At 43.3% G+C, this 143290-nt stretch overlaps 6 protein-coding genes across 7 annotated transcripts; 4 read left to right on the forward strand and 2 right to left on the reverse strand.

Moving 5' to 3' along the window:
- Nucleotides 1-36095: 36095 nt before the first annotated feature.
- On the reverse strand, nt 36096-41914 carry hscb (HscB mitochondrial iron-sulfur cluster cochaperone). The gene is made up of 6 exons (XM_068605411.1): nt 41376-41914; nt 41168-41264; nt 37721-37810; nt 37391-37535; nt 36342-36389; nt 36096-36197 (listed from the first exon to the last, which is right to left on the reverse strand). Exons 1-6 carry the CDS (start codon nt 41906-41908, stop codon nt 36103-36105), a joined length of 1008 nt encoding a protein of 335 aa, XP_068461512.1. The 5' UTR covers nt 41909-41914; the 3' UTR covers nt 36096-36102.
- A 71-nt stretch (nt 41915-41985) lies between these two features.
- Nucleotides 41986-51167, forward strand: LOC137778893 (volume-regulated anion channel subunit LRRC8A). Its single transcript, XM_068566253.1, has 4 exons — nt 41986-42071; nt 42765-42858; nt 44478-46596; nt 46736-51167. Exons 3-4 carry the CDS (start codon nt 44485-44487, stop codon nt 47009-47011), a joined length of 2388 nt encoding a protein of 795 aa, XP_068422354.1. The 5' UTR covers nt 41986-42071; nt 42765-42858; nt 44478-44484; the 3' UTR covers nt 47012-51167.
- Nucleotides 51168-51674: 507 nt separating this feature from the next.
- On the forward strand, nt 51675-53640 carry ppil3 (peptidylprolyl isomerase (cyclophilin)-like 3). 2 transcript variants are annotated; one of them, XM_068566560.1, is made up of 6 exons: nt 51675-51730; nt 51996-52070; nt 52518-52611; nt 52717-52784; nt 52900-53018; nt 53135-53640. In XM_068566560.1, exons 1-6 carry the CDS (start codon nt 51728-51730, stop codon nt 53259-53261), a joined length of 486 nt encoding a protein of 161 aa, XP_068422661.1. In that variant the 5' UTR covers nt 51675-51727; the 3' UTR covers nt 53262-53640. The 2 variants fall into 2 exon arrangements, with proteins under 2 accessions (XP_068422661.1, XP_068422660.1); XM_068566559.1 differs by having other exon boundaries at nt 52541-52611.
- Nucleotides 53641-53846: 206 nt separating this feature from the next.
- Nucleotides 53847-57174, forward strand: zgc:101858 (uncharacterized protein LOC449555 homolog). The gene is made up of 8 exons (XM_068566272.1): nt 53847-53940; nt 54031-54201; nt 54574-54752; nt 56050-56143; nt 56228-56297; nt 56394-56430; nt 56579-56642; nt 56785-57174. The coding sequence occupies exons 1-8, from the start codon at nt 53917-53919 to the stop codon at nt 56941-56943; spliced, it is 798 nt and encodes a 265-aa protein (XP_068422373.1). The 5' UTR covers nt 53847-53916; the 3' UTR covers nt 56944-57174.
- A 192-nt stretch (nt 57175-57366) lies between these two features.
- LOC137805397 (3-oxoacyl-[acyl-carrier-protein] reductase FabG-like) lies at nt 57367-61515 on the forward strand. The gene is made up of 9 exons (XM_068605301.1): nt 57367-57529; nt 57666-57836; nt 58769-58947; nt 59925-60018; nt 60118-60187; nt 60294-60330; nt 60451-60514; nt 60677-60831; nt 61023-61515. Exons 1-9 carry the CDS (start codon nt 57506-57508, stop codon nt 61024-61026), a joined length of 798 nt encoding a protein of 265 aa, XP_068461402.1. The 5' UTR covers nt 57367-57505; the 3' UTR covers nt 61027-61515.
- Nucleotides 61516-61597: 82 nt separating this feature from the next.
- On the reverse strand, nt 61598-120333 carry col27a1b (collagen, type XXVII, alpha 1b). The gene is made up of 62 exons (XM_068604968.1): nt 119972-120333; nt 117977-118041; nt 112944-113980; nt 109132-109185; nt 104524-104577; nt 101652-101705; nt 101510-101563; nt 96208-96252; nt 92737-92790; nt 90064-90108; nt 89053-89106; nt 88517-88561; nt 86613-86666; nt 85767-85811; nt 85383-85436; nt 85093-85137; nt 84821-84874; nt 84576-84629; nt 84180-84233; nt 84028-84081; nt 83887-83940; nt 83739-83783; nt 82806-82859; nt 82532-82576; nt 82325-82378; nt 81923-81976; nt 81635-81688; nt 80881-80934; nt 78793-78846; nt 78297-78341; nt 77496-77540; nt 77218-77327; nt 76655-76796; nt 76357-76410; nt 76208-76261; nt 75847-75900; nt 75562-75615; nt 73935-74042; nt 73783-73836; nt 73434-73541; nt 73271-73324; nt 71768-71821; nt 70673-70729; nt 70529-70582; nt 70358-70411; nt 70197-70250; nt 70029-70082; nt 69806-69913; nt 69596-69703; nt 68871-68978; nt 68724-68777; nt 66991-67053; nt 66766-66819; nt 66629-66664; nt 66137-66154; nt 65945-65980; nt 65232-65258; nt 64487-64552; nt 64216-64384; nt 63978-64087; nt 63231-63449; nt 61598-63043 (listed from the first exon to the last, which is right to left on the reverse strand). Exons 1-62 carry the CDS (start codon nt 120022-120024, stop codon nt 62897-62899), a joined length of 5028 nt encoding a protein of 1675 aa, XP_068461069.1. The 5' UTR covers nt 120025-120333; the 3' UTR covers nt 61598-62896.
- Nucleotides 120334-143290: the final 22957 nt, after the last annotated feature.

The raw sequence follows: 143290 nt of genomic DNA on the forward strand, positions 1-143290 counted from the left end.
TTTAGTTTTTGCCTTTTTTTTTTTGCCTTGTCAAAATTTAGCCGAACTTTAGAGTGTTTTTTGGCCCCCTTTCATTCTTTTCTTTTTAATATTGTAAATTATTGCTACAAATTGTTCAAATCACCATAAATTGGCCAAATGTTTGAGCTAACAAAGAACAAAGCTACCATATGCCTTTGCGTTACCTCTGAGAATGTCCAGCTAGTTTCCTGCTTCCTCACAGAAGGGATGCTGCCAGTCTAACAGCAATTATCAGAAGCAGGCGTGTTGCATCTGGAAGGTGCACTGACGAAGCACCCATGGGAGTTCTAGTTGGTGAGTTAGATTTCCCAGTTTCTAGGTTTTACACATGCTGTGTCGCATGAAAGCAGACAGAGTAATTGAGAACTTCGGGAAGATAAAGAATCACCGTATTTTTCCTTAATCTAAAAGTCACAATCTACATATTTTACTGGATATGTTCCTCTTAATAAGTGGCATGTTGCTGAAACGGTCTTACTGTGTATCTGTGTGTGTGTGTGTGTGTGTGTGTGTGTGTGTGTGTGTGTGTTTGTGTGTGAGAGATAGATGGAGAAATCACAGGTGTGGATGCTGGGAGTGAAAGGAATCCAGACTGATAATGGGTTGAGAATGACACCTCAACTCTCCAGAGAGTCTGCCACTATGGTCATTTTATACTCAGACTTTCCACACACACACACACACACACACACACACACACACACACACACACACACACACACACACACACACACACACACAAACAGACACACACGCTGTTACCCTTGCTCACTGCCAATATATTGAGCACTGGAAGGGAGTCATTAAAATGGCAATCAGTGCTTCTTAATTACTAGGCAATGCAGAAAGATATTTGGTCTGGGGGGGCCAAGGGACAATTCTTAAACGCTCAGCTGCTCTCTAGTCCATTATGCGGGTCGGGTGTTAAAGATTTGCTCTCCATTTCCATTCTGTTTAAAAACAGACTTAATGAAAATGCCCAAGTATCCCAAAGCCAGGGCCTCGTTAGGAGTCCAAATGCAATCAACAATAGACACCAACTTAAATTTGTGTCAGGCCTTTTGTTTAATCGCCTCCAACTAAATTGCCATCCAGACTAGTCCAGCGCTCCAAACCAATATACGCACTCGCTTTGAAAAGAGCTCACTGTGAATGCAGGTAAATACATTGCAAGTCGTACAAGGGTACAGATACACCTGCACACAACAACTGTCGCATTTTCGCAAAAGGAGAGAAATCATTTTTTGACTTCACAGGCAATTCAATGAGCCAGTTTGATGAAATATGGCCCGAGGGATAGTTGCATATTTAGCAGACATGGCTTAGAAATGGGGAGACTGCAGTGTTCCCTCCGTTTCACCCCTCACAAGTACACAAGTACAGAGCGTTTTCATCCACATGGCCACACAAAGCAGCACACATGTGCTCACAGGGGCCTCATGCAAAGCTGGTCAAGGGCACGTTCACATAGAAACTGGGTCCGCGTCGCTGTATCACATTCTCACACTCGGCCTGAATCAACAGGCACAGCGGGAAGTGTGCCCATCCACACAGGGCCTGTATCCTGATTAGTGTTGGCAGTTTCTGTGAGTGCCAGAGAAGACAGCTTGGAGGGCTTGTTTGGAATGAATGCTCCACTCCGGGTCCAGAGGTTAAAAACCCATTTGGATAGTCACAAATATTTTTGTTGTGACAGAGACTTGGAGCACCCCGTTCTCCAGCCTCAGCCGTGTGGGAGGCATGGGTGACCTCGTCAGTGAAAGAATCTTCATTTTCAGAGCCAATCAGGTCGTTTTAAAAGCAGTCAGTGTTTTTAGCTTTCGTAAAAAAAAAAACAACCTTAACACAGGTCTATGAACCGATATCAATATTGTGATGCAAATGACCCCGTACAGCTATGTACTCACATCAACATTGTAATGTCATCATGTGGAGAATTTGTGCATGTGTACTGTTACAAGCCGGCTCAAAGGCCGCAACATGAATGGGAGACCAAGACGAGATAAAAATAATGAATAAGCACATTTATTTCAAGAATATTTTAATGAATTTTTTAAAATTGGATATTATTAATATTGTTAATTATGCAAAAGAAGATTTTCTAACGAGCTCTTCAATGACTTTTTGGTTAAATTTGCTCTATTGGAATGCAAGAAGCTGGAGAGTTCAACTATTATTTCAGTCATTCATTTCATCCGTTGAGCTGCTCTGCAATCTGCACCCTGTGGCAACAGTAGAGGCACCTCTACAGGTACAGAGACCCCTGCTTAGGAATCACTGCTTCACACTACCATAGCTGTTGAGAAAAAAAATTGATTTATTGAGAGAAAAGGTCACACTTTTAGAGAAAAACTGGACCAAAGGAGACCTCAAACAGCTTCGCACCTCTGAGTTCGGCCCATTGGATTCTGTTTCGGTGATGTTGTGTTTTGAGTTGTGTAGTTAGAGGTAGAACGTTGTCTCTTTGGGCTTTTTCCTGTCAGCTTGTTTACCCTCTTTTTTTGGCAGCTTTGGGTCAGATGAGAACCAGCCGGCCTCTTTCTGTTCCCAGCGCAAAGTCTTTCTCACAAAACTCCCGGCGTCTCAGCATCTGAACTCCTCTCGAGATGAATACATGAATGTCCAAACACATGAATGTCCAAACACATGAATATCCAAACACCCTGCTCCAATATTTCTGGGAGTCAGCTCTGTTTTCTTGCACATTAGACAAGGTCAAGGTGGCGTCTCGTGAGGAGAGGATGAATTCCAGACCTTTATGAAGCTCAACACTAACGCTAATAAGGCCAGAGTTCAACCCAAGGAGACTAAGGGCTTCTTAAAAAAAACTGATAAACGCCTATCAAGATGTTGCTGAATTATTTATCACCTCTGGTCTGCTGTCAATTTGTTCCTGCCATTTGGTTAAGCTGTACATGAAACCTTTTTGAGACACAGATGGAATCCAGACGAATCGCCCGCAATAAAAGAAGAGGGGGATTATGCCTTGCTTCAGTTCGACTGGGAGTTTGTGCGACACTAGCAAAGCCCCTCGGCAAACAGAATCTTCTCCCAACGAGCAATTGGCAAACAGCATAGGCTTTGCGAGATCTAATTACGTCTAATTGTATCCATTTCCGTGTGGTCCCATCAATCAGTCTGAGCCGTTTTCAGCCTCTTGTGCATATTTATGTAGACGGAATACTCGTACGAGAGGATGGTAGGGGAAAGAGAAGAATCGTGGCTTATACAAGATGTTGCGTCTTATACTCTTGACATATGAAGGCAGTCCTGGCGTTGGGTGAGTGCACCATTGATGTTGTTGTGTTTGATCAGTCGCTGCCATCTCCAGGATTCGGTGTGATGCAACCACCGAGAAAGCGTATGGCGTTCCAGCCGGTAGCTTAAAGAATGGCACACCACCGACAACAAATGTCACGGCTTCTGCCCTCCAGACTCTTATCTGGAAACCTGTCTCACAGACTCTGCCCTCCACGAGCTTCTGTGTCATCTGTGACCGCCTGTAAATGATGTCCCCTTAGACTGAGCCCCTGACCAAAGGATTAGTTCCACCTTCTCTCACTCCCTGAAGTGTTGCTCTGAGATGCTTGAGCTGCTTTATCTCCCTTGTGTTCGTGATATACCGGTGTATATTTGTGATATTTTGGGAAGTGTTGACCTTTTCTGCATTTAAATCTTACCAGGGTTGAAGAATCTCCAGCATGTTGTCATCCTCGATGATGGATCAACAACAAACGGCTGCTAAAGTGGCACTAATAAATGTAAGATCCGTGACAAATAAGACTTTTATTCTACATGATTTTACAGTCTTTCAGAGGCTTGACATGCTGCTTTTGACTGAGACTAATACTTTTAACTTAGCTCAATCCTGGTGAGACCTGTCAACTCACTCAACTGTGGGGGAAAATGGTGCCCCACTCCCAGCCAGAACAGTTTATTTATTTATTTATTTTTTTTAGCTCGATGGCTTGGGAGCCTTTATGTGGTTCTTGCTGTCAATTATGTTATTTTATTTTTTTGTAATTGCTCCCTTGCAAATAGGCAACCAATTATTCATTACAGATAAAACTATGGAATTTCTTTGAGGAGTCAATTAATGATTTCGGGTTATGAAAAGTTAGAGAATAAAAAACATCCGTCTTAAGTTCCCAGACACTTGAGGGGATCACCAAAGTTCATACTCAAGTGTACCAATTATATTGTATGGTTCTCCATCCAATTTACCCTTCAAAGAGTCCCGCACCTCAAAAACAGACCAATAATAGCGCAGGATAGATAGCTACAAACAGGGTCTCATGAATATATATATATATATATATATATATATATATATATATATATATATATATATATATATATATATATATATATATATTGTGTTTAATCTGTTTCTGTTTGTTCTGATTCATTAAATCTTGACTTAGTCTCTCCTGCTTGTCTTACAGTGGAGGCCTCGGCTCCTGGTAAGACGTCTCCTTATGGCTTGTCTTGCCCCCTGTGAGCATGTTTCAGTTTATTACACCCTCCGCAAACCAACAAACAATTACAGACATGCAGGCTGCTCAGCTCCCCATCAACCCTGTGTTAACTGTACTCAACATTGTGTATCATAATGAATGGAGTTGTCATTCCTTCATCTTTTTTTTTTGCCTCAAAATGAAATGTGTTTTTTTACAGCATTGTTTCAACTTCAATCCTGTTGTCGTAATAAATGTCCTGCTGTCACGTCAGCCCATTTCTTGTGGAGGTGGCATGTCAAATGTACTACTTTCCTGAGTACAGCAGCAGTACTTGTCATTGGCCCCTTGAGCTGCTCTCGCAGTCTCTTGATACTGGCATACTTATAGTCCGAGTTACTGACATTACAAAAAGAGACGGCCGAGTATTTTCGGAGACAACTTCTGCTGCCATTACTTTCATATTCCATGTGCGGGAGGGGGGAGGGGGGAGCGAGATGATCTGCGATGGAAACTGATGGCCAGCGTGATATTTCAAAAGGTTACGCTGCATCTTGCTCAGCGATTGTTTTCCCCGGATTTATATTTGTTTAAAGGGGTGTTGCGGGTGTCAGCAATAACAAATGCACTGACAAATAACTGGGCAGTGGGCCATTTTGGAATTCATTTACCAAGACAAGGTAGAGATAAAGGCGCCACCCCGACTCTCCGCCAGCGACACTTCGTAAATCAGAGAACGGCGAGGATGAATTACGCTGGTGAGAAAGTCTCTCTTCTGAAGGACAACCGCACTATGTCTATTTACAAGCAGCTGCCCGACACCATAGGTCAGCACTCACTCCTCCTCCCTCTGTCCTTTTCAAAATGTTACAGCAGGCCGACATGCAGGGAGCCATAAAAGAGGGAATACCAATTCAGAGTGTCACTTTAGCGTCTTTAAGATCAACGTAAAGGCAGTGTTTTGGCGTCTTTGTCTTGAGTCATTTGCCAGATCTCTTGAATTAGACCGGCAATAAAATAACTGTCTATCTCTAAGAGATGGATACCTGCTAGAAATCTAATTAATATGTGTTATGTGCGAGGGAGTTATATGACACCTTCTTGTTGTAAAAAAAAAATGAATTGCAGTGTTGGTGGTATTGTTTTACAACCGTGATATGGATGACTAATTGTGAATCGTAAACCCATTCGAAGAATCACATTAAGGCGAGAAGACGGTGAGATTCAAATCTGTATTCTGCATTGGTGGGTTTGTTTTTAAGGAGGCGACAATATGGGGAAATGGAAACGAAAAAGTAGTTTTTTCCATTACGAGAGAAAACAAACAGCTTGTTTTGACATGAAGCTAATTTTTTCATAAATCGCTCTGCAGCTTTGATTTTGTGGTGAATACAAAACATGTTTAAAAGCCTTTTTATAAAATAATGGGCCATGAATAATGCAAGCCACTATATGCAAATTGGGAATGTTTTCAGGGCCAAGTAGCAAACACTCATCAAACCGAGCGCAGTGCACATAGATACAATGAGGACTCTCCTGCTCACTGAGCAAACATGATCATGATGGGAGAAGCGCCTTCCGGTGACGGAGCAAACTTTAATTTGATGCGCTTGGGTCAACGTCGTCTGAGCCAAACGCTCTGTCATTAAATTATGTGATTTCGGTCAATTTTGTTGGACCATGAGTGGTAATGCTGGTCCACATCATTTCATTTAGGTTATCTTTTGACAGAATTCTGTCGAAAACTGTCAGGGGGCCAAAAAAACAGAGTCGTAATATAGTAGAAGCTTGGTCAACAAGCCTAGGAGGGGAAACAAAGCTGTTGGGTGATTTCGCAGAAATTAAAGACAATATGTGCATCACTTCTATGTGATTGCATCCGTCAAATTATTCTGCTGGCATAAGTTTTTGTTCGTTTGAAAAATGAGACACTTCTAAAGAAATGTGGTGCTGCTCAGCGTCCGCGGGTCAGATCCACCGTGGAAGGTGTATCAGGTTTTTTTATACGACCACAAATCCAACTCTTATTCATCGATTCATCATTCCTTTCCTTCAGCACAATATGGAGTTCAGCTTTACATTTGGAGGGATTTGTTGGGAGATACGGGGTTATTATGATACTGAAATTAAATGAAACAGCGAAAAATATTGTTAGTGAACTGAAAGTAAATGAAAACAATGCCCTTTAAAAAAACTATAAAAGTAGATATTCCCTGGATGTATTACTGCCTGGTAAAAAATCTAATGAAAATAAAATAAAACTGAAGATAAAAGTATTTCAGTTTGAATATTTTTAGCTGTATCAGCACAGAAAACGTCAACTCTTTCAAAAAGACTTTCGAACAGTAAAGCAGCCGCAAAGATGAAACGATAAACATTGCGGCCACTCCGGTTCAGTTCTCCAAACATAAAATAATTCTGAAACATTAAACCTGACTAACAAAACACAAACTAACAACAAAGACAAACAAAACGCCTCTGAAAACTGAAACTAAAGTAAAACTAAGAAACCCGCGATGTAATTAAAAACAAATGAAATCAAAAAGACAGAGCAAGAAAAGAGAAGAAAACCGAACCTTAAAACTCGTAAAACATGGTTCTCTGTTCTGTATATTCTATATTCTCATTAAACACATGTACTGCTGCGATGATCTCATCAGTCCGTCGTGTTCGTAGCCGTTGGAAGATGTCGTCCCAATTTCTCAATCCTGTAATTGGCCGTGTGATGTCAGAGGGCCTCACACCGCTTGAATAACTGACCACATGTGGGGTTTGTTATTTGGCAGTCTAGTTTCAGGCTCATAAAAATGCTCCTCCACTTCCACAGTGCAATATGCGTAACATTGAGTCGAACAATTCTTCCATTTTTTTGTATCGACAGACTTCAAAAACAAAATATGTACATATATATAATATAATAGCCAGACATATTTACTACTGCAGCGCTGATAGTGGTCGTGACATTGATTTTGACTGTTCGGTTGAAAATATAACTTCAACTGACGCAAGCTCAGATAAAATATGCAGGTTATCGTTCTCAGAGGTATTCGGTTCCATAGGCAGACAATCTGTCAGCTGTAAAAAGCAGCGAGAGAGTGAATTCAGACTGATCCATATTTCTCTTCCCTGTGTGTCTACATTATGCATGCAGAGTATAATATTTAACCATGCCAAAAGCTGAAATGTGCTGAGATACGCAGAAAACTGCAGAGCAGCTTGTAACATTTGTGGCACCGTTTATATAAAAAGATTTCTTTTAGAAAAGAGAAAAAAAACAGCATTTCTTTGTTTTATCCATAAGAAAAATGTTAGTGTGATGGAGATTTCTCATTTTTCTGCCACTTCGGACCCATCTAGTTAGTGGCCAGAGGAAGGTCAAGGTCACCATGGCCTTGACAGGTCACAGAAGCTGATTCAGTGTGAGGGTAACACAAATGATTTAGTCTTAAAAGAGATGTTTCATTGTTGTTGTTCTTCTCCTTGATAATTGCTGGCAAGTTCCCAGAAAGGAAGCGTTCAATGTGCTCATTAGAAACCTTGTAATTTGGTGTGAAAAATCATTAACAAAAGATTGGGGTCAGACTGCCGACGGACAAAGACGTAAATTTAGCGGTGAGGTCCCAAAGGATAAGGCCGGTATTACCATGTGTTTTTCATGAATCGACCTAAACCAACAAAGTGTTCCTGCTTTCTGTAACCTGTGCCCCCAGCCCAAGCTTAAGCTGGTTTAGTTTCACTTTTAAAAGAGACGATGTCACTATCTGAGAGGCATTGTAGTTTTTAATCAAGCACTACTCCTCCAGGAGTACTGGTATTTCATTGGGGCTTTCTTCAGGATTTATACACATCTGGCATGCTGGTGAGACTTTGGGAGTAGGATTTACTCAGAATAAACTACAACGCCTCTTCTTAATGAAAGATGTCAACCAGCGCAACAATGTGGCTCATTGATAAGCAATTAGGGGGATTTTAGAGAACAATGGAGGACTGTATCGCAAAGGATTGAACTGTCCTAGGCTTGGATACACAGGCAATACTTCTTCTTAAGATCAATTCATTGACTAGACTTACTTGCACGTTTTGACTCTGCATCCCAGTCAGACAAAGCAAGAGGCTTCATGTCGCAAACTACAGTGAAAACCCCAAGAGGGCCGCATATTCCAAATGCACTGTGGACCGTGTACATGTCCAAAGAATGCTCTTGAAACCTGAATAATATCGGCATTTCCCAGCTGTCTTTTCTTAGCATTTCTTGACACAGAAAAAACGTACTTAAACCAACTCATCCTTTAGAAAAGCTCTGCAGCTGAACAAGAGGGTCATTGAGGGTCCTCGTCGAAACATGGAAAAACAAAAGCATGAAACATGCAGGAAATAGACAACTTGTAAAACATACATGAGTTCAAGGAAATGAGGCCAAAAGGACCACATTTTTTTCATTCATGAAGAATATTGCACACGTGGAAATAACAACATCTTTTAGAATCAGGTCATGAAGTCAGTTTATGACAACAGACTCTCTGAAGGTTACCCTAAGTATTTCATGTAGGGCAGGGAAAGTGCCCGGCTTTATTTCCTGAGCTGAGTGGCAGATAGAGTACGACGCTTCACTGGGCTCAGAGCACTTTACTCTGGGCCCAAGCATGTGGCCTTGATTTAGGTGAACGAGCACATCCCATTTATATTCAAGCAATCAACAATCGCTCACACACACACACACACACGCACACACACACACACACAATAGAATATCTCTCACTCTCTCAGTCTTGCTCTCTCGGCTAGCAGTGCTCATTACGCAGTTGAGACGAGTGAGAGAAAGAAAAGCAGAGACGTCGGTCACAGGGGAGATCTGCTCCCACACCGGGCTGTTCACTCCACGCCAGCAGTCGGCGAGTCAGTGATCCTGGCACCAGCTGCTCCGCTCGTCCTGTTCCCTCTCGCCTCTCTGCCACGGCGGTCTGGACTGACGGGCCTCCCCTCCCCCCCACGACTCGAGACCTCCGAGCCCCCCACCAGGCCACCGTTGCTCGTGCAGTTCAGACCAGGATGGGGGCGGTACCAGCAGTGAAAGTTATAGCTATTTTTAATTGTTTTTTTCACAAATACACTTCATGTATTATAATTATTTTGTGCGCCGGTGCCCAGCTGATGGACTCAGACAGTACTGAAGGCGCAGGTAGGAAATCCACGGGCCGCCACTGGGTTTCAAGCTTCTCGGGCCGCAGCACCACCTCTACATATCCACCCCTCGACCTCTGAAATAAAAATAAAGAGGATACAAAGAGAAAAACTGAGTTCTGACAATTGATTGGCTCTGCTTCCCTTTGTGCATTTCAGTTTCCTGTATGCTTCACCTGTGAGCCGGCGTGGTCACCAGGACCGGGGGAAATGGCGCACCTGCAGCCATCAGTCATGTCCTCACACACCACGCCCCCAGGCAACACCGTCAGGTGCCAAAGTCAACACTGCGGGTCATGTAGTAAAGGCTACTGATGTCTATACGTTTACACATATATGATCAGTCTAATAAACGGCTTTACTCCGAGCTTAAAGTGGGCCGGTATTCACCGTAACACAGTATTGACACTTTGACATTTACGTAACGTGACTTTTTCTTTGCGCATCTAGACGACCGCTATTACTGCGGTTAAAACGCAACATTTTCTGGTTTTGCTGCGTCAAAATGAAAGCTTTAATTAAGACATAACAGGGGACTTTTTGAGGAATTCAAAGGAATATGTGTTTTTATCGCCGAACTACCTGAGCTTTGCTTGCTGATATTCTTCAAGAAAAGAAGTCCACGAGTAAAGAGGAAGGGAGGAAGAGCAAGCGGCAAAAACAACAGACTTTACAGGAACTACAGCCGCTCCTTTAACCACAAAATATATGTGTACGCGTGGACACACAGCTGAGCTCCAATCTAAATAATAATCCTGAGGATCTATGGATCATCTCTGCTTTATATTTTGGGGCCAGACGTGCTTTACAAAAGCAGGCAGCAGGGAGTCACTGGAGAGACGCCAGGATGATTTGAGGAGCATGAGCTCTGCAGTCAGAATGACTAAACAACGGTTTGTCCTAAATTTGACTAAATGTGACAGATCGAAAAAGAGCAAAAGTTCATTTCAGAATCATTGGCAAACTTAATTGTTTTCTTAGTCTCAAACGTGCATAATGCATCATGATTGTCACGTCATAATATCTTAAACGTAAGATCATATTATTTTAAACATATTGTCTTGAACATAAGACGGTGCATGGTTTCAGACCCAAAGCTCATCTTGTTTACGCTTCATCTGACGGGACTCGGCGAGTGTGCACGTTCTGGGCGTGTCAGCCGGGGTTGAATCCCCAAAGTCAAAGCCTGCACCTATTTTTCTCCTCCAAGAACCACCAACTTAACGTGGTGGAGGAGTTTGAGTGGCTCAGTGATCCTGAGGGGAGAGCCCCTCAGGATCCCCGCATATATATATATATATATATATATATATATATATATATATATATATATATATATATATATATATATATGCTGCTTTCATTTCTCTACTACATGTGTTTTTATGTTCCATAATGTGTTGTAAATGTATTTTATCGGGCTCTTTGGTTGCCTAACCTCAGGTTGCAATGCATTGTGGGTAATTCCCTCAGGGCAAAGTCGGCGTCTGATGTTGACTTACGGAAAGGGATCATCAAGGGCTCAAAATGTCGGCCACAGAGCCCTCAGGCGCTCCACCGTGTGACGATGGGACCTTCCTAAACCCTCGAGGACTTCGCGGGAGCGCGCCTCAAAGTCCGTGAGTCCGTGAGGGTGGAGATTGGGATTGGGCCCTAGTCTCCACCCTCACGGACTCACAGACATTGAGGCGTGAGTCCGTGAGGGTGGAGATTGGGATTGGGCCCCAGCCTCCACCCTCACGGACCCACAGACTTTGAGGCGCGCTCCCGCTAACTCCGTGAGGGTTTATTTCTGTCACATCGTGGAGCGCTTGAGGGCTCTCTGGCAGACATTTTGAGCTCTTTATGATCCCTTTCCGTAAGTCAGCATTAGATGCCGACTTTGCTCAAGGGATTTAACCACAATTCATAGCAACGTGACGTTAAACACGCGGTTCCCAGAAGAATGGAGACGTAAAAAAAAAAGGGTAAACAAAGATGAATGTGGGTTTAAGCCCGACAAATAACATTAAGGATAAAAGATAGAACATAAAAACACATGAAATTAGAGGAATGCAAGCTATAATTTTATATATATTTTATTTTTTACACAGATTTATTCATCAAACATTTCGTTTTGAATGAGTAAATAGATTATTTGAAATGACGTCTCATCTCGTGAGGAAAGAGGGTGGAAGACGTTCAAATCAATGAATAAAAAGTATTAAATACACACCCACAATTGTCCAAGAATATTTATTTTATGGTGTCATGGTCACGTGATATGTTGCAGCAAAGGGCCTTCTCATTCATATTCACAGCAGTTCAAGCCCTCACAGCCTCTCACACTCAATCACTCACCAGCTGACGTCAGTAAGCCTCTGAGGGTTCAGAGTTTGAGGGTTTAGGGGGACATTGGGACCCCCGTCTGTTAAAATCATTATTCTCTACGCCAAAAATATATCTAAAAAATTACCATCCATTCAAAAATCCTTTGAAGAGAGTTATTTAATAAATGTTCAATTACATATAAGTGCAAGTTCATGAAGATAATGGTGTACTGTTAAATCAGACACTGGTGGCACAGCGCTGTGTATTACATCTTTTTTTCAACCAAAAAATGATTGAATTTCCCACTGGTTGGGTTACTTGGGTGTATCGCTGAAAGGTTGAGAACCACTGCTCTAATGAACGCAAATGCTGCTGTGGTTCTGCTGGGCCTTGTGTTCCCACTTTGTTCCCACTCCCGAGTGGCCAAAACATCTGTTAGTGCAGGTTTAAATCTGCACTCTTGTTCTACTTCTAGACAAAAAAGGTGTATCATTTTGGTGTAAAAGTTCCATCTCGAGCTTGGAAACAGCAGGTGGACTTTGAGTTTACATGTGCTTTGAGGTATTTCATTACTTCATTTGGAAAAACATTTTTAGCTCTGTTTTGGTGCCATGCCGAGGCAAAGTGCCTGTTGTGTGTGTGCTTCTCTTCCCTCCCTTGGTTTCTCTTCAGGTGCTAACAATATGATTGGTTTCCACCTGTGCAGTCCGGTCATGTTGTTCTTTGGTTTTCTCAGACTTCAAGCTGGCCAATCGTCCTTCGGGACTCTCAGTAAAAGGAGCACGCCTTCAGACTTCTCTCTCTTTTTGTTCTCTGAGCTGTTGACGGCCCATTTGAGCCAACTTGTTACCGAAGTATTTTGCTGGAAAGATGGGGTTTTCCTAAAACAGTCTATTTGGTAGGAAAGCATGCGTGTTTTTTTAAGTAGCGCTCCAAGATACTAGATGAAACAGAGATAATGGGCTGTGGTATTTAGTTGAACTCAAAAGGTAGAAAACCTACATTTCCCAGAATGCACTGGGCTTGTTTGTCCCCCCCCCCCATTCCCACTCCCATTCCATGTTTAAAAAAAGGGAACGTAACAGCCTCCATTATCTGGCTGTGCACCTGCTAGATGTTTGACTTTAGTCACTAGTTTTCCTGCCATTCGATGAAGCCGCTGAAGGACATTATTTGCTGCGTGCTGCCTGCTAGAAATGGGGTTGATAAGAGTCGAGCCTGAGGGTCATAAAACCAAAATCAGCTGGCTAAAAGCAGTCTAAAAAAAACAACTCACAAGTGCTGCAGAGCGAGAGGACCTTCTGGTCAGTGCTGGTTCATCACCATGTTTGCCTCCAATAAGAGTAGCAATGTAATCCTTTGAGTACAGAGACAAATTATTAGAGAAGCTTAAAGATACAAATAATCTAATATAATGGTGTTGTATTGTACAGTAGGAGGCAGACACGTGCACCAACTCGAGTGGTAGTCAACACCTCTTCAACAATGACAATGTAAGCTTCCCACAGGTGCTAATTATTGCACTGCTGCGGCAGTAAATTGCACTAAACTGAGCAGGTTTGGCCAGATGTTGTGAGTCTTGTGGTTCACAGTCGAGATGTTGCAAAATATGGCTGTAAAGCAGCTCTTTGGACAAGCGTGCCATGCTTGTGGTATTTTAACACGAGTAGGGAAGGCAGACACACGTGTCAAATTAACTCTGTTGGAAAAGAGTCATGGCTGTAATTATTTTTGAGGTAAAATTTGATGGCGGCAGAATTAAAAGCCAATCTTTTGTTTCTTTTATTATTATTTTTTTTTTGGAGCAAAACTCGCTCCAATTCCTGCAGCTGTCTCTCAAGATATGCACTTCACTCGATTATTATAGGGAGCTGTCAGCGTGGAGGATTATGTTAACATCTTAATTAGACGATTGCTTTGCTTTGCCGTTTTGATAATAGTCGGTGTGCGTATGTAATTGTGGCCAATGATCAATTAAATCATCTATTATGTTGAGAAATTGAATTACACTCACCAATCTTTATTTGTTGGAAATGATTATACTTCCAATCGCAGGTGTGTTAAACTGATATCATTCATATCACATCAGATTTGATTGACTCCATTACATGCCCTAATTTTCAGAAAAAGTAACGCAATACAGATGTTGCAGGATTTACAGACAGGCGGGGAGGAAGAGACGATAAGCCCAACATTGAGTGCCGCGTGTAAAGCTCCATCTCGCCTCGTAGTCGCATGTAACCATCAATCTGTGTTTGTCCACGCTGACATACCGATAACACAGCAGCACCATACCTGACACCAGAGCAGTAAATAATGAACGACGCACTAAATGAACAGCGGCCCAGTGTGTGTGGTGTGATGCTCCCAGTGAGCAACACATTTCAGCTGAAAATACAACGTGTGTGATTCTTCGGCTATTAATAGCTCTCTCTCTCTCTCTCTCTCTCTCTCTCTCTCTCTCTCTCTCTCTCTCTCTCTCTCTCTCTCTCTCGCGGTTGCAACAGAGAGGTTCAATTATTTCATTTGAAATGCCCAAACTGGGGACAGTAAGGTCATTTGCTGTTGACAAACTAGATTAAAAATGAGCTGCAACAGATAGCAGTCGATTTCAATAAGTGCACTTGATTGCATGAACAGATTATTTTCATTTCCATTGACTTGGATGGCTGTCATCAGTGAGGCACAGAATGACCCCCCATCTGCACTATTACAAATGAATTATGAAGACCGGTGAGCGTAGATCGATTAAGGCGGAGAGGACGAGTATTGCACCATAAGACCACAAATACATCCTGTAAAAGAAACGCTCTCATCTTTGTAGAAAACATGTATCGAAGACCTATATATCCACCACACAATTGGGCCCCTGCGGTGTCCCTGCTGTGGCTTATACAGGCATACTGGAGATGTCTGGAATCCCACAGAGGAAATAGATGGGAGAAAATGACACTTCCTGTCAACACAGTAACAGATCTCACAGTGTCAGTAAAGGATGTCCACAGTCTCAGGGTGCTCTGAGGAGTGTCTGAGGAATTGCAAAATATTGCCATGTATTTTCTCACTCTTTGCATGCCTTCACAACCAGCAGCGCTGTTATTTTGCTCATCCAGATAATAAAGCTGTAAAAGAGACAGTTTTTTTTCCCCACTCCCATGCAGGAGCCTTCTTAAATGGTAATAAGTCTCATTTGGAGACTGCATGTGTGTGTTATTCGTTTGGGCCTGGAAAGTTCACGCAGGGTTTTGGAGAAACTTTCCCCCAAAAGCTTCAGAACCGAAGAGCTGAAACTCTAATCTGCATTGTCACATCGATGTACAGCCTGGAGCTGCTCCATTAACTATGATAACAGGGAGGAACAAACTCTTTTCTCGTGTTTCTGTCTCTGGCAGACAGCCCTCACTGTTCACTAATACGGGCTGAACTCTCCTAGGGCAACGAGATGACACATTTCAAACCTTAATACAGTGGTTTCCCTCTCTCTATTCCCACCACCTCTTAAGGCTCTCACACTTTCAATATGGAATAGTATTATTATAAAACAAGGCCCAGATTTCCACGGGAAGTAATTCAAGTATTTTTTTTCCGTAACTCTTTAATGAGCATGATTCAAAGTAAACTCTCATACCCGGCGAGACTCACTGGGAGCTTCCACAGTGAGATTGGGTATCTAATGTTCATTGAAATGTGCTGTCCCAGTGGCTCCTTCCCTCCTTGCGCTCTCCTAATTTATTGTGTCTATACCATCGTAGGAAAGAGTTACTAGTCCTTTTTGTTTTGTTTCTGTTTGATTATTAACTGCAAGTGAATAAACTTTATATATATATATATATATATATATATATATATATATATATATATATATATATATATATATATATATTTTAAATCTATAAATGATAAATCCTCACATGTGTGAAGACCAACACTGAATGTATAAGAATCATGTCTTTCATCTTTAAACCCTCTCAATGTGTGGGTGTTTTTCCCTTTCCTCTGTCTAGCTCCATCCCGACAGTCTCCATCCTCTTTGCCCTACATCTATCTCTCTTCCGGCTTGTTGTGCTGTTTCCCACCGCTCAAGCCTGCTCTCTCTTTGCCTCCCTCCGTCTCTCTTTCCTCTCTTATCTCCCACTGTCTCCTCCCCTTTTTCACTTCATCCCTCCCTCCCTCCCTCTTTAAGTCTTAAGCAAAAAAAATCCTGGCTCCCATCTTATCTCCAGCCTCCATAGCGACGCCAACCATGACCAAAAAACACAGCGAGGACTTACATTTCCTTGGCTGGCTGCCGTCTTCTCCGCCTCCCTCCTTTTCCTGCGGCTTCGGCGGGGTCATGTATCTGCCTGCCAGCTAGCGGAGAGTTGCCGGAGGGATGCATGAAAAAAAAAAAAACGAAAACCGGCAAATGGTGCGCTTTGCTTTCGCCTTGAGTTGGCAGATTAGCACCTTCAACACCTTATCTCGGCTGAAAGTTTAAGCAGACGGCTCAGCTATCACGCATGTGTACGTGTCTGTGTACAGTGTGTGAAGATTTGGATAGAAGTGGAAAACTCAGTTTTTGAGGGACCTGAGGACAGAATCCCCAAAAAGTATTTTATGTGACCCTCAAGAGTTCTTCAAAGTAGCACTAAAACATTAAAAAGATACATATTTCTCTGAGCACTGCTTTTATGCAATATGGTCCGAGTGAGCGGTTGATGGGGGGGTCAGTGTGAGGAGTGGGATTCATCACAAGAGATGCAGTGGTGGACATGTAATGGTGCCATGTCTAATAGGAGTCTACAGCTACACTCACGGCTCGCTTAATGCAGGGGTATGCACAAATACGACAAGTCTGTGTGTCGTTTAATCCAAAGGTGTTGCACTAGGCTGCACATATGCAAAGTGACAGTAGTAATTGTGTGAAAAATGAAAAATAAATCAAACCCTGACTGCCTGCACCAAACAACACCTCAACAATCACTCCGTGCAGTGTGAACGCAGCGCCCCAGTTGAGATTTTTCAGTCAAAACCCAAAATGTGTACCTCACACATCACCGAAGTCGTTAAGATTCATCCTCCGGGCGCCGTTAATGCCTGCACAGAATATCAACGCAATGCATTCAGTAACTAGAGTTCAGTCGGGACCGACCAACTCACATTACCATCCCTAAAGCCACGTCGATAACCCCAAAAAATGCTAATTGAACTTAGCAAATAAATACAAATGATGGGCGGAATAGCTAGAAATATAAACATTTGCATTTCTTCATTTGACTGGTGTTTTTAAAATACAACATTGTATGAAATAGTAATTAGTTCCCAGCAACAGTCATGATCAATATCACATCAATATCACAGAGGCCTGGCGCCAGGCACGGGTTTGAAGGGGGCCTTACATCGCTTTGGGAGGGAGGCAGAAATGTTCTATTTTAACAGAATACAGCTGAGAGCTCAGCGGGTACTACTTATGTGAGAGGCTAAGAACTTCAGTCAAGGTTGCGCATTCATGAAATGACACCGCCGAACTGCATGCTGGGTAAAGCTCGCCCACTTATCACGATCCATCATGGAATTTCACAGGACGACCCAGTATGCAGTTCGGCGGTGTAATTTTATAAATGTGAAACCGTGACTGAATTTCTTACCCCTGACACTGGTATCATGTTATGAGCAAACGCATAAGTGACTGACAGGCTAGTCTGTCCAGGGCGGGCTCAACACCCCACAGTGCTCGGCCTGATTTCAAAAACCAAGCCGAGCATAAACCGACTGAATTTCGTTGAAATCGACTCCCAGTAGTTGAGCTAATGTAATCTTTTACGAATTTCACCAAAAAATAACGAAATAAAAGTTCTGAGAAAGACTGAAAGCTAACACAAAGCCTCTTAACTCCTGATGTGAAACACCGGTTCTTACGAAGGTTTAGAGCTTTTTAAGCAAACGTCTACCGGCGGCAGAGGCGAGAGAAAAATACCACAAGACCTTTACAACCGCAAGTTTAGAGACATCATTAGAGATGTATTTGGGTTACTTTGTCACCGTAGTAATTCATCTTGTCATGAATTTTGCGTCGGCCTCAGTTTCACCTGATGTGTGCAAGCCGTAAAATGAGTTTTAGTGGATACACGGGACGTCCCTGCAGTGCTGTTATGTTGGGAGTGGGGGGGTCACGGACGGGACACATTTGCATCGCTGCTAGCCTGCTTCCATTTAACAAGCCTGCTCACTACGGCGGAGCAGCATGTTCGCTATATTACAAATATTTAATCTTCCTAAATATTTGATGAAGATGGGATTTTCGTTTGTGAGGGAATGACAAAACCACAATTCGAGACTGAAATGTGTTCTAATGGATTCATGCGAGCGTTCATGAATGACTGTTGATTAAGAAATCTCTGCACGGCTCTTTCGCAGACTGAAAAAGAACAAAATACCTCTCCAGTTTAATAGATTGTCGCTACTTTGCTTTGAGTCACTGCAGCATTCCTAAATCACTCCTACGCTGAGACGCCTTGCAAGTTTTTTTTTTTCTTTTTAGGCAATCTCATGAGGTTTTTGCAATATTGCCACCAAAAGAAAATAATGAATGAATCCTATCATGTTCATATTGGTGAGAAAGATGTTTTTTTTAGAAAGTATCGTGTTGCCTGAAGATCCATGATCGATAAATGCATTTATTATGGATTCATTTTAACATAGATAGCGAGTCTCTTTCCAAAGCAACACAGACTGGACTTTTCTCACTGAGGAAGAAAAACTGAATTGAACTGGAAAACATGAAAAGCACTTATTGCTTTTGTATGAAGTGAATCAATTGCTGGTCTTTAACATCTTTAAGGTAAGCAACAGACTGAACATGGACCAAAGAAGGAGTGGTTTGTCCCTCACAGGGACCCTTACTACTGAACAGTACTTGTTCAGAAAAAAAGGAAAACATATTTATAAACTATATATGTATGTTTGGTAACTTGCTGTTGCTCCAGAGGGCTGTTATATTGTTCTGATAACATTTACTTTAAAATAAAAGCGTGCAATACACTAGTTTTTACTTCATTATTGAATTTGGCGCTTTTAATCACAGAAAAATCATGCAATTAATCAGTACATTTTTTTTCAACTTTGTTTGGGTTGCATGAATGAAGAAAGCAAAATGACTTGACACCATGTTGGACTGTGGCAACAAGTTGCATGAAACATTGACAGATATCCGTTCCAGACCACAGACAGTATTAAAAAAAATCCTGTTATTGGTGAAATGATGCGGTCTGCAGACGCCGGCTATCAGTGCCAAGACACAAGGCAAACAAATGTCTGACTCGGCAGCACTGGGTACTGCAACACACGGCCAATACCTTCTTCTTTTTTTCCTGTGTGTTTGTGGCAGAACATAATTATGACACCCACGCAGTGACATTATTGCTACCCGGCTTTCTATTCTACCCAAACATTGTGAGCCTCAGCATAATAAATAATAAACAAAACTGTGAGGAAAAAAGAAGGAGGCATAGAAAAGCCAAACCATATTTGCACTGGAAATGATGAATAATTGAATCTGGGAGGCATACACACAGATGCGGACGCGCTTGCGTTCACACAGACTGACACACCCACACACAAACACACACACACATGCCTTCACATGTGCACAAGCTCCAATGACACACACACACACACACACACACACACACAGAGGAAAGGAGTCCACTGGGTCTCCAGTGCCATCTAGAGTTGGTTTGCAGAGATGTGCATAATACATGCTAATAGAAGGGTAATGATTTCATGAGGTTTTGTACTCATGGTGGCTCAAAGCTAGAAAGGAGGCGTTGGGAGGTTTTGCAGCGTTCGTGGGGTTTTTCCCTCAATCGATCACGCTGATGAACTGATATCACTCTGAAAAGTAAACACTTGAATATCTCTTTTGCGCATGAAAGCCTGGAGTCAAGCAGAGCCTGCACTGGTCCCCTTTTTTTTGTCGTATTTTGATCAGCTTGTCGACACCAGCAGAGTGATTATCCCTCAGCGCATCGCCTGCATTTTTCTTTTTTTGAGGATGTTAACAGCTTCATCCACCATCAGTTGACGCTGCCTGCAGGGGTTCTCCTGCCTGTCTCTCACTTCTCTGTGCAAAAAGATGCGTTTGTCTCGTCAAAAGGGATTAGTGACATGTTCTAGTTTCTCTGAACATGTACTTCAAATGTTGTTTCATTGTAAGATAATACAGATCACGTTCTGTGAGTTTTTGAATTGCCTACGACAGTTAAAAATAACAACCCTTTCTCCTCTAAAATGTTGTTCCTATTCAACTAAACTGCACTCTCAATGACGTTTCGAGGGAAACAATTTCACTGCGAGATTAAGGTCGTGGTTTGAAGCGGTTTGAAACACGTGCTTAACGTTGTATACAGTCGTCCCTCGCTATAACGCGGTTCACCTTTCGCGGACCTCGTAGATCATTAAAATGAAATTTGTTAAACATGTTCGGGCTTATTTTTTTAAATCCGCGAAACTTTGAGAGTGTTTAAAAAAAGAGAGAAATGTGAGAAAATGTTAATGCCTGTCTGAGAAAAGTGTATCAAAGTGTGTGGTTAGGGGTTTTACGGCCTTAAAACATGTATAATAATGGTAAAAATAAAGCTCACGACTTTGCGGATTTCGTCTACCGCAGGTTATTTTTGGAACGTATCCCCCGCGACAAACGAGGGAGCACAGTATTGGAAAAATACTCAGACTCTTTTATTTATAATGTTATATTTATTAAAAATCCAATGCTGAAATAGATTAATAAAAACGTTTTTTAGGGACTATTCTGCATGCAGGACTTTTACTTGTAGTGGAGCACACACAGGTCCATATCCACCTCTGTTGCTCACACTGTTAGTTTTGGTTGCCAGTAGGCAATAGGAGCACACACAAACACATAAATTACAGGAACTTTAAGAAACATCACATCGGCCAACCTTTTTCCCCGCGGGCGCTGGCACGAGAACACACAACACATACGCATCGTCGTTCTATCCGCCGCTTTAGACGTTAATGTCGAGTCTCCCATTGGCAGCACTTTGGATGCCACTGGCAGGACCTGTGCTTTGCAGCTGGCACCGGCCCAGAGGCTTTCCATCCCATCGCCATTTAGTGGCTCCACCTGCACTCGCACGTTGGGGTCATTTTTCTCTCTCAGAAAGTCCTGGAAAAAGGCACGGCAAGGCAATTTGAGTTAGTTATAAAAGTTTAAAAAAATCCCAGATGCTGTGCTTTGGACGCTCTCCTCTTCTCTTTTTTTTGCGCTGTACATTGAAACTGAGAAAAATAACAGCCAAACTGAGAGGCAAAGGGCTTGAAAGGAAACTTTTAATTGGCTGCACAGCTGTGTTTTGTTGTCCCTTCACAAAATTCCATTTGTCAGAAGTGCAGAGCCCTGTAATAGGAAGGCGGCACCTGCAACTAATACTTACTGTAAACAACGGTGACAGGATTTACAGAAGGGCGGCCCTCTTCCAGATTCATCCATCCCATTCCCCGCGTAGGCTAACTAACCAATACGAAGCGGAAACGCTTATTCACACTCTAAACCGTTGCATTAAGTCAAAATGACAGGGGATGTGTAACGACTGAATGTTTGAAGGAGGCATGCGTCTGACCCAAAATATCTGCACAGGCAGCGATCCAGTGTAACATTTACTTTGTTATGTTTAATTCATTCTCCTTGACTCCAGAGAGGGGAGGCGTTGTTGGGAATCAGACCGTGCTTCCAATCAACGGCGGCGTCGCCTCATTTTACTAATCATCATTCAAATGAGATTGATTTGCTTCCCCACCCCTGCGCCGTCTCAGTGTAAAGCAGTTTACAGCGGAGGGATTTGTATCGTGCCGCCTCCCTCTGCTGAATTGCAGCTGAATGGTCCCCAAGTTCCCAACAATAAGCTCATGAATACTGGAGTAGTATTTTATTTTGCTCCGCCTGGCTCCATCCTTTTCACTGTCACAAAAGAAAAGAAATCCACTTGGAAAAGGAGGCGTTTTGGATCATTTGCATGCAAACTCGGCCCAGTAATGGAATGAAATATGACACACCAATTTAATTACTCCTTTGGAATCGTCTCGCCTCACAGTATAAATATTGATTCAGGCTCCTCTTTCTCTCTCCTCGGATCCCCTTTCACTTCTTCATCCGCTGCTTCCATCGTTCCTCATAAAGTATTCCGATCTCTCTCTCTCTCTCTCCTTCTAAAGCACTCCCTCCCCTTCTCTCTGTGACACACACTCAGCACTGCTGCTGCTGCTGCTGCTGCTGCCTCCTCCTCAATTTTTCTCCTTTTAGTCCATCCACCTCTCATCCGCCTCCCCCTGCTGCTGCCCACTCCTCGGTCTGCCCATTCCCTATTCCGTGAGCGTCCGTTGATGCATGTCAGGGTTGTATGGGCGAAGACTGGCAAAGGAGCGACGAATATGCGATTCTGCCCCCCCGGTGCTCTTCCGCCCCAGTGTGATGATAGCGGCGCTCTATATGCATGCCTGCACTCTCACCGTTAACAGCCCCTGAAATTACACACAATTTTCACAGCAATGGGCTTTATAGAAGGAAGATGGTTCGCCCGAGGAGGGAGAGGGGGGGGGGGGGGGGGGGGGCGACCACGCCTTCACAGAGCAGTGGGAAGAGAAGACGCCGCGTATCGAAGCACAGAGGAGACATCTCCCGTGTGGACTTGTATAAACTCTTTGGCCCATACCTCCTCTCCTGGAGTGTGTGCGTGATGGGTCGGCCCCCGCGGCAAACCGCAGCTCTTCGCGGGAGGCATAGCAGCCCAGAGACGTGGCCCTGGCTGTGAATTCGTTAGCAGTGTTGTGGCGGTCTGCCCGGCCAGCCACCGCCACGAGGCAGCAGGAGAGAGAGAGAGAGAGAGAGAGAGGTAGCAAAACGCCGGAAGAGTCAAACCAACAGAACAAGCTGTAAGGGATTAGACACGTTAAGTTAAAGATGCCCTTTTTCAAGCATTTAAATGGAGAAGATCAGAGCGCGGCGCTCTGAGCTCCATGGACTGTTTTTTTTCACCCCCATGAAGCTTTTCTGAGTCAAAGGGGGTAAAAAAAAAAAAAAAAATCATGCAGAATCCATAAAAGCCCAGGCGTTTTGTAAACAACAGATCCGTCCTCTCAAGGACTAAGTGTTTCTCATGTTTTCACAGAGCTCTTAACAGGCTGAATGCCTAACAGGGGTGTCTGAACAAGAGATGGAGAATTGAATCTCTTGTCAGAGGCTTTTTTATCCACGAAAAAGCAAAGCATCCTCCGAACAGCTTTTGTCTCATTTGTGTTAAATGGATTACATTTTTACGAGTCCCACAAGACATGAACTTTTTAATAAGTTTTAATGAAGCCGAGAAACAATTAAGAAGATGGATCTGTCAAAGTGTCTGCCTCGCACACAGAGATGCTGTGTGGGCTATTAGGCCGCCTGCCTTTCAGAAAGGCTGCACTTTCAACCCACTCGCTCTCCTCTTCACAGGGTCATGAAAACATGCAATTTCTTAATGGCTCAGTCATGTGAATCATCGCGATGTAGCCTCAGGAAATGGTGACAGTCAGTGCTGGCCGAGCTGACGCATCGTTAACACTGTGTAGCCGGAGCAAAAAAGGAAGGCAGAGACATGACCTGCCGGCAGATTAATCCACCAAACAATGAATATGAGGTCAGCGCAGCGGCCACGGACACCAGCGCGAGACAGCAGTAATCACCAACGCTGCGAGGCGGACAAAAATAATGTGACTGAACTTTATCAGTCATGTGAAATTGCGAATGCAAGCGGTGCGGGAACAGAGAGAAGGCCGCGGAGGGAACATATAGATGCCCTGTTTTCCTCCCAGGATGCACGGATCTCGCCAGCGACGATGCGGGCTCAACCCTTCGTCGAACCCTCTTCATCGATCTTCCAACTTCCCAAGCACTACCAGTCCGAATAGGGCCTCCGGTGTGATACAGCAAAAAGAAGAAGCACTTATTGCAAGTAAATTGTTCATGTTTATTACTCTATTCCACAATAAATATGAACATAAACCATGAGTATGACTCGGAGGGACTCAAGAGTGACTCGGGAGGATTGCCATACAGTTTTGGGATCCTTAGAGTCTACTGAAACCAACCTCCTCGCACTCCAGGACGAGTGTCTGAATGAAGCCGCTTCCAGTGCTCGTTCAGGTGGACCGGCAACCAGTTGGATTCTGCTACGGCCGGGCGGCAGTGAGGTCGGGCGGAGCTTCTCCGAGACGATTGGCTTTCGCAACTCAGCATCAGCGCTGAATTTTTTTTGCCAAAGTTGAAACATTCCAACTCTGGCAAAAAGGCGAAAAGGCGATTATTGGCAACGCTTCTTCGCGTCGTCCGCACTGCCCGGCGAAAAATGCACTTTTTTTGCAACCACTCGCGTCTGTGCATTGACTTTACACGTAATCTACTCGCGCGAATATTTCGCAATGCTTTCGGTGTGAACACACCATAGAAGTCTGATCAATTGCCAACGTCCGATTAAAAATAACTTGCACCCAAGTTATGCCTATTAATGTACCGGAATTTGTAGCATTTGTTTTCAATGTTAGTATTAAAACATGAACATCTCTCAGCCAACGACATTGGGGATGGACAGAAAAGACTTCACGCTCACGTGAAAACAGGGCGACTCATAAGAGACCCCAACTATCCCTTAGAGGGGCAATAACCATGTGTTTACTGCCCCACAGCACAAAACGACCATAATATATCTGCAGAGCAATGATAGGGTTATGCTTTAAAAACTCCTTTTCTCCCTCATAGTCGCTTCTAAACAACTTAAAATCCCCCCCAAAGTCCACTGGCATTTCCAGACACTGAAGACGTTATGAAGTTCGTTCTTTATCTTGTTGCTGTCAATGACAAGGCACTATTTATGTTAGTTATGAATGCAATTTCCATTAGGATATTTTACAACTTCATGTGAGGTTTCTGTGGGATCTCTGCTTTAATTACCTGCCTTACTTATCTATAATGAGAAATGTGACTTCATTGTTTTTCTAGTCCAGCCCTGTCTCTGAAAAATGATGTTCCCAACAACAAAATGACATTTTGGGGGAAACTTTTTGACGTATCGCAAATAAGTTTCAGTCGGGAGGTCAGCGAGGTGGCTGTGTCCTTCCATCACCATCCATATCCCCTTACACTTACATTTAATGCAGGGGAGACCCTACTGTCTTGTGTATCGAGCAAATATTAAGTATACCCCCTGGAGTGCCTTGTTGTACCCCCTTTTGAGAACCACTGGGGTAGGGGCTAACCGCTAGCATGAGTTTGCACGTTCTCCCCGTGTCAGCGCCGGTTCCCTCCGGGTTCTCCAGCTTCCTCCCTCAGTCTGAAGATATGCAGCTTTGGTTAATTGGACTCAAAATGTCTCCGAGGTGTGAACGCAAGCTTTAACGGTTGTCTGTCCGTGTCCTGCAATGGACACTCCCAGCTGGGCTCGGCCCAGCGACCCTGCATACAAGCGGTTCAGATAATGAAATGGAATAATCAAGTAGTTGTAGTTGCGTTGCCTATTTATTACCAATAAATACTTTGGTTGCTTTTGGATTTGTTTCAATGTCGTAGTTATTTTTAAGCCAAACCATGATGTGTTTTTTTTTTTTTTTTTACTAAACCGAATGAAATAGTTGTTCTTTCTCAACATAACACAGTCGTTTTTGTAGTGTTTTGTTTAAATGTTCAATGTGAACCACATGTCTCAAACTGTTGATCAACCACCAGCCGGGAGAAAATGTGTTCCTCTCAAAAGATAATCGAGAATGCAGTTTTGGTTGTATGAGCAAGTCATTTTGGAGGAGACAGGGTTGCTGTTGCAGAGGACTGTCCCTCCAGAGTTTGGGATGGGTTGAGGGTGCGGTGTGCTGCAGAGATTCACCAGTGATGCTGAAACTCCTCCTGCTCGTCTCCAGAGGTGGATTATGGTTCATTTCATCGAGGGCAAGATGCCCCAGTTGTCGAAATGGCTTTCGGGGTGTGATGAAACCGTGTTTGGAACAGGAAGCTAATCAAATCAACACGCAACTGTGCTATTAACACTTGTTCTGCGTGTGCAAGCACAGATTGAGAGAGTTTGTTACATATGCTGCCCCAGAGATCTCGTCAATCTCTCTGCGTGAGGAAATGTCGAAAATTTAACTGAACCATTAGATTGTGCCCCAAAACACACAGAAACAGGGGCTTTGTAAATCTCCTGGCCAGCGATTAGTCCGGCCATTAGAAATGGTTGGGCGGCCCCTGTGCATATACTGCACTCTATAATGTGAGTTGTTACAGAACAACCTAAATGAAGGCAATTATATGATAATTGAAGGTGTCTAATTGTGCAATAAAATTGAAGGTCTCTGCCCATTTGCTGAGAGAGAATCTGAGTGTGTGTGCTTCCCATACATATGAAAGTCCATTGGGATGAAATTAATAAAAATATGTTTGATCATTTGAGTCTTAATAGAGCGTAGGTGGGAGCTTGCATCATTTTGTTTACAGTCCCAGAGGAGCTGAAAGAGCCTAGACCAAATACTTTCAGTCCATAGACTGGAGCAAATTTAATTCCCTCGCATTCTCACATTGAGACACACGGCCCCTTAACCTTGATAAATATTTTATTTTTCTATTCAGATATATTGGCGAACCTGGTGAGCTACAGCTTGCCCTTGCGTGGTTGCAAAATATAGAAAACAAGGGTTTGGGAAAAGAGAAAGGAACAGTTGCATCAGTATTTTCATATGCACTCTGATGATTATGCTGCAAAATTGAACAACTCGTAGGTGGAATTAGCAATAAGTTACCTGGGTGGTTGAAGTCACTTTATACAGAACGGAAATAAATCTTGCAGTATCCGGAATATCGGGTCATTTTATACATATCTTAAGATCTACTCGGCATGTTTTAAAGAACTGGACTGAATGAAGACGGAGCGACCGTTCCACTTGAGGAGAAATATAGGGCACGTTGTACAAGTATTACATAATTCATTAAAAGTCACAGTTTTGACTTTGCGGCCCATTTCTCAGTTGGGGGACATGTTGTATGGATGTATTCATGCCTCCATTTTTTGGAATCCCAACATATCGTGTTTGAGAAAGTTTTACTTTCTATTCCAAGTGACCAAAGCTTCAATTTATTGGAAACCCTGTTAGGTGCCGTGAAGTAGTGGCTGTTTTTTAAATGTATTTTTTCAACCCAGTTTGTCACATTTTGCAGGTCAACTTCGTTTTCACACCTGGACAAACCAACTCTCTAGCTCCATCCCTTTTTTTTTTTTGAAATACGCGTGGGCAATGGCCAGAAAAGATATTTTGGCCGGCGACTCAGAAAGCTTGTCTGGGACATAATGAAGCAGGCAACATCCTTAAGCCTCCCAGTTACCAGTGCAGAGCGTTGCTCTCTATCTGAGCAGCATGTTGTCCAAAGCAGGCTAATGTCAACTCAGCTGTTACATCTGCCTGGGCTCTCCAAATCTCCTCCTTAATTCCTCCAGCAGGCAGCTGGAATCAGCCGAGGGGACACGCCAGAGATGGAGAAACACAAGCAGGTGGCAGCTGTTCACAACTCTCTTATATCTTTATATTTTCAAAAATGTACCAGTCTGGAAAAAAACAACAACCTTTTCTGTCATTTCTTTTTATATTTATCAAGTGTTCTCTTCAGAGCAGTCGTGTATAACAGGTTGCTATCAGTGATTTCAACGGTTATGCAAGAGAGTGTGAATGATATGCCTGCACTTGGCTCTGCCAGGGGACCCGGCTCTGTTAGGAAGTGGAACATTTCAGAGATTTCAGGCCGAGCTGTGAAGATAAGTATAATGGCTTTAATAGTAACCAAATCTTAATTACAGCTATTCTATTACATTAAATTACAGAATTCCCCTTCAATAAGGTATTATCACGGGAGGGGGTTACGGCGAGGCCGGGTTCCCATGGCTACGGTCCCACAGACACCCACAGATGAATTAAATATCAAGTGGAAGAGAACACCCACGCACAGCGCGCGGCTTCAAGAGTTCGAAAGATTTCCCCTGTCAGCTGGCAAGGTATTTGTCAGGCGGAGAAAAGCAGATGGAGTCACACCAGACAAAGCCCACAGAGCCAGTTCATGTAATTGATGGATACGTGAAGGGTGACATCTGTCCCAAACGGGTGGGCAGCTAATGTACAGGTAAGATAGAAGGAACGAGCGCGCATCTTTCCTCGAGATGTGGTGGTTGGAGGGAAGACTGCAGCGAGAGCGAGAGCTGGGAAGAGATCCATACTGATAAGCCAGATGAGACCATCTGCTGGGGGAAATCATATTTCCCATGACCAGCACTGTCAAAAGATGCTACTGAGATGGCACATTGGACCCAATGGAATGACGCTGACAAACAAGTCCGACAGCTCGACCGCTCACCTCGAGAACAGCATTGTTTTGTTCATTCCCTGTGACATGTATGACTCCCATTCAGCACTGTCTGCGTGTCCAGACCGAAACAACCCCGCCACACTGCTCTTTGAGACCAATTAAACCAGACAGTTTGCTAACATTGAACAAGTCACATTATTCAATTGAACAAGTGGCCCATTGAGGGTTGGTTTTGTCATAATTATTCATGTGTTTGTTTTTAAATCTGTATTTGAGACAGAAATTATGTCCGAAAACAAAAACTAAATGTAATTTCGGAATAGCAATTAAAAGCCGTGATTGTTGGCAATTTTTCATCTCGACATTTGGCTGAATTAAAATAACAAGACAGTGACTCTCAGAATCAAGATTCCACTGTTCCCGCTAATGGATTCAATTGGGTGGAAGATAACAGTCATTAATTTCCATTTAGCTCGGTGGAAAAGGTGTTTGTGTGGGAATCTGTGCAAAAGACCAAAACCCGGGAAAGCGTGACTGCCTTCTAAGCTGTCAAATGAAAAAGAGTAAGATATCCTCGGAGTGTTGTTTACCTCTCAGGCAAGCCCCTCGAGAGGCCTTGAAGTAAACATCAAGTTTGTCCAAAAAAACAAATCAAGAGGAGGTGGCAATGTGCCGAACGACACCTGCTGAATAAGCTCTTTTCTTTTTTTTTTTTTTGGCCGCTGCTGGTTTGACAAAATATCGTGATGTCGTCTTTTCCCGGCTGAGACCTTTTTTGGATGCTCGCTGGAATGAACTTTGTTAGCTTGAGATGTGTCAACAGTTTTGCTTAAGCAGCATGAAGCTGATCTGACGACGCGGTGAGCCGGCGTCGGCAAACAATCTTCAGTGCTGCTCGGTAACGAGCCTGAAGTCAGCTGCAACTTCCTGACAACACTGCGGATGCAGGCAGGAACCCTCACCCCCCACACAAACAGACACACACACACACACACACACACAAACACACAAACACACGCTGATGCTGACACCTCAGAATACGGGTTCTCACTCAAACGATAAGTCAAGAATATCATCACACTTAGTAGTGTGTCGCTACATGGTTGTTGTTTTTTTACACGGGTCTAATCACTGTGAGGATTGGGGTCCACGGAATTACAGGATACAAGCATCATCAATCTGTCACTGTCTCTGAACTCGTGCTCTCCTGGCAGAGATTCAGGCAGTGAATTAATCAAAGCAACCGTTATTGCCAAATTACTGACATGGGTTCAAAGATAAATGTCTCCTGGCTGACGCCAAGTGACAGCCCAGAGAGTGATTAATTTCTCTCCACGCTGGTGATTGGCAAGAGACTCAAACTGAGGACGGTGCATCCTAATCGGGCCTCGCATCGCCCCCCCCCCATGTCCAGTCTGGATTACGGGGCACCGTTACTTTGAAGAAGGGCTGTGTTGAGGTGGACAACATTGTCTTTCTTTCTTTTTTTTTTTTGTTGAAGAGGCACTGAGTGAAGCCCGGGGGTCAGTGGCACAGCACTTTCTCAAAGGCCTCAATTTGAGCTGGAGACAGGATTGAGTTACGTGGTCCCTGTCCTGTCAAATGCAATAAGGAAAGCGAGTCAGAAAAAAGCCCACGGTTAGCTTCCTCGCAACCGGAGCTTCATATAAACACACTCGGAGCCAATAGCTGCTGCCGGCAATGATGCAGCCATGTTTTTATAATATGGAAAGGCAGGTCTGCAACTGTTATTAGCACCGGATCAAATGTTCCCTCCCAGCAAAAGGGCCTCGTCGTAATACAAACTCAGTACAATATGCTAGTTTAGGAAATCCAGTCTTAATTCCAACAAAGAAATATTCAACTGTGACTTGTTTGTGAGTGGTGTTAAACTATTATCACCTTTTTGATCTTTGCCTGTTAGCCTAAACACTCCCTATCAGTCTTGATATCATCCCGTGGCGAGAAGCAAGATGAATCAAATCCCTTTTTTTTCCGTCTCTTGTGTTTATCGCGCTTTAAAGTTGCAGCAGGGGCTCGCGTTGTCATAGAAACAGCTGCAGTAGAAAAAGGTTAGCTTGTTGTTGAACTTGGTAGGATGCATAGAGTAACGAATCATCATTATGTGAGATATCGGCAGCACAAGCGAGAAGGGGAATGCTTCTTTTTGTTTTCTTCTTTTGCCTGAAAAGCAAGGCCTTATAACTTAATGAAAGAAGCAGACGGATATGGAGAGGCTCACAGGCCATGCGGAGTAAAATACTGCCACAGGTGCAGGGATCTGGCTGAATTCCTGCGTCGTAATAAATCTCAATGATAGAATTTAGTTGTGAGAGCTCCGAATTGGTTTGTCCTCGCGCCACAATGCAATCATCTCGTCCGGTCTTCCTTCAGAAATGAATCCTGTCTGGCCCACCTGCAGCGGAGCCGAGGCACGGCGCGATATCTCTTTACTTCAAGATTGCACATTAGCATTCTCGTCTGGTGGTGAGTTTGCTGAGCGTCGCCAACACAGCTGACAATCCCGAAGACGTTGGTCCGTTTGTAACCATTGTTTTGCGCTTCGATTGAATTTCACAAAGATGTGCCGGCAGGAGGGTTCTGCGATGCCACGAGCCGCTACCACTCATGGAAAACACATTATCGCCTGCTACGTTCATCCAGGTAGGGGAGGACATTTTGTATCCGATGCCAAATCATTCCAAGTTCTGCTTTCCACACGAGTTTCGTAAAGTAAATGGACAGTTTGCTTAAAGTAAGGGGAGGAGAATGGTCAACTGATTCCTTTTAGCTCTAGAAATATGAAGCGTCTTTCACTGATGGCACTTTCAGTCAAAGCAAGCGCTAAGTGTCAGTGACATTGCACATAGAAAAGCATCGGGACGACCACGAAATATTCCACGATGTCGGGGACAACGTGACGAAAGGCTCTCTGTTTCTTCCGTCTGAATCACAGTTTGCGCTTGGTGGTGGCGAAGGCTGTTGATCCCGCCAATTGGTATCTGGCATTGCGGCCAATTCTACTGCCAATCATTGTTGTAGGTTATTCCCCAAACACCTGCATAGCCATTACAACATACAATGATTTAACTGACGTCATTTGGGACTCCGCCAACATTAACCCGATGGCTCTGGTGTTCGCCTTCATTTGGGAGTATAATGAAAGGTCGGAGTGCTTCAAGTTTCTGAGAGCCACAATGTCAGACTGGGATTCGATGCTGTGCAAGATATTCAGATGAGATGTGAAACAAGGCCAGATCTGAACCGTGGACAATGAGATGGCAGCGGGGAGTATCATCAGCACAGAGGAGGAGATAAGGTGAGGAGCGCCATCTCACCAGAGGCAAGTGGTTTGCACGTAACTGAGCTGAAAGTGAATGACTGATCTGCTTCCACACGCATACACCTTGTTTAAAACCACTGGTTTTCCCCCTTCAAAGGCTTTCCAAACTCAAGAACCACAAAGGAGCCTTTTGAAGCAATCTCTCCTGGTGTTTCAAGGGGACAGCCGAGCGCCCCAAAAAACCTCTCTTAACTCAGAGATCCACCCGTAACCTGCTGCTTCAGAGATGTTTAATTTAAACTGAACTTTTTCTGTGGGGATTAAGCTCCCCAGAACTTGTTGTAAACAATTTAGATGTATGACATTATGCTTTTAAGGGCTATTTCACGTTTTAGATGCAAAAGAACATATTCATTTGCATTCATCGGGTCTGCTATCTTTGCATATCGCCACACCTCTTGGTGAAAGAACTGCAGCTGTAAAATATGTCTGAACAAGCACTGGAATACAAAATCTGTTTGAACACTTTGCCATCCTTACAAGTTCAGGGGAGACAGTTTGAGTCACATCAGCGACCCAATTATGAGGAATGTATGCCACAGAAAAACATACAAGCAATGTCGCTCTTTGCTCAACCATAATCTGTGGACCTTGGATTTAATAAATGCTTGCAAGAGGAAACCTCCAGTATATGCATGCTTCTGCACGAATTTGACTGTTCTGAGCTATGAAAAGAGATGACATAAAAACCTGCAACCTTCTGTAATACACGGCAACATGACGCGGGCTACTAGACATGATTGCTGCACAACAGAAAATGTGTTGGATTACAGCAGCGTACCAGATCAAATTCACCATAATTTGGAGCTACGCGTGTGACAAGAGCTTCAGGAAAAGACGATTGATACGGTGATTACGTGACAACTGCGTCCGTCTCTCGAATTCTGGTGTGTGCAAACACATACGACACACTTGTGCACAAACACACAAACGTGGCGCGTTTTAAATGAGCCGGCCTTTTGCCTCATACTGCTGCAGAGAGCAGAGATTCCTCCAGAAATCTCCCCGCATAGCCTATATCAAAAGCTGAGAGGAGAGCCTCGCCTGCTGCAGCGAGGATCACCTCGGGGAATTCTCCCCACAAACATGCAGCCGGGAAGTAAGGCGGTTATTGTCAAAGCGTGTTCTGATTTGACTCATAATTACATTCAATTAGGATAAAACAAAACAAATCTGGAGTGGGTGAGATATCACATCTACACTTTCAATGAACTGATCCCACACTACGTTGGAGATAAGACGGAGAGAATATTCAGAGAAAATTAATACTCACCTGCATGTTTGAAGCGCGGAAAATGGGATTTTAATTTTTTTTTTTATTTTAGGATTTTAGCTTCTACTTTCCAGTTTGTTCACAGTATAATGTGACATTGGAAGACATGCCGGGTGTTGTGTTGCTGCCACCGATAGCAGACAGTGTAAATTGCAGATTGCTACATTGCTCTTGATCTTTGCGAGTACTGTCACATCCGTCTGTCGACACAAATCAGTGTCAGAAAGTTCCAACGAGTTGGTTCAGACTAAAAAAAAAAAAAAAATCACAAAAAAAATGTGCACACTCAAAAGGAAATCCTGGGAGCATATTTTGTGTGCAGTTACACGTTTCAAAGTAGGCTGTAGGTTCAGCAGCTTTGTCAGGAGGCAGAGACACAGCTTGCTGGAGAGATGGGGCCAACAAACAAAACAACACAGATTAAAGGGCGGGAAGGGAGCCTAATAGTGGAAGATTATAATGGCATTACTACCCGGTGAGACACAAGCACACACACACAGCAGGCTCGAGGTATCTGTGAGTCGATGGGGCGACACTCAGCGGCTGAGTCACATGACAGCCGCGTCACGGGGTGAGGATCATGAAGACGGAGAAAGAGCTCAGTGAGTCATCCCTCGCGGCTTTCGACTCGTGTCAATCAGGCCTTTCGTTAGCTCCTGTTCTCATCCATAGTTGAAGGTTCCCCTACAGTTCAGTCGTGTTTGCACTTCATCATCGTAAGTCCAAACGGTCTGTAATGAGGTATTTTTCCCATTAGGTTTCTGTCAGGAGTACTGCAATTGAGTTACAGTGGCCCACCAACATTTCAGTCTTAATGCGATTAAGAGAACATTATGATTAAGACACGGGTCACGAGAACACATTAATCTTATTATGATATTTACGTTAAGGCCATACTGAGATGATTAATACTGCAATTAGGACGTGCACTGCGACGATGTGCACGTTGTCGGAGGCTTATATTTAGGCGCCATAATCCATGCAGGTGAAATTGGTCTCCAGTGATTTTCCAAGTTACAGCAATTGTGGCCGGGATCATTTTTCACAGACGGCACACGTGGCGACATGCAGTCATGAAATGAGACTCCATTAGGAAAAGGACGTCCCGAATACAACGGTTCTATGGCGGTATGAAAACTGGAAAGCCAAATTAGCCTCACTTATTATATCATTCCAAATTGATGAGAGGACATATTTTGGTATTAATGCATGTAGACAGACTCATTATTACTTTCACAGTGTTAAAGGAACCGTTTGATATTTTGGGAAACTGAAGGTTATACAAGAACATTGATACCAATCTCCTCTGTGCTTGAATACTGAGCTACTGCTGGTTAGCTTAGCATAGCATTACGACTGAAAACAAGGGGACACGGCTAGCTTGTGTCTGTCCAAAGGTAATCAGTCACAGTGCAATAGCTAAGAAAACGTTACAGCACAAAACCCTCCCAGATAAGTGCAAATCGTTGTATTTGCACTTTTACACGGATTAAACCAATGAGATGTAAGATGCTGGTGAGCTAATTTAAATGCTAAGATATAACCAGCAGCAGCAGTTTGATATTAATTTGGACAGATGTAAGATTGCCACACACGTTTTCATCTATTAAAATATTTAATATGTAATTTCCCAAAATGTCAAATTGGTGCAATCAGAGGAATTCCATTAACTGGGTCATGCCGGCCTTTGCAGAATGTTTGACTCGACCCAGTGCACCATGACCAGCGCATGGTGATTACATGTAGCTAGTTCATCTTGCCGTCCAATTCAATTTCACAGCCCAGCTGTAGTGGGGTTGTTGTCCCCACCCTCCCCCACCCCCCTTTCGCTTCTTTCAAACTCCATTTGAAAGAGTTCTGGGAGACAGCCGTGGCCTCAGTGTTGGTCGATCCCATTTTCTCATTAAATTCAAAAGGTGCCGTGGATGCCTTTCCGATTACGACATGAATAATAAATAGGCCTGTTGTGTCCTCGCGGTGGGTCCTGTTTAATTCAATGTCCATCCATGTGTATTAAGGAAACTGACTCTGCATGGTTAAAAAAAGAAAGAAACCGCCTCCGACAAATGACATTGTTGTTCCGGACTTAATAAACAACCAGTCAGGACGTGTTACAGTGGGATGTTCCAGTGGGGGTGTGTGGCACAGAAAACCTCCGTCAGTGTAAAGCCACTAATACATTTTTTTTTAAAATGGTTTAGGTTGTCACGCTAGCGTGTCTCAAATACCATTTTTCATGCGAAATGTGATCTGATGCTTCACTCTGTGCCATCAGATTAAGGGACGACCCCACTATTTTCAGTGTGATTGCACCTGGATCAGTTTCTCGGATCAAAAGCCTCGTTGTGACTGGAGCTCCCAATTTGCAAAGCAATTACAGATTATGAATCCGTGGCGTTGAAATCAAAACAAGCGAAATGAGGGAGAAGGTGGATTCATTTACATTCTGGTGCACCTGTCCGTGTGCTGCAGGCATAGGCGTGCAGGGTCAATGTACATCAATTTATGAGCTAGAACTTTCCACAGATCACAGATCTTTGGCTCGTCAAGTCATCGCCATTCAGTGGGGTCTGTCATGATCATAGCATTAATGCGAAAGCCACCATGAATAATTCAATAGGTTGTCTGCGCCAATAAAGGACTTCCTTCTGGTCTCATATCCAGTTTGTATAACATGTACTGCACCTCTGCATTATGATTGTCAAGGTGTTATGTCTCCACCTAAAGGCACCCTGAGGAACTGCATCTGCACGCTGGACTGATAGGCAGGATAATCATATAAACACTGAGCAGCACATTTAATCAGCGCCAATTATAGATCTCTGTCATATTTAATGATGCATTAGGTACAAGTGGATATGATTAGGCTCGTGAAATTGGTGGGTTTCAAAACGAGATACTGAATGCATTTAATTACACCGTATCTGTCCAGTTTTTAATAAAGAAAATGAAAGATTAAGCACAAATCACAATTAATTCAGTTGTGAATGATGCATTACAATACATTTTATTATTCAACTTTAACAATATATGTACATACTCCCAAGATAAATGTCCAATAATTTGTGTGCTTCTGTACAAAACTTTTTTTTTTTACTAACTAAAAATATTAAATAATGTGACACTATATGGGGGGGAGGGGGGGGGGGGATTACATGAATTCAGAAAGTTTTTCCTTCACTTTCTCTTCAATGTTTGCGTAGTATTTCATTTGGGCAAGCAGGGCTTTGGCGGCTTGAAGCTCTCCTGATTAAAAAAAGAAAAGAAAAGAGTGCACAAGGTAGTTCAATCTCTGACTCACTCAGTTGACTTAAAGCAAAGCTTCGGCAGAGATTTCAAAACAAACAAAGGAATGAGTGGGAGCAACTACAAAATGTCTGTATATAATACCTTCAAGAAGGGCAGCGTCTATCGCCTCCGTCAAGACTGCCAGTTTCTCTGCAAGTGAGGAGGAGACGAGCTTCAGTTCTGCACGCGTTAACAAGACATGGCACATACAGGGCTTTTTATAGAAGCTCCAAAGCACACTCGCCTCTGAGAGTAGCTGCTTGATTTGAAGTTACACAAAACACATGAAAGAAACATCCACACAATGAATTATTTTAGTTTACAAAATGGGACACAAATCATGTCATGTATGCATCATTCATTAATCTGACTTTTTATTTTATTTTTTTGTGCATTGCATATTAACTGCATTTTTTTTTAATGACTTAACCATTCAGTGGTTCTTGAATTATCTTTTCTATTTGGTGGTTTGCATCTTGAGTGGCGGAGTCCGCCTTTGCTGGCCGAGAATCATATTTCTCCGCATGCATTAACGCTGCACACAATATATATATATCAGCTTATTCAATAAACACATTGCGAAAGCCTGCGATATTGCACTCAAGGGTTTCTATAGTTAGTTGGAAGAGAGTATCATCAGAAAATGGCAAAAAAAACACCAATTTTAATAATAAATCATTTAATAATTTCCTTTCAATTTGTTGTATTTATCAGCAGACCGACAGCAGCAGAAAGGTAGAACTCAGTACACCTTAATATGTGTTTTTATCACAAGCAATATCGTTAATGCGATATTCAGCAATGTCATCAACCGTTCCAGGAGTGCTCGCTGTCGCGCTAAACCACAATCCCTGTTAGCATGGCAATTACAGATGTCAAATTTTTTGACAGAGTCAAAAAAATTTCAACTCGCGCATCAAACGCATCATTCGCTCCACCCGGCGGTACATTTTTCCCAATCTATTGCGTCTGTGCAGTGACTTTGGAGGTAAAACGAGTCTGGAATATTGAATATCTGGTATCTAGAGTCAGCGACAATGATCCAGGTGTATATATGTTCTCCTCCAACTGTTCTAATTCATGACCAACACTTGTCTCAAATAGATCCACTGGACTTTCACTCGACAAATCGAACGGGCATATTTATTCACCTTTTGTGTCTTGGCTGATCTTATTGGCGTCCTCTGGGGTCCGAGCTTCATCGAGGGCCTCGTTGATCTCCATCAGCTCCATTAGGAACCCAGAGTCGGCCGCAGAGTTGGTGCCCTCTTCAGTACGCACCCCCTCCAGCTCCAGCTGAAATATAGGACGGGAGTTCACCAAACTCAACTGCACCTTCTTTTTTTTTAAATGCATGTTACTACTTTTGACTGACAGATGGTGGAGATGGCTCTGGGGAACAAGCCATGAGACAGACAAGAGCTTGCAGTTATGAAAATAAACTATTCATTAGAAGCAAAGTCAAGAGATTTCAAACTCACCATATAAAGGCCACGACTCAAAGGCTTAAGCAGAGTGCGATACGCTTTGTTCACGAGAGCCGAGTGGCTTTCTGAATACTGCTGTTCTTTCTGCAAAAGAGGGATCTGTTATGTTTGCTTCTAATGATGTTCAGTCCATATTCATTCATTTAAAAAAAAGAAAAAGGGAAGGAAGCGAGTGTTATTGTGAATTTTAACCAACATGCTTTGCATCTGGATAGAATTACACCCGAGCTACTTTACACCTTGTCATCCCAATCTATACCCCTGTCAGATTTTCAAACGGCAACTCCTCTGCGATACAGACGATACGATGTATGACATATAGCTCCTCTTTTTGTAGTCGAGCAGTTTGGGACCCTTCAAGGGATCCAGGTGGAAGTTTGACACGACAGACGCGCGGAAACCAGGCAGGGGTGGATGGGGCGGGGGTGATATCTTGGAAACAGTCGGCAGATCTCAGTGCAGTTTGCAGCCATCAGGTCTGTCAGCTCTTGTGAAAATCAATAATTTTAAAGCTCCGGCCCATGGGCCTGTCGCGTGGAGCCGTTTCTCTAATAACAACCAGTGCAGGAGGTGGCTGCCTTGTAGCCTTGTATAAGTAATGAGATTTCTATATATGATGAAGACCCCCGAGGCGGGAAGATGTCTAATTAAGAAAGAATGGCTAGAGGTGCTGATAAATAAAACAAGAGTCAGGACAATATTGGACAGGTCGTTTGTGAGGAAACCATTTAGGCTTCCTCTCCTCTCTTGCATGCTGTTGGATATGAGCGAGGCTTTCATATCGCATCACGACAAAATTCTGCATTGTGCTTTTGCACCCGGGCGTACCAAATAAATTACGTGCGATGCATCACCCCTCCTCCCCTCCTTAGAACGCATAGTGCTTATTCTTGCAAACTGCCTGGCAATTTTTTTTTTAATGATCCACGAGGGTGTAACGAGTCAGCTGTTGACTACTTTATAAAATACCTTTAAACTGCTCGGACGCATTTTAATCAAATTTCTTTCTATGGAATGCATTCATCGCTGCACTAATCATGGTTTTTATGTAAAATATAGGACTACTTTTTCTCGACAGCCAGACTGTACTTTGGGTTTCATGTAATTTACCTAGTTAGCGCGGCAAACTTTTTTTCCTCTCAATATCCTGATGTGAGAGAAGATACACCTGTCTGCTTGCAAGAAGTGACAAATCAAGAGTGAAGAGGGAGAGGATTTAATTTGTTTGCTAAACAGCAATGAGTGATTGCTCCATCCACCAGAATTAGACCTCTTTCCCGTCTTTTCCCTTTAGTGTCTGTCAGGGTAAAGCATCACACCGAGTTTGCTTTGTGCCTGTTGTTGTTGTTCACCATAATTACTTACTGAGATACCCTTACTTTTAGTCCCTAGTATTGGTCAAGCGTTCAGAACACTGCACCCTATATTTCCCATGATGCAACTTGAACAGCCATGTCTTCAAACGACACTCCCTGGTTTGTAACACAGGCTTTCTGCTATAGATATGTAGTTCCATAGCCTAAGATGAGATAACCCTGATGACATCATTGTGGCACAGTCGTGGTAACTTCATTCCACTTGACAAGTTTAAGACGTTAAGAGAACAGTACTTGTAACTGATCTCTGAAGTGCAAATCAGTGGAGTGGCTCTTTTTAAAATTACAGTTCAGCTGACAACTGCCTTCTAAAAAATATTTATGTGTGCTATTTGTCTTTGTCATGACAGTAAATTTGATATGTTTGTGTTTTGGACCGTTGACCATATGAAACAAGCGATTTGAATGTCACCTTATATAATGGGCTTTCTTCTTTTTTTCTGGCCTTTTTTAAAATGAAATGATACGTCTCTAAATGAAAAGGTCCAATACAATATTCAGAGCCTCAATATAGCAGCAAACAAGCATTTTCTATGTAACGTCTCTGTCGTAATCTCAGCTGGCACCGTCCTGACCAACAGCTTCAATGCAAGAGCATCGGGCCCACACTCGATTGCCTAGTAGGCAAACACTGTTAGCGCTCTCAGCGGTGTTAGCTGCATGCTGCCAACTCTATGTTTTATTTAGCAACAAAAAAGTTCTTATTTCTGCCACAAAATATTTGACCATTTCCCATATACACAATAACTTCTAAGAGATAATAAATCACATTCAAGTAGTTATTTTGGGGTTGATTTTTTTCCTCCACCAAATGAATAAAAACCGTTAAAAGGAATTCAACAATTAACACCACAGGTCGACTCAAGCAGGAGTTATTAAATATATGAATAGGGAGGTGTTCACATATCAGACAATTGACTTCTTTTGATTAACTTTCTCTTATTCATCATTTACTTTATTTGTAAAGATTCTTAAACTCTTAAAACGTAGCATTCAATTTGTTTTGAAAAGATAGTTTGCCTTAAATCCTCTGACTTTTATGTGTTTTTACAACTAATTATAACTTAGATCATACTTTCTTAATTGAAATTGAAATAGAGGTCATCCTTTCATTTTGTAATTTACAAAGAGAGATGTCTTTCTATATCTAATTGTGCTTAATCTATAAATAAATAAAAATGACACACCATCAGGTTGAGGCATATGTGTTGTGTCACTGATAGCTAGCTGACTTTCATTCGGATGCAGTGACACAAAATGGATTGTTTTTTTAATTAAAAAGTGATGCTGGATAAATCCCTGCCCTCAGGCCAACAGAGTCCCCTGTGCAAAGAAAAACATTGTAAGAAAATTGTGTTGTTCCCTGTTGCCATAAAATATCTTAATCAGTAAGGACATCCACTTATTGAAGCCAGCTTGCTACCTAAGCACAAAGCTTGTTTGTATATTTATTCAGTCCCCTTCATCAAGCACTTGGTGCTCCTAATATATTATATGGACCGGTTCTTTTCTGTGTTGTTATTTATGTCAATGTGTCTTAATGTGTCCTGTCTGAATGAAACACGTTCTAATGCATCTTTTTTTAAGCCCCAAAATGCTCACTGATGACCGTTTTGCACGCAAAAAGTAGACAAAAGTACTTTTCTATTCTTCTACTTGTTCTCTTTCTTAAAATTCCGATTTAAAATTATTATTTTTTAGTTCGGACCATTTTCATAGTGGACTAACTGGTATTTCTGTTATATGTTTCTCTTTTATTTCTTAAAGCAATGCGCTCATCTTCTGAGTTGTTTCATTTTTGAATCCTTGAACTCGCATGCCTGGCAGCAAAATATAGGGAAAGCTGCCTCACGATGACCTACATTTGTCAACATCTTATAAGCAGCTCATCATCAACTTGTTCCAGACCAAAGTACACATTGTACAGTCATGTGGCCTAATAGGGGCAAAAGGGCAAACCCGATTCCCCCCTGTCACAACTGCACCAAAAGATAAGGCAGCTTTAGCTGACTCATGAACCATGTTACTAAACGGACCTATATTCCGGTTCACCCCCCCTGCCTACCCCAGATTTCTGGCTGAAGTTGTCCGGATGCAGAGACCGTTGGAGATGCAAGTATCTTTTCTGCAGCTTGTGTATGTCCAGCGTGAATGTGACGTCACTGTAAAGAGGCAACACATCCGACATGTTTCGCTCACAGACTGACTTGATGAATAACATAGCAACTGACAGATGAGAGTGGGGGAGATTATAAACACGACATGATGCTTACCAATCCATAATTTTAAAGTAGGACGCGTCTTCTTCCGGGGGCTGGATCACTTTGCATGACGTACAGAAGAATGCAGGAGTTGCATCAAGAGGCCGATTGCAACTCCAGCAATTCAGTTTGACTTGACCTGCACAGTAACTCCTGTTGGAGCTGGCTCCATTGGTGGAGTAAATACGTATTCTTTCTTTCGCCGGTGCTTTGAGGTCCATGCAGCCGTGCCAGGTGTCCTTCATGGGGAAGCTGGTGGACGTACAACGTGCCCAACATGTAACAGCTTTATAAACAGACTGTCGGTTCGCTGTAAGCCAGCTGTGGTGCAGTAAAGCCCGGTATGAGCGCAGCATCCGCAAAGTGCTCAATGGCAACATGTTAAACAAAAAAAAACTACTCGGGGCTGTAATGTAGACTATAAAAAAAACACTCGACCTTTTTTTCCTCACTGTCAAAACATAAACATCTCTCTTACAGAAAACCAAACGAGAGGAAGTGCGTTCTTCCTCTCCGTCTCGTCCACAGCGCCACACCGCCCTCATGGCGGCGGAGCCGGGGAACCGTCTCTGAGGGGTGCTGGGAAAAAAACAAAACACCAGCTAGCTAGCTAGCGGAGCTACTAGCAAGTAGCAACAGCCGGCGCAGTTCTTTAGCAACTATTTATATGAATGCAGCGTTGGATTTGATCGCAGCACACCACACGTAGTAAGTTTGAACGGCATGGCATCTTTAAGATACGCTGACAATTTATCGCTTTGATGTTAACGACAACGTTTGAGGGGACGTAAACTTCCTAAGACACAGAGGGAGACAGAGAGAGAGAGAGGGGGAGAGAGAGCCCGGTGAGGAGTGTGTCCCTGGGTTAGCTCGCGAGCTAACAGCAGCCTAGCTTAGTTTGCTAATGTGTTTTTAACTTTTTGTGGCCGGTGCGGATAAGTAGCTTGTTGTAAGATACAATGGGCCGCTTCCTCAAAGATATATTTTGCGACAGTGTTATGGCATTTATGGAAATAAAAACACTCGGCTTTAACTTTTGCGTTGAGAAGTGCTTGCTCAGCTAACCGACCGAGCCCGGATGACAAAGACGCCCCATGCTAACGTGACCAGCCGGTTGGTAGCCTGACGTGTTGCCTATCTGACTACACACGCGTGTCTGGCACAATATATTACATTATCGCTATGACGAGCAAAAGCCCGTACAGCCACAGACCTTTTTTTATTTTCAATAGTTGGTGTTTAAACATATTTTGGATCTGTTGACGTTATACGCATGTACGCTTTTTGTTGTTGTTAAAGAATGTCTCTCTAAAGTGTGTGGGGAACACAGCTTGAACCTCATTAACGTCTCCCACTGTCTTGTTTGTGTCTCCTATTCAACCCCCCATGGCGATGACAAAGGCGATGGTCGATGAAGGGATTTGGTTACACACAGAGTGGCTTGTCCACCGGGGTCTTCATCAAACGCTGGAACCCAGATAACACCTCCAAACCGGTGAGTACTATGTTTACTGAGAGGGCTTGTTGTGCTGCAACACCGCCTGCCCTCCATACCAGGCTGCAGCTCTTGAAGAGTACATGTATGCAGGGGTTTCTCTGATCTGGGGCCAGTGTAAATATGGCTTGGCGTCTTCAATCCTCGTTTTTACAGCTTCCGAACAAAGGACAAGCTTTGGTGAATGCCAAGTCCTGTGTATGTGCGTGTGTCCGTGGGTGTGAGTGTGTTGGGGTTGATGGGAGTGCAAAAAGTGAAGGTGGAGTATTCCAGAGAGACACTGGTTGGAGACAGCAGTTTTCTGCAAGGTAAACAGGATCCTGTCCTGAAGGTCGAGGGAGGTGCTTCTCAAGGCCCCCGCAGACAATACTCTGGGTCTTATTAACGGAAATGGCTAAGAATAGAGAGCAAGGGAGCTAGGTGGCTCCTCTGGCGGTCATGTTGTTTGGGTTAAACGAGCCAAAACGGAACATCATCTTTAGAAGAGTGATTCCTCCAGCTTACAAGCTGGGTGGGTCACACTCGCACAAGGCTGAAAGGTTGATTTGCAGAGCTTTATCCTGCTCTCATGTGCAGCAGCAAAGGAGTGGATGTGGGATCGCTCTTCACTGCTTATGTATGGAGTTGTTGTGCCTAACCTTTCGGATTTGTAAGTAGAACCATTTTCAAGTGTGTTTGAGAAGTTTGTCTGTATTAACAACTTGAAACAATAATAACTTAAAGCGGTCTTGCTACCTGTTTGCTAGGTGTAGATGTTGAGTACTGTGATAGATTCATAAAATACTTCCCAATTAGGGATGGGCAATACAGAACAAATCCTCTATTACAGTACATGCTATTTTTTTTCAAGTGATGTTATAATGTCATACTTTTTTTTTTAAACATGAATTACAATGTGTTAAAAGATAAAACATTTTCATTGCAGACCTATAGTTATTAGTGGTTCATCTATACGTTACAAGATTTTAATTTTTCATTGTACAACAGAGAAATGTAGATTTTAGGCCCATCTTGCTACATAGGAAAAAAACACACAAAACAACCTAATGTATCTTGAGGGTGGAGGATGAGATAAGAGTCTCACAGCCAGAAGAAAATGAGCTGTTTTGAAGTCTGGCCGTGCAGCAGCTACTACTGTTGCATCTCTTTCCAGACTGCAGCAGGGTGAACAGGTTGTGGTTGGGTTTTGTTTTCAATATCCCCTTACGGTAAGGGACTTGCCTCTTCATAGGCTCCTCTTCCCACCAATATCACTGACGCTCTGTTTTATGTTTTTGGTGGTTTTAATCATGCGCAGTAGAGCCCTTCTGTCCTCTGCCGTGCACATCCCATGTCCGTTTGTAATGTCTGCAGTCAGGAGGTTTTCTATTGGACCTTTTGTAAAAGTTGGAAAAAATAATCAGCACACAGGATATTAGCCAGTAATTACTTTTTTTTGTTCGCAATATATTATTGATTTTGGGGCTTGGTTTTGTGGTTTAGGTGAAGGCTGGAATTTGTCTTTTTAAGTTTAGAAGAAAGCCTTATCTGTAGTATTTTGATGTTTAGCAAAGCTGTATAATTCTGTACACCACTGTGCTCTGTCATGAATGTGTCCTCATCTCAATTTCCCCCCACAGATAAACCATGATCCCCATCACTGAGCTGCGGTACTTTGTGGACACACAGCCGGCGTACCGCATCCTGAAACCATGGTGGGACGTCTTCACCGACTACATCTCCATTGTCATGCTCATGATCTCTGTGTTTGGCGGAACACTGCAGGTCACTCAGGACAAGATGATCTGCCTGCCCTGCAAATGGGTGGTCAACAATACCTGCAAGAAGGACTTCAATGCCACCCTCTCTGCATCGTTTTTCTTGGAGCCCAAAGGGATCCAGTACGATCTGGACCGCCACCAGTACAACTATGTGGATGCTGTGTGCTATGAGAATAGATTGCACTGGTTTGCCAAGTATTTTCCTTACTTAGTATTACTTCACACCCTTATTTTCCTAGCTTGTAGCAACTTTTGGTTTAAGTTCCCACGGACTAGTTCAAAACTTGAGCACTTTGTTTCCATCCTGCTGAAATGCTTTGACTCCCCATGGACAACTCGGGCGCTGTCCGAGACGGTGGTTGAAGAGAGCGACCCAAAACCAATGAAAATGAACGGCTCAATGGACCACAAGGCGTCCGTTATCAGTGAGGATGTTGAAGCAAGTGTTCCGATGCTCCAAAGGACAAAGACCCGCTTCGAGCAGGGCATCGTAGATAGAACAGAAACGGGGGTTTTGGACAAGAAGGAGGGCGAGCAGGCAAAAGCCCTGTTTGAAAAGGTCAAGAAGTTCCGCATACATGTTGAAGAAGGAGACATTGTCTACAGACTGTACATTCGTCAGACTATTATCAAAGTCATCAAGTTTATTTTCATCATCTGCTATACTGGGTATTACGTGCATGATATCAAATTCAGTGTTGACTGTTCGGTGGATATAGAGAGCCTGACGGGTTACAGCGTGTACCGCTGTGCTCACCCGCTGGCTACACTTTTTAAAATCTTAGCCTGTTTCTACATAAGCTTGGTAGTGGTGTATGGTTTGATTTGCATGTACACACTTTGCTGGATGCTCCGGCGCTCGTTGAAGAAGTACTCCTTCGAGTCGATACGGGAGGAGAGCAGCTACAGCGACATACCCGACGTAAAGAATGACTTTGCGTTCATGATGCACATGATCGATCAGTATGACCCTCTGTACTCCAAACGCTTCGCCGTGTTCCTGTCGGAAGTGAGCGAAAATAAGCTGAGGCAGCTCAACCTCAACAATGAGTGGACACTGGACAAGCTCCGGCAGAGGATTACCAAGAACTCTCAGGAGAAGTTGGAGTTGCACCTGTTCATGCTGAGCGGCATTCCAGACACAGTGTTTGACCTGGTGGAGCTGGAGGTTCTTAAACTGGAGCTTATCCCCGATATCACCATCCCGCCGATCATCGCCCAGCTGGTCAACCTGCGAGAGATGTGGCTTTACCACACGCCGGCCAAAATCGAAGCCCCCGCATTGGCTTTTTTGAGAGAGAACTTGAAGTCTCTGCACATCAAGTTCACAGACATCAAAGAGATTCCCTTGTGGATCTACAGCCTGAAGAATCTGAGTGAGCTCCATCTCACGGGGAACCTCAGTGCCGAGAACAACCGCTACATTGTCATCGACGGGCTCCGGGAGCTCAAGAGGCTCAAAGTTCTTCGCCTGAAGAGCAATCTCACCAAGCTACCTCAGGTGGTGACCGATGTGGGCATGCACCTCCAGAAGCTTTCCGTCAATAATGAAGGCACCAAGCTGATGGTGCTCAACAGCCTGAAGAAGATGGTGAACCTGACTGAGCTGGAGCTCATTCGCTGTGATCTAGAACGCATACCGCACTCAATCTTCAGCTTGCACAACTTGCAGGAGATCGATCTGAAGGACAACAACCTGAAGACCATCGAGGAGATCATCAGCTTCCAGCACCTTCATCGGCTGGTCTGCCTTAAGCTCTGGTACAACCAGATAGCCTATATTCCCATCCAGATCGGCACACTGACCAACCTGGAGAAACTGTACCTGAACAGAAACAAGATCGAGAAGATCCCCAGCCAGTTGTTTTATTGCCGCAAGCTGCGCTTCCTGGATCTGAGCCATAACAACCTGACCTGTATTCCTACAGACATTGGCTTCCTACAGAATCTTCAGTACCTGGCAGTTACAGCCAACAGGGTGAGTAGTATGCTTAATGTACACTGGCTTTAAAATCATTTTATGGTATGTTTGCAACAATTTAATGTTCAAGTTTCACATTCTAACGCCGCTCTGTTTCCCTCCCGTCATATGACACCCTCCCCGTCTTGAAATGCAGATCGAGAGCCTGCCCAACGAGCTGTTCCAGTGCAAGAAGCTTCGCACTTTGAACTTGGGCAACAATTGCCTGCAGTCTCTGCCATCGCGCTTCGGAGAGCTGACCGGGCTCACGCAGCTAGAGCTGAGAGGAAACCGTCTGGAGTGTCTGCCGGTGGAGCTGGGCGAGTGCCGACAGCTGAAGAGAACCGGTCTCGTGGTGGAGGAGGACCTCTTCAACACCCTGCCCTCAGAGGTCAAGGAACAGTTGTGGAAAACGGACAAAGAACAGGTGTGAAGAGATCTGTGGTCCTGAGTGAAAACAGATACTGATCAACAGGAGGCTCCGGCACAGGAGGAATGCTACACTCTCCCACAGGGCGAAGCAGGCAGTGTACTGCCAGTAAGGTTGGGTATCGAGAACCAGTGCCAGTTGGGCAGAACCAAATTACTCATCGTTTCTGGTTGCTCTTTCCGTTCTTAACTGTGCAGTTGACTGTCCATTCTTTTGCAAACAACTCCTCAGGCCTTTCGAGTACAACTTTGTAATGATGCTTTTTTTTTCTTTTTCTTTTTCAATAATGTAGCAGTGCCATTGTGATGAGCAGCATTTGTTCTTATACTACGCTTCTCAGTTGCGGTAGAGAAGGTGTAAGAATGCAAAACTGTGAGCCAACTTGGCTCAAGACAGGAAAATAACTTGAACACGCTTTCTTGTCATCAAGACGGAAATAATCTATTGAAATAATCTGTCCAGCATTGTTAGATTTACAAATGGGATAGCAAGCTGATCATCAAGATCTCTTCCTCATACCATGCAACATAACTAATCATAAATCATGACAGGCTAGAGACTGTAACTCTTGTCCTTTTCTTGAGGAAAAATAATGCACACGCTCACACTAATTGACAAGTCATCTGATAAGATCACAAGTCAATATATTGATATGTTTTCTAATAATGATGATGATCACTAGCAAACAATTTAAGTTTGCAATCCTATACATTTCAGTCAGATAAGTCGTAGTCCATGCTTTATAATCTAATACCCACAACTGACCTCACCTAAATTCTGGTCTGTGCTGGCCATTGTTTTTCAGACCCTCAAATACCTTAATTTGTGCTTAGTTTGAAACAAATAACAAAAATATTAATGAATCGGGGGATAACAAACGATGAGTCATGTCCAAGAAAGGCCATGTAATATGAGATCCTTGTTTGAGAGGATGTTGTCAAAGGCGGAGGCTCTTTGTGGTGCTGTGGAGACGGATGAGTTGTTGTTGGTCGGCCGGAGTCTTGGTAGCAGCACAGCATGTGGTGTTAGACGAGGGAGTGGAGGCGCGGAAGGCTTCTTTCTGGGGGATGTGTATTTCTAACTGCGTGCTTGAAAAAGCAATTATTGTACTGAATGCTACCCAGTGGACGACTATTCCCAAAATATTACCCGCAAACAATGGAGTCAGTGGAGCATCTTTTCAGCGAGCAGATACCCAACCCTTACTGCCAGTACACACTATCGCGCGAACAACTGTGTCTTGGTCATGTATGTAATGAATTGCACAAAACAGATTGAATTCTGGGGGATTGGGATGCTGTAAAGGTTTTGAATGAAATGAGTCATGTCAGCATCAAAAGCATTAAGTTGCTACCTGTGGACCCTGATAGTCCTCAGAACACCTGGCCTCAGTTCATTTGTGTTTTTTTTTATTTTTTTAGTTTAAATCATGCTGAACTGCATTAGTCAAGATATGGTGCAATGTTCAGTGTCGATTGTGCATGAGATCACAGCCACTTTTCTTTGTAGTCTAGTTAATAGCTGTATTGGAGTCATTAAGATGACAGCAATTTGGAACTTAATCCAAGTTATTTTTTATAGAGAAAGAACAATGCAATAAGGTTGAATATTTCTGAAACGCCATCGTAAAAGACTAGCTACATTCCACCTGTAATGTACTCACAAATAGTAATTCCTGAAAATAATTTTCCTCATTGACAAGAGAGATTGAGAGGCGGTCTGATTCGTTGCCTTAATTTTAATTCCCTCCTGCATTGTGTCTCTTTTCTGTCACTTTTGTTGTGGAATATAAGGTGAAAACAAACGATTGTTTTCTTGACCACATTTGGATGCAGATAATTGTCTTTAAAGCTGAACCAGACGACCCATGCCCAATCGATAATGGGAGATAATGTTTTGCTGTTTTTGTTTTTATGTTTTGCTTCTAATGTTTTATCCATAACTTCCTGTGGACTCTTTACAAGCACACTTGACACAGTAATAAATTAGTGCAAATAAAAGATACATGTGGTATCTCAACAGTGATTATTGGCATTGTTTTGTGTCACATTGACTGTGCTGACTTTATTAATTAACATACAGTGGAACAGTCAGAAGGGCATTAGCATGAATATTTGAATTATCCAGTCACTTGTTAGATCACTTTAATAAGTCAAAGTGATCTAGAAATGTTGAAGTTGGGACAAATTATTTGTTTAATTACTGAAGTGACATTTTTGGAAAATGTTTGATGTTTATAGTATTAGGGTTTCTTTTTGGCCAGATATACTCGCCTCTTAAGTAAATTCATTCCTGCTGTTATTTGATTATCATTTCATCACAAAGTCAAAATTACAAAAGTAAAATATTTTAATTTAGTTTCACTAAATTGGATTTGTCACCTCATAGAAGGCAGGTTAAGGGTTCATGCACACAGAAGTGAAAAAGTCTTAGTTTCTCAGTAGTTGTGCATTGGGGTCATGTGTTATTGATTTTATTTTTTCCTGATTGTGGGAAATATTTATTTTCACCAATTTAGTTTTTTCCATAAATGGGCCTCCATATTTTTCCAGTCATGTCTTCTAATTGTCAATGTATTTCTGTAGTTCTAAATGTGTGTTTCTTTGTAGAGAAAGTGTAATACTTCTTGCCTGAGAGTGACTGTTCAGCACTTGTGTTTTGCCGCCGTAAGCAGCGCCGTGCTAAAAGTAGATAGTTCTAAATCAATGCACAGCTCTGACACAGCACAGCTCATAACGGTGGTTCTTGTGTTTACCCAGAGAACAAGGGCGTCAGTTTATGTTTTCATAAACCTAACTGCAAAGAAAACTTTAGACGGTAGAAAAAGCCGTACAGTGTCTAGGTTGAAAAGCGTATGAATAGTTTTAAGCTATGTATCTTTTTATTTCAGTAACATGTTTAACTATGCTACATTGTGCAATATTGCCTTTATTACCACTAGGTAAAGGTCATTTGTGAGGTAGTTTTCCAATGTGCACTGGCATTCTTTTTGTTGCATTCGTTGGACGTTGAGAGGATGCTTTTGCACTACAGCACCTGTCCCACAAGTTACATTTCGGTAAATGCAAATAATAATAGGATTTCATGAATAAGACAAATGTTTTGTATGCACTCGGCATGGGAAGCTGCCAGCTGTGAGATTAAATTAGATAGCAGGTGTTCAATAAGTATTTGTTGTTTTTCTTTTTTGGGGGGCATCTGCTTCATAGGAAAACACATTATTTACCTTTTTTAAGTCCCAAGTGGAGCGTTTTAAAGGGCGTCCAGAACAGCTCAGCAATACACCACAGATTAAGACAATCAACTATTCTAAATAAGACTGGCAGCAGACAAGCTTACATGTAAAGTGTTTCAGCAAGTAGTATGACATAGATCAGCTTTTGAGCTCCTCGTTATCATTAATCTTTTTTGTTCTTTTTTATAATTATGACTTGTATCTTTTTTTTTTTTATTTTGACAGCACTTGGTATTACTACAATATAACTAAATTTCTCAGGAAACCAGCTAGTACTCACTTCTTGTTTGAGTTGATTGCCTTTTCTCTTTTTTTTTTTACACCTGTAATTTTTGGATTAATTTAAACAATTGTTTTATAAAGTTACAGTTTTATATGCATTTCTATACATTATTTTCTAGTTTGGTGTATTTAACATCGACTGCTGGTTTAAAATGAAAATGTGTTTTCTGTTTTTAAAGAAACCACTTGGTTTAACATTGATTCTTTGTTTTCCTCAATGACTGTACAATATAAACTGTATTGTTTCATAACTGTTGTCTTCATTGGGATTAGCACAGATGGTGTGTGTGTGTGTGTGTGTGTGTGTGTGTGTGTGTGTGTGTGTGTGTGTGTGAGAGAGAGAGAGAGTGTCATCTGTGTGTATGTTGGCACGATGAGACTCGCATGTGACGTCCCATCGTTGTTCTTTCTCTTAAAATCATTTTTGGGTACAAAATCCTTATTTTCAATGTTTCCCAAATGACATCCAATCATAAATTGAGTAAAATTTTGGCTTCATCCAATGTTGGTTTGTAAAATTGTTTTCATTAATAAGAAATTCATCAGTGTGTTTGTTTTAAAATGAATTATGTGAGAGTCAGTATTCTGTTTTAAACCTGTCTTTTCCTGCACATCTGTTCACTAGAGATAAAATAAACTTGGTTGACCTAATTTGTCTCGTGGAGTAAGTGTTTTAAAGTTGTATCTTGGTGTTTGGTAGAGAAGCTGTCAACTGACCAGCTCTGTGTTTGGTATTATTAACCAAAGCAGAAAATAAGCTGGCATGAGGCTAAAAGGTGCATCCTGTGGGACTACCCCATGTTGAGGCCCTGATTTTAACAAGGTCCCTGCAACGAAATCTAATGCAATCATCCCACTTGTGTGCCTATAGGACAATATAATACAGAAGCGGAGAAACCAAAGAAAAACGGTAAACATTTCACAGAAATTGATGGGTGGCTAATATGACCCCACAATTTATGTCCAGGGGCTACATAGCATGGTGATTTGACCACGTCTTAACAGCATCACAGGTGTTAACCACCTGCAGAGACTGGGTAGTTATGGTTGTTTACATTGAGCTTCAACAGATCCGTGCAGACGTGAATATTCCCTTCCATTTCGCCACACTGTAAATTCCACGCGGAACCATTTGTCGCTGGCCACTGCACCTACACGGACATGTTTTTCCGACGAACTTGTTCAAAGACGCACCGTTTAAAATGGTAAATTGAATTGTGGACATTTCCAGCAGATATCTGTGAACATATAAGTAACATAACAGTTTGATAAGCTATCAACTAATATGGTGTTTTAAGGCGCATTCGTTTGTTAGAAGTCAGGCGAAAAACTTTGTTTTTGGAAGGAGAACGTGCTTATATGGTGCGGTCCAGCTAACAGGCTAAGCTAGCTAGCAAACAGTAATGAATGATGGCTCCTATAAAGTTAACCTTTTTGGGGTTAATGATGTTTCTTTCCTTAATATTACAGGCTGTCACCCTTCAAACAGACCTGGGAGAAATTAAAATCGAATTGTTTTGTGAGCGGGCACCGAAAACATGCGAGGTAAGTGAACATAACTAACTTTGGCTTCAGCTCACCTTAAGAGTGTTGACGCTGCGTCACACACTGCAGCTCTTTAACTGCTGCTCCCATTCAGGTATTGGGATTAAAAAAAAGTACCCATTATGAAAAAGTGCCAATATCAGAATAATCATGTATACAATATTCCAGTCTACTTTATGTGATCAAAATTGAAATACCCCGGTAAAAGTACCGAAGATTGTTCATGAGTGCAACACTTTTATGAATGTAATTGGGTACATTAATTCACTTCAGTCTCTTTTAATATTCCTCGTTCATGTTTGGTTTAGTTTGAGTTAAAACTGTTATTACAGACACCATTTGGGATTATAATGCTGCTGTAATTTATGAAGGCCTAAACAAGTATTTACACCTTTTTATTCTAGAAAGTCATGAAATATTCTAATATTTATATTTCACTATTTACAGAACTTTCTTGCTTTGTGTGCCAGTGGGTTCTACGCTGGCTGTGTCTTCCACCGCAATATTAAAGGCTTCATGGTCCAAACTGGAGATCCTACAGGTATGAGCTTGTTGTTGCATCTGCTGCATTTCATTCATTACTGAAAAAGCAGAATTCATATCCTTACCTGGTTGTTATTCGCCATAATTTGATTGAACCAATCAGGCACTGGCAAAGGAGGAACGAGTATATGGGGTCGCAAATATGAAGATGAGTTCAGTGAGCACCTAAAAGTGAGTACTGACCAGTTCTTACTGGTTTGCTTACGTTAGCAAGAGCCTTGCCTCATATTTCCTCAGTCTTCTTGTAACCTTTCTGTTTTTTTTTTGTTGCTTTCTTTCATTTCAGCATAATGTAAGAGGGGTGGTCTCAATGGCAAACAATGGCCCCAACACAAATGGCTCCCAGTTTTTCTTCACATATGCCAAACAGCCCCATCTGGACATGAAGTACACAGTGTTTGGAAAGTATGCAAAGTTTATACAGAAAAATGTTTTGGCTCTGCAGACGTGTGCTGGAAAGTTAGATTGTTTAGAATATATTTTATTGAAGCAGCTGACGGCGTCATCTCTCCCGTGCATAGAATCATCGATGGCCTCGAGACACTGGATGAGCTGGAGAAACTTCCTGTCAATGAGAAGACGTTCCGACCTCTGACGGAAACCCGGATAAAGGATGTGACGATTCATGCCAACCCTTTTGCTGGATAGACAGTTTCTTCTTTAAATAAGCCTTTAACGCAAACATGTACTCTGGTCTTTCCAATAGGAAGTGTAGAGTACCATTCCAAAGTTTAAATAAATAACTTGTCAGAGGCTAGAAATTACATAGAAAGCCTCCAGACGTAAAACAAAAAACACACACTCTAAAATTAAGTAAATCACATTTTTGTACTAGCATTTTCTAATAAATTTGACTTTGCATCTTAAAGCTAAACTCATGTGTATGCTCTTTACAATGTCTAGCTTGGTATGCATATTGTTGTTTGCATTGCAATTAAAGGTTACCTTGCTCTATTCATCATATATTCAGAGTTATACAGCACTGCTATACAACGTCTGTTTTTTTTTTCATTATGGCCAATGTGAATAAGTGGTCAATGTTTTGTACTAAATAAAACTTTTGTAAATAATATACTTTTTTGTAGCATAATTTCAAAACATTTTCTGCGTGAATAAATTAATATTGTTTAATGTCACCAATTCAAAAGACATGACTCTTATGGCTGGGTTGGCGGTCAAAAAAAAAGCATCGCTGTCAAACCCGTAAGCCCCCACTACGTCATCACTAGTGGACGAAGCGTGTCTCTCTGGCTCAGTGGGCGAAGCGAGTTCATACAAAGTAGTGTTACATTAAAACACAGAAATGGCCTCAGACGATGCATTCAAAGTAAGTACCTTGTTTGTTTGTCCGTGTACTTCATTATAGTTTTTTGCTTTTTTCGTAAAGATGACGTAACTGTGTGCACACCTGTTTCAGGTGTCCTCCCTGACGGGGAAAGTAACCCTCATCACGGGGGCCAGCTCGGGCATCGGCGCGGGCACGAGCCTCCTGTTCGCCAAACTAGGAGCCCTGTTGGCTCTGAACGGCCGCGACGAGGAAAACCTAAAGAAAGTAGCCAAACAGTGCACCGACTGTGGCGCAGCAGAGGTAACCAACTCCCACTGAGCTGGACACTGGTGGTGCGTGTGGGACGTGGGATGAAATATTAACCAGAGTACAAACCCTTTGACACTCTGCAGTGGAGCAAAAGACAAGGAGAATTAGTCAGATTCTACACTTGATGTTTTTATGAATGGAGTTTGGCGTGGTGATCCCCTTGTGGATACTTACAATCATCAAAGCCTCACACGTTAAGTTAAAGAGGTCTAAGAAGACAATATAAAATGATTTCAGACACATTTAAAAACATGCAAACATTACAAAGTGATGTATTCAGTATTTTGTGAATAGGATGTTTTAAACCTTTTAAAAAATGCCTGAAAGTTCAGAACTGTGTGCGTGTGTGTGTTTGTTTGTTAGCCGTTGCTTGTTCCTGGAGACCTCACTGACGAGGAGACGGTGAGGAAGACTGTGGAGAAAACTGTCTCTCACTTCGGCAGACTGGATGTCCTCATTAACAGCGCTGGTATTCTCGCCATGGGCAGCATCGAGACATCAGACCTGGCTCAGTATGACCGGATCATGAACATCAATGTCAGGTAGCTGGATGTTTCTCAAAAAGAATATGGGAATAGATTGTATTTTTTTAATACATTTTCTGATCAAAACTGAAGAAAATATATTGTATCCGTTTTATTTCTTGTTTATTGTTTATATCATTATAAGAAACAACCATGCTTTTTGAGTGGCAAGATAAATGGAGATAATTTTAAAGGTAATTTAGAAAAAAATATTGATTAATGTGTGCTTTTCTGCATGAATCTCGTTGTATTTACATGATGTGAACATGTTGCTTGACTAAATCAAGATCACCTTGTATACAGTGTGCGTGTATGCATGAATGTTAAGGAGCAAAACTGCAAGTCCTTCCTGTGGACACAGACATGGGGTCCGTTTGTGGGCCGTCAGGGCCAGCTAAGCCTTCTCTGCTGGCCTTACCAGAATCACAAAGTTATAGCTATTTTATAATTGAATTGCTTTTCACAAATTCACTACGTGTATTATAACTACTGGAACTGAAGCGTACAGAAACTGTACAACCGCGTCATTGAAAAGTTTCACAAAGAGAGGAGGATGGAATTTGTCTTTAAGTGAACAGTATCTGGTGAGTGAACTGCTGTTTGTGTTACTGTTTTTACATCTGCAGTCATATTAAATCATAAGCGACAGTTCTGTTGCTGCTGCCCGCATCGGGTATTGAGCCGGGGCGGGTCCTGCTGCTGTGGCTGTCGGTGAGCTAGCTTCTGCAGCTAACGCTGACAACACTTTTATTTTAGTGTTGTTTACTTGAGCTCAAATAGTGCAGCCAGCGGCAGCAGCTGCTACTCGGGCCTTAGCGCCTCTCGCCCCACCACGGCGTCACCCAGCTTTGTTCTCCGCCGGAGAGGCTGGCGCTGTGAAGGCGGGAGGCAGGGGTTCCCTCGCCGTCAGCCTGTTTTCCATAGCGCCTCCTCAGGTGAGCGCGGTGGCAAATTTTACGGTAGTTAATATCGTTCCTTCTGAGCGTGGCTCGTTCTCTTGAGTGTGCGGTGTTTTAGTGCCGCAGTTTTGTTGGATTGTTTTGTTATTACTAAATGTGACGGGTTCTTGTGAATTGGTTCTTGTTGATGTAGACTACATGCAATGACTCAGCATCCCGTCATGTACGTATTTATGGAAACGATGTCAGATGGCACAGAAGGCCCAGGTAGAAAATGCACGACCCGGCACTGAAGCAAAGATGTGCTCACTCACAGATTTCGTTATTAGTTGTAACTAAGGATATTGAATCTTCACATAATATGTTACTAATCATTTCAGTGAGACTGTCCCATCACTTTTGTTTCATTTCCCCAGAACCGTGTACCACCTGACTCAGCTCTGTGTGCCCCACCTGATCAAGACCAAGGGCTCCATTGTCAATGTATCCAGTGTCAATGGACAGAGATCAGTGGGTGTTACAGCGGGCCACACAGCCACACCTTTGTGTCACAATGCTCAAAGCACTAGAAGTAACACTGTGTTCTCTCTGTAGTTCCCCGGTGTGCTGGCCTACTGCATGTCCAAGTCCGCCATTGATCAGTTCACTCGTTGTACAGCGCTTGGTGAGGGAGCCATGTTTTTCCTCTCCTTCTACTATGTAGTATGCTCAGCATTGTCAAAGTTCACAATACATAACATGAGTCTTTTTTTTGTTTCAGAGTTGGCATCAAAGCAAGTCAGAGTGAACTCTGTCTGGTAAGGCGTTTTATTCCCAAAAAATATTAATTCATGTTTTGGATATATATAATTAGCTGATTTAGAAAGCATTGATATCAGCTGTTTCTGTTGGGAATGAAATCCCTGATGCACCATATGTTGTATCCCCGCCCCTGCACCTCTGCAGCCCCGGTGTGATCGTCACAGAGGTCCACAAGAGAGCCGGACTAGATGAGGAACAGTATGCCCAGGTAACGTCCAATACTGGCATATGTGTTCTCTCAGAGGTTCTGTCACATCCTAGCATCTAATTGCACAGCTGACAATAAGCCAGTTTGTAATATATTAAAGAAACACTCTGTGTCTGTCAATCTTTTTTTTTTTGCCATCCAGTTTCTTGCAAAATGTAAGCACACCCATGCCCTCGGTCGACCAGGGGAGGTGGACGAAGTGGCCCAAAGCATCGCCTTCCTGGCGTCCGATGCGGCCAGCTTCATCACTGGAGTCAACCTGCCAGTGGACGGAGGCCGCCATGCCATGTGTCCAAGATGAGATTGTGTGTATTAAGATGCCGCAGTCTGCTAATATAGTTATTTCAACCTCCAAGTCTGCCTGTGTTTTAGTTATTTTTAGTTGCCACTAACACTGATCTGACAGGGTGTTGTCAGAAAAAGAAAAGCATTTCTTTAAGGACACAGTTTTTCTCCGTGTTTACAATGTTATCTGTCAGGATTGTAAAATGTATCTTTATTTTGTCCCATTTACTATTTATTTTGGACTTTGCTATTAAGTTTTCTTCGACAAAAAAGAGAAGGAAAGCTGCTATACATATATATATATATATATATATATATATATATATATATATATATATATATATATATATATATATATATATATATATATATATATATAAGAATATATATATATATATATTATATATATATTATATATAATACCACTTCAAAGGTGGGCTGGGTGTAAAAGCCTAATACAAGTACAGACATGAACGGAAATTGAGAAACGGTGAACTCCAGACAAGACTTGATCTTGAGAGCTCTCAGACTCGCGGGGCAAAGCAACTTCATCCAAACCTCATTAAGACAACTCAGAAATGGCCTCATGCGATGCATTTAAAGTAAGTTCACTATGTGTTTGTTCCGTTTTGTCTGTGCACTTCATCATTGCTTCTTTTTGTGTTTACTTTAACGAACTTAACTACAGTTCATCTGTTCGTCGTAAAGATGACGTAACTGTGTGCACACCTGTTTCAGGTGTCCTCCCTGAAGGGGAAAGTGACCCTCATCACGGGGGCGAGCGCGGGCATCGGCGCGGGCACGAGCCTCCTGTTCGCCAAACTAGGAGCCCTGTTGGCTCTGAACGGCCGCGACGAGGAAAACCTAAAGAAAGTAGCCAAACAGTGCACCGACTGTGGCGCAGCAGAGGTAACCAACTCCCACTGAGCTGGACACTGGTGGTGCGTGTGGGACGTGGGATGAAATATTAACCAGAGTACAAACCCTTTGACACTCTGCAGTGGAGTCCTTAGTGGACCAAAAGATGAGTTTACCCTGTCGCGCCATTTGTATCGTCTTTGCTAGCTTAAATGAGTTTCAGAGGCCTCGACGTAGCTATTTAACGTGCGCGACACTTTCCTGTAAAACCGGTTGCATAGCCTACACTCGTTTACATGTATTCCGCCACCTGTTGGATTTTCCATGCACTGCAGGCAGTAGCAGGGATCTGAAGGCCTTTTCCTAAATGGGAGGAAATCGTTGCTAATTTTGAAAAGGGTACCTATAATTACTTGATGTTTAGTTCATCATTTTATAGTAAAATTGTTTTGAAAACATAGGTATCAAATATTATATAGCCGGTACATGAAGTAATAATTCACTTGTAATTAATTTTTATCGGCATTGAATTGTATCTCATTATGCAATATGGATTATGCCATATTACAATGCCAAATGTTCCAAAAGCAATGAACATCATGTGTTATTGTTTCTAAAATAAACATTGTTATGATCAATATATTAATAAATATGCCTGATTTTTTTAAGTGTGATACAAAAAATATTCCAAAAGGTCCAATAAATGCTTCGCTAAGTTTAAGAGGTCTTCTCTTTAACTACTGTGCCCCAATGCATAACTGCACCTAAGGGTAAAACTGAATGAAACTTATTTTACGTGAAATAGGCATATGCTAAATGGGTGTTTGTTTTAAAGAAAAGTGTCACTACAATTAGACAATATAAAATGACCATTTCTGACACTGGAATACATTCTGACACATTTAAACACATGCAAACATTACAAAGTTATTTGTTCAGTATTGCGTGAATATGATTTTGAAAGGTTTGTTTGTTTGCATTAGCCGTTGCTTGTTCCTGGAGACCTCACCGACGAGGAGACGGTGAGGAAGATGGTGGAGAAAACTGTTGGTCACTTCGGCAGACTGGATGTCCTCATTAACAACGCTGGTATCCTGGTCATGGGCAGCATCGAGACATCAGACCTGGCTCAGTATGACCGGGTCATGAACATTAATGTCAGGTAGGGTTTCAAACGGCTGACATCTTAACCCTCCTGTAAGGTTCGTTTCAGTTTTTAGTGGAGTGGAGTCATTCACCCCTCCATATATCATAGTTCAATTACGACAACTCACTAGTTTTCATGAAAAATACATATTCAAACAATGTTTTATGTACATTGGAGAAACCTAGATTTAAATTCCCGTACTCTACCATAATATGTATTTTTTCCAAAATGTTATTTGCATTTTGAAACTATTTTTTTTCATGGGGTGATGTAGATAAATAGAGATAAGACACTTGTGCTGTTCAGGATCTTGAACATGTATTATTTTACCTCCACTGCTAAGTGTGGGCAGAGTTTTCCCACGGGGAAAAAAAAGGTTCCCGTCAAAATACTATCTGTATTTCTCGCACAGGTGGGGAAGCTAGTAAGAGTGTGTGCATGCGTCTGAGATTGGGATGAAATGGGGTGTCACCGACAGTTAGTCTATTAGAAATCCTGTAGTACCTGTGACGGTTACCTGGTCTGTCTGTCTGTCTGTCTGTCTGTCTGTCTGTCTGTCTGTCTGTCTGTCTGTCTCATACAGGTAAAATGAGGGGGGAGAATACTCTAATGGAGAAAACCTGGACTTTCCAGGAATAAAGCTCCGCCTCTGGGACCGCCATCTCTCTCGCTCTCTATCACTCGGCGTGGTCCGGCTGAGGCCAGGCAGGCGACAGCTGCATGATTTGTAACTGTTTTGGGGTTTTGAAACCCACCTCAGTTGGTGAATAAACCATGTTTTGCTGTGTCTCCCTTTCATCTTGTCACGGTGCAGGAGCAGACATGGGGTCCGTTTGTGGATTTGGTAGTTTTGTAGTTTTATACAGGACGAGCTCTCAGCAAAGTTGTGCTCACCCACAGATTTCGCTATAGAATTGTAACTGGGGATATTTAGTCTTCATGTATATTGTTGATCATTTCATTTCATCATCACTTCTGTTTCATTTCCCTAGAGCCGTTTACCACCTGACTCAGCTCTGTGTGCCCCATCTGATCAAGACCAAGGGCTCCATTGTCAACGTATCCAGTATCAACGGAGAGAGAGCAGTGGGTGTTACAGCGGGCCACACATGCACACCTACACCAGCTGTGCACCTTTGTGTCTCAATGCTCAAAGCAATAAAAGTAACACTGTGTTCTCTGTAGTTCCCCGGTGTGCTGGCCTACTGCATGTCCAAGTCCGCCATTGATCACTTCACACGTTGTACAGCGCTTGGTGAGGGAGACTTTTTTTTTTCTCTCCTTGCTGAACATTTTTCTACGTTCAGCATCGTCAAAGTTTACAATAAATAACACAAGGCCTTTTTTTACTATTATTTCAGACTTGGCACCAAAGCAAGTCAGAGTGAATTGTGTCCGGTAAGAAGTTGTGTTAAAAACATCATGTATTTTATTGTATTGAGTAATTTACCTCATTCATATTTTGGATATCCCTGATGCACCGTATGTCGTATCCCCGCTCCTGCTGCACGTCTGCAGCCCCGGTGTGATCGTCACAGAGGTCCACAATAAAGCTGGAATAGTTGGGGACGAGTATGCCCAGGTAACGCCTCACGTCCAATACTAGCATATGTGTTCCCTCAGAGGTTCTGTCACAGCCAAGCACCTGATAGCACATCTGACAGTATAGTGGGAGCCAGTTCGCAATATATCCAAGTAACACTCTGTGCCTGTTAATCTTCCGTTTCTTCTTTCCACCATCCAGTTTATTGCAGACTGTAAACACACCCATGCCCTCGGTCGACCAGGGGAGGTGGACGAAGTGGCCCAAAGCATCGCCTTCCTGGCGTCCGATGCGGCCAGCTTCATCACTGGAGTCAACCTGCCCATCGACGGAGGCCGCCATGCCATGTGTCCAATGTGAGATTGTGTATATTAAGATGCAGCAGTCTGCTAATATAGTTATTTCAACCTCCAAGTCTGCCTGTGTTTGTCATTTTTAGTTGCCACTTGTTGTGACTCATAAGAAGATGAACATCAATGCTGTTCACCTCCCTGCCTGAGGGTGTGCTGTTACATTATTTTACATGCTTTGCTCTGTTTCGTTCCAGGTGATAGGATGGAGGGAACCTTTGGAGGCTGGCGCGCTCTCTCGTCTCTCCAGCTTCCAACCGGGCCATGCTGCACTTGACTGATCCTTGGGTGGTGGGGTTATTGAGCTTTCTGGGTAGTAGTAGGGGTGAAAAGCCCTTTTTGTTTAAACTTGTTTTCTCTTGTTTACTGGTGGAGAGATGGATAAGATACCTGTACTCTGTTGTGTTACTTTGTGAGTTATGGAAGTGAGGTTACTTTCAGAGATTGTTTAGTTTGATGGTTTGGGCTAGGCTCACTGGGAGGAGAGACCCGTTGTTATGCCCTATTCTCCTAGACCGGCCATGACACAATGAAACTGACCGGGGAGTTGTCAACAAATAAATGAATAAAGACAGAAAGGCATTACTTCCTTACTTAGTCTCCGTGTTAACAATACTAGCTGTCAGGATTTGACAGTTCCATTTGTGAAATGATTAGGCAACTAAAACACAGTTAAACTGTCGACAATTTGCTATTACGTTTTCTTTGACCAACAAATAAAATGAAAGCTGCTTATCAACAAAGGTTTCAGACTTTTATTGAATTACCGGTTTGAGTCGTGAGACTTCCTTCACGCAGCATAACATGTCCACACAGATCAGACACACTGAGCTCCTGTAGCGTGGCGGTTGTTGTGGCTTGTAAGAAATCCTCTGAGTTTATAGGTGGGCGGGACCAATCGCCATTGAAGCACCTTTTTGAGTGACAGATGCATGAGCAGTAAATAATACAGATGGTAATGTCCTCATATACAGTTGATCTTTTCAGACAGATAATTTGAGAAAAACAAAAAACAAAAACAGACTGTAGAATCATTAACGCTCTAAATTACTTATAAAATATGACCGATGCCTGGTTGTGAACTGAAAAGCTAACCAGAATTTAAATAAAATTTAAATAGAATCCACTGTAGATAATAAAAGGCTGCATAATTATAGACATTTACAGTTTGACAGATACAAAAACTTGTCAGACAATACAAAGAATATTGAAAATGTTAAAATAATACCTTGAAAATATAATTTAATGAATTTGGCCTGCGTGTATATTTTACAATCTTCCCTTTTTTTCTTTTTTTTTTTTTCTCTCTCTCTCTCTCTCTCTCGTAAAGCATATATCTAGCTTTGCCGAGAGCTGACGAGAGTTTATCACACGAGTGTCAACTGGTTGCAGCAGCAGGTGTCACCTCCGTGTCACCCGGATCCTATCAGTCAGGTCTTCTTGTTTTGCTGCGAGATGAGCGGTGCGGTACGAGGTAGCATCTTGACACACTGTGGAGGGGCCTCCCGTGCGCTGTAACCCGGAAAGCAGCACACAGCAGGTGATCGTATGAGGGGGTGGGGTTCAAAAAGACTTACCTGGAGACCATGCGCATGTGTGTCTGAGACACACTGCATACCTGAATGAGTGATGTTTCTAATGTATTTATGCCTGAAGGCTGTGGAAAAATAACTATTGCACTTTATATTACAATATACATTACATATACATGTATAAATAATACTTGAACATTAAAATATGAGTTATTGCAATTGCAGATTTAACCGCCCCCATATTTCTGTACAGATCGTTTTTTGTGTTGCTAAATTGGGTCACAGTCTGTGAAGAAAATATGATACAACATAGGGTGGGACGTTCATATTACTGCCTTCCAAAAAAGAGCAGCTCGGGACTCACACAAAGGAGTCTCTGAGAAAAAAAGAAAAAGAAGGTGGCCCCCTCTCCTGTTTCTGCAGTCCGGGCATCTTTCGCGGGTGGAAAACGGCGGTCTGTTGCTCTGGAAACAACGGACGCATCAGCCGTTCACCACCTCCCTCCACGGCGAGTTCTCCCGGGGCCCGTCCACAGGGGGCTACAAGAAGCACACGGGTCCAACCTCGAGGTGAAAGCGCGCCGCGCGCTCTCGGGTCGGTAGGTTGTACACATCCACGATGGGGAGTAAGTTTGGGTCCTGCGTCTGGAAGATGAAGTGGGTCTGGTGCCAGCGGCCATCTTTGATCTGAAAGTAAAGGCGGCGACTGGGATCGTTTTTCAACGGCACAACATTTTTAAAATGTGTATGTGAACTATCCTGTTTTTTTTTTTACATATGTTTTTTAAGAGTTGGCTTTGCAAATGTTTTATGAGGAAGGACACGCCTCAAGGACATACACGGAGCCGCGGCGGTAAAATAGCCGCGCGCTTACCCAACAGTCGTCCCGGGGGATGAGCGGCTCTAGGAGGTCGCCGGCCTGGATCACCTCCCCCGTCCAGGCCTTGAAGCTCAGAGCCCTGGATGACGGCTGCAGGGAGGGTCCTGCCGCCCACACGGGGGTGTTGAGGCAGTGGACGGTGATGTGCTGCACGGCCTCGGTGCTCAAAAGGTGGATGAAGTTCATCTGGATACGACCCACTCCCGTCTCCAGCTGCATAAAGCGAGACTTTGTGTGACTCAAATCATCCTAATTTAGGAGAATAGGCTTGTTCTTAAATGACACAATTCCTGAAAAGTTCCTGATGCAAACGATAACTGGAGTTGGTAAGTCTCTGTTACAAAAGTACAGTTGTAGTTTTCTGTTGGTAATTAATTAGAATTAGTCATACAAGGATCACAAGTCTGTCCCAATTATTTCGTTTACAGTGTACGCCGACATCGAGTCTGTGTTTGTGATCTTCAACGTTGTGATGTTTAATTGCAAAAAAATATTCAGGCTTAAGAAGAACTCCAGCTCCTCGATGTGTACTTGCCAACAGAGCGTGTCTTTGATCGTGACTTGGCCAACGGGACTAAACGGGAAGCCTTAAGATTCATTCCAAGAATTCTTGTGTCTACAGTTTATATTATCGGGCAAGAAAAGTGTAACAAACTCCCTGAAGGGATCTTGTCTTTGTCCAAGTGGTGTGAGTTTACGTTTCACTGTGTTTAAATGGCCAAATATAGAAGAGATCCAAACCTTGGACACTGAGATGGGTTTCAGACAAGTCTGTCCACCAGCAGTGAAGTTGCACATCACCTCTATGGTGTCGGCAGCACAGCCGAGGTTTGGATCGATCCAGTAAGTGCCTGTCAAAGAGCAGGAGGAAGAGGAGGAGGAGGAGGAGGAGAGGAGGAGGGAGAAGTGGGCCTCACTTTACAAGAACAGGATGGATATGTGCACAGAAATCACCAAGCAGGTCATACGTCTTCCTCACCATCGTACATCCTCTGTTCACAGCTCTGAAGGTCCCGGCAGATCCGCGCCGGGTTGTCCCGGGTTCCCAGCGGGTTCTTCAGACTCTGGATCAGAGTGCTGAGATGCTGCAAGGTCTTGAAGATCTCCGTGCCCTGGTCCAACATGAGCAGGTCCACGCTCGGATACTTCTGCTTCGGACATAAACATTGCCACGGTGGAGTTGTAATTTGTTTTTGGCAGACTCATTCAAGCGAATAATACCCATTGGGACTCCGACACACAGAACTAACCTCGGGCCTCAGGGCAGCATGGGAGTCCATGATGACCTGGAAGGCGACACCAAGAGCCTCATTCCTCTGCCAGAGAACACAGCGAGGCGATGAGGGGAAGCACAACAATGCCATGACTGACTTATGTGACATTTGAATTCATACTATACTTTGACTTTTTATGAAATACTATACTGCAACTTATCAATGACTTTCATGACTTACTATTTGGACTTTTAAATGACTTTTCATGACTTACTATTTGGACTTTTAAATGACTTTTCATGACTTACTTTGACTTTATGACAAAGTTTACTTTGAGTTTTAATGACATTCTATGACTTTTATATGATATTCATGACATACTAAACCTCGTCTATTTGTGCCATTTCATGAATGACTATACTATATACTTATGACTTTTTATGGCATATGTAATGTAAATTGTCATATTAAAGTTTTGCAAAATGAAATCTTAAAGAAATGCAAAAGACAGATGTCGAGAGTTTTTAGATGAGTGACATTAATGAGCGGAAAGTTAAAGATACACTAAAGTATTACTTTACAGAACGTCTTATGCTAACCATACGCTTACTTTTTCAGATATTTTATAATACATTATAATATGATTTAATAATATACTATGACATTTTCATGACATACAATAATACACATTCTTTACAGCTTTCTATGACATACTATATGTACATGATGGTCTTTTTTACTTATTAGTTTAGACTTAAACATCAAAGAGAGACATACTTACAAGTGACAGTGAGGAACTGGGAAGACCCTGAAAACCAAAGAGAAACGTCTGTAGTGTTTGTATGACGGGATGTATTTGTTGTATTTGCACTTTTCTAGAAGCAGCCTTCAGTGTCTCGTGTATATTGAAAGAAATCCTAAACATGTTATTCTCCACAGTTGGTGGTGGATTCTGATCTAATATGCAGATTTGCACAAAAACAATCATGAATGCACAGGAAATGAGGCGTGAACGAACAGGAAATATAGCATGTCAAACGCAGATGAGGGGAGCCGCTGGCTAACATCTGTTTGAGTCAGATGATAGTGGATAAAAAATAGCTCTGTAACCAGTCATTGATTATTGTCCAACTAACACCCATCATGAGCTCACAGTTTGACTAAGGGGTACAAATTAGATTTTCCTCTTCAAAGGATTTTCCAGCAGACTAGACGCTGCACCCACAGCCGAGTACGGGTTTTCAATGCAACTTTGAATTGCATTGGGATCTGAATTATGAATAATGACTTTGTTTTTGGATTAGAACAGTTTTAATCTCACGCCTAAATGCTACAGTCAGACGGCAGTCTGCTCTGTGCACTCAACGATACTGAAAATCAATCAGCGGGATCCACTCTCACTGAGGAACCCGTTTTGAGCAAGCTTCTCTTTTTCTTCTCGTGTTAAGACACTCAAAGTCTGGACTGAATCGCATCGGAGGATTTAAAACTCACCGGTGGTCCAGGAGGTCCGCGAGGGCCACGGAAACCCTGAAAAGTTGCAACATCACAGAAGCTGTCAACATATTTAGGACTTGGCCTTTATGGACGATGATGAAGTGGCTGATTGATTCAATCGAGCACTGAGCAGACCACCGGCCTGTGCGAAGAATAATGATGTAGCTACAGGCGTGAATAATTACTCACCCTTGGTCCTTGCAACCCCTTGAAGAAACACAAGAAAAAGTCATCAATATTCACAAGAGGACGAGCCCACAATAATAAAAAGAGCTTGAGAGCAGACTGGAGATGATTCCATCATGTACGGTGTCACGCCGTCTTCGTGCCAATCCAACAAACTGTATGTACAGTTTGTTGAAATGCCCGCTTGCTTCTCTAAATCCTAACTTCAGGCAGCAAACTCAAACATGAACGCTGCCGTTTTGGGAGTGATCGTTCCAGCTCTCAACAAACCACTTAAAAAGCTTAAGATGAGCATGCAGCCAACATTCATCACCCTGACAGGAATTCAACAGCAGCAAAGTGTCACTGCGAGTGTAAAGAACAAACAGTTGGAGCACAATAGGAAATGAAAAGTGCTGAGGGCAAAGGAGGCCGAGTGTTGTGCCGTCTCCATACTAAGTACACAGTTCTGTGCTCACAGTAGACAAAATGATTCATCAAAACATCACCACGCACCGTCTCCCCCCGACTTCCTTTGTCACCCTTGGGTCCCTGATGGAGAGAAAGGAGACAGAGGATCACTCCATCACTGCCAAAAAGCAGAGAGGAGTCACACAAAGCTTGGCAGATAGGATGAGATATGAGGTACATACAGGATGACCGCTGGGGCCAATGATGCCAACGGGGCCCAGAGCTCCCTCCATACCCTGGAAGGCAGAGGCATGTTGGTGACTGGCGACACATGTGATGGACTATCTGATGAAGCACTGTGTATTTTTCATGGGAAGTGTACAGTTTTTTTGTTTTGTTTTTGTTTTAAAGTTCAGTGCCCCGGCATTGGCTGAAAGTTACCAAACTACCATCAATCTTCATCTCACCAACAAACCACGGGGTCCTTTTGGTCCCTGGATCCCTGCTGGGCCAACGTCTCCCAGGGGTCCCTAGAAAGACAAGTATTTATAGAGTATAGCGTCAGATAAATTATGCTACGTTTGAAGGGCAAACCCGCATTGAGTATTTAATGACCTTTCTTGACCTCTATTGATAAGGAGCAGGATTTGTTACATTGAGAAATATGGCCGCCTTGTTAAAAGCTAAAACAACTGAGATGTCTTTACCTACTGTTCCTTCCATTTTTAACTTTGGCTGCCAAATAAACTTCCCAAAGAGGCAGCACTTCTCCGTTTAAACACATGATCTGTTTGTTTTTTGAGGTTTTACTGCAGTTAATATTCTGTACAACCTTCAAAATGTATTTTTATTTATTGCAACTTGTATCAGGTTCTTCATTTCAAGTGCATATTCCAGTGTTGACTCAAAACACGCTCTAGATTTAGCATTAAGGCTTTTACATTGGGCCACACGAGCATACTATTCAGTATGCCAGTACATGTTTTAGTAGTAGTAGTATGCACCATGTGCAGACTGAATTCAACATGACATACATTGGAATATTTCCCTTTTGTGCTAAATTAATTATGTAATCAATGATCCACTTGCTTATTTATAAGCTAATGGTTTCAACACGACACAAGGCCATTCAACAAATTACACTTCATTATGATTTTGCATGCATTCATGTTACTCTCGAGAGGATGATCGCCACTTTACTCATCCATCCTCAGCTCCTTCAAGGTCGCCCTGTTCTTTAAGAGCTAAACTCAAGCTCATTCTTCGAAAGGCGCCTTCAGAAACTGTGGTTATGTGAAGTTTTATATGGTGCAATGCTCTTGTATTAGTCTACTGGCAACCTGGTACAGAACCGTTGTGTTTCTGCATATTATGAAAGATGCAACATGTTCATACTCCACTGCAAACAGCTACCTCACTGCTTAACGATACACGTGCTACCAATTTTAATCTACTCTCCTAAAGCTGTAAAAAGAAATGGTTTGCGGCACAGGGCTTTTATCATAATTGCGCTGTAATAAAATAAAAACACATCTTACCTTTGATTAATTTAATAATTCCATGTGGGAAAGTTTTATGAGAAACTAGGGTAAACAACTTAATCTCTTATCTAGAATACGGTCAATATTGTTGCATTGCAGCCATTTCCACATCACTCCAGGACCTGAGGTGCTTTGTTTCAGAGGCTGCACTTTCATCTGACGACTTAACTCCAATTATCCACACTCATTACTCCTGAGTTAGAACAATTACAATAAACTCCACTGAACACTAACACAAAGCTCATCTGCTTCACACTCCTGTTCAACTCCCACAGTAGGAAAATATCCAAGATCACCCCGAGGGTTGAAATGAAAGAGCGAGACTCCAGGAAAGCCTGCTCCGTTTCTTCAGCTGGCAATAATCTATAGTGCAGCAGTGCTGTAAGTAGAGCAGACTTATGGCGGAGCAGATGTCATCCTGGGGCATGTTACAGTAATGCGTAACAGCTTTCATATCAATTTTTCACTGAAGACAAGATAATGTAATGTACCTCCATACAATTTTAAAAGCTCAAACTTCGCAGAAGTACTTCAACCAAAATGTGAGTCAGATCGACCATCGAGACCTTTGTTCAGACTGGAAAACTAAATCTCTTCAGGTCCGATTGGCCTGAAGTTCATCATTGCGGTTGCGAGTGCAGCTGGATGGATGCGCGTACCTTCGGTCCAAACAGACCCAGCACCCCTGGAAATCCTTGTTGGCCAGTATCCCCCTGGTAAACAGAGAAGAGCAAGTATGATGATCTTAAGCACTGAACAGGGAGGACGCGCCGTCAAGGCAAAGTATTTCACAATTCAGTGCTCACGGGTTGCCCTTTGGGTCCCTGCTCTCCTTGTTTTCCTGGGTATCCCATCCCGCCGACATAGCCTTTTTTTCCCGAGGCACCAGTTTGGCCCGGAAGACCCCTCTCACCCTGGAGTATAACAGACACAAACACACGTAAACACACGGACATCCTCCCCACTCAGTGACCTCCAAACAGACACCAGAACACCCAGCGTGACCTGCGAGGGCAGCGACCTGCTCACGGTCCCTCACTGGCTTCCCACCATGCGTTATTGCATCAAGGAGGGAAGCAAACCAAATACCAAGAACAGAGCCTCTTATCTCAAGTGGGCTGCCTCGTAAAGTCATCATTACAAGATGCAGTATAACCAAACGTTGCTGTGCACGTTGTGAGGGAATAAAGTTGCATTATGATGAGGGGAGGAATGCCAAACGCTACCGAGTAAAACCTCTTTGTGTTTCTCACTGTTATGCTTTTAAGGCCGCGGAAACTAAGACGATGCCAACTCATTAATATTTGCGACACTTATTTTCCTGCAATTGTTGCTATGAAAGTAAGGTCTATAAACATTTAGACACATTGTGGCGCCAAGGAAGGCAACTCTGGCAGATTACAGCAGAGTGCCACTTGACATTGGCGATATAAATTGCCTCTATTAACAAAACTTAAGTTATAGCTTAACAATAACTTATTAGTGAATAAGATTTTGTGTTTTTTACAAATTGTCCACCCATTACTCTCACCTTTGGTCCGTAGGAGCCTTGACTTCCAGGAAGCCCCGTCTCACCAGTTGTGCCCTGCTGCCCAGGTTTGCCAGGTAAGCCCACTTCTCCATCTTCTCCTTGCTCCCCCTGAACACAGAAGCGTCAGAAGGATTCAAGGAAATCATGTATTGTTTGGTGGTTTTCTTTGCATCCATTGGAAAGGGGGGGGACCGCTGCCAGCGTCCTCACCGCGACTCCTCTGGTTCCATCTTCACCAGGCAGTCCGTCCACGCCCGCCTGGCCCTCGAGTCCCTCCCTGCCCACGACTCCCCGCGGGCCGAGAGGACCCTCTGGAGCCTGAGAAAGAGCATCGTGAAGGCTCACGTCAAAGCTCGCGTTGGTTGTGAATAGCAACATGTAGCTCCACCGTGAGTTACGTCTGATTAGATTGTGAGAAGTGTATCCGACTCACTGCGTGTCCTTTGGTCCCAGATGCTCCTCTCGCCCCGGATTTTCCTTTCTGACCCTGCAGTATTAAGAGTTCTTACATGGTTGCATGGCAGTGAATGCAGTCATTAAGCAAGTGAGTGTTTAAATGTTTAAATAACTAAACCCATGCCACTATATGTTATGTCCTTACTTGGTCACCTTTGGATCCTTTCCAGCCTGGCTGTCCCTTTGGCCCAAGGTGTCCCTAAAATGACGGATGCCGTTTCATTGTGTTTGGACAATATGACACAATGGCTGAACGTTTATTGTTTTTTTGGTTTTTTTTACATTTTAAGGGATATAAATACTTACAGGAAGCCCTGAGGCACCAGCTTCACCTCTCTTTCCATCAACACCTATTTGACCCTGAAATACATCATGTTCAGTATGTTAAGGTACAGAACTGCCTTGAATGTGATTGACACGTCACATGAAGTCAATAACAACATGTCCTTTTTTAAATTTTTTTATTATTTTGCTCACAATGTGTCCGTGATCGCCCGGCTCTCCTCTCTCTCCTCTGTTTCCCGGAGGACCCTGGGTTCATATGGAAACAAATGAATGAGACAATCCAGACCACTCACAACTCACAAGTGACACAAGTGATGGAAGATATAAGAAACTCACTCTGCCACCTTGGGGACCTGCCGGACCTTCTACCTTGCTGTCGTCTCCCTGCTCCCCCTGAACAAGCGGCATAGGCACAGACACACAACCGCAATCAATGCAATGTCCCATAAAACCCAGTGTGTTGTGCAAAATCAATGCATGTTTCCTTTGAAAGAGTAACAACAATGGGAACACGTTGCCCGTTCTCTTTATATGAATGGCAAATCACTACATGCGGTATTACCCACAATGATCCCGTTTTCACAGAAACAGGGCCAGTGTCTATTTCAGGGTTTTTTAACGGGATTCATTAAACAATAACCGCGGATGTGCGCATGATTTTAATAGCCACGTGCATGAGTCATATGAAATATACAAGCGTAGAGCCTTTAGGCATCTAAGAGTAGGAGAATAATTAGCGATGGCCAGGGGCCAAGCACAGCTGACACTCACAGGGATGAAAGCAATGAACTTTGAAACAATACAGATGTGTATTTATATGCGGCATGTTTTGCATGAATTGTCTCACTCAGTTGACAATCATACAGTTTGCAACGACCAGCGTGATGACTTGTTACTGATTTAATTAGAAAGCAACCATGGCCATTATTTCGCGGATATTGGCATAGAGAAAGTAACAAATATCCACATCCAGATGGCTCCTGCCCAGGGACTTCAAAAAAAAAAGAAGAAGAAAAATGCAAATGAGCGTCTAACTAAACTGTATGTGTGTTCCATTTTGTGTTGCTCCTGTCAAATAAACACAAATTATGGCGCTAATATCCCTAAAATCATGAGCAGACCAGGTGCTTGGCTAATTATATACATTTGACAGCACTGAGTTAATTGGGTATGTCCTAGTTCATATCATTGACCAAATTAGGGATGACTTTAAGAGTATTGCAAGGACAGGACAGACAGAGAAAGAACTAATTAGGGACACAACTGAGGAACCAGATGCATAAAAACAACAACTGGCCACTGAAAGACAACGAGCTGCACGGCGGTTACATGTTGTGAAGTGATGCAACCGTTACAGGCCTGCAGAGATCATGAGACACAGACAAAGAGCAGAGGGCTGTTAGAGGCAGCAATATGTGTGTGGTTGTGTACCTTTTCACCTTTTGGCCCAGGAGGTCCGAGGGGGCCCTGCGGTCCCGTGTGACCCTACGACAAGAAACAGAAGGTCGTGAACGTCAACTCCCAGCCTTCAATCCCAAGTTACTGCGTGAAATACTCTGCTCGTAGTGTAGAGAAACACACAGAGTCGACGGGGAGAAAACTTTTGTAAACTGATAACGCGCCAATGTCATCAATCAACACTTAATCTTTTGTTGCCATGGAGAAGGCAATTTGAGGATCCATCAGTCACGTCATAGTTATGTGTCAACAATTTGATTATACTGGGGTTTCAACTCGGCCATGATTGATTTCTCATCACCAATCTTATCCAGAATATGCTATGTGGGCACACAGATAATGGCCAGTTATATTGCAATTTCCTTTTTTAAATGTATCTCTTTAGCACAAGAAGTAAAAAATATTTTTTATTATAAATCTGTGAATGAAAAGTTTCTCCACCGCACCAAAACTTAAAAATAAAGAAATAAATAAATGCAATGCCCTCTTTGCTGGTGTGGTTACTTAGAGGAGAGGTGCATTTAGCTTGCTGCCAGCAGACATTGCTTGTTAGAATTGAAGAGTTTTGCTATTTTATGTAACATCCCAAAAATCCATCCACGCTTTTGGATTGATAGAGAAAAGAAGTGCTCTGAATTACTGAGTGAAAGACGCCGAAATAATGTAAAGAAAAAAATTCCCACACGCACTAAATCGACCCGTCCAGATATACTGAATACAACTAAGACGTTTCAGCATGACATCTCCATCAGGTATCGTACCTGACAACAAGCAACTGTCTCGTTTTGGGCTTTTTGTGTGCGGGTCACCCATCCAATATTACATTGTGTAAACACTCAGTGGCATAAACATAAAAGATAATACATTTTGGTTATGCTCTTTATTTAAAGGCATGTCCACAATGCATTAGAAGCTAACTCATAAGACATTATAATGCATTTAAACATGTTTATAATCATGCATGACATCTCGTGGCAACTTTTATCAAGTTTATAAAATACGGTAAATGGTGGACGTAATGTATTATCATTCATTAAAGGTTATGGTAGTTGAAATGTGCTGTGTTTTTCTTTCTAACACCATCCATTGTGTATGCAGGTATAACACATTATGAATGCTGAACTTATACTTAATGATGTCTTCCACTTAAAAGACTTTATAAAGCTTGTAATACAATAATATGCATGATTAGAACACTTTATAAAGACTTTTTTAAAGCCACATGAATGCAAGCTAATGTCTTACAAATGTGCATATAATGTATTATAGGCATGACATTTATATAAAGTGTGACCATAGTTTTTGTACAATACAATAAATCAAATCTGCCTTTATTGCAGAGGCTTGCAGAAGATTGTCACTCTTGCTTTTACCATTCATGAATAGACAGCAGATTAAAGTCTTTTCTAAGGTTTGCAGCTGCAGTAGGACCCGTCACTTTTCTAACATCCTGCATTATTGCATCACTGTTCTTACCTCGTAACCTAATATGCCTGGATCTCCTGGTGGGCCCATTCTCCCTGGAGCACCCTAGGGAAATATATGTTATATATCTATATATCTCTATATATATATATTCATTTAGCCCACATCCATCAACAACCAAGCAAGTCTTTGAAACTATCTGTGGATGCCTTACCACTGGCCCGATGGTTCCTCTCGCTCCCTTCTGTCCATCAAACCCCATCTCTCCCTGCTCACCGGTTGACCCGGGTTCACCCAGGTGACCTTGTTGACCCTTGGTCCCCTGGCGAGCGGCCATTGATGAGAAAAATGTACCCCCAACAGTTATTGTTTGTTATGTTTGACAGTTGAAATATGTAATACTGAAAGCCTATTTGACCTGCTTTATGGAGGTGACTGCACTGTTACTGTTTGTTGACCACTACAGCGGAGAACCGTTCAACCCGCTTGTACGAGATTGCACACTGACAGAGACCCAAGAACCCAAAGTTGTAATTAAGCGCCCAGCAAGTGAAGTGACAAACCTTCGTTCCTGGTTGTCCTCTTTCACCGATATCGCCGGGTTTGCCTTCCTGACCCTGGCAGAAGAAAATGAAACCCGGTTGTCAGAGGACAGAAAGAGCTGCCGTTTCACGGGAAATGAAGTGAGTTTGCAGTCGGCTGCTGAGACACTCACCCTGACACCGACCAATCCGGGAGGCCCAGAGGGTCCTTCCTTTCCTTGCAGACCGATTTCACCCCGGTCTCCTTCAGTGCCTTCTTGGCCAGCATCCCCCTTGTCACCCTGAGAAGAGTCGCAGTCCATTGAATAAGCTGATACAGTTCAGTCAACACACACAGTTGAGTTACCCTCACCAGGAGTGTTGCCTGGTCAGACTGGAAAGAAATATGTATATCCAATAAATATATGAAACAAATCAGTGAAAGCTTTGTGTGTGCTTACAGGTCTTCATGTTATCCCACTTTACCGCCTGACCTGAGGTCTACAGCTGGCTCTACATACAACTCTCCACGCAGCATCCTGAACTAGCTGTGGTTTGCACAGAGACATTTTGCCAGATACAGTAGTAACATGACTTGCGGTCATTTTTGAAATATTTTTAGGAATTCGTCAGGATGTACAGTGCGCTGTATATTTGATGCCACGTCATCTGAACTTGTTGTGAGGACTTCAGTTTTGTTGCAACTTCACTGTGAACATTGTTGGCCAACCAATCAACCCTTTATCGTGGACACGCAGTTTTGCAGACAGCTGTCCATCTGACTGAAAATATAGAGCGAAACCTGAGTGCCCCACAGGGAATATGTGATGAAAAAACAAACACTGGACAGAGATTTGAGCAGAAGATTGATAATTCTATACTGAAACTGAGAATATCTCTCTCTCTCTCAAGGTCCAACCTGGCCAAACCAAATAAGATGTATTAACTATCTCTGAAGCAACTGTTATTGCGGATATACAACAGGCTTTTCTCTATAAAACTCCCTCAAGAAGTTGTTATATAGAATTTGCTACAGCCTGCTGGAGGGAGGCAAAATAATGTCTGAATCCTCTAATTATTCGCTGATTTTCCGTTTGAAATTCCCCTAAGTAATAAGACAATGAGCCATGACAACACACTGATTTTCATTTTCCAGTTAACAGCTAACAGCACAAGCTGCATGCAAATTCCTCTCGGGCTGCCGTTTTCCATCCAGAAGCTGCACTGTGGCCAAAAAGCCCTCAAAGTAGTTTCCCCTCCTGACTAACAGAAAACGTCCTGCGCAGCACAGAGCGCCGCAGACGCTCAGGTTGAGTGTATTCTAATCCTCTGTGTCCTCTGTGCTCACATTTCACCACCTCCTCCAAGCCAAACATTGTTAGTGAGTCTGTCAGCTTTACTTCCAGCAGTGCGGCTCTGATGAAGAGGCAGGCTTTTTGTACTTTCCATCTTTTATACATTTTTCCCTGTGACAATACTTGCCGGATTTAAGAGCTCCTAAATTAGCCCCGCTTTGTGTTTTCACTAAGCGTCAACACAATGCATCTCTAACTGTACAAAAGCCAATATCTCGCAAACAATAGTTGACTTGCCCTAATTGCAATGAGCTGCGACGGTAAACTGGAGAGTTCCCCGGGTTCAAACACATAAGAATCAAGAACGGGTTAATCTGTGTTGACGATATTGGCAGAAATTTATACTCTTGAAGCAACTTTTTCTTCCTTTACCTTTCGGCCTAAACAGTAAAAAGCACTTGACTTTTTTAAAGGGATGAATAAATCAAATGATATGTAACAGCTTGTCTTTTATTTTTGAACTTGCCTTCGCTCCATCAGGTCCACTTCGTCCAGCCTCCCCGTCAGTGCCTGGCTCACCCTGACGGACAAAGTCATAAAAAGATATTATGATTGCAATATATTTTTTATGTGTTACGAGTGATCACAGGAAGCAGAAACAGATGGTCAATCATTGGCAACAGTGGAATAGAGTCCTTTTTTTTTTTTAACAAATGTACCACTTTGTTTGCTCTCTGTTGCAACAACCAAACACAATCTGTAAACTTTAACTGATTATAACTTTACAGAAAAGAAAAAGTGGGTTCCTTACTCTCTGGCCAATCAAACCCTGCTCCCCGGTGTTGCCAGGCAGACCGATGTCCCCCTGTCAGCAGAAGAAGCACGATGGTTATGACACTGGTGATGTTTTGTTTGTTTTGATGGACAACCTTTGCTTCCACCACGGTTACTTTTTTTCCCCATACATACAGCCATACAAGCAGAATAGTTTCACAAGGCGCTCCCAGTTCTTCCTACTTCCAAAGTAACCGTTAAGTCTGATAACAATTTCTGTCCAAAATCAAAATCATGTGCATCCTTGTTTTTTCTCTCAGAGCGCCTCGTCTGGCTTTCTGGATTGTTATCGCTGATATAATTGCGTAGAGCAGGAGGCGCTCCTCCCTCGTCTTCACCTTCTCCCCCAGTTCACCAGGCAGTCCTCTCTCTCCAGCCCTCCCCAGCAGCCCCTGTCAAAAAAAAAAAAGGGACAGCTTTTAGTATTCGGTGTCAACGGAAAAAAAAGAAAAGTCAGTGGCTTTCTTCCACCAGCGATGGAGCTCACCCAAGACCCCATCGCCCCCAGGGGCCCGATCGTTCCTGATGGCCCCGCTGGTCCCTGCGGCGACAAAGCAGAGGCACCGATGAAAAGGTCAAGAGCACTTTCTAATCTTCTTCTAATCTAATCGAATCGAATGCAGCTGGAAGTGACAGTGAAGGAAGAAAAATGTGAAAAGGAATCAGAATCAAGAAGAAAGTGCGTATTTGGAGAGATACATTAATCTGCGCGGCTAACAGCCTTTAAAAACACTGAGCCAAAGCTTTTGTAAGTGATGGAAGCAGAAATGCCGCCACAGCGACACAGTCAGGCTACAATAGAGCTGCCGCTCCAGGAAGGGGAGGGTGTAAATCAAATAGTTGTGATCTGAGCTCTGATTGTGTCTGTGACACTTGGCCAGGAGCAGAGAAAGTGTATGAGGTCGTTTCTGAGCAGGATATGGGTTTCTGGGAAGCACTGGATAAAAATGTGGAAGTGAATCTTTTTATAGAATTAGTGTAGAATAGTACAAAATGAAGGTATAGAATTACAATAAAGAAAATCTGATTGCATAAAGTATTTCATAAAAATCCCTGTCAAAAAGACTTCAGAGTATTTTATGGCATGAACAACATAATGTTATACTAGTCCATATAAAATCCGAAAATAAATGTTATAAAAATGTCAGAGCAATAAATCTTCATAAAATAAGTCAGAGCAGCATACCATGAAAAGAAAACATCAGAGAAAATGTCTAGTATGCCTTTAAAAAAGAAAAAGACGTCGTAGGAAAGGTACAGTATGGTATGTCATGTATGCTAAATGTCACAGTATTGTCAGTCATAAATAATTATGTTAAAAAAATGCGTAAAAAGTCATATTATTAGCATAGTATATTTCTCAAATATGGACCCAAAATGTATGTAAACACCTAATAAACTCACCGGCTCTCCTGCGATTCCTTTGGCGCCCGGAGGTCCGGAGGGTCCTTGAACGCCCTGAAAAGAGTCCCGCGGTTTATCACGCAGACACTATCTGTACTCACAGACAGGATGAAACACTGCAACACTCACTCGAGTAAAAGTGTGACTTCCTTCACTTATCCATCACTGAGAATCAAGACTGACCCAAAAGAGACCTCCGTTAGCGGGATGTTAATCACTTACTGGAAATCCATTTGGCCCGGCTTCCCCTGGCTCGCCAAGCCTTCCCTGCAGCGAAATGACACAAAGGGAAAAAATAAGTTCGACATGTCAAACTCATGGAGGGTAAAGGATGCATGGTCAGCACACCAGTAGGGCCTAGGTCCCTTTCTTGTCTCCTTGAGGTTTCACATAATACAAGTCATGCATGTTTGCCTTTAATGGAGAAGTAAAGAAATGCATCGACTTAAAATACTTATACTTAAATTGAGTATTTCCATTTTGTCCAATTTATGCTTTTCCCCACTACTTTTTAGATCCCACCACATGTGGCACCTATAATAGTTCCTAGAATTGAAGTTTACATTTGATAATAATAATAATATACCAGTATGTTATGTATATGTATAATTAAGTATTTAATTATCCAAATAGTTATTCTATCATTTGAATCACCACGTATGCGATGATTAAACATCTCTCGGGGCCCGTTAGCCATGGAAGAATGAAATTGTGACCTTCTCAACGAGAAATAATTGCGCGATGCAGACAACGGCAGTGGAACCAGATGGAGACATGAATGAAGACATGTCCTATCTTACATGATCACACACTACATGTTGCATTAGGCGCCGTGTGACTGCATGCGGCGAGGAGACGGTCAGTGTGCTCTTCACAAGCACAAAAGCAGCGCACTCTGGTTATCCTTCATACTAATTCCTCCAGGACTTGAAAAGGTCAGATATAACGAGGATTGAGCTAATGCCGCTAATGACGCTATTACTGTTATGAAGGGGAAAGTGAAGCAAGCACAATGTTTCTTACCGCGTCCCCGTGGAAACCCAATTTTCCTGGTGGACCATCGGTGCCCTGCAAAGAAAACATCCAACTCAGTAAACCGAGCGCTCTGAAATCCCCCAGAGTTAAAATGTTCCCGACCGCCAAGCACTACCAGCACCATCAATATTTTAGTCCCCTTTGATTTAAGGTTCTGTTAGATTTGCAGCTTACAACGCGCGTCCTCTAAAGATTCTTTAGATGTTAAAAATAGTTAATAATTACAGTCTGCTGAACAAAGCTGCTTGTAAAAGTTTTTTCTCCCCCCTTTCTGTTATAGAAAAAGGGCCATTTTGTTTATCCTCGCTCGCCGTGGGATGGATTTGATGTGGCGCAATTAGAGAGTTGAAGGCCAGACATTTCTCCAAGGCAGTGTTGGCAAACAGCATTATCAATAAAGAGCCAGAAACTGGAACGAAATGCGAGACTCTGAAAATATTTTAATCAACCGTTGGCAACTTTGGCGGTCTGACCGTGCGCTCACCTGCACTCCAGCGGACCCTTTCTCCCCCACCGGGCCATCAGGACCCCTCGGACCCTGCAGAGAGGAATTGAATTTGTCATTGATGAACGGCTCGGGAAAATGTGGCCTTTAACAGACCTGAGGCAGATGTTGTTTTACACATTAAGTCAATGAATTACGGCGCTTAATCTCCATTTTTGTCATCCCCATTTAATGGAGCCTGGAAGGCAGCGCTCTTTGAGTCATGTGGTCGAGGCCACATCGGAGGGACACCATCAAAAATGTGTGGCTATTTTACAAAATACTTGGCATCTGCAAATTAGCTGCGATCCCGTCCAAATCCGTGGACTTTGTCCCCGTCTTTCGCCCGCACACCGGGCGTACCGTGAAGACGCCTTGGGAAAAGGTCACAAATCCTGTGGCTGATTCATCCTCGCCTACGAAACTGGACCCAAATATTCGCTGTCAGAAAACATCAGCGCACTGTGTCTTTCGCTGCGCCTACCTGTGTAGACGCACTGTGACATTTACACCGCTGCTTGCTAATAACGGAGTTAGTTTGAGACCTTTGTTGAGAATATGAGTCAATTTTAATAAGCTGTTTCATCATTAAAAGTGTTTTGAATCATTACATGAATGAAGCTGACCTTGTTGTGTCGTCTTCTTCTTTTTCAATTGCTGCTGTTTGAGATATTACAATTAAATTCAATGAAAAAGTTATTCCAGTGGATGTAATATTGAGTGATATTTGACAAAAGAGTTGATAACTTTACTTTTTCCCGGGGCAATTTAAATAAGCACTAATCAAGACATATCTTTGTGGTTCTTGGGGAGTAATCTGTCTTATTTCAAGTTATTGTCACATCAAAAAAAAATACTATATGGCTTATTAAGATTGATTAAGTTTTATAGTGCACACATTTACCATCTATTTCTGCCTCTATAATAATTTTTTTCAGATTAATTCAGCACCCGCAGGCATTTAGGTGGAAACTCACTCCCCCCCATGCTTTATTTTCTCTTTTTAAAAAGTGAGAGCCAGGAAAAAAAGATTGAAATGACTTGTTTACATATCAGAGATGTGCATCACAATTAAATCCCGTGGCGTTGCTGAAGTACGATTGACGTGTGCCGAACCATCTCTCGAGGTAAAATGTGAACGACTTGACAAGATATGAATGAAAACAAGAAGTAAAGTAACAGGATTGGACACATGCTTGAAATAGATGTCACTACTTTCTCTGTTTTCTTAAAAGTGAGACAATAAGAATAAAAAGTATTATCTTATTTTTTATTACAAAACTTTTGTGCACAGCCAAAGGTTGTTACTGGTTTCTCTCCATTCTTGTTGACTGAGAATTACTTCAGACGATGTAATGAGGAGTCTGGAGTTAATGGTGCTGCTGTTAATAATAATTGTTTTTTCCAAAGCCTTGATGTGATTTTCAGCTATTATAGTTATTAAATATTACACTTGTGACTGCTTGTGATATCAGGGGAGCCGTGTAAAACCAATCAGGATGAAATGCCTTAATTATACCACTTATTCATGTTAGATCAATTATTCATTCAGTCCAATGATCCTGCTGTGCAACCATGGGCGATTTTTTATCCAAAGTAAAAAAAACTCAATTATGGAAAAGCCAGTGAACACTGGTACACACACACACACACACACACACACACACACACACACACACACACACACACACACACACACACACACACACACACACACACACACACACACACACACACGTGTTGGAATGCATGTGCATAACCAACACGTGTCCATATTCAAATTGTGACTATTTTTAGGTATTTTTTTATTCTTTGGAGAAGGTTGCAAAGCTCCGGTGTTATTGCTCTGCACTTCAAGGAGATTTAATTATCTGTGGATGGCTGGACTCTATTTCAATATTTATCTAGAATAATGTAATATCGCCCTGCTTTGTGCTCCTTCATGGTCTCTTGGTTGAAGGTGGACATCACTGCTCAGGTTTCCACGAGCTGGATGCAGGTTGTTGTCCCATATTGGTTGGAAACAGACAATAGGATGAATCACCTAATGGTTATTTAATGATTATAACATAGATTAAAGTTACTTACCCTCTCGCCTTTGGGTCCTCTGACGCCAATGCTTCCCAGTGAACCGGGAGGCCCCTGAATGATGAAAGTATTCTTTGAGTTAGACTGGAGCAAAATAAACAAACTAAGATACAGTTTCACTCTCTTCTTCATTAACTTTCTACCCAAACAATTTTAACATTTTCTGAGTAAAATGTTGACTATGCTTTTTACGTGACTTAGAGGTCAGATTGAGGAAGTGATACAATATTGGGTTTGTGTCAAAGAGAAATCAACACAAGCGGGATATCTTATTTTGCTGAACTCTCGTGATTCAACTTGTCACTTTGCTACAGTGATGGAGATACTTCAGGGCAACACGGCACTATTCTGATAACAGTACCTAGAAATGATGCAGGCTTTACAACAAACATCATCCAAATAAAATGGCCTGATCAGTAGCCGTACGGCTCCCATTCCAGCAAAACCACACCGACCGGAAATGTTGTGGGATGAAACAAAACGACTTTAAGTTCAGGGAACAAATCAAAACTAAAACTAGATTTCGGACAAGATTGTGGTTTGCGTTAAAACAAGTACTTTAGTTCCGTAACTTAGTGCAAAACTTAAGTTTTGTAACAAAAGTAAGTGCATACGTCTTTCAACCAGAGACCGAAACGCTGATGATCCAGATGTGTCGACCCCACAACAGACGTGTCGACCCCACAACGGGCCAGTGTGGTCTCTGGTTTACGAGCAGTTCACATAAAGCCGTGACATAACACCAGTAACTTACTGGGATCCCCTGCAGTCCAGGTGGTCCCGTCTCCCCAGGTATTCCAGTGTGACCCTGATGGATACAACATTACTCAAATGATATCTACTGTATATGATTCAACAAATAAATCATAAACGGGCTCTCATATTTCTAACTAAACTGAGTGCCCTTATACAAACTGCCTTTTGGATGACTATTGTGGAATACCTTTAATCTGTCTCTCCGAACATATCCCACCCCAATCCTGAAGTATGTAACATTTAATCCCCCCTGGAACGAGAGACGGGGTCCAGACTTACTCCTTACCATCGGCCCCGTTTCACCTGGCGGACCCGGGGCTCCTGTTTTGCCTCGATCCCCCTGGAGAGCCGAAAGCCACAGTTAGGGGAACATTGATTTACTACTGATGGATTAAAAGATGAAGCGTCCGGTCTACAAAATGTAAAATGACGACCCCAATTTGACCTCAAGTGAGGTCTCAAAGTTGCTGTTGCTAATCCTGACCAACGGTGCAAAAATATAACATTCACAATCACACAAAACAGAATATAAAAAGCAAATATGCACATCTGACAGCATTGATTCTAAAATAATCTGAAGCTGACTTCTTGTTCCAGCACTAATCACATGACACATCAAACGAGAGAAATTTAACAGATTAGAAATCAACGACACCAGCCAAGTGGGACAAACTGAGAGCGCGCTAACCTTTTCGCCCGCGACGCCAGTCTCTCCAACGGGCCCGACGAAACCAGACAGTCCCTGAAGGAGAGAAAGCACGCGCTCTCAGCCGTCTCCTATTTCTAGTAGCTCGATTGAAGTTGCATTTGTCATAACGGGCAGCACGGCGTTGGGACTCCAACAAAGCAGACGAGGCGTGAGCATCAAACAGAAAGAGGAGAGAAAAGCCTTTACCCTCTCGCCAACTTTTCCGACCTCGCCGGTTGTCCCGGTCTCGCCCTACAGCAAAGCAGCCAATTAGCATATCACAAACTTAGTCATGCCTTTCGTTTTCACTTCAAATCAGTTGAAATGTGCTCGGAGGGGCCGTTCCCCTGTGGTGGCGGAGAATTAACATCTAATTTACACATATTCAGATTAAACATTATCATAAATGGAAGCTGGGGAGGGAATGTTCGGCTAAGGATGACAGTCGTTAGGCGGTGGATGTGTGAATATTGGGTCTGACCTTGAGTCCATCTGGGCCTGTCAGTCCAGGGAATCCCTGCCTCCCAGGCCTGCCCTGAGCAGAAAGCAGAAATGACAGAGACGTGTACTGCAGCTCCGCACTGTACAATAAACGCTCTATATCTCCTGTAAAAGGAGATATGTCCCTCTGGAGGCCGACGCACAAAACAAACCACCAGCTGATGGCAAAACAAATGCATTCCCTCTGAGGAACTTTAATGATTCATAAAACGGAGAGCCGTTTTGCAGCATCAAAGGCTCCTAATGACTCGCAGAAGTCGTCGGGTTGTTTGTGTTGGTTTTCGGTAATCACTCGTGGGTTTAACTTTGAGAAGGCCGAATGGAATCAAGATAGATAACTTCACTGGGAAAGTCTTCTCTGTTATTGAGTCTGCGATGACTCCAAAGCAACACGAGATACACAGATAGTCACTGAGGATTTAATTCACTGAGCAATTCTTGTATGGTATGGTTAATTTAGAATGTTTATATATATATATATAAACATATCACTTTAATGACGCATTTGAACTCCTGAGTAGATATCAATAACATTCATTATTGTGAGGATTTAGGTAAATACATGCTCCTTATCCTCTGCATCCACCTGAACATGAATCCATCAGCTGTTACAAGTGTTTTTGACAAACCTCTAATCTGTGTTTTTTTTATGATAGATAAGATTATAGCAATTGTCTGACCAATCTGGTAATATAAGCGTCCAAAAGAGAGTCTTTCAACAGCTTAGAGACGTAGAGAGACGTCAGTCAGCCAAAGGACTGCCTATCCAAACCAGGTCATGGTTTTTCCTCCAAAGCTAAATTTAGGCAGAGCCACGTGGTGCACGCGGTGTTGTGTGTGGATCCTCATAGATAACTCTTAATGTATTCTCGAACTGGTCTCTAGCCGCAGGGCTTATCCAATCAGCACTCACCTCGAGTCCAGCGAGTCCAGCGAGCCCGACCGGTCCCTCGTCTCCCTGACAAAAGAATTGTCACCAAAAGGTCAGCGAGAGAGAAGAAACTACAATAAAAAGCTTTCTATGTTTTATTCATTCACTAAATACTTTGAGTCAATCTCACCTGAAGACCAAGTGTTCCCCTTGGACCTGGCAAACCTCTTATCCCTTGCTTTCCCTGTGGATGAAACACTGAGAGTGAACTTCCACTTCATCTCTACTCCCTGACGGTTCAGATCTAAAGCGCTGATGTCACTGCGCTCACTTTGGGTCCTTCGGGGCCATTTTGTCCTGGCGGGCCGATGTCACCTGGAAAACCCTGAGAGAACGAGAGGAAATGAATCACAGCTCCATCACCGCAGGGTATCAACAACAGTATAAATACAATGCATCTGTTTTAAGCATAATAGTAAATACCTCGAGGCCAGGAGGACCAGGTGAACCATCAGGGCCCTTTTCACCAGGTTTGCCCTAAGAAATGTGACAAACGATAAAATAAGATCCTTAAAACATCTTTAACCAAATTGCCAACAGCATAGCCCTTATGGTTCCCTGGATGGTTTGTGAAGGGAACATTGTGTGCCAAAGTTATCTAACATAACCTTGAAAATGACAGGAAATCAGCCTCATAACAACTGTCAAAAGATGCATATTTGTGCATTATTGGACAGACAGTACTCTAACTGATGTATTAGTCACCCACTGAGAACCAACACGCCACCAGAGCAGTGAAGCGTGACAAGAAATTGCTTAAAATAAATAGTATGATTTACACGCCAGACACTCAGAGTTTAAATGTGAGATAGAAAGTACCTGTGGTCCAGGTTTTCCAAGAGGACCCGGCGACCCGGGCGGGCCAAGCATACCCTTTAAAACAAAGACAAATGTAAAAAAAAAGTTCCCATTTGCACACAAACGCAGCGATGTTCACATCGGAAGCAATCTGGACATCGGGGACACTTTCAGGGGCAGAGAGGAGAGGCCAAGCATTGCACCCTAATCGCGTTATTTATGGGCGACCCACTGGACCACCTGAGCACGTACAAACATAGACTTGCCTTGTCCCCTTGGAATCCACGCTCCCCTGGCTCCCCTGCTAAGCCAATATCCCCCTGAGGAAACACAAAAGAATCCAAAAAAAAGTCCAAATGTTAGCAGAGAGATTATTCAGTAGGCGTGCGCCACATGCATGCTGGGTTACACAAGTCGTGCATGGGTTTGTATCAGCTGTTAGCTGTCTCAGGATTCCCAAATAAAGTTTTGTGATTTGTCCCCTCTGGCATTATTGTTTGTTGAAGTTGAGTAATGATAAAATACGTATGCAGATCACCTTATCACCTTTCAGTCCGGGGTCCCCTGGGTTTCCAGGTACTCCCTTGGAAGCGAAATGAAAAAGAGAATCAAAAAAGATTATTGATTGAGCATGATTAATATGCAGTGCTGGCGTTTCCTGAGGCTGTGCAAAGAACTAATCAGCACCCACTCGTCACTTTGTGTCTTCAAAGTGAGCTCAAACGCTACTCGGAGACATTCTGGGTAACCAATCAAAATGTACCCTGTTAGTGTTGGATCCACGCCAGAACCAGACAGAGACACAACAACAAAACCCGCATCATTTACCTTGAGTCCTGGTAGTCCTGGTGAGCCCATGACGCCAGCAGAGCCCATGTCTCCCTGCACACATCAACACACACAAAACACACACTTAAAATGCTGAATGTCCTAATTAATCACGTCTTAAAGACCGGCGCTCGCGATACACACACACAAAGAAACTACTTTCTGAGCTGAATGTCTCAACAGAAAGATGTGGAAGAGATAAAAGAAAAAGGAAAGAATTATTCAAACTTTCTTCATATAGCACTTTTGAAATCAGTAGTTACAAGCTCATTTCTTCAAGAAAAGATAAAGTCAAACAAAACAAGGTACTAATGTGTTCACACAAAAAAAAGATCACAAAAGATAAAGTTGTTGAATCAGTGAGAAAGAAAGCAGAACACTTACAATAAGACCAGCGACTCCACATGGGCCAGGAGATCCCAGCTCCCCCTGGGAAGAAGGGAGAGAACAGAGGAAGATGGGTAAAGAAGAGATGCGACACAGGCAGCGTCAGATCAGAGGTGTAGAGCTGTAGGGGTGTTTCAATATTTTGTTGGTTCACTGGTGCTTTCCTCCCTCTGATAGCCCGGGCAAATGTCTTTCCCCACTCATTTTAGCATAGCGAGTGAGCGCTTGGCACACAGACAGGCTGGTTCCAAATGATCTACCCCGCAGCCACATGCCAGCCCGACATCCTCTCTGAGCCACGCATCCAGCGGAGAGACGGATGACACGCGGCCCAGTGTGGCCTTCCTGTCGCCTGTGCTGTTCCTCTATAAATGAAAGGAGACGAATTCAGCCAATTGGAACATCCTCTGCTCCCTACTGGAGGCAGAAGAAATGAGGCCTGGAGGAGGCTCCCAGAGGTCAGCCAATCTCAATCATGAGCAGTGAGGGTCAAACTAAGAAGAGGAGGAGGAGGAAGAGGAGGAGGAGGAGGAGGAGGAGGAGGAGGAAGAGGAGGAAAAGGAGGAGGAGGAGGAGGAGGAGGAGGAGGAGAGGCGAGGGGAACTGCTGATGCTCAGGATGGATTATGATGAGTGAGTTCCTGAAAAACCTGCAGTACTTGCAGTCAGTCGAATGCAGGGATGCAATGTTCCCGTCATAAAACGATTTGCTGTAAGCTCCCTCCCTTCGTGAGTGTTCATTCATGTGAAATCTGGTGAAATCTCTGTCAGGTGTAATTTGACGTGAAGACTTGCCCGGTGCCGAGTGAGTAAATGGTGCACTCATGCACATAATATTACTTACTGGGTTCCCATCAGGGCCAGGAGGTCCTCTCTCTCCAAAGTCACCAGAAAACCCCTGAGCACACAAACAAAACAGGACGGTCACGTAACCGGCGAGGAAATGGAGTGGCTTCATCGCGCTCACACTGTCAAAACACTTGGAATTCATTTAGACGTCACGCTGTTTGTGGGCACAGTTATCGCACCACGCACAGGGGATCAACAAAGTGTTTCCCAAAACAGAGGTTTAAGCCGGGCAAATCCCCTCAAACGGGCTCCCGGCGCTTCCCCCCCCCGGGAGACCGGCAGGAAATTCCACGGCTGAGCGCTCCCGAGCGTCTGTGCGTGTGCACGCGCCGGCGGGGAGCGCGCGGCGGCCCGCGTAACCAAACCCCCAGGACTCGCCTGAATTACCGAATAAAGCTGCTTGGCATAGAAACTGTTGACTGCGGGACTTTTTCTCTCTCTCTCTCTCTTTTCTCTTCTTTTTTTGTTTTCCGCTCGTGGCTCGTCATGCCATTATAGAGGCAGAACAAGAGGCGCGATGCAGCCGCGAGGCCGCACGCTCAACGCGTGCTTGTCGAAGTGCACATCGCGGCGGCTCAGCACTCGCCCTCAGTGGGCTCTGGTCACATTCATGGGGAAAACAGCAGAAATGCAGCGAGATCTCTCACCGTCTGTTTGCAGACGAAGAGAGACGGATCAAATGGAAGTACGAAGACCTCGAGCGATGGCAGAGATAGGACTGTTTGTGTGGCAGACTGCCGATTCACAACAAATGTGGACAAAGCAATGATTCGTAATTGGTGCAACATGAAGCCCACAGGAAATGTGGGAAAAAAAATGTGCCTCTTTCAGAAATCTCTAAAAACTGACTTGGGTTGATCAGAAACACATGCAAGTCTTTGTTCCCATATTGACTTTGTTCATCGAGACCCTTTTAATTAACAGATGGGTCCAATGGAAATCATGCCATTCTGCTAAGCATAAACTATAGCACTTTTTGATTTATACTTATACTTTTATATTGATATTTTAGTCATTTTGTGAAAGAGGTTTTCATCCATAAAGTTAACACAGGAGGAAAGAAGCCATTAAAGTTAGTAAAATGCACATGAAGCCTCCGGGGCCCTTGTGGTTTTGGGCTTGGGGACATGTGGATCAAACATGCCGGCTCCTTCTCTTGTGTTTCTATCCAGATTTTGTTAAACGGCATTTCTGCTGACTCAGGACAAACAGTAACTACTTGTGTGAATTCACTAACCTCGCTTTTCACCACAGAGGAAGGGAAATGACTCGCTCATGACTTGGCTATTATGAATGTTTTTGTCTTAGCCTCAGTCGGTCACTGACCGCTACTGCATAATAATTTCAAGCAGACTAGGCCTGGGAAAACAGACTTACACAAGTGGTCATGTGCAGCATTAGTATTTTCCATGTAAGCCTAAAAGGAAGGGAAATTTACTTCCAGGCGCCAATGACTAGACTTGATCCTGATCTGTGGTGGGTAGAGACTCTGAAGAGCCAAACCCACAAGCGACGCATCACGTTATTACATCAGCTCCATGCAAAACAAGCACAGCCATAAACATGTTCTATAACCTGCAATGTTTCCTCATTCACTGCAGCCAGAGAAGATGAATTATTTCAGATTCATAGATGAGGAGACACTGACTTCAACACGAGGTCAGAATATTAAACAAGGATCTGACTGAGAATATCAATGTAATCTGCTGACTCGTGAATACATTCGGTTACATTATTTAGGGTGCCGCAGTCCTGAGCATCAATGTGCAAGTTAGCACAACTCCTCTTCACAGACTGAGTAATACACTTTAAAGCGCACAGATCAAGACAAACAACCCTCAGGTTCACGAGGCTGCATTACAAATGTTCTCTGAGAAGTATGTTGAGAGAAAACTTTACCGGCCTACCCATCTTGCCCTTCTTCCCATGAGCGCCAGGAATTCCCTGGAAACAGGAAAGAAAACACAGTTGAGACAAAGAGAGAGACGATGGATAAGAAGCTGAAGGAGCGATAGAAGTGAGCAAAAACATAGAAATCATGAGATAAGACCAAAAGCCTTCAGCAGCCCTGTGAGGCTCCGATGCTACAACTAAAGTGTTAAATGAAGGAAAACTTAAGAGGCAACGTCTCTCGTCTTAGAGCCACTAGTGTGGAAAATAACAGTTTTATTCTTGATCATGGCAACAGCAGAAGCTGTCATTGATATGACATTGATATGCATTCATTATATGTTAATAATGTTAAATAATCCAGTTTTAAGCTAAAATGGATGAGAAATCCAATACAGTTTTAGATAAAATACAGTTTAAGGGGCTGTGACTGTGTTAAGTGGGCCTGCAGTCCTTCAATAATTAAAACCTATATCTCTATTTATTAATTTGTAGACACCCATTAAAAGCAACAGGTATTCACTCTCACAGCCACTCATACTCACTCTCTCGCCATCAGGACCAGGAAGGCCAAAACGCCCGAGGAGGCCTATGTGACCCTAGAGAGATGAATAAAAGATGGAAGTGGAGGCCCAGAAAAGCCAAAGACAGACGAAAAAGAAAAATAAGGTGGACAATGAGACCGAGCAGAGGTGATGGACATTGTGAAGAACTGCAATATGTCAACAACACACCAAAAAAAATTCTACAAAGGCTTCAGCTGTGGCGCTTTGTTCCGTTACAGCACCGCAGGCCTTTATTTTCAGCGGATGAGTGGTCTTGTAGAGCCAAGCCTTGAGGCAAGTGTATATGCCCATGGACTGCATGGTGCTGGCTTCCACGATGTAGTCCAAGGGCACATACCCTCACATCAGGGATCTCTGAAGAAACTTTCGGCCAACCAAACCTGCTCAGCGGAAGAAGAGGCAAAAGTGGTCGGACAAAAAAATGGACAGCGACGCAAATTACAGCGACATGTTGTGACAAAGCCCACGTCCGAATGCGTTACGGTTATGCTCGGCAGCAGAGCGATATAGTTTTACGATATTTGGATACCATTAAGAAGGAGAGCGAGCACAGACGGGGCTTCAAGAAAGCCAGAGTTAATTGCTCCTACAGTACTTCACATACACTAACAAAACCATCTGTCGTTATCATCATGGAGTTAACAAGGCCAGAAGAGTGGCGTTTATGACGCTGGCCTTTTTATGTACCCACACTGGTTAGGTAATTCCTTTAGCAGGCATTTCACAGTTCGTTTAAGAAAGCGAAAGTTCAGACGCTTTACTACAGAGGAGTTCTGCCTCTCTCCCTCGTGGCCGTTAAAGGACGCTGAGCGAGGCTGCATGACGTGAAAATGAAATACAAGTAAACAGACGAAGACGCTCTGAGGGAGCTTTAAACACCGTACAGTGTGAGATATACACAATTCACTTTTATTAGCAACCACACTGCCTGTACAGAGCCTAATGACACAAATCCATGCCAACGTTCTTATTTCTCCAACATCTACTTACCGTGATTCCTTTTGGCCCCATTTTGCCCACGGGCCCGGATAAGCCCTGAAGATAGTACACGACAAAACGTATTTCTATGGTTACAAACGACAGAAGTTCATTTGTGCTGCTGTCAAAGCGCTTAAGCAGAAAAAACACAGAATGTCCAACCAGGTTTTAAAAAAAAAAGATGTATTCATATTTCTTTTTTAAAAATCGAAAATGTCTATACCTGAATAGTAAGAAAATAAGTATACTGAAATACAACATTTACGTCAGGTTGGTTATATTTGCGATTTCTTTTTTTTTGGGTAACTGTGTCGGCCATTTTCATAGCTTCCTCATGGTTGCATGCTTACGACCTGCCAACTGGTCGCTGTGTTTTTACAGAGAAAGCAACATCAGGAAGGCTGCGTCGCTGCAGATACACACACTTCTAGTGCGTTATAAGAAATGATTGAGAGGGACTATACTCTATACATTGGTTGTTTTTCCCTACTCCTACTCATCCTGCCTTTCAGCAACATCCACTAATTACACCCATTAATTTCTCAGCGACACTGTCAGCAAATCCACCGGTGCAGAAAATCTCTCCCTGCAACTTTAAAGATCAGCTCTTGGCTCGGGAGAACTCACAGGCAGCAAAGCACACGGCCTCGACATAAACTCACAGCCCGGGTGATTCACAGGCCACAGATGGTAGGGGGTGCTAAAACCTAATCCATCACACACAAAGTGTCTCCAGGGATCAGAGGTCTGTGACACAGTTAGTGAGCCAAAAGCAGAGAGGCGAACACTTCGTTGACCTCTACGTTGTCATAAACATTCCAGAGCGGACAAGTGGGCGAGCAGTTGTCTTGCTTAAAGCTGAGAGGAAACATATTTGTAATGCAGGGAAACCCCAGTGCTCCCCCAGCGTTGACTCCTCAAAGGGATAGTTTGGGTGTCTTGAATTGGGGTTGTATGAGGGACGCAACAACAGTCAGCTGAAGGCCGGCGCGGCCCCCCAAGCTTGAAGAAACACCCCGGAGTCCTGATTAATGTACTGCTGTGGACGGAGGCAGCGGCAACATGTATTTTAACCACCTAAAAGACACGCTCACCTACAAAAAAATATATGAAATCAATATCCGTTCAAGTGTAAGCTATATTTAGAATATTTGTACAATTTACTCTTGCTGTCGGACAGCCCGTTCAGACGGGGAACTGACCTGAAAGTGCAACTTGTCTTCAAAGTCACGAGACTAAGTAACAAACACGGTGTAAATAGGTCATACTTTCAGTTCAGTTCTCCGTTAAAAGAAATAAATTCTAGATAAAGCATACACTTGAATTGATATTGATTTTCTTTGGTGAACCTTTCTAAAGGTCTAATGGTTTAAACCAGGGGCGTCAAACTCACATACACAGTGGGCCAACCTTAGGCTGGTTAAATATTTCTTGCAAAACTTATTGAAATGAACTCATTGCACATATCGAACCTGGAACCAACAGAGCTTAAGTTATTGTCTTTTTGCGTTTGTGAACTCAGCCTGCTGTGACACCAGACTTCTCCTCAACTCTTTTACCTTCTGGAGCCTCTGCTTCATGAGATGCTTGTACCCGTCGTGTTGTTTGGCTTCATAGTGTCTTCTTACGTTATATTCTTTCATTACAGCCACACCGTCCCCGCACACAACACAAACAGGTTTGCCCTTTATATCTGTGAACATCTGCCTCCCACCTGCATTTAAATCCTCTGTTCTCAAAGTCCACCTTTCGTTTAGATATTTTTTGGGGAGTAGGTTAGCTGAAAGTTGGCCACAGGTTACTAGCTCCATAAAGCGAGTCGTGCAAGGGCTCGCGCTTGCAGGCCGTCACATGCAGATTTGTAGTATCAGTAGTGTGTGCAGTATACCGGCGGGCCAGCTGTAATAGATATTATCCTGTGTTTGACATATGTGGTATAAACTCAATGATGCTAAAATAAGATGGGTTTTATCTACTGCCCCGTCCACCCATTGCTTTGCTTGCGTACTGGTGCTCCTCTCTGTCACTGCAGAAGATAGACCGACTCCGGATAAGTTCCTCATACACACACTTCAAGAACACCATAACAGTCCCTTTAAGTTAACACCATTCACAGTGGAGGATTGGCGGTCTCAGTTTGGAAGGACAGAGGCAGTAGTCCCACTTTTATTACCTCTTCTTCCTTCAGAGCAGTGCTTAAAATGGATGATTTTGACTTTTCATTTCCTCGCTAGGCCGGGGGCTTCTGTCGCTTTCAGGGACAGGTGCTTCTCAACATCCTCGTGCCCGTTGCCTTTCATTCAACAAAACAAACAAACTTTTTATTTGGATTGACCAAATTAGATTCTTTGAGGCTGACTGATATTGCCGATGGCTGAGAGCTTCGCCGGCATCCAATATCTTTAAATTACATTATTTTTATAGCTGTGGAACACAAACAAGGAGTTGGTGTGTGCCCCCTCCCTTTCCTTCCAATATATCCATATTCATTCATCATTATGACAGCGACAAAATCTTACGAGACGAAAAATATCTTCAAAAAAATTGAATTCCAGTCGAGGCGATACTGATGTGTTGCCTCCTTTATACGTGAGTGTGTTTGTGTCATGTGTCTCCATGTGTGTGTGTGTGTGTGTGTGTGTGGGACCCTGTTCAACCAGCACCGCAACACTAGATTTACTGCACCTGCCTGCCAGGATAGCCTTTGGCCCCGGGGCTTCCATCATCTCCCCGTTCACCCTGTGGAGAGTGAGACAGAAGAGGGATCAGCTCTAGAGGAGGGCAGGAGACCAAACAAGGGGAGAGGAAGGGAGAAGGCATTGAAGGATGGAGGTAGGGAAGAGGCATTGTGTAGGAAAACCCTCATCGTCTTCTGCACGCACATGGTTTCTGTTGCAGCCTCAATGACTGCAATAATAAGATGCTAAAAACAAGCAAAACACTTCATTCATAAAGTAAAAAAACAACAATCAATTGGTCCGATAGGAGAGTTTTTAATCTCTCGGCTTTTCAATGAAGACCTTTTGTTTCGCAGAGACAGCGTAGCCAATGTAAAGAGGCGCCACCGTGGACATCACCACGGAGAACCACTCAATTAATCCAACAGTAAGAGCTATTTTAATGGGGTCGAGCCACATGCTGTTTAAACTACTGTGAGCCAGTTCTGCCTTAACATGTTTATCCTCGTCAACGCAGCACACTATAAAACATGAGTCATTCCTTCCCTGGAGGTGAGACCAAACCAAATGCATCCCTCTGAGAGCAAAGTTTAATTCTGCATGTATGGGAAGAGTGAAACAGGATCAGTTAGTGAAGGCATGCAAGCTGAAAGCTCACCACAGTCATTACACACTGACAGTTAGGTTTCGGCCGAAAACCGGATAATTAGTGTAAAAATGTTAATGTAGTATTAAAATATTATATGAGCAAAATCGTTCAAATGGCCACAGAGAAACTGAGGTAGTAGCAGCAGTACACGTTGTAATAGTAATGCAAGTACTGTTGCAGTGAAAGGAATATTGTACAGCAGGATGGTTATTGTTTCAAAATGAGCCCAAAGAGGCCGAATAAGCGCAGACTATCGGGTTCATTAAAAGGCTACGAACCAAATACATTCAATAATTTCATATAATAATAGGCACTTAAACCTTTGTATCTCAGATACGCTGTTTTGTGTGTATGTGTGTGTGTGTGTGTGTTGGGGGGGGGGGGGGGGGTCTTTTTGTTTCTTTTTAATAAGCAGGTATATGTTTTATCTTGTGTTCGACTAGTTCAAGGAAGCCCAGGTGATGCGACGCACACGCTGAGGGTGATGATGCAAATGTTTTGTGCAAACGCAAACCCCTCTATTCCCCTGATCCTCAGCTGGTGGCAGTAGCACTTCAAGAACTTTAGAAATGTGCAAGTTAAAAAGTCGGGAAAGAAGACTGCTCAACGGGAACATGAGGTGCATCCTAAGTCTCTTAATTGCCTCCCCGTTTCCCTCACTATGCGAGGAGAGAGGAAGCGAGGGTGCGTCACGTGAAGCGCCGTCTGTTTCTGATGCTGATCCAGCTGATCACAGCTGGATCAGCCGTCAGTCGGCTTTAACAGCTGGAGAGACTTTTGACGGAGTTTGTGTCTGAACTCATGATCAGGGTTTTCTCATCCGGACAGTTTTTAGCTAACATTTCCAAAAAGAATCCATTTAAAGTATATATTTTTTAATGATCGTATAATGTTTTCAGTTGATTTAATGGTGTTAAACTACTACGTATACTAATAAAGACACAGTTATTATCACCATTAGAGTGGAGATGTTTTCTCTCTGTAGTCTGTTACCTGTTAAACAAACTGCGTTGAGTATTTATACACAGTGTGTGGTATTTATACTGTGTTCTGTGTCTTGCCTATACAACCCAGATTAGGATTATTGTTTCTCTTGAACACTGGCATGAATTCATTCGGCTCAATGTTTCGGGGGAAATTGAAATGATACTCAGGAATGATCAGCCTCATGTGTCTAAATGAAAGTGACGATAAATTAAGTAGAAAGTGCTCCTCGATCTTCAGAGCAGTAATAAAAGCTTATTCAGAGTTGTCAAAATGGAGGCGCAGAGAGAGAGACTTGGGAAGTACACATGGACTGTTTCCAACATCTCTTCATCGTTTACGTGCGCACTTTTCCTTATGAACAGACACTCGTTTACCTTACAGAGACACGTAAATCCAGATTTGAACCCTTAACCGTCATTTGCATGTGCGGCGTGGACAATGTACGAGCCCATGGAAACTCCAGTCTGGGAGTTTATGAACTCCCAGACTGACTCTAACTTTCACACTCCGAATTTAGACAGTCAAATCAAATCAAAAAGACTAACTAAGTTTCACTGAGTAGGAAATAGGAAGTGATCTCAGACACAATTATAATGCTGGTTTCACAATAATTTAAGATTTTTTTTTCAAAAGATTTATAAGGAAGACAATGCATTGACTCTGTTGCTGCACACGATGTATTTTGGTGAGAAACACTGAAGAAGAAAAAAGTAATGTTCAAGTTCCACCTGATTGATAATCAATCAGGAGCATCTTCTGTCACAAAGAAGTAATGTCCTCCTGGCACAAGGTGTCGCCAGTTATCTTCACTGGATTACGAAACGATCGAATTGACTTCACGAACAAAAATACAGAACCCCGAGCATACAATCCCAGAGCCAGTCGTAGCTGCCTGTTCTGCATGGTAAACCACGCCGCTGTCTGAGTTCCCACAGAAAGGAGCGCGTCGTCTCCAGAGAGCACCGGAGGAGACGGGGAAAGTTTTCTCTTTTTTTTTTCCTTGTGACACAGCACATTCTTCTCAAAGATAGCACACAGGATCTGGACTCAGGAAGGAGAGAGACGAGGAGGAGGAGGTGGAGGAGGAGGAGGAGGAATGACCTTGGGGTGTCCAAACTATTTAGCCCACTTGTACCTCTGCCAAAAAAATCTCTCCGTCCCTTCTTCCCGCCAAGACTCCCCAACAACTAATGTCTCTTCTCTCTCACCGTAATCCCCCATCAGCCCTCACCGGTTTTTCACGTGTCCGTGTTCATACTTTGTCCTGTTTTGCAACTATAAATGGAAAGACATGGTAGAGTCTCAGGGGAACGGTCTCTGGCGACTCTTGGCTCATCTGTTCAATGAGTAAACATACATTGACATGCAGCTAACACAGAGCAGCCAGCGGGCAGGCAACCAGCATGCAGTGGGTTTAGTCAGCATGGGAACACTTTAAAGAGCCGGAGGAGGGATTGTGTCTGAGGAACCAGAGAATTCACATTTGGCTTGTTTGCAGGCGCTACCCTTGCTGTTCAGAAAATCCCTTTTGGTTGTCTCATGATTGTTACTCACCCCTGTGATAACATCCACTCTCAAACCACTCATCACTTTGCTTTTATGTTTTTTAAAAAGGACTCAGGAAGCATCTCATCCCAAGAGTTTGCAGAGTTTGATTATGATGGTCTTGAAGGCACTTTAAAGACCATCATAATCATTGGATTGATTATGTTTTTAGGACTGAGAGGCCCAAATGGCAGCGACATTACAACTTGGTGGAAGACTGGTGAGGACACTGATAAAGATCTTCTACATGTTGGATGCGATATATGAGAGAGAACACGCGATAGCTGAAATACTCACAGGTTCACCTGGGAGACCAGAAGGACCAGGATGACCTTTTTGTCCCTGTAAACAAGAAACAATGAGTTAGAGTTTTGCACGTCCGACAATAAGTCTGGGTTAAAATACCATGGCATCTTATCTTATTTAAAACCTAATCAAAATTGCAAAACTTTGGGGGAAGAGGTCTTGTGTCTTGATATGTTAGAAAATGTCAGGGGGTCAAATTGAATCTAATTTTGTTGATGTAAAGTTCACCTTACGTCACCTTGTCCTCAAGAGCATCTCAGTCAACATCTCAGAGGCTGAAATCCTGTTGTATTTTCCATTTGCCTGAAAGAGGACCTGACTTTGTTTCCTTATAAAACAGAACCACTTAATAAAGTCCACCACAAAGACAACTCTAATAGATGTGAAACCGATCGACCACCGAGCAGCGCAGCCTGGTTAACCCTGAATAAAGCACTTCATCTGAAGACAGATGCAACACAGCTGCGTGCCACCGATACACTGTGACAAAACAATTCACAACGAAGCTGCATTAATTAAACCAGCAAACCAATCCGACATCAAGAAGTAAGACCCAGCAAGGTAATTAACGGTCACCTTCACGTGGTCTCGGATGAGCATGCCAGCTGGTTACAAAATGCATTAATCTTTGCACAATCAAGGCCGACAATAGAGTAGATGGAGTCACATGAAGTCATCTCTGAGGGAAGAAGACATCTATCCCCTCAAGTGTGAAGTCATTAGCCACCAGCTGGGTTGGCCCGTCACTGGCAGACCAAGAGGCGGCCAGAAGCTGATGTAAAAAAATAAGTAGAAGAGTTTAAGTCTAAGCAAACAAATCACCATCAAGAGGCCCATACCGAGCACTCTCAAGCGTGCAGCCAGGGTGTATACATGGGGATTAAAATATCCTTCTGCAAACGTCCTGAGAGGCATTTGGTAGTATTGATGTAAAGCAGGGCTCCACTTTAAAGGATACTTCCCTCTCCAGGGTTTATGCAGGCCTGGTTGACAGTGCAGGCCTGGTTGACAGTGATGAGGAAGGGGAATATTACTGAATGTAAAAGAATTCAGGCTAATTTCAATACCGTGATTAGGGTCTTTTTGTACCGACATTGCAAAAACCTCATTCCCACTGCAGTGCGATTCTGCCTCTCGCCAAAACCATTAAATGTGGGCCATTGCCTCTCAGTATACTTGCTTTAAATGTCCCTTATTATTAAAGATGAAGCTACAGCCAGGAGATGGTTAGCTTAGCGTAGCTTAGCACAAAGGGTGTACAACGTAACAATGGGTCAGGCAGGTTTGGCTGACGTCCCATGTTATATTAGTCCAGTGCCTCATCTTTACTCAGAAAAGTATGTTGATAACATGCCAATGGGACATTTCTGAAGATATATCAACACAATCCTCCAGCTACAAACCATTCAACTGAGACTGGAGCCTCTGATGTCATCGCGATGAGGGAACTGATACCTAAACCAACAACAGAAGGATAAACTTGGGTATTCACAAAACTGTGTAACAGAAATGAAAAACACTCGGGAGTTAATATTTTACAAATGGTCGTTGCCGGGTCTAATAATAATAATAATAATAAAAAAAAGTCCCGACAAAGACAGAAAGCGTGAAACTTTGAAACTATTTTCTTAACAGTTAAATTGTCCGTCACATCTCTTGCAGCTTTTAGACGCAGAGTAAAGCCAGATGCTGGTTCATCAGCCACTTTAATTCTATCAGGCGCTTTAATTCAGTCAAACTCCTGACTGATGAATATGTGTCTATTTATCCACCGACGGACAGCCCTGTGCCTTAAGTTGGCTTTAACGGACGGGATTTCTTGGAGTAGATGAGTCTCCTGCGGGGAACCAAAGCGCTGTAGCCAAGAAAAGAGAATAAAATGTGCAATCTGAGCTTTGCAGCAAAGCTCATACAGTCAAACTAATAGAAAGGACATGTCTGTGTGCCTCTTCATGTGTGTTGTAAATATGGACTTAAACAAAATGGAAAGTGTTAACAGTTCGGATGACAAGGGATCCTATTCTCCCTTAGTTCTCCCTCTCTATGAAGAGTAAACAGTTTTAATTAGTGTCATTAGTGACAACCTACACCCTGCAGCCAAAAGGCAAAGTGCAGCAGCAGCCTCTCCGTCATTTACACTGGCAGACAAAACAAAAATATTTTGTTCTTTCCATTGACTTTCTATTTCTATTATATCACAAATTGTATTCCCACTTGGCAAGCTGCGCACTCCTTTGCTTGGATAAATCAGATTCAGCAAATAAAAGGCACAGTATGAAGGGTATTATACAAAGCTGAGGAGCAGGCAAGGAAAATCTGGAGGGCTGCACAGCCAATAAAAAAAGTTGAGCGTTATTTCAGTGTGCAATAATCAGAGCTGGCTGTGTAAAATGCACGCTAGTCCAGGGATGGTAATACTCAACAGTATTTTGGTGTGACACACACATGCACACACACAAGATTTGTTTGACTTCACAGTGCAGACCGTTGACTGACTCCTAAGCAGCCTCCCCATTACATCTCCACACATTTCACAGAGCGAGAGAGGCTTTCTCTGGCAGCGGGCCGAGGACTGAGCACAAAACTCAAAAGGAAAACTCGAGGTCCATAAAGCAGCGGCGGGTCATGGTTTTACTGGCTGCTTGGACAAGCGCAGGAAAGGGAACGAACCCCCGAGCTTCATCTGTGGCAGATGATGGAATTTCGCTGTAATTTAAATACAAAAGTGCACTGTAAGGAGTTTTGGCTTCCAGCGTACGATAGAAAAAGAAGAAAAAAAAAGAGCTAGAACAGCTGCAAGCAATAAGGTGTCTGGTGGCTTTCAGAGGAACCGAGCTGATTGCTTTTATTAGCTGGATGCGAACTGTGTGTTTTTTTTATGGCTGTCAGCATTTACTTGTGTGGATCCGAGGGCCTTTAAAGTGAACGCAGACTTGATCAGAGGGGCCGGGATCCCACCTGAACCGATCAGCCGCACAGGACAAGGGGATCTGTTAAAACCACTTAACCTCAGTTAACCACGCCCCAGCAGAGATCCTCAATGACCACAAATCAGCAGGAGTAAAATGTCAGCCTTTTTTCTTCTTCTTTCCACGACTCCACGTGACACACATGGCGAGCAGAGGTCTTCCTCCTTCGAGCTGGAGTCCTCCCCATTACTACACTGAATGGAGGATCCTTGAGCACACCAGATGGTTTTTCCCAGCCGGCGCTGTCCGGTTGCATAACAGATTGTTGGTCCCGCCGAAGCATTTCACACTCGTGTGTCCCAAATGAGGACGGTAGCGTGAGTATGTGTCTAAGTAAGAGAGAAAGCTGCTCACAGAAGGTTTTCTCACACTGTGTCAGAGTTGTGTTCCAATTAGATTTGTCTGGCATTTGAAACCTGACCTTACTTTGACTTTTTATTAAACTGATGCACAGCTTCGGTTTCTCTCCATCTTCTCCTGAATATAATTCTGACAGCAAACCGCAAAAGGAGCAGTGGAATTAAAAAAAATAAATAAAAAGGGAAGAAAGCTATGTCCTCAAGCTTTCTTTTTATGAGCAGATGTTGTCTGTCAGGTAACTGAGCACAGATTCTCTTTGCAAAGCGAATCTTCTCTCATTTGATCCAAAATGAAAACATTCTGTTGCCTGCAAGGACATTAACATTTATTTAGACACCAAAGTATTTTAACTACCAATCCACATCTTAGAGATTCTCTGTCACTTAGTCAGTGCGGTTGAGGCGATGCTAAAACTACATTCATTTTATACATTTTGGTTTCGGTGGAGAGTTTTTGTGTCGCACGATGCTGAAAAGATAAATCTAGGGTTATGCGGAATTAGTCAATTTCTCGGCGCGGAAATGAACTGCACACATTGTCGTCCTCTCGAGCATTGGGAGGTAATTAAAAGCAAAGATAGCAGAGTTGTTGTGTAAAATGTTGTGAGGCCTGCTTTTTATTTGGAATCAGCCGTCGCTGCAGACAGCTCGACTTGTGCCGTTGATTACAGGAGCGAAACAACAAAACATGGTGTGAAACATAACTCTTCCAGTCCATCGACGAGACGAGATATTCAATATTTCGCGGTGTCGCAGTAAAGATCGATTACTGATGGGCGGCATGTTCCTTTGTTACGGTGATCAAGGGCACTGAAGCATCAAACGTGTGTTAATCCGCCGCTGACAATAGTCCCAACACAAGAGCACTCCTGAAAAACTACTGTGCCGACATCTTTCAGAAAATGATGGAGCCCAGTTGAATGAATGAAAAAATAGAAATATAAAAAGTATCTGTGAGTGGTTGTAATGGTTCCCATTTCCCGCAGGGACCAGTGGGTTTAGTTCTGACGCGTCGAGCGTCGAGAGTTATGGTCTCTTCAAAAGTAGAATATCAGCAGCTTTATTCTCAAATGAAAGCAGGTGTTATGTTTTACGATACTCCGCCAACATGAAAAATACAGGGAAATGTGGAAAAAAATACTTAAATTCTTCAATCCAACAATATGGAAAAACAAAGTCACTCAGTTGCAGAGTACTAAATTATTTAGGCACTCTGCATAGTCGGAAATCCAACAGGCTCTGGCCCATTTGAGATGTGTAATTACTGTGTGGGGGATAACAGGCTTTGTAAAAAGGCCAAGGATAAAATGTGCAAGGCCACAGGGAGAAAACTTAGTGCTGCTTACCATCACTCCCTGTCAGGACAACCCATGTGAAGAAGTCCAATAATGTAAACCAACCACCCAGAGCCAGACCAGATCGCAGAGCTGAACCACAATCAGAAGTTTGTTCAACTTTTCTTTTTTTTTTTTTACAAAGATCGTTCTCCAGGGAGTGGATGACATAACATGGAGAACTTTGGTAAACTTCAGCTCTCCTCAGCTGCCCTCCTCGTTTTGGAGGCCTGCGATATTGATGATGCAACAGACCAGACACTGAATCCGCTAGTATTTTGACTCACAGGGGAGGAACCGAACACAGGTGTGCTCCTTGAAGCCTGCATTATGTTAGGCAGCTTTCCAAACAAGAGCTCAAACATCCATGTTTGGCGAGAGCCTCTAAATATCACAGTTTCACAGATTTCCCCCCAGAAGGCAGTTGAGCGTGTGTCGGGGGCTGAGAGGGTGATTTGGTGATACTTGATACGTGTCTAAATTTACGTCGGAAAACATTTTGAGAACGGAAAAAGAGCAGAAACACACGTAGGATTTAAACTGACACACTTGTGGATTATCAGTTACTTCCTCGTAGATTTACGCAAACAAACACACACGTTGAAGTTGTGCGACAAATCAGATGTTCTACCTTGTGTCCATCGTGGCCGAACATTCCAGGTGGGCCCGTGACGCCAGGCTCTCCCTAAAAAAGGACAAATCAGGTCACATTCAATACACCAACACCATTTGAGAAATCAATCTGGGAAAAGGAAAGATGACACTATGCATACTTTTAGTCCTTTCGGGGCATGACCAGGTGACTGTCCGTAATCTCCTTTTTGTCCCTGAAACATAGTTTTAAAAAAAACATTTTCTCAGTCATACTTTCAGAGACACATTGGCCCCAGTGGGGACGTGATGTATCTCAGTCTGCACCAACGTCCGAAGCATATTTTCGGCATTGCCCGCAGCCTTCCACTTCTCAAGGCGCAGCAGTTACACCATCAAAGATTGATGAGTTCCTCCAACTTATTGGGGAGTCTAGCGGTTGTATTTACAGAGACGTGCAGTCCATTTATGCCCTGCGGGGACTCGGTTTACACCGAGCCGGCGAGAAGCGGTGCCGAGTGATCGCGTACATTCTTCTCCCTTTTCGGGCAGTGGGAATCTTGTCGGTGCTTTCTGGGTCAGCAATCAACGTCCGATCACACGGACGAAGGGAGCTGCCCGGAAATCTACGCAATTATAACGTAAGCGGCCCGCAGAGAAATAGATAATTTCCTGTGTTAGCGCTTTTAGTATGAAGAAATATGAAGGAAAACGGTGCAGAATGGAGTTGTTTGGATCTGCTGTCAAATAGCGGCTGCTGTCGGCTGATTGCGAGTGTTATGACACGTTTTATTTAGAAAATGAATGTTTGGGAACGCCAAGAAGTCCGTGCCGTGACCCACTTTGGTGCTATTCTGATATTTCTGAAATATTGCGGCTGTGCTTTCCAGATCTCCTAGTGCAAAAGTGGAAAGATATGCACTGTTTCAAGGGAGTATGCTGTATTTTACTGGGTTGTTGGAAAGATTACAACAGGAGTTCCTATCTGTATCAGCCTGTTTCAACCTACATGTTCTTGACAGCAACAACTTGGCATTGAAAAGTCTTCGTGAGGATTTTCTAAACAGGGCCAGGAGAGCAACTCCAGCCAAGAGCAGCATGCATTCCCTTAACATTGTGTCTTTTCACCATCTAAAGGTTTTTATCTTGGCTACATAATCCAAATAGTTTAAAGTCAAAGAGAAGCTAAATGAAGTCATTTCTCCTGAAAGCTGAAGACCCTTATAAGCACTTGTACCTTGCATTGAATATACGCATTTTAAGCCTTCATTCATTCCACTTTCAAAGAAATACTTCACCGGCAGGATGACCGTTTGTGTATTAATTACTCACTGCGGGTTAACTTGAACAAAAAAAATCCAGAGTACTTCCCAAACATGAGCTTTTTTTCTCCACTGAGTGCTGGCGCAAGCGTGAGACTGTTGTGGCGGAGGTTTTTTAATCAAATGCGTCGGCCAAATGCGTGTTTGGGAAGTACGGAGCGTAAAACTGGAGAAACGAGACTTCTCTAGCGTGAGTTGTGTAAACAGATTTCTGATATAGTATTGCTATTGCTGGTGATAAACCTGGCTTCCATTGACTGTGATTCATTAAGGATTTACTCTTTGATGATTGAAAAATAATTTAAGGTAACACGCTGTGAGTAATACATATTGAAATGTTAATTTAAAGGGTGATATAGTCCTTTAAAGTCTATAGACTACTCACAGCCGTAGTCAATTAACTATCATCCCTTCTCAATTTCTCATCATTACCAGATAAAATGATGAATTCAAAAGTAAATTCAGCTGACACAGTATGTTTTTCATCTAGCGTGTTCATTTTTTTCTTTTCAAAAAAAGAGAGCTGTGCCAGACCAGACTGTCTGCCGTTTGAGGTTTGTGTGCACACGGGTCAAACTGAGCTGAGTCAGATTCGGTTAAGCTCCACTTACACGTATGTAGAGTATAGGAGTTATTATTTTTTTTTTCCCCATGTTAAAGCATAAAACAGGCCAAATGATGGTTTCAATTATGTTGTTTTAAATGTTTGAAGACAGTGTGGTAAATGCTGAAATTCTACCCATTGCAATGGATTAGGTGCAGTACTACAATTTTCCATTTATTCAGCATAGTTTCACATAAAGACCGTGATATAAGACTGACACATTTAGGAGCGAAGCAACTGTGTTGACTATTCAAATCAGCTGGAACACAGAGTGACGTCAAGTACTTGATGAGTCAGAAAGACTCAAAACGGCTGTTCTCGCCCGAAGGGAAACACATGGCCTTTTGAGAGACTAGACAAGTTGTAGTGTGAAGCCAAGAGGATCTGACCTCAGACATGCAAACAAAGAGAAATCACAAACAAACAAAATGGGAAAAAAAACGCAAGAACTACTTATTATTCGAAATTTGCATTGTTGTTTCATTGGTTTTATATGGAGCAACGAGTATGTGCCATAAAATGCTCCGTCACATATTTTTTCTCTATCCTATTTACAACTCTATCCTATTTAGGCATCACGTAACTTCAAGGTCCACTCTGTTAGTTATCTGAAAATGTAGACGTGGTTCCTTGCTGTGTTTCTTGATGTAAGTAAACCACGTGGCATTCAGAAAAGGATACAGCTATTCAGTTTTTTTCCTTACTCAACAAATCCAACGAAATCTCTCATTATGTGGCTCTCAGCCTCAAGCCAAAGACGTTAAAAAAACTGTGTAGTAACTGCGTAATGTTTAGTAGGAATTTACAGAGTCAATATTCCCCCATAAGAAAGCACGGGACAATAAGAAAACTCTTTTTTTTTACTTCTTTTACTGAACTACACCCGCCAACCGAAGCATCGGGCGTCTTTTCTCGACAGTGCGAGCTCAATCAACACCTTTAGGTTTTAACACCGAGTTAGCCAGCGATATCGTTCAGCGAAGAAGGACGCCATTAGTCCCGCCATTATGTATGTATGTATGTATGTATGTATGTATGTATGTGATATACATACAAGATGAGCCTTAGTTTTCTTTTCCTTCCAAAATAAAGTTGGTTAGCATTTGACAGAGACGTATTGATTTGTACCTTCACTCCAGGAGGTCCGGGACGACCAGGATTTCCATGTGGGCCCGGGGGACCCTGAAAGCAGACACACATTAGGAAGACGCTAAGTGAAGATGATCATCAGTGTCATTGAACAGGCCTCCATTGCGGCAGCAAAAAAAAGCGGTGAGTTGGTCCTCCTGTATGTGAGGTTTGGACAGATGTTTGCACATATTGTTCCCTTTCCGCTGCTCGTCTGTGTTTTGGGACGGGTCGGCTGTGCCCCGAGGTCCCTCTGTGTTTGTGTATAGGTGCTCTGTGAGACGTGCCGCGTCTCCCGTCTGCCTCGCCTGTCTGCCTCGCCTGTCTGCCCGCCCGTCCCAAGTTATGACATATGGATGTGATTTTCCTCATGCCAACACTTTTCCACTGGTTTCTGGGGTCCCACACAGTGAAGGCCGCTCATCCATCACGCCACATTCCCGGATGGCTTTGCGCCACAGACTGTAGGTGTCTGTGATATATAACGTGCTTAGATGTAATTCATTGAGCCATCTGTGCTTCATGCTTGATCAAAATGTCCTATCTCCTGCAAGTCGGGCCAGGTGGGTGGATGTACGGGAGCGGAGGATGACGAGACGAAAGAGGACTGTGAATTCAAGCAAAGCTGCAAAGAGGGATTGTTTGGGGAAAGAAAGAAAAAAAGAAAAGCCACAACTTCCTGAGGCATCCAAGAGGAGCCTCCAGTTCTACTGCACACTTGTGTGCAGTGGGGTTGAAATGCTGAGCATGGAAAATCTTTCCCCGGCAAAACTGAAAGCATTGAAACATGTTCAGATTGCCTGAACAGGAAGCTACTGTATCTTCGGCCCGTTCTTTGAGTTGTTCAGACTTTCCAGAGAGACTCCCCCCCCCTCCCACCCCCGAGCATGAGGTGAAAGCGAGGGATAGGATTACTCTGAGTCAAACAGACGGAGGAGGCCAAGAGGTGTAAGTGTACGGATGGGTGATCCAGTCTCTGTTATTAATCTGCGCCGAATTACCAGACTGTGGAGAGGAATCCAGCTGCCCGGGAAGCTCCCCTCCCTTCAAACAGGCCAGACCTCTCCCCTCGCAGGCGCTCGATGCTGGACATATGGAGACACTTAACAGAAGCTCATCTACAGATTTCCTCCTCCTCCTCTACTCAGAGCATACCCCCGTTTCACTCGCTCAATATTGAAACGTATGGAAGTCGTTATTCCTAGATAAGCGGGGAAAAGGGAGGAGGAGACGTCGAGAAAACAGAATGTTACACATTGCATTCTTGCCGGCCGCGAGGTGAGGAGGCACATCGTCGATGACAAGGTGGGCGGGCGCTTTCCGAATGGAGACGAGCACAATGGAGGGAATGAGTCACTTTATCTGTTTATCTTTGTGTGGGCAAGACGAGGACTGAGGATCCTCTTTGCTTAATTAATGAAAAGAGCTCCTAACAGGGAACCATTCACACTTAAACGGTAATTAAAACATACACACAAGGGCAACTGTCAACCCACGTCAGCACACACACAGACACACAGACACACAGACACACACACACCTGAGGCCTGCAGGTGAAGGGCATCTGTATGCCAGAGTCGTGACCGGGTTTACAATGTGGGCCAGTGACTTTTACAGGAGTGACACATGGAGCGCTACTGTTTTTATAGGCCATTAACCCCGAACAGACCCGCTCACACCTTCAATGGACTGCACGGAGGGAAACCGTCTCCGGCCCGATGAATATCCAACACAATGTCTGTGAAAAGATCTTTACTCTTTTATTTTGGCAAGATCCTTGGTGCTAGGTGCTTTTTTTGTGCATCTGGATTGGCAACTAGCGCATGTTTTTTATTAATCTAATAACTGTTGAGTCTATAAAACGTACAAAACATAAAAGTAATCAAATGCTTGGATTTGAAAAGCTCGTTAATTCCTAGCAGAAAGGGTGATCTGGCTTTTCCTTGGATCTTTGATGTTTTTTAAAGTGGTGATGCTCTTCTATTTTATGCACTTAAAACTGTTGCTGCAGGTGTAAATATGTTTTGTATTTGTCTGGTGTGTTACAGTGTCCAAACATTTTAGTAACACATATAAAATTGTTCAGATTAAAGGACTACAAGTCTAGAAGTTTACAGATGCTCACAGTTTTGAGAACTTAATCAAGCCCCTGAGAAGACTGCTCATTTGTGCCCACACGTGCAATCCATTTCAGAAGAATCTACATTTTACAACATACATAAATCAGCCCACTCAATCATTGGCAAACGCGGAGCCTCCAGAGCCTTCTTATTACATGTCCTAATGGACAATTACTTAACTATTCTTTAAGTAATTATGCGAATGTTTTCAATTTCACAGAAAACCCAGCATCACGTCCTGACTGCTCTCTGGCAGGTCTGTTTCTCTGCACAAAGCCCCCTTTGAGCCGCTCTCCAGCCTCTCCTCCAGGGCCACGTGACCTCCAGCGCTCTGCCGGGCTTATGGCCGGGTCGAGGAACGAGGACACTCGCACACCTAAGAGCTGCTGACGGTGGTGAGACTGTCTGCTCAGTAAGGCGGGACACCTCACAGTCTGAGAGGAAAAGCCCTCACGGTGCCGGGTCGCCCCGAGCTTGAGCACCTTTGTGATGAGTGGGAATGCCCCATATGCCGTTCACACATTTTGTGATATAGCACTTTATTGCTTCGAAAAGGTGAAATCCTCTTCCACAGATTAAAGCTCACTGCTAGTCAGACAGTCCTGAGAAGAGTAGATTTATAACACCTTTAACTTCTTGAGGCTTTTTAACTTCGCAAAACAAAAGAGACCAAATCATGCGCTGCTGTCCTTCGCCGTCTTTCCCATATTTATTTATTTAAACTGTAGATGATTCATGATCATTCTCTACACAAGCTTCTACATTACTTCCCTGAGAGCAATCCTCAAGTTATTCATAACCAAAATCGACCAATCATAGAGAACAGACAATGGATGTAGGAGGTTGTGTCCTTGCTTTTCCCCTGCGTGTTAGTAAATAGCCTACAGTCAGTGTAAATCTTTGCTTATACTGTGTTATATTGTATTTATGTCTCGCTACAAGCTCCTGACCAATAGCCGTTTGTTTGGAGACGATAAAATATCCACGACATACATCTTAAAGCAAATCATGGGGGTGACTAACTCAGAAAGCGGCTTAAATATGGAAGTATTGCATGTGTGAAATGTAAAATCCTCTACCATAGTGAAAGTGGCTTTTATTCCTACTGTTTGTACAAGTAATGCCCAGACCAGAGTCCACTTTGGAGATTTCTGTCGATCATGTGTGTTGCTGTGAGGTATTTCTTGCTAATCACCTGAACTATCCAGGAAAATTCTGATGGTTCAGGAAAACAATCAGTGAAACCTAAACTGCACCCTCAGGTTCCTTTTCTTTTTTTTTTCTTTGCTCTGAGTCTGCAATTGGCTCTCGAGAGCTTGATGATGAATGAACTCTACAGAGGTTGGTGTACGACGGCAGAGAGCTGCTGAGCTCCAGACAGGGTCTTAAATGCCTTTAATAAGATGGGGACAAAGCCCTCTTTCTTCCTCGTTTAAAGAGATTGGGTTCCCAGCAGCCCACCCCTCAGAGGCCTGAGTGCAAGGCACAGTCTCACAGCAGTGGCAGGTAGCTCATACACTCCTCAGTAGCACAAGTTCCCCCGCAGGAGAACCTCAGCAGGGGTCTGCAGAGGAGCTAACTAAACAACGCATCTCTCCATTGTCTCATGCCTTCAGGTCCAGGCACATTCATTGGAGGCTTAGGACTCACTGTGATGCGAAATGGTTGTTCTGCTTTGTTCATTTTTCATACCAGGGCAGTGAAGAGGCAGAGAACGACATACGCAGCCATTAGTTGAAGGACTCTGAAATTGAAATAACAAACCGTCCCTTGGGACAAATCATCTCCCGGTGTGTTCGCTCTTTACTTACTTTATATTTACTCTAAAAACACAAGCTTAAAATAACATCTGCTCTCACTCCGCCCGGCTCCATCAGCAGCTCACAGTTGTAGACTGACATTTTGCTCCAAAACGAGCAATATGGCACCGCAGGACAGAGTGTAACACACGAGAATAATTCACAGATGTTAACGTAGGAGCTGTGCCTACTTTAAGTGCTGGTACTCTAGTGCACGGGATAGAAAGTGCTCGCTCCAAAATTATATATTTATATATCTCTACTCACAAAAGTTACCTTATTTTTTCACGTCAACTTAATACCTAACATATGTGTTCAATTAATTTTACATTGGCAACCCACGGATTTGTAGCATAGGGTTGTTTGCTCTCCAGCTTTTACAAATGGACCTTGGCAGCAGAGAAGAACAGCTTGATGAAACCCGGAGCCAAAGCAAACTAACGTCTGGCTGAATAATGCTCCGTAATCCAAAGATGTCACTGAGTGCTTGATCATAACGTACAAAGGGCTTCCACATCAGTGCACCGCTAACAGTGTTATCTCCCCACATTGCAGATCAGACAGGATTAAAGCATCATTAAGATACAGTGAAGTACGTCAGGAGGATTGTGGAGGGGAAATGAAAAGTGGTCATGGGAAAACAGGGGAAGGTGAAAAGGGAAACTTGTCGCTGGTTGGGAGAAACTCACCCTCGGACCCCTCTTCCCTGGCTTTCCTGGCAAGCCTGGAAGTCCTTGAAGGCCCTGGAGAGAAAATATAAAGTATGTCAAGGAGAGAGAGAAGCCAGTGTTGTCCCTGCCTTTTGTCGTTTCATTTCAAGGGGTGGAACGTTTTGCGTGTGGAAAACTAGATATTCAATCAGTGAATACATCTTGAATCTCATTTTTCCCCTGATTCTACATTGAGTGAAGTTAGCTGAGAGTTGCAAAACACCGAGTGAGGAAGGTGCTTGCAGGCATGCAGATGTCCTGTTAGAAGCTAGAGAGGTCCGTCCCTTTAAAATCAATAGGATTTGAGCCCAAACCCACGACAGTGCACAGACTGATGAGTGTGACTCATTTGCACTGGCAGGGAGGTCGCCGCTGGCTACGGCCAATCACATTCATGTTGGGGCATTAGCTAGCTTTAAAACAATTTCATACATGGATTAACAAAGCTCTAAAAGGTCACATCTAATGAGGGGTCAATTTGAAGAACCAGAGTTTGCTTTGAGATCTTTGATTGTTACTTATTTCCCCATGGCTCCAGATGGTTCAAGGAAGAAGAAGAGGAAATGGGTCTGAACTCGACTCGAGGCGGTCCAGCTAGAAATTGGGCTACTGTAATAATGTCAGAGGTACGGTATGAATTGAGCACTTTTGTCCGACTTGGACAGGACCAACTGCTATAAAAATACTCTCTCAGCCAGCATGCACATTTTTTTACTATAACAATTTGGGATTTAAGTCCTAATTTGAGATTAATTTGTCCTGAATAACAATTAAACTATTACAAACAATCTTGTATATAGGCACAGCAACAAGGTGTAAAATCCTAGTGGTGCACAACTTTTAAGGGAGCACTTCTGCAAAAGATAGACCAATACACCTTTTAAAACTTACAATACAATTACAATATTACCAAACAGATTGATTAACAGTTCATCCAATTAATCAATACAATGTGAAAACATGGTTACATATTGTCATATATCTTTAAAATATGCTCTTATTTTGAAATTCTTATGTAAAAAAACAAGTTTTTACATGAGAACATGAACCAAAGGACGACCTATTTTATTATTTTTCTTTAAAAGAATAGATTGTTTTTCATTCAGATGTGAGTAAGTAATAAATGTGTCACATTATATTTTCGTCAGTTGATACGAACACAACTGTTTGTGTTAAAATGGGCGTATGCAATCAGCTTATTAATCACAGGTTCCTGAATTGAATCAAATCAAAAATGTATCGTGGCAGATTTTGTGATATCAGCAAATATCGCCTGGTTGTCTGCAAAAACAACATTATATTGTGATTAAAATGTGATTTACAGCCTTAATTAAAGCGTGTCAGATCTGTGCATGTGCATCCCTAACAGGATCGATTCAGCCGCTGATCAGTGTGTTGACATCCAAAAGATTTTCTTTCAAGAACCCCTTCATTAGACTGAAGACATTACTTGATTATCTGGCCATCAATTGTGATCCTCCGCCCTTCAGAGTTTAAGCCTGTTGAACGATACATCGATCAGAGCAGTCGTGTTGTCTTTAACAAAAATAAATGTGACACTTGAGAGTCATTGAAACGTATGCCTCCTTAAAGAGACTATGGCCCACTAATGTCCAGCCGGTTCACAGAAAAATGGGTTCAAATACTCAACAATGTCTTCTCATCATCACTAAAAACTGCCTCAACATAATGAATAGTCTATAGCTGAGTCAGCAATCTGTTTAGACTTTGTACTACTCGACTGGTGAAAGCCCTCAGGAAGGCAACCTTTACCGTACACCAGGGACAGATCGGTTACAGTACTTCTGGCAGAAGCAGAGCTGTGGTTTCCTTCGCTGCCAAAGCAGCAAGGCTTTACTTAAAATATTCTTTTCGGTCAAACATTACCCAAAAGGAGACAGATAAGTCCTTTTAACAATGGAAAATGTGGGTAACCTTACATTCAATAGAGGATCTGGGTCTGACAGGACCACACACTCAAAATGAATACAGTCTGCAGCCAACACTTGTTGGTGGATGACAACATTTCGACTACATTACCCACCAACACTTTGCTATGAATTAATAAAAGAACGTCTTACTCTGCAGTCTCAAGGTGATCGGATGATTTAACCTCATTAGTATTTCTTCAGTTTTTCAATTCTTGTTTTTTTAAGCTTTGGAGCCTCAAGTCCTCCCCTGGCGGGGGAGAAGCCCCTCTAGAGGCTTTAGTGAGGTCATATGAACCCCAAATGAGTTATAATACTTTTGTTATTTGATATCATTCAGAATTTATGTGTGAATAAAATGTATGTTTTCCAAGAAAAACACTTTTATACCATATTTTGAACTATGAACATCCAGCATTATATGAGCTAGATTTATCAAAAATGCCTCCTTAAGCAGTCACTGAGTTTTTCAAACTGTCTGGTTCAGGACCGTGACAACATCCCACATACTAACAAGACACCTTTTTGGAAAGGTAAGGACCTAAAGAATCTGCAAGAAAAATCACAATAAACAAAGGATTGGGGTGTTACGAAGGAGTTTCAGTCAAATAACTGTGTTGTTCGGTTCAAAAAAGGAAAAGTGAAACCTTTATGCCAAGACGTGGTCGGTTTGGTGCATGCTGGGTATCCAACTGTGCATAAATTTTCGCTTATGATGTGTGAAGCGAGACCGCCGCAGTCGAAAATGTCAAAGAGAGAAGGGGGAAAAAAAACAGTCCGGCCGCATTTGGATTTTTCAGGTACTAATACACAACACACAAGGATGTACCTGATTTATTAGACTCCGACAAGCTCGTAGGCTTAAGAAAATGTGTCTTTTATTAAAATCCTCAGCAATTTAAATGAAGTTTATCAACGTTGTGGTTCCGGAGATCCTTTAGGTAACGTCACTTCACTTATTCTTCTCTTTTCTTCTCCGATAATGGGCGCCGCGGGGCTTGCTTAACCCTCAGGCTCGTGGTGTGATGTGAGCAATAGTCTAGTTGGTGTCATTTCTTTTACAGAAATGCAAAACTTCAGATCTGCCATCAGAACAATGTGTTTTCAAAATGTAATACGTTTGTGGTGCTTAAAAATAGGGAAAATAGCTTGAAATAACTTGGATAAAACGCTGACTTTACATGGTGCAACCCTATTCTCACACTTACTGGTTAATTGTGCTCAAGGGGCGTTATCCTTATTACACATTTAACTCTATTTTAAAAGTATCCGTTCTCTGAGCAGTCACACTTTCTCTCAGAGGAATCTAGCGCCTCACCGCCAGCTCCTCCGCTCAGAGAAGCACTAACTGGTAAAGGCCAGCTCTGACCCTGAGTATTTCTACCACTGCTGCTAAAAAGGAAATCACACATTATTCGCCAACAATTAGACAGGGCTAGAGAAGTCTTTAACACCACATGCAAGTAAGAAGCAAACATTTCAGGGGCGCTACGCTTTGTGACCGCTACCACTGACATACCAAGAGGCCTGCAAGGGACAGTTCTGGAAATCAAAGAAAGGCACATTTAAATAACAAGCTTGTATGAAACTTCTATATCCAGGTAAACCAAATAAATTGGTCGAAAGCGCTGAAATATGGCAGTCAAAATGTGAAGCATGCATCTATTACAATTCAAACGCCATATTTCACAAGATATTCATTCATAAAATAAACACTAAACTGCAAAGTCACGAGAAAAAAAAAAGAACCTGCACAAAGACGCACGTACTGTTGCTCAAAGACCTGGCGAACATGCACATGGTCGTGCGTGGGTTTTCAGGGGAAAGTGTGTGTTGTGTTCGAGAGGAGCTTGCAGGACTCACCGACGGTCCTGGTTCTCCCTTTAGTCCAGGTGCTCCATCCAGCAGTGAGAACTGGCTCGGTTCCAGGAGGTACATGTGGAAGCCATCTGTTGCAGCTGTAGTGACTGGAATAAGTGAGGTGGGCTTGACATCCTGCACGCTCGTCACTCGTGGTATCTCTGGAGCTTCTGTGGCCGACGGGTTGAGAGCAGCTGTGGCGTGAAGGTCCGGCCGCAGCTCGGACGGTCGGGCGGAAGCAGGTAAATCCGTTCTTTCGCCGGAAGGTTTTTTGCCCGCAGTCTGATGCGCAGATGTTTCGTTCACCGTTGACAAGCGGCCAGCCTTTCTGGATGCCTCCGCCAATGAGAGTTGAGTTGTGTGGGGGACAGTGATGTTTGGGTCTGTGGAGATTAGAGGTAGCAGGGGGGGGAACACGGGCCGATACGTGTCGGCTTCTCTGCATTGTTTCTTAATGTAATCACAATAGTTTTGAGCTGCCTTAGCAGAGGGATAAATGTCAAACTGGCAGATGGCACCCTCGAACGGCATCGAGTTGTGGTTCATTTTGCCCAACAGGAACGAGCCCTCCGCATCCAGAGCCTCCTCTTTTTTCAAACGCAAATCTGCGTGCGCGCTTCTCTTCCCGCAAGAAGTATGCAGGGACACCCGGCGTCCTCGGATGTCCAAAGCCAGATTGTGCCACTGGCCATCGTGGACGTCGTAGTCGAAGAGCACAGAGCTCCTCTGCCCCACGCGCACCAGGATCTTCCCCGGCACGAACTGCACTCCGAGCTGCACTTTCCTTTTCTTAGACAGAACCGAGAAAAGGAAGGCGCCGTTGACGCGATGAACAGACAGGCTGAGGATCAGGGAGAGGTTGGTGGTGCTGTAGGAAGCGGGGATGACAGTGTGCAGAGGCACCTGGACGCGTGCCCTCGGCGTGAGGATAACCCCAGACTTGAAGAAGATGATGCCATTAGGGATGGCTCGAGCGCCTGAAGATGACGACCCGGCCGATCTTCGCCCAGAGAGCCCGAGCTGCTGCAGAACATCCACATCTTCAGAGAAATAGGAGAGAGAAGTCAGTGTCTCTTAGATTGCACCCAAAGATGCTAAACTTGTATTGGTCGTTTACATGCAACGTGTTCTCGGCTTCTACTTCCCCCAAATGACTGTAATTAACCACTTTGATAAAGGCCCAGACCACAAAGGACTTTACAGAAGCTACTGAAAGGAAAACGATGACAACATATAAATGTCAAAATGGAAAAAGTAACAAAGAAAAGGCTAACTGCATCACATATATAACTGTATATGTGCACTTAATAAAAGCAGAAAGTGCAGCAACATAAGTATTCATTATGTTGCGAAGCCAAGCTGGGAGTTCACGAGTTAAAAGTTGGACTAATGGAAATCCTGCAGCAAAAGCAGTTTAAAAAGGCTGCTGAGAATTTCCGTTCGGGTCACACGTCAACATCCAGTTCTGGAGATTGCCGCAGATTATGTAATCGTTACATCAGCGTTAATTAAAAGGATCTTGGGAAGCGGAGGCTGGACGGATCCCAGGAGAGGACGGTGTCGGGGGTTTCAGGACACACGCATTTAGTGCGAAGACAGAACGGTCACCTGACTGTATCTGGAGATGTCTGTTGATTAAAGATGATGGCTCTGACAGGGGCCCATAAAAACATGCTGCAGCATTTCCTGTGGGTTTTAATTGCTACTTGCATCTCACGGGGGGGAAGTGTTGGCAATTTTCACACATTACAGTCTTGTGTGTACTGTGTATTACTCCTAATTGGATCCACAGCTCTGTGTGAGGCTTTAATGAAATCCACATTTCGCAGCCGTTGTTTCAAGAGTATTCTTTACAATGAATGCACATTTTTCGGGAGCCGTGATTATGAGCCTTTTCAACTACAAGTGTCTCATTGTCTACTGGTGACCAACCGTTACAGTGCGCACAAAGAGAGGCTCACACGCTGGCTGTGATGCTGATTTGACTCCATGTAGTATTTCATAAGAAGTCAAGCTAAAATCAGAGAGGAAAGATAATTATGTCAACCTCTAATTAAGGTGTGCACGATGCCTGAGATGAAAAATGACATTCTGACCCTCTATAAATCACATCAGTGGTCATTTTGTGCTCCTACTTATTAACAAAAGATGCAACGGACATGATTAGTTACCTTATTGGGATCTGCCATGAGAAGCAGATAATTAAGGAGTATTAGTAATGGCTGAAATGAATAATCAGCCTGCATCCCTACTTTAAAGTAACTCTCAACTCCAAAAAAGGTATGTCCTGTGCAGCCCCTTAACCCACGTTGGTGCCGAATCCCAAAACAAGAACCTCTGAAACAACAACCAATGTTATGCTAAATCTGAGATATAGTTTTTTGCAAGCAAAACATTCAGTCAAATCTGGTTTTGGTTCAAACTTTTAAAACAGACAGGAAAGATTCCCATCACCATATTATTGTTAGGCACCGGTACAAGTCATTAGCAATGTCAAACAACAGCGTTCTGTTTATTTTAGTACGGTTGGAAAAGAAGGAGGAATTGATCCGCAGCCAATCAGCATATCCTGAGTACAGGATGTACAAAAAAAAAAGCTAAAAGGATTACTTATAGATCTCAACTATTCGTCCTCTAATACAAAACAAATGTGTGCGAGACTGAAATAAACTGCTAAATGATGTTTTACGGCTCAGCAGAGGAGGAACGAGTATATAGACACTAGACATGTTCGGGGGAGGAGACTGTGCTCAGTGTGTGCAGACAGTGGGAGGGCAGCTCGATGAAGAACCCACACACGGGAAAGAAACATCAAAGGAAAACGGAGCAACTCTTTTAGCTGAATTTCCCGCATAGCACTCATTGGAATTGTTAATATGGTACGAGGAAGGCAAAACTGTTCTATAACTGTGTGATTTGTGATCTACTTTCATGGCGTACTCTGTACGCCGGGCCGCCTAAGGCTTTTTTAATGACCTCCTGATGAGGTGAAAAGAAAACCACCAACGGAGAACTGAGCATACAACACATGCCGGAGACGACGCGAAGCTCCAGAACACGACTTTTCTCACAAAGCTGGGACGTGCGCAGACTAAAGCGTTTCCCCTGTTAGGAGGCCATCAATGGATATTCAACATTCCCGCAGCGTCAACTTTAAAACTTAATTTGATCATTTAGGAAAAGCGCTGGCTCTCAGTAACACCGCTGGTTCTGAACATTTAACACAACTCGATAGAATCCAAGAACTCTGCGTCCAAAGACGTTTTTTTTTTTTTAATGGTCCCGCTGTGTTTCCTCAAGAAAGAAGGGGAATAAATTGCTGGCCTCTGACTCAGCATTAATGCATCCTCTAAACACCAGATATTACCAAATTCTGAAAGTCAGTCAAAGCTGGTTTCAGTTACACTTTTCCCAGCAATGGGAAATTACAATCCCCAACATCAGTGAGTTCATTCATGCCTTCATCTTATTACATATGAATCGTTTACCGTCGTCATTATTCAAACCATTTTCTGCCTCAATGGCATCAAAGTTGAAGTTGATATTTTTTCTTTGGGCGGGGTTCACACTTCATTCCCAGCACTGATATGCGAGTCTTTGCAGAAAGTCTGGACGCTTCACTGTGGCTGTGTTGGGCACTATGGTAGCTAACATTTCAAACGCCTGTACACATTAACAGTTAAGTTTCTTTCTGCTGTCTGAGGTAAAGATGTAGCGGCAGCGGCCCATGTGGTAGAAATGACTGCAGGGGAAAGCGTGCGGCACACCAACACTGGAGTGCGGCCAGCGCCAGTCAAACTAAAACGAACCCATGGCTTGTGGCCGGAGTCACTTTCCACATGCGCGTTTTTCCCCTACTCCTTGAGAAACAAGGCGACGGCGTAGTATTTATCTTACGAACGATTGCAGAACACTGTGCAGGTTTCTGAAACATTTCATTCCAATGTGAGAGCAGATCCCGACGTTGGCGTCTCCAGACGCTCGGCGGTCATTGCTGGAGGACTACGTCAAGCCATGAAGGTAGAGTTTCAGAGGAAATTGCCAGAAACTGTTCACATTGAGGGAGCGCGGCAGTTCACGTTATCAAAGGGCATCTAGAAGCTGCAGAGAGCTCTGACTGAATGAGATCTGGCAGATTTTGACTGACAGCTAAATAAGACAAAAGCATGCTCACAAGGGTCTTTAGATAGTGGAGTGTGTCAGACATCACTCCATGCACTCCAAGTCGACAGAAGAGAGCTTGGGAACCAGGGTAGACGGGTCATGTAACACCTTGGAACATCATATATATGAAATCATATAGAGACATGAAGGAGGGGTGAGGCTAGTTTCCAATTCCATCTCACTAAATAAATGTCCAAAGCCATTCAGAAATGACATCATTACGAAATACGTTTCACATTGCGATCATGTACAAGGAATGCCCTACTTTAAGCTCGTTTCTAATGTTCCTGCTGAGAGTATGGGATGTCGTGAGAGCGTGAGTGTGATGTACCTCATGCTCAATTTGCACCGAAAGAAAAGCCAGGGTTTGTCTACGGTTACAAAACGAATCCAGTTCAAGTGCTCAGTGCTCAACGTCCACGTCACGGGACAAGGGGCGGAAAAGAGCGGCCCATCTCCAACTAGGGCTTCGAAACTTTTCCAGGGAAGCGTGAACATATTGAATCTGAGTTTTTTTGGGGCCTTGACAGATCAAGCAGCAACGCTGACAGAGACTCTCACAGCTGACCAAGCTGTTAATGGAAAACATTGACGCTGATCGCATCGGCCTGAGATAAACCCTGGATAAACAAGGGGCTCGCGTTTGGGCGATGTGATTACTCACGGTGGATATTTTCACACTTCCTTTATCCGTTCTGTGTCCTATAGTCATTTGTATAATGCTAGGGCGTCCTTGTTTATCCTAAGATGTAATTCATGGGGCATCACCAACCTCTTATTTACATTTTCTTCTGTGCCTTTTGCACATTTGTGACACTACCTGCTCAACAATGTGTCTGCGTGTGTTGCGTCCTCAGCCGGACGTTGCTTACCTTGTGCTTGCGCTAGCCGTAGAGAGCAGGTGCAACAGAGTATAGTCCAAAGAATCAGAATCCTCCTGAAGAGGAAGACACAAGGTTAGACATTGCAATGTACTAAGCCAGATAGTCAAGCTACAGATAATATTTTTCTTTGAAAATTCATAAATCCTTCAAGTAGGTTTAGATTTTTTTGGTCTCTAAAATGTTGAGAAGAATGATAATTTTGTTATGCTAATGTTATCCTTCATTTTCTTACTTAGTCTGATCACAAGCTTTTATGCTATTATTTATTTATTCATTCATTCAATTATTCATAGCCACATGAAACAAAGAAAAGTGAGGTACTCTCTGCATAATTTGTGGCCTGATTGATTTGAGAGTTGCAGAACTATTGCTCTACCTACCTGCTGATTGCTGGCGATAGATAGCAATTTGCTAAAAAAACAACAACTGCTCAATACATCATCCCTCCTTGTTTTTATATAATGTTCCTAATCAAATAAAGATACAAACCACAGTCCAAGTTACGATATGAAAAGACGAAATGCTCGACATTCGTTTTCCAAAATCTCCCACAGTGATCAGATCTGCAGCAGCAGTGGCGCTTCGCTCAGAGGCAAACATCTGTTTCAAGACAACAAGCTTTGCCCTATCTCAATGGCCGACCTCCAGATGAGCTGCTGCGCTGCGGGACAAGGTGAGCGCACCTCTGACAAACACCAAGTGGAAGATAAAGAAAGTGATGCAACATAATTCATATATCAGTGCAATGTGATCTTCAACATGATAACCGTTTAATAACAGGCAAACCGCCTTGAGTATGCCTTGTATTATTGCAGGTTTTGAAAAAGTACAAAAAGAAGTTGCAGATCTTTTGCAACCCATAAAAGACCATGTGATCCAGGTCCACTGGAATTAGACCAACTGTTTTCACATGACAACTGTGACATGTATCATCTCATGTCAGCCAATAAAACACCCGAATGTTTGTTTTCCTCAAGACAGGAGGAGTGTTGATTGCTTTTTTTTGTAGAGAGAGTAGGGCTGTACAAAGTGTTGATTGTGAACTGATCATCACCAGGGTAAGTTTTTATTTGGGGGGGGGGGTTACACTCTCAGAGCTGATGATTTGGTCACATGCACCAAGTGAAACCCGGACGCCTGTTGATCGAGTGATGTTTGAAGGGAACGGGGCTCATAATGAACCCACTTACGGGGAAATCCATTGAATTTGTGGTTTCCCAGAGAGCTGCAGGAAGCCACTGGTCAACCACTGACACACTGACTGGAGCTTCTTTTTTTTAAGTTTACCTCTCCCCCTCTCTCTTTACAACCCATCCACTGCTCAGCAGAAACATTGTTGGAAGAAAAAAGAGGGGGATGCAGTTTTGTGATCAAGTCTCTTATATGTCCAGCGGTGCATGGTTATATGATGCAACATTCTGACTTTTATTTCCCCTCCCATTGGGACGGCAGGGCCAACCAGCTGAGTGAGACGCACAGCTGGGAGGGGAGAAGAGGGGGAAGAGGGGAGCAGAGAGAGGATTGTCTCCTCCTCTCATACATCTCCCTCAAATCAGTCCCAGATCGCTTGGCAGCTCTTTTCGAGTACAAGCTGCAAAAGACACAAGCTTCGAGACCAGTGCAGCGGGCTCCACTGACCGGTCCAAAGACCAGAGAAAATGTTTCCATAAGCTGTCCCACAACTTAGTGAAAGTACAGGCTGGCACCTGTCCAAGTTTAAAAACCGACTCTGAATATGAATATGCATATACATATAAACATTAACACGTTATTTCGCAGGATATAAGTAGAATAGTTCGACTTATAGACGATGAAATAACAACAATGCTGCTGGCATCTTAACGCGACTTTGTAACGGACGTTACTTCAGGTGATGTTCAAGAGCACACGACTTCATGTTGAAAACGTTTAAAACAAAACAAGCAAACAAACACAAAATAGAGATTTAAGCAGCAGGACTTCTGCAATGTATCCACTACTCACCCCCCGACTCCAGAGCTTCTGAGTTCGGAGTACGGGGCATTGTCCGGCTCCATTGCGGTTACTTCATTCTTCCCTGGGAGTTTGTACAACTGTCCAGACGAGGCAGATAAAGTTTTTCCATTCCAGGTGCTGCGCGAGGAGCGAACGTGACAGGAAGCAACAACACAACTCAAACACTGCGGGAATAACCGGCGGTTAAAAGACTGCTTTCTGCCATTGTCTTGTCTTGTCTTGTCTCCCTGTAGCCTCCTTCCAGGAGATGAATTAAAAAAAAAAAAAAAAAAAAAAAAAAAGGTCACTCCGGAGAGCTCCACCTGTGCACTTCCGATGTTTCTTCCGTTTTCCTTTTGCGCGCTTTTGCGAAGGACAATGCGCGTGAAGCCAAAGTCTGGTGCTGCTTTGCCGCAGCGAACCGTTGCAGGACAAGATGACGGCCGGCGTTGTGTGTGTGCGTGTGTGTGTGTGTGTATGTGTGTGTGTGTGTGTGTGTGTGTGTGTGTATGCGTGTGTGCGTGTGAGAGAGAGTGTGTATATGTGTGTGAGTGAGTGTGTGAGTGTGTCGACTTCCCCAAAATGAAAGTTTATTGTGGACAGAGGGAAAATCTTGAGAACCGGGAGAGGGGGAACACCTCCCTCTGTCGCCCTCAGCTGACATCGAGGGAAGCAGATGTGGAGCAGAGCCGGTGCAGCTCCAGCTCAAGGTGAGTCTCTTTGGGATGAGGGGGGGGGGGCAGGAAACCCTCCAGAGCTGGATGTGTTTATGTGGATGTGGTGCTGGTCAGTGAACTGTAAAACACGTGGAGGTTATCACGTGTGTTAGTAAATAAATGGATGAATGTGTCAACCACAAGCAGCTTCTTTTTAAAAAAAATTTTTTTTACATTTGGAGTTTTTTTCCTCTTTTTTTCTGGACTCCAGCAAGAATTTGGTATAACTTGTAGAAGATCAGGATCATTTGTCGATGTCTCACATCACAAACTTGGCTTTTAAGTCAACGTAAAGGGGCTCAACAAGCGTTTCCGGTGTGAACATACCTCCAGCAACAGCTGAGCAAACTCTGCTGATGGGAAATCCAGTGATATGATCTACAGACTTTCACAGAAAGCAAGTAAGCAAGTGGAGCTTCAGCTGAGATTTTGTCAAATTAGTTAGTGCTCTCCTGTGGACAAACTATGTAATGGCAACTCTGTTTTTTAAATTACAACAGACATGTTTTATTACATACTGCAATATGTTGTTATCCATCTGCTGCCATTTGTGTGCCAATACATCTGTGATCACCAAAAACACAGGTTGTAACAAGAGCATTTCCTTATACAAGTCAGGCCCAATCACAACAAATCACCTTCACATAATCACGCCGGCAATAAACTCTCTTTCTAAAACGTATTTCATTTCTCGTGACAGCCGTGGTGTAACTTTTACAGTGCGATCTTATTCCAAAATGTTTCCATGTTTGTACGAAGTTCCATCTAACTGCTGACATATTTCTGTTGTTGTAACAAATGACCAATTATTTTAATCAAGAGAGAAATTCAACCGATACACCGTCTTCTTTTGTAACGGCCTTCCTTCAGGTCCTGCTCCACCAACACCCTCTTCCATTCTCACCACAGATCTGGGTTGCAGGGCTGCACTCCTTCCAATGTCTGTCTGTGTGTGTGTGTGTGTGTGTGCGTGTGTGCGTGCGTGTGTGTGTTGTCGTTTGCTGTGAAATTCCTCTGCCAAAGAAAGTCCTCATTGACCCGCCTTCAGCAAACACGCTATGACAGTGTCCAGGGGAGACCCAACAGAGCGCCGATTCAGCTGCCTGCAACTGGATCCCTGCTCCTCTACACAGAGCCCCCTCTCAGTTCGTCCTCTCAGGGCCAGGAAGGAAGGCAGCCCGCCACCTTGAAAAGAGCACTTCCCATGTACCTGTCTGAGCTGCGTCGGATGTGAGCTTTTGGTTACCACGAGTTTCAGCTCACGGACAAGAAGGGCAATGTCCTTTACGGCCCGGTGGACGAGTGCCGAGAGGAAGATCTCCAATCTGGGGTGTTAAGTTTCATGGGGTTTGGTAACGATTATTGCGGCAGCCTTTACGGGAAGCGGTTCTCAAACTGTGGCCCGGGGACTGAAACGTGTTCCCGAAGGCATACCAGGAGAGACCCCTTTATGAGTTTAAAGGAATGGTTAGACAGTTGGGGTAACATGCATATTTGCTCTCTGCAAGAGAATGAGAGGATTGATAGCAGTCTCATCTGCCCCTTGGTTAGCGTAGCTTAGCATAAACACTGGAAACGGGGAGAAAGTCGCGAGCCAAAAACGAGACGTAGGGCCTATAAGGGGAGTAAGGAAGTAAAAAATAAATAAAAATTCCGGCATTTACCTCCCCGTAAAACCACAGCTTGACTCACACCGGTCGTGTGTTAGCCCGACGCGCCAGATGGTTGGATACTCGGGACCATCTGAAAAAGCCGTCACTGGGAAACTGTTTGGAGAAAAGCAGGCACTTTCAAAACAAACATCGCAGAGGCTATAGGTCCATATTTTATAAAGTCCACGGTGAGAACCAACAGGTCCGTGTCTAATGGATTTACTTGATTGTTGATAAGTCTTCAGAGATATTCTTCATTTGCAGGATGTTTGTAGTCTGGTATATATTGGGATGCTGTGGCTGAAGGCAAGAGCACCCCAAATTTATGACCGTTGTCCCACCAGACAGCGGTTCAGTCTCCTTTGTATCCGAGCAACGGCTTTTCCTCTCTATTGAGGCCCAAACCCTGTTTCCCGGAAACTGTAAATGAGCTCTGGTGGAAGAAAAAATGAAAGAGTGAAATTCATTACAAGACATCCATGAGCAAGTTTTCGTTTATCGGTATTTTACGAGTTGCATTTTCTTCCACTCATCACACACGACTGCCTTCTTGGACCCCGTCTATAACCAGTGACAGGTGTGGATAGCCGCTGTGACTGTTTATATTCCAGACCAGGAGTCAGCTGGCCTGTATACTCTGACATAACAATGGATATTAGAAGTTCAATGTCTGCAGGAAATTCATCCAATTTCCTGCAGACAGACAGTGTCATTATAACTACTGTTCCTCATACAAGATGCATACAAATCATCTTCAGATTAAAGAGCAGTCACACTATTTACGAGACACATTTGTGCTCAGTCCAAGTCATTTCATCTTTTGATTTACCTCTGGGTCTACTAAAAATAATTTGTTTAACAAGATCGGATAAGGATGATTTCAGGTTATCTCTCCGTCTTTTCTATTTTAATAACAGGCCTCAATAAGGACTTTGAAAATAGCACACGTATTCTTTCAAGTTATGTTCTAGCGATGGGCGGTCTTATCCGATAAACACTGAGTCTTTTGTTTTACTCCCATGTCTTGGGGAATTGGGGCCAGCTGAATGCGGCAACCTCTGTCGAGGCACAGCTGGATCCAGTAAGTGTGTGCGCCGGTCCTGTGTTTACTCATTCCATACATTACAACGGGAAATTTAGAGAAAAGTGCTATTCACTCTCAACCGGTGAGTCCAAATTAGAGCACTATAATGGTGTCGCTCTGTTTTTAATGTTGTCCCGCCGCAGGATGCAACTTTATATCTTCTAATTAGGGAAATGTTTTGAGTTGGTTTCATAGCTACACAACAGCTATTGATTTTAATTGACAAACCAAATAAACAAATACATTAGAGCGGAAAAGTACTTCATTTAATATCAAAGGTAACAATTTTGAACGTCAATAGGTCATGGTCTTAGTACTTTTTCACATAAAGAAATCACAAGAATTTACTGCTCCGATAAATGTGCGGCTTTTCTTTATTTTCTATGATTTGGACTGCTGGTTTGAATAAAACAACCACCTTGAATATGTCAATTCATCAATAAAAAATAGTTGGGTTAGTGGAAATAGACTCCTCAATAACCAAAATAAGAATCAGTTGCTGCTCCAAACTGAGTACAATCTAGACCAATTGTTGCCTGAGTGTTTGATAAAAAGACAATCTGCTTATAATGTAGTCCCAACAATACATAACATACAACATAAAATCTGTGTTTATGACGATCAGATTGGACTGTGAGTCAACATTAGCCGTAATGCATACAATACATTTACAATAAATGTCTTCTTTATAGCTGCTTTAATGCGTATGCTTATATTATGAGCAATAACCAAAAGTCTCTGTGTCATGTGTCACAGGGGTTGTTAGTAAAGACACAAACATAATCCTCCCCTCAGCTCCATGGAGCGTCTTCTGGCTAATGGTTTTGGTTTGTCAACGTTAAGAACAAGTTATTAACATAATGGAGCGTTTAAAGACCCAGATAGTTCCCGCAGGAGTTGATGGAGACAGTCGAGAAAAAACATCTGTGGGGGAATATTGGTCTAACATTCGTCGACTGGCCTGAAGCACAACTCCAAATGAACGATAAGGTCGCTCTGTGTTTGCTTGTTGTGTGAATAAACCACTTTTTGTGAAGACATTCACCATTTTAACTTGTATAGTGTGCCAAGTGGCCCCCAAATATGAACTAATGTACATAAAAAAAGAAGAGAAAAAAAAAGAAAATTTCTTCGAAGACGGATGACTTTTTTTATTATTTTAGTGTCGAATGAAAAGTCTTCAAAGAAGAAAGGTTTTCATGAGGGTTTTGTCCATACGAATAATGAGTAATGAAACATTAGAGCCATGTTTTGGGGTCAAGCTACATGTCAGTAAAAATCTTTTTGCTAATTTCCTTGTCACCACAGGTGTCTTCCAACCGTCAGTCATCTGAGTCAGTGTGTTATGCTGCAGCAGTTCACACATCTCCTGCTCTGGACGCAGCTGAATATTGCAGCGAGGTGGTCAACCAAGACTCTCATTCCTTTTCCTCAATCCTCCACAAAGGGTTAATAACGATCATTTGAAAAGCAAAAGCGCTTAACGTAAAGTCTGAGTCTTTTTTTCTTCCGAATGCCACATTAGACGTGGTAATTATTGCCAATTCCTCGCCCTGCGGAGCTGCAGAAAGGCCTCCGCCGCTGCCAAGTCCAGCGTATTGTTGTGGTGACATTTGAGCGGAGGATCAAACCGCTGATGAATAATCCGCATTGAAAAGCTGCTCTTTCTGCCAAATGTCAAACAGCAGCATGCTCCATTGTTCAAAGAGCGGACTCTACAACTTTCCATTCATCGTCATCGCAGCGCCGTGTCACATACTGTAGTGGTTGTGGCAATGCAGAGTGTGCTGAATGTACAGTTGTTTATGGTTTGACGGGTTTAGAGGCTAAAGCATTACACTCACAAACTGTTAGTCTCATAATTTTTTATAATGGACCTCTCTCCCTGACTAAGCCCTTTGCCTTGAATTCTATTATTTCCATTTAATTCAGTTTCCCCCTAATATTCCCACATGAGGTTTGATTTGTTGTGTCCTATAATGTTCTAACTCTCTGGCTCTTTGACCTTTTGACCTAAAATGAAGCAACTTCTAACTCATTGTTATAAATTTAATGTGTGTAAACCTGAGATTGTTTAACTTCAATCATTTTCAGAGCCCCAACTGATAATACTATTATTATTATATATAATACAGTTTAAAGAAAACACTTTCTTGTTCTTCTTCCCATTAATCGTCCCCTCATTTTTATTTTATGACCCATTTTGGGGTTGGGGTCCTGTGCTGCTGTTGGCTTAAGCGAATAAAATAGCTGTAATAATATTGTAACTGTAGCTTTTCCTGCAGCGCCGTCACAGCAGTATGCAGTCTATAAATTGCTCTCCCATGGACAATAAAAGGGGATCTGTTCTGGTCAAGCCCCACAATGAGATCTTGCTGCAGCGCTGCATCCCCCAAATGTAGAAAAACCTTCACTCTCATCCTCAGCCAGGCCTCTCTGCACTCATCCTCAGCTACACTGTGCGAGCCAACATCAACTTCCTGATCCCCTGGCGCTGTTTAGACGGAGACGTTATAAGATCTTAATACTGCTGACAATCAAGACCCCAACATCGTCTCCTTTGAGCGCCGTTACCTGATGAGCTTTCATAAACTGGCAGAGTGGATGAATTCATCAAGCCACAAAGCCAGGCAATGTTTCAAGTGTCTGTGAGGGGAAAAAAATGGTCTTGAATTAACAACAAATGGCCTCAAAGACGTCTGATTTGGACAGACTAGACAAAACAAATGAGCATATGCCTGCAGTTAATACAGAGCAGACTTAAACGGTCCCAACAGAGGGTTTGCTGTTCTGACAGAGGTCCGCCGCCCCCGGGGGCTTCCGTAAACACATAAACACCACCTGGCTTTCTGAATGTGGGCCGAAAGCAGGTCCACACACACACACAAGCACTCCTGCTCATCCGTTACCTCATGTCATACACTGACTCAGGCCCGGCGTCTATGGCTGGTGGTGGTGGTGGTGGTGGTGGTGGTGGTGGAGATGGCGCAGTATGGAAGCCTCAACGTCCACGTTCTCCACTTGGAAAATGCATCGTCACACAACCGTGTGCACTTTCTCATTAAAGGTCACAGAAACCATTTAGAGGCTTTTATTATAAAAGTACGCACATATACAGATATACTAAATGAGGCTTCTTCATAAGTGCTTGTTGGATGGTTCAATCCATCCAATAGTCAAATGTTTAGTTTGACGTACGTAGACTGGGAGCAATGGCCTTGGAAAAAAAACCTTTGATTCTTTTGATCAGTGGACCTTTACAGACGCAATATAATACATTAATGTATGGACTAAACTGTATTTAAGAAGTGGACGTAGTCACCGTGAAGTCGTCCACTTGGAGTTCGGCATTTTGGCCGTCGCCATCTTGGTTTTTGCCACAAGGAGTGACACGAAAAGGTGGAGAGATTTTAAGCAACAAAAAATGTTACAATTTACTTTCATGACATAATCTCATGACATCTGAATATTTTACTGTACTTAGGTGCTGATAGTTTTCATAAAACTTTGATTATGTTGTGGAGTATCTAACCGATAACGATGTGCATATTGACAAGTTATCCAGAGGCTCATTATGGCTTCATCTTCTAGAGATCGTGAATGTCTGTACAAAATGTCATGGAAATCATTGAAATAGTTGATATATCATTATCTGAACCAAAATGGTAGCTCGACTAACAGAAAGACCTACCTCGGTTCATCCACAGCTACATGATTACAAAGACATCGGAAGTTAGTAGCCCTGCAAACATACACTGACCTTTCATATACCGAAATGAAATGCACCACCCTGCTGAGGAAACTTAAGTCTTAACTGCTAAACTTCCCATGAGGGTGAGTAACCATCGTTCACCCCATTTGTGTTGTTTTTCGCCCCGAAGCCATAGTCAAGAAACTGAATTCCCAAGACTTCTCCATATTTCCCACAGCACAGCATCGTTTGTCTGAAACGTAACCCCTGTGGACCAAAGTATGTGTATAAATCTGTTTTAAAAAAGGAGAAATATCTTGTTTTACAAAGATTGAGAGCGGTCACAGTTCAGCTACTGGCAGTTCTTATCAGTTTAAAACTGATGAATGAGCCTGGTTATTTCTGCAGCACTGCACAGCTAAAGAGATACGATACAGTAACCTACAAAGGCCTGAAAGGGGAAACTGTCCCTCAACCAAACCTGTAAATTCCAAACAGATTGAGCTCCTGTGTTTGAAGGCTCGTGTTTTTTTGGAAGAGCAGTTGAAAGAAGCTGGTAACACAGCAGGATTTGTTCCAGGCCAAATACAGATAACATTAGCAGACGGACAATGGGGTCACTGATCAGAGTTTTACTTGTAACAGAGAAGCGCGGAGGCCTTATCGGAGGAGTCGCTGAGTTACAGTGCGGCTCTTGTTTGCCAGCTTACGCTCAGCCAGGCATGATGGTGTACCACTTAGTTTTGTGCTCAACCTACGACAAATGTAGCTGTTGAGATCTTAAAGGTTCGTCAGTTAAAAAGAAAGGAAACGTGGACTTTAAAAAATATATGTGTATACTTCTTGTGCTGATAACTAAATCATACCTGGCTCATCTGCAGGATAGTAGATACAAAGAATTGACCTCAAGCCAAACTAGACAACTTTTCTTGGCTGCACAGAGTTTTGAATGTACGGCACCACAATAAGAGCTTATTCAGACTGATACGACGGTGCAGATGTAATCTTCAGGTGCGACAGTCTCATTTATCTGTCATCCTCCCGGGGCTTCGGAGAGCGTCTTTATCGGAGTTCCACGGGAAGGAATCCGCGCAGGCTGCAGATGAAATATGGAGGGATTGGTTTCAGCACAGTCACTACTGGCAGCTCCGAGAGGAGACGATAATTACCACTTTGACAAGCTTTGATCACAGGTACAGTTATTCTCAGAATGTCTGTGTTGATAGAACAATGAGATGACGGCCTCGAAATTCATATGAATTTGCCCTAGTTTTTTTTCTGTCTCTCCCCCATTGCTTTGGTTCTGAATGGAAGCGCTGTCTCGCACATGAAGAGACAAGAATGACAAAATGAGGGTAGTTGACGTCGCACGGCGTAGCTGTCCAGAACTCTTTTGACTTGAAGACGTGGAGGAGAGGGATCGGATGATGGGTACTGAAATGTTCTGGGAGGAGGGGGAAGTCGTGGGTAAACAATCCAAAGACCTGTAAATGCTGTGGGTGGAATGAATCACCGCGGTTTTTATTTCTTCTTCTTTTTCTTTTCTTTTTTTTTTTGTCAGGAGGCAGCACAACTATTCAATAAAATGACAGCGGGATCAGTGTGCTGGAATCAGTTTTAGCAAAGTAGGAGGTGTGGAGTCAGGAGCGGTAACGCTGGTGGGAAGAAGAAGAAGAAAAAGAAGAAGAAGAAGAAAAAAACTCAAGGTGAAGATGAAACCTCACCACAAGGAAAAAAAAGGCTCAGTTCATTGAGATCTCTTTGAAAGCGCATCCAGACCACAGCGCGGCTCTAAGCAAACATGCCTCCTACACTACCTGCCTAGGCTAAACAAGGAAGCAGCATTTGTTAGCGGGGCCACCCACGTATCGGAAGAAGACATCTTTGTGCGTGGAGGTCACATGAGTCAGTTCTTTTTCATTCTCTCTAACCTCAAAATGTAAACAAAAAATCTTATGAGCTCTCATGTCAGCGCTTTGTTTGCTGGGTTGCGTAGGTTCTCGTGGGTTTGCGTTCCTCCCGCTCCTGCAGGATTCATTTATATTTGACCTCCTCCTGTATCCTGCTCATGAGCCCCGCGCTGATGTCGTTCTCCTGAAGGCTCAGATGCGTCAGCGGGAACCGCGTCCGACAAAGCAGCGCCCCCATGATGTCGTTTCCTCCCACGTCGCTGACGCCGTTCCCGTCCAGGTCCACCTGCCGCAGACTCGCGTTCTCCCTCACCACGTCGGCCAGCAGCCTGACCCCCGGGTCTCCCAGGTTGTTCTCGTCCAGGATGATCCGGGTCAGCGAGCTGCTCCCCTTGAGGCTGTCGAAAAGCTCCTTCCACGCCGCCAGATCGGCGCCGCGGGTCTGCGCCAGCCCCAAGTACCGAAGGTTCGAGTGGTGCCTCATGTAGGAGGCTAGCACTTTTACCCCGCCGCTGCTCAGGCCGTTTCCCCCGATATCCAGTTCTAGAAGCGCAAACGCCCTGAAAGAGCTCCACCCGGCGGGGAGCTGAAGAAGCACGTTCGGCTCCGGCGGGAGAAGCGTGGCCTGCTGCAGGGCAGCTGCAGCTCTCGCCGTTTGCTCCTGCAGCTCAGCTATTCCATTCAACAGGGTCAGCACTCCGTGGTCACGCAGCTTGTTTCCAAACAGGCTGTGGAAAGAGAAGAGGGAAAAAAGAGGGGGAAAAATTGGGTAACCATGAAGATTTATTTAAATTCCTCCATGAACTGCTCCCTTCAAAGGGTGCATGTCCTTGCAGAAAGTTTTGCCTTCTGCAAAATGTAAATTATAAGCTCCAAAATCCATTTCTTTTTTCCCACTGATCAAATAAATGATTTGTATCTGTGTGTTCTACAGTTTCAAGATCGTTGCATCTCACGGGAGAGCGATCTTATGGACGATGTTATTGGGACGAATATCTGAAGGTCTCAGGATTGAACACCTGCCAACGTGTTTGAAACGATGCCTCCAGGATTATTGTTGAAATTCATACGTGCATATTCATCATGATTCAACAAACACTCTCATTCCTTACAGCGACATGTTTGATCTGCTGTACACACTAAAGAAATACAGTTGAGCATCTCATCTTTGTTGAATCCACACAAAAACTGTGAATAAACCACAGTTCAAGGTTACGTGTCAGACTTATTGTTGGCAGAGACCAGCAACCAGTAGCTTTATATTTAATGGACATATCACAGATTGGTATTAATCTTCTGGTATACCTCTCCGGCAGCGTATTTCCCAAAGTGTTGATCTATTCCTCTCAAACCCACGCTTTTCTTTTGATCTCACACATGTCAGCATGCACTGTAAGTCTCTGCATCGCTCAAAATGCCTCCGTCACAAAGACAAGTTCTTGCACATTCTCTATATTTCGTGGCGGGAAAAGAAAATAACTCAGAGAGGTAAGGTACTGGAGGCATTTCTTATTCACATAAAAGAGATGGATTGCGTAATTCAACAGTGAGAGGCGAAGGTTTTATTCTGCAACGACGAGGCTGGCCTTGTATTAGCCGCGTCTTTTTACTGTCTCTTCAGTTTTATTGTGTTCTTTTCTCAAGTCATTTTGGAACCCTTTTGAAAAACACATGTTCCTGGATCTGCTTGCTATTCAGTATGTTTTTTTTTTCTGAACCAGATTGTGGATGAGCGGCGCCCTGGACTTACTGTAAGCCTCTGACCTGAGGCTTCGCTCTCAGAACGTCCAGCAGGATGTGGGCGCCATATGGGCCAATGAGGTTGAGGTTGAGGTTGAGCAGCGTGACCTCGGACATGCTGCTCTTCAGGGCGCACGCCAGGCTCAGCAGAAGGTCGTCTGTCAGGTCCGTGTTCCTCAGGACCAGCTGCTCCACCTCAGCGGACTCGCTCAGCACCGACACCATGGCGTCCAGCTACAGTTACAAACCAAGAGGACATTGGAGCGTGCTGAAGAATACAGTATTGGCTCGGTGCAAGATGTTAGTAGACAGTTAAGAAATATCTCCAAAAGGTTATCTTTACACAAAATAATAAATAAATAATGGCCATGCATTTTAAAGTTGTACCCACTGGGCTGCAGACTGATTTTCAAGGCCATGGCTATGAAAATATGTTGTTGGGAGTTTTTATATACTTTAATCCGATACGGTCCGACAGAAAAGACACGCTGCACCATGACCCAAAGATAAAAGTACTCCGCTTCTTAAGTGTGATGGCAAAAAGTTGGCCGGGAATGAGACGTGAGCGGGACAGGTGCTGCAGGTTTTCTAAACGCAGAGACGGGCCGAGAGTCCAGAGAGACATATGGTCTGGCTGCCGGCCACATCCACTGCTAGACCTTGAGGAATTTTCCCGGTGCTGTTGGAAGCTTTTTCATCATGATGGGTGCGAGCGAGCCAAAGTGCCTGCCTGTCCCTGATAACCTCAGTGACCATTTGTTGCAGTCATTTGTGTGTCAACCTCTCTGTGGTTGCCCTTTAAAATCAGATTTAAGTCAAATACATGTTGCGTCACAGTGAGAGAACGCCCTTTCTCTGTTAGTGTCGATAACCTTGAGAAGTGTGAAATCATCATCTTTTCTGCTGCGTCATTGATTGAAATGTTTTCTTCTGATCATCTCATGAAGGCATCTTACTGGACGACTACTTTCTGTCAAACGAGAAATGTACCACTTTCAAGGACAAGTTGTTTGGATGTTCACACTTCACGTGTATTACTGTCACTTAAATTACAGGTTCTGGCACAAACGAGGGTGCACTTCTGCGTGGTCCAAGGATGCGCTTATTTCAAGGGCTTCAATGCCAGTGATTCGATGCCAAGAGCTTTTCTGGCAAAAACACCGCTTCTCTGCAGTCGTTTGTGCCGTACGAACACACCTGCGCCTGCAGGTCTCGCTCCTTCGCGGGCTCGCCGTTGCCAGCGCTCTGGCTGGCCCTGTCCTCTTCCTCCGCTGGCTCTCCGTCAGGCCGTGGGACCGTGTCACTTTCTGCACTGCGCTCCACATCTGAGACCGGAGCTTCGGGGCACGACGACAGCCTCCTCTGGAGCCGCCGCCTCTCCAGGACTTGGCGTGGGAAAGGGACACAAGAACAACTCAGGCGCAATGAGACTGTCTGTCCTGAAGTGCACACTGGGATATTGATACCCACTGTTAGATGTGAGGATGTAATAATAACATCTGAAAATTCTGTTCCAGCATCACCCGTGTTCAATAGAGAAACAGATCCGCATGAGACTGTGTGTGTGTGTGTGTGTGTGTGTGTGTCTGAACACTGACTGTCATCTATCTTCCTTCACCCAGACATTGCTCAGTGCATCACTTTTTTTTCTTCTGCCAAAGTGTGTTATGTAAATCCGTTACAACACTCCGGAGGGATTCCAGCGCGCTCCTCTGCCGCGCTGCCGCTTCTCTACTCACTGTTTGCCTTGAACCAGTTGTGTTTGTGTGGGCCGCGCTCCAACGCGGCGCTCATTTCCACGCATTCTTCATAGAAGTCCTTCAGTCTTTCCCCGTCTCTGTTTTTCCCATTTGATCCAAGCTCCTTCTGTTTCTCTCCATTCTGCTTAGTCAGCGCTTCCTCATACTGCAATGAATCTATACAAAAACAAAGAAGAAAGTCAACGAAACTCTTGTTCTTTCGTCCAACAAAGAACATTAAATGGAAATACCACATGCAGATGGATTGAAGGTAGCTTCACATGATGGTTCTTATTCTTCTCTAGTTTTCTATCCTCTCTTACAGGAATGACAGCAGCTTTAAAGAAAGAAAGAACGGTGCTCACCGGGAACTTTGCTTGTCTTGTTTGACCGCGGCTGCTCTGTGACATCGCTGGTTCTCTGCTGCCCATGTTCTTGTCTGGCGGACAATGGATGGTCTTCGCATTGTGCTGTCGCTGTTGACCTCCGCGAGACCTCCGAGCCCTTGCTCTCTTGTCCATCTTCCCTCTTATTCCCTGCAACTTTACCTTTGCTCTCTTTTTGATTAGTTTGACCCTTGCGTCGTTTCTTCTTGGACGCCTCCTTCATCCCAGCTGCGGCGGGGTCTTCGCTGTCCGTCGATCCTTCTCCGCCGCCTTCCTTGATATGTCTTCTTGTCCTCCTCACTGACTTCTTCTCTGGTTTGGCTGGGATAAACAGAGGGGATGATGGACGTGACTCCAGGGTGCCTGCATTGGAGACATAAGACACAAATGGAAGAGGAAGAAGAAGAAGAAGAAGAAGAAAAAAGGCTTTGTGGGATATTTTGTATTTAAAGCAGTCCATTGAAATCAAGGACTGGGCCTAGTGTCAAAAAAATGTTGATGAATAAGCTTTAGGAAGTAATGGAAAATGTAGACACTCATTTCCAGGCTTTGTACCGTTGCCAGGGCTGTGGTCTAGAGGGAGAATGAGGTTTTCCTTTGTGCCGTTGTTCAGCTGCTGGCAGGAGCTGTATTTGTTTCTGAGACTTGTACATCTGAAAAAGATGAAAAATGTGCTTTTGTTGTGACTCACATTTCCTCCCCTGTACCAACACCAACACCCGTCCCTCATGTTGCGCAGTAGGCAAACTTCCCCCCCCCAACAATACATCACATCTGCAGAGCCGAGGGTTCACCCCATCAGTTTGGACGGGTACTCCTTTCTGGTTTTCTGCCCATGCTTTGCCGCATCTGACCTGTAACAGGGGATCCCGCCGGCCAGCCAAGCCAATCGGAAGCAGCTCTTCCTGCCCTGCTGGAAGCCGGGAGCGTAGCGGTACTCGCAGCAGGAACTGATTCGGGCCACCATGATGCCGTTGACGTACAAGGTGGCACTGAAGGGGAAACCTCTGTGCCTCTGAGAGACGAACTGGAACTGCTCTGAGAGAGACAAGAAGGAGAGTGTCATTAAAAGCTCCGTGGAAGACGGTAGTTATGACGGGCCCCAGTGCACACTAATAGGAGGTGCCCAAAGTGCACGCTAGTGACGCAAACACACACAAAAAACACCTTTGTTACCGCCGCTTTCATGTTTGAAAGGAGAGACTGCTCGCTCTCATGCAGTCTTGACAGGTTTTGGAGAGACACTAGCACCGTGTATCGTAGCAGCATGATTGAATAAAGACTTTACATCGGACAACATTAACACATCTATGATACCCAGCAATCATTGTTGTGTACGACAAAAGCACCAAAGAACATTTTGTATTGTTCCATTAAACATTCATTTTGTATAATTTGAGGCACCCATTAGGTTGCGAATTCTTCTTTGAACAAAGGGGCCCATAATCTGATGAATAGATTCACATAAACCGTCCCCGAGGTCTGATGAATTTGGGCCAATCTCAACAGAAAGTACGACAAAAAAATAACAAAGCAGCGTTCTGAATATGCCATCATTTATTTAAAGAAATAATGTGTGCGCGTATGTGTATGTCTGTGTGTGTGTGTGTGTGTGGTAGTTAGTAGTTTCTTGGTTGTGCGGATTGGCCCTCATAACGGGTCGGGTAACTATAAATCGCTGACCCAGCACGCTGTCGAAAGGCTCGATCTCTCTACAGACCGCCCCTAATGTAACCTCTCGGCCTGCATATTTATGACCCTGGAATTGCTCTGAAGGTTGAAGATGATCGGGTGTGATCGCTCTAACAGATTTAACGTGTTTTTTGTTTTTTTTTGTCTTGTGTTGCTGTGCAGGTCAACGGGCTCAGGGATGATTTTCCCTGTGTTTTAAGTTCCCGGTTGGCAGCGTCATCAGGAAATGGCTCCCAGCAGTGGTCCCTGATGCTGTTGGCTTGTGACCCTCATAGCCACTCGCAACCCCTCGGAAATCGCTTCTGAGCCAGTAGGTTCAGTGTGTTGCTGATTCATACTGACTTAACAAACACTGATCGTAAGGTTCCCACCACCTATTTGCCAAAGAGTCATCACATCCAGATTGTTTCTGAGATTCACAGTCTTTCAGTAAGCTTCGAAACAAACATCAACACTCTGCTTAGCTGTATTGCGTTACGTCTGCGAGCTAGAAGCGATCCAACCAAAGGGGGATGCTGTCTCAGTTCTGCTGAGATTTGAGAAAGCCATAAAAAGAATTGTCACAGGCTGTAAAAGCTGAGATCTGAGTCCAATTCAGGAGGAATATTGTTTTGTTGCTCTGCCATCCTGTTCAGTGATTTGTAAGCTCATTAATAGCCAGGGAAGTTATATCAAAGGAGAAAATAAAACATCCTGATATGTCCAGAGTGTTTAGGGTGCTTCACCCAGATCACCAAAACCTGCTTTTTGTCTCTTCATGTTCGTGGTTCAGTTTTGTGAGGTATCAATCTCTACGCTTTCTGTTTCCACCGTAATACAACGAAGGACAATTCACTTTCGTTGTGTGTGTGAACAATACAGTACACAAAGCTTAAAACCAATGCAATCAATAAAAAGTAAATACACAGACATGACCTATGAATAATAACTTTACTAAATCATATATAGACTTTCGGTCTGTGCGCCCGTATGTTTTTTTTCTTCTACATTTTACGCAGCAGTTTCATAAACAGGATCACACTCTCACAGTTCCCAGCTGAAATCCAAAACCTCTTTCTTTCTGGATCTGCCTGACACAGTGATCCCCTCTCCGGAGTGGCAGCTGTACAGTGTGTATCATGTACCAGCTGCTTGTCCGCTGACTTTTTTTTATGTGCTGGTTGTCTCTCAGGTCACAAATGAGCTTTCCATCCTCCTTTCATCTCCAACTGTGCCTCAGGCCGTGTCATCATCCTTTTTGACAGGGTGGCTTTGAGGCCAGATGAGTCACTAAATGTGTGGAAAGAGGCGAAAGCTTCAACACCTCTATTCCTATTATTCTGGACTTGTTCAATGTAAGAAAACACCTCACGGTTGGCGATGGATTTTTTTTATAATGACTCTAACATGGGGTCAAAGTCGATATCATCGAACACAAATGAGGTCCGAGCACGTGCTACTGAAATAGCCGAGCAAGCAAATTACTTTTTGCGAGCACTTTTACATCACTTTGCGCAGAATATCTCTCTGAAACTGAAGCCTGCAGGAGAAAAACCCTGCTTTGAGGGCGAGGACCGCCCTCTGGTGCACAACATCTGTCACTGCTGTCCTGCGGGCAGCGCCAGTCACCGTTCCATCACCAGATTTAATTGGTTTCAATCTTTGTCTTCGGATTGGACGAAGATCACTCCAGACGCAGTCGCTAGATGGCGGTATGAAAGTGGTTTCCATTGGAGCGCTGTAAAAAGTTGAGCTTTGATTTTGTTCATTTGTCATCTGATCATTTGTGTCAGACGTCACTTTTGAAGCTTCGTGTAATTGTTCTGTGGAAACTGACTTAGTTGGTCGGAGTGTGCACGCAGCATAACCCCCAACAAATACATTTCAAAGAGTTATTTTTGAACCAGCCGGCGAGATGCCGGTGTTGTTTTCACGTTGTGAGTCTCTGTGTGAGTCATCATGACACAATGTGCTATGTACTGCAGCAGGAACCACCACTGAAGAGATCCCTGTGATTGTGTCGAAAACAACGCAAGATTCAATTCTTTCAAGATGTCGTTCATCAAAATGAGTTCAAATATGGACTTTTTCCAGAAGTAAAGTGGGTGAGGAGCCATCGGCCCTCTCCCACTTTACACCCCTGGCATGACGATCAGGAGTTGTATTTAAAGGCTAAATACTTGTTTTTGTGCCATAAAACAGCTTGAAAAAAACAAAAAAAAACACAGCTCCTACCTCCCGGAGTCATCGCTCCTTTGAAGACGCAGATATTCTCTCCTCCGTTGACTTGCTGGAGTATTTTCAGCTCATCCTGAGTTGACCCCAACCCTGACCCCCGACGACCTTGCCCCAGGTAGGTCATCGTCACGGTGACGTTGGATTTCTTTGCCTGTTTTTGTGCCTTTGTGTTACTCTGATGAGAAGAGAGAGGATGGGGAAAGGTGAAGAAATGGTTTTGCCTTTGAGAAGAAGTGTCAACATATTTTCACTTAACAGATGTGAAATGACCTGTTTCTTAGGGTGACCTCCGTTTTTCTGAGAGGCAACGGAGGAGAAAGATCCTCTTCGTTTGTCGTACAGGTAAGGACAGGACTGACTCAGAGACCCTCTCATTGAGTTTAGGCTTGACGCTTTCGTTGTGATGGCTGGGAGGTAAACATCGCCTTTACCAGTTCTGCCGGGACGGGCGGCTGCATCCTCCAGCTGCATGTTGGGTACATGCAATCATCAAAGAGGAGAACCAATCTTACATCACGTTCAACCTGAATGTAAACCTGAATAACAGGAGAAAAATGATTTATATATCTGGTTATAAATCAGTCAGGTGCCTGCTTGGGTCGGAAGGAAACCGAGAATTTCTGTTCTACTCATAAATATTCAAGTAAAACAAATGTCATGAAAAGTATTTATCTTTCAATTACATCATTAAGATTTCTCCAGTTATTAGGATTTGCAGAGTATTTTGTCACAAGTATTTACTTGAAAGTTTGATTTCAGAGTACTTTTAGGTTTGCCTTTTGAGGTGTAAAAGGATGTTGAACGAAAGTATAAAAATGTTTTCAATTGAATTGGAGCTCTCAACCTGTAATGAGGTTAAAATACCACTCCCTGTAATACAACAACAATGATTATTACTATTATTCATATTCACATTATTATCAGTATGCATTATTCAAAAGCTGAGTTCTGACCTTGTAGAGCTCCACGGTGTCGGGGTTCTCCAGCAGGAGCAGTTTGCTCTTCGCTCTGATCAGGCTGGCGATCATGTTAGCGTCTCTCCCGGGCGGAGCCGGGTTCTGTAAGATGAACATGTCGTCAATGACGCTGTGGAGCCGACAGTCAGACGTCATGAACACTGGACTCTTACAGGAGTATCTCTGTCTCCTCCGTGGACCCTCAAGAGGTCCTGGAGGAGGGTGTGGCTGTTTCTCCTGATTCTCCTCATCGAGTCCTCCTGATGCAGAAACAGAAACTTATTTATTTGAACATAAAGCCCTTAAAATGTGTGTTTTTTTATATGAAGTTTAGAGTTTAGTTTAATACAGAGTTTCATGAATGAGTGAATGAATGAATACTGAAAATACCGTTAGAAGATGTAGACCACTTTTATGTCCGAGGGTTTAGTACGAGTCAGAGTTAACTTAGCTTAGCATCAAGAGTGATAGCATGGGAAACGGTAAGCTTGGCTTTGACCAAAGTTAAAAAACATCAACACCTGAAGCTCACTCATTACACAATGAGGAGTTAAAAACGACAGTTTGTGGTTTTAAGAGGTTTAAATGCTACGCTAGACTAAATAACGTCTGTTACATTTGCGAGAGACAATACCTGTCTGCTAATTAGGAAAAAAACATGACGTGATATGTGGATGAAACCAGGTTAATGTTATTAGCATTGTTACCTGTTTATTGTGATGTAACCAATGATCAGGCAACAGAAGTGTGAGGGAAAGCATGGAGGTCATAATTCATTCTGGTGAGGAGAAGATAAAGTACTGAGACTAATGCGTGCAGGGGAAATTGGGTTATGTCTTCTGCCTGTGGTTCAACTCACCTGGGACTCGTGTTAAAATCCACCTTGGGGAAACTGAATTAAGATGACATTGATCCCCCCCCCCCCCCCCTGTAAACTAACAAGCCTCCATTGTTCCCTTTCACAGCCTGTCAGTGACTTAGACTTTCTGTAACCTAATCACTTCATCCACCGCCATGTCGTCTGCTGGGCTGAGTGCTTCTGGGACAGGAGGCAGCAGGCAGGCAGCCATGTCCTGAGATTAGCAGCCTATGTACGCATGCATGAGTGCACCTCAGCCTCAGATGGCAAATAGCAAGAAAAACGGGGCTGGTGTGGTCAAGAAGTTGTTTTTCTAGCTCTTCACTTTAAAACTGTTGACTGCCGTTGCCATATACAGTTTCTTGCACCCTTTAGTGGCTGCGCAGAGAAGCGTTTCCACCACTAAATAAAGCGGCATGTGTTGGTGATCAATCTGTAATCTAGTTCGCCTTCAGTTTGAGGCTATTTCATGATCTTAAAATGCTGTCTTCTTAAATGAAGGATGGATTTATTCCTCTTTTTTTTTCTATTTCCACTGGCATCAGGATGTGAGTCGTACAAAGAGCAATTCCTCACTGAAAAATACTCCACTAACAAAACGAGTATACATTTACCATCAGCAAAATCTGCTTTTAAGTATCAAGCACATCCCATTAAGAGCATTGTAGCTTGACCAGGTAGAGCTCATGTTCTGCTTGTTAACCTGCGTAGTTTTATATTTAACAATGCATCACACGTTATACAAAGATTAGATGCTTCGTTCGTACAATCTTAATCTGCAGCTTTCAAATGTGGTGTATTAAAATCAATATCTTCATTTGAAATGTGTTTATTTAAAGCCAATTAATTACTGAACTATTCAACAACAAAAAGTTAACAGGAATGACTTATATTGTGTCCCGTTGCTTTTCATACCACGTGAAAAAATAACAGGATTTTTTTTCGAATGACTATTTAAGGTGTTTGAAGTCTTCTTTCTTTTTTTCCCTCCGCTCACTAGTTTTCCATCAAAGCCTCACAGAGATCTTACCTGTTGTCTTGTCCAGACGACGCAGCTGAATGTGTCTTTCCGCCAGGTGATCCGATACGTCCACGGCTGTTGATCTCCTGTTCTCTGCTCTCTCTTCACACGGCCAGCCAGTGACACCTGAGCAGACGACACCTTTGGCACCCGGCCCACGCCTCCTGACACTGCTTCCCCATCCATCTTTAATCGTCCCCGACCTTCGCTCTGTGCGCTCTGGCCACATGTCATGCCATTCAAAGAAACTTTTTGCAACTTAAGAAACATTAAAGATTCACCATTTACTTGATAAGAGTCTGTTTTGTGTCAGTTTCTTGATTTCAGCTCCGCGTTTACTTTTGTTTGCTTTTTGGGAGGCTGATACCAGTATTCTGAATAGGGCCCGCTGCATCTTTACAAAAACCAGACTAACTTTGTAAGTGAAGCTTAAAATTAATTCCACAGGACGCACATCAGGAACTGGAGATTTGAATAATGTTGGTGTTCTAATAAAAGGTAGATTTTGTTTAGATGTGTAAATATCTGTATATTACTAGTTGTAGAGTAAATGAAGATAACACACAGAAAGAAAAAAAGAGAAAAGGTTTCAGGTCCACTCGAAAAAGAAAAGAAGCACTTTCAGGGTTATTATTTCTTTTGAATGAAGCAGCTGGAAGGTCTAAACTCTAATCCAGATCACAACACAATATGTGAACCTTCTCTCTGCAAAGTATGACTTTGATAAAATGAAGCAGAACAAAGTTAGAGAGCGTTTAGTGCAGAAAACATTCAGGCGAGATCTCCGAATTTTGCATTTGTGCACATCTGTGACATTTAAATTGTTTCATGTACCATATTTCACTTGTATATCACTTATGGTGTTCAATACATCCAAATACAGCAGTTTGAGGCTTTATTTCGTAAAGCAAGCTACAGTTTCAACAATCGCTCAATTGTCTTACCCCGAGGGGGGATTGGTTTTGAAAAGTTTTTAAAGTAATGAAATTATCCTATCAACAAAATCATAAGCCCAAATCAAGTTCCATTCATAGCTTTTTCTGGCGCTTTCAGCCATATCACATAAGGCAAAGCTCTTAATCTCCTCACTGCCACGGATAAAATCGGAAGAGCTACTGAGCTTGCATGTCAACAGATCCAAGACCAGACCTTGTGTTACGGATGAAAGCTCTGGAAAGAGCCAGTAAATGGAGCTGGGATCGTTTTGTCACACTACTATTTGACAAAAGACCTATTTCCAAGGTTGGAAAATAACTTTCATGGCAAAAAAAAAAAGGTTACATTGCTGTTGCCAGAAAGGAACCTCAATCACAAAACGGCTGAATGTTTGAACTGGTTACAAAATAGTTATTTTGGCAGAATATTCCCCATATTTACGTCCAAGGAAGTTACAACTAAATGTGTCTGGTTAACAGATTAAGAAAGTGTGACATGTCACCATCATCAAGAGGCCTTTCCTCCTATAAAACAATGAATGTGTCAATTTGAAAAAATAAAAAGCTGTGCTCCAATAAATAGAGACCATCAACGTGCGTCTCTCTTCAGTTGCCTGAGTCGTCCCTGCCATCACATGGTGATGTTGTTAACAGCCATTTTCCTGCTGTTTGCCCAGAACAATGCTCATTCTGGCCTCATCTCTCCTCTGCGAGCTGCCTGAATGGTTGTGCCGCGTGCACGCCCCTCGGCTCTCTCCAAAAGCCTGACCCCTCTGTGCGTATAGCACATTGGCTCCGTGCAGTTTCCTGTGCACGTGGCACAACCGAAGGTCCGCATGGAGGCCGGCGTGCGCCTGCTGGATCCGTTACATCCATAAACTGATAGGAGGGGTCTGAGTGTATTTGGCTTGGCAGTCCAGCACATCCTTCCTGCCATGTTCACTGAAGCAATGTGTCAGTTCATTACACTCCTCCGCCCTCCAGCGTCCATCATGTGACGCATTATGTGAGCGGTGCTTCGCAGGAGCCGCGATTCGTCATTTTCCTTCTGCTCAGCACCTTTTGAGGCCCCGGGATTTGTACAAGTCATCAGTGATCGATGAGGAAACATAAGTTGCCGGCAGTGATTATTTGGAAGTGAGGCTAAATTGATGTTGGAGTTTATAAGCTGTGTGAAAGCCATACATCACTGTGCTTTAGAGACAACCTATGTAATATCCTGCTCACAGGGGACAGCTTAGATTACTGACCATTCATCCTGCCTCTCATTGTGACAACCAAAGAAGCAGGATGTATTTCATTTCCTCCTATTCTTCTCATGTAATGCTGTGTAACTAATATGAAACAGCAGTTGGCCCATGGCAGTGATTGCAAAACTTTTGTTGGCAGGTAATACGGCCTTCATGGAGCAACACTTCACTTGTCCACAGTGTCTGTGTTGGATTCATGTCTTCACGTGTGAATACCAAGTCCAGTGGAGGAGTTTGCATTCAGACGATGATCCCTCGGAGTCGCAGAAGTTTCATCCATTTAATCGTCCACTTTGGGCAATCCATTTAGATTTGTAGTTTTTCTGCAGCCTCAATTGCAACACTTCAGCGTGAAGTTGTTTCATTGATTCTTAGCTGCGGCGCCTCACAACCTCTCAGAGCTCCCTCGCAGCTGCAGAAGTAAACAAGTGCCCCAGGCTGGGAATTACTGTCAACAAAAGCCGAACTGTGACGGTAAAGTGGCCCACTATAGAATAATTTCTCCCTCCGCCACATTCTGCAAAGCCTTTAACCGCCAGTGAAGAGAACATTGCTGCCAAAGAGAGCATTGCTCGCAAATATCACAATTTTTACAGTATATCAAAACCAAGATTGGTTCTAAATCATATGATCCATATTGTCTTTTTAGAAGCCAAAGATCTTTAGTTGCACAGTTAAAAACTGCTATTGTTCCTCTGGCCACTGAGGTTCAAAACGGATCGTGAGCTGCCTCGTTGTGCGCGCTTTGAGGATTTACCTGAGTTGATTTTCCTTGAAATGGCTCCACAAAACCCTAATACAGATTGCTGTCTCAAAGGCCTGGGAAGCAAGGCGGGGCGGTGTATTTATTATTAGTATGTACTCAGATGTCTCCTGTATTCGAGGCCAATTTGTGTGCCAGTTATTTAGTTTTAGACAACATGAAGGTCTGAGGAGTTAATTGTGAAAATGAATAGTTTGTTTTGTGTCGTATTGTTGTAGTATCATATGAGGTTCATATGAGGTTGTGCTGTCTTGTAGCCACAATCAAATAACGTCATTTGTTCATTCGTCATGATTTTCTGGTGACCCGCAAGCCTTTCCAGTAATTTTCACTCAATAAAATGCCAACATTAGCCGTCATTAATCATAATCAATAAGCCATTCAGTGATTGTTTATGGAGCAACTTCAAGTCATTCATCTTGCTGTCTCAGACTACCAGACTTACTGTCTCATGCCGAGTGGCGTCGGAAGATTAAAATCTTTTCTGTCTGGCGATTCACAAACTTACTCACAGTGAATGCAAAGCAGAGTTCGGTGCTCATTGGCACAGTGAAACAAACTAAAAAAAACCATCAGCTGCCATGTCTTCTCTCTTATGTCAGCGTTTCACCACTTGAGGGTGCAAGAAGACCAATCAGACTAATCACATCATGCCGTACTCTCTGTCATATCACATATCAGAAGCCGGCTCTTCCAGTGCCCTGTTGTTCCTCTGTG

The sequence above is a fragment of the Clinocottus analis genome, unplaced genomic scaffold (genome assembly GCF_023055335.1).
Source record: "Clinocottus analis isolate CAN_PGR_092001 unplaced genomic scaffold, fCliAna1.0.p SCAF_7, whole genome shotgun sequence".
Classification (NCBI taxonomy): domain Eukaryota; kingdom Metazoa; phylum Chordata; class Actinopteri; order Perciformes; family Cottidae; genus Clinocottus; species Clinocottus analis.

What these genes read in the sequence shown, in the direction of transcription:
- hscb (XM_068605411.1), bottom strand. Translation starts at nt 41,908, where the DNA reads ATGAGGGCGGTGTGGCGCTGTGGACGAGACGGAGAGGAAGAACGCACT. An exon ending in ACTTCAGCCAGAAATCTGGG is followed by an intron (nt 37,811 to 41,167) that starts GTAGGCAGGGGG and finishes CCTCTTTTGCAG; the next exon opens with AAAGAACAGCAGTATTCAGA. An exon ending in AGACGCTGCCCTTCTTGAAG is followed by an intron (nt 36,198 to 36,341) that starts GTATTATATACA and finishes TTTTTTAATCAG; the next exon opens with GAGAGCTTCAAGCCGCCAAA.
- zgc:101858 (XM_068566272.1), top strand. Translation starts at nt 53,917, where the DNA reads ATGGCCTCAGACGATGCATTCAAA. An exon ending in GTGTCAATGGACAGAGATCA is followed by an intron (nt 56,144 to 56,227) that starts GTGGGTGTTACA and finishes TTCTCTCTGTAG; the next exon opens with TTCCCCGGTGTGCTGGCCTA. An exon ending in GTCAGAGTGAACTCTGTCTG is followed by an intron (nt 56,431 to 56,578) that starts GTAAGGCGTTTT and finishes GCACCTCTGCAG; the next exon opens with CCCCGGTGTGATCGTCACAG.
- LOC137778893 (XM_068566253.1), top strand. Translation starts at nt 44,485, where the DNA reads ATGATCCCCATCACTGAGCTGCGGTACTTTGTGGACACACAGCCGGCG. An exon ending in TGGCAGTTACAGCCAACAGG is followed by an intron (nt 46,597 to 46,735) that starts GTGAGTAGTATG and finishes CTTGAAATGCAG; the next exon opens with ATCGAGAGCCTGCCCAACGA.
- LOC137805397 (XM_068605301.1), top strand. Translation starts at nt 57,506, where the DNA reads ATGGCCTCATGCGATGCATTTAAA. An exon ending in GTCATGAACATTAATGTCAG is followed by an intron (nt 58,948 to 59,924) that starts GTAGGGTTTCAA and finishes TCATTTCCCTAG; the next exon opens with AGCCGTTTACCACCTGACTC. An exon ending in TTGGGGACGAGTATGCCCAG is followed by an intron (nt 60,515 to 60,676) that starts GTAACGCCTCAC and finishes TCCACCATCCAG; the next exon opens with TTTATTGCAGACTGTAAACA.
- col27a1b (XM_068604968.1), bottom strand. Translation starts at nt 120,024, where the DNA reads ATGGAGCCGGACAATGCCCCGTACTCCGAACTCAGAAGCTCTGGAGTC. An exon ending in TCGGCCACGATGGACACAAG is followed by an intron (nt 96,253 to 101,509) that starts GTAGAACATCTG and finishes TCTTGTTTACAG; the next exon opens with GGACAAAAAGGTCATCCTGG. An exon ending in AAGGGTCCGCTGGAGTGCAG is followed by an intron (nt 78,342 to 78,792) that starts GTGAGCGCACGG and finishes TTTTCTTTGCAG; the next exon opens with GGCACCGATGGTCCACCAGG.
- ppil3 (XM_068566559.1), top strand. Translation starts at nt 51,687, where the DNA reads ATGTTTTTCCGACGAACTTGTTCAAAGACGCACCGTTTAAAATG. An exon ending in CCAAACTGGAGATCCTACAG is followed by an intron (nt 52,612 to 52,716) that starts GTATGAGCTTGT and finishes TGAACCAATCAG; the next exon opens with GCACTGGCAAAGGAGGAACG. An exon ending in AGTTCAGTGAGCACCTAAAA is followed by an intron (nt 52,785 to 52,899) that starts GTGAGTACTGAC and finishes CTTTCATTTCAG; the next exon opens with CATAATGTAAGAGGGGTGGT.